General features: G+C 34.5%; 5 protein-coding genes, 2 non-coding genes and 2 pseudogenes across 8 annotated transcripts; 5 read left to right on the forward strand and 4 right to left on the reverse strand.

Moving 5' to 3' along the window:
- The first annotated feature begins 15,117 nt into the window (after positions 1–15,117).
- LOC139871870 (ubiquitin carboxyl-terminal hydrolase 15) lies at positions 15,118–21,028 on the forward strand. The gene is made up of 14 exons (XM_071859613.1): positions 15,118–15,257; positions 16,013–16,401; positions 16,973–17,336; positions 17,412–17,700; positions 17,789–17,928; positions 18,223–18,311; positions 18,443–18,528; positions 18,618–18,780; positions 18,886–19,009; positions 19,093–19,250; positions 19,328–19,412; positions 19,522–19,734; positions 19,903–19,964; positions 20,313–21,028. Exons 2-14 carry the CDS (start codon positions 16,106–16,108, stop codon positions 20,854–20,856), a joined length of 2,613 nt encoding a protein of 870 aa, XP_071715714.1. The 5' UTR covers positions 15,118–15,257; positions 16,013–16,105; the 3' UTR covers positions 20,857–21,028.
- An 888-nt stretch (positions 21,029–21,916) lies between these two features.
- Positions 21,917–23,966, reverse strand: LOC139872385 (uncharacterized). The gene is made up of 2 exons (XM_071860244.1): positions 23,592–23,966; positions 21,917–22,522 (listed from the first exon to the last, which is right to left on the reverse strand). Exons 1-2 carry the CDS (start codon positions 23,852–23,854, stop codon positions 22,108–22,110), a joined length of 678 nt encoding a protein of 225 aa, XP_071716345.1. The 5' UTR covers positions 23,855–23,966; the 3' UTR covers positions 21,917–22,107.
- A 1,504-nt stretch (positions 23,967–25,470) lies between these two features.
- LOC139872877 (pentatricopeptide repeat-containing protein At1g53600, mitochondrial) lies at positions 25,471–29,108 on the reverse strand. 2 transcript variants are annotated; one of them, XM_071860806.1, is made up of 2 exons: positions 29,039–29,108; positions 25,471–27,756 (listed from the first exon to the last, which is right to left on the reverse strand). In XM_071860806.1, the coding sequence occupies exons 1-2, from the start codon at positions 29,059–29,061 to the stop codon at positions 25,791–25,793; spliced, it is 1,989 nt and encodes a 662-aa protein (XP_071716907.1). In that variant the 5' UTR covers positions 29,062–29,108; the 3' UTR covers positions 25,471–25,790. The 2 variants fall into 2 exon arrangements, with proteins under 2 accessions (XP_071716907.1, XP_071716908.1); XM_071860807.1 differs by lacking the exon at positions 29,039–29,108 and having other exon boundaries at positions 25,471–25,741; positions 25,806–27,872.
- A 5,047-nt stretch (positions 29,109–34,155) lies between these two features.
- LOC139871233 (uncharacterized) lies at positions 34,156–52,134 on the forward strand. Its single transcript, XM_071858965.1, has 41 exons — positions 34,156–34,415; positions 34,814–34,914; positions 35,006–35,127; positions 35,219–35,300; positions 35,397–35,498; positions 35,751–35,870; positions 35,949–36,092; positions 36,152–37,748; positions 37,826–41,330; positions 41,705–41,831; positions 42,488–42,625; positions 42,715–42,791; positions 42,882–43,032; positions 43,178–43,327; positions 43,780–43,897; positions 44,027–44,355; positions 44,442–44,494; positions 44,591–44,651; positions 44,730–44,811; positions 44,905–44,954; positions 45,032–45,118; positions 45,184–45,318; positions 45,390–45,487; positions 45,566–45,650; positions 45,722–45,882; positions 45,974–46,097; positions 46,174–46,268; positions 46,485–46,629; positions 46,712–46,863; positions 46,944–47,050; positions 47,135–47,254; positions 47,543–47,611; positions 48,476–48,756; positions 48,862–48,981; positions 49,344–49,456; positions 49,555–49,638; positions 49,739–49,851; positions 49,935–50,164; positions 50,476–51,324; positions 51,534–51,719; positions 51,830–52,134. Exons 1-41 carry the CDS (start codon positions 34,157–34,159, stop codon positions 52,058–52,060), a joined length of 10,953 nt encoding a protein of 3,650 aa, XP_071715066.1. The 5' UTR covers position 34,156; the 3' UTR covers positions 52,061–52,134.
- On the forward strand, positions 47,540–47,616 carry LOC139873779 (small nucleolar RNA J33). Its single transcript, XR_011767501.1, has one exon. It is a non-coding gene; the product is annotated as a small nucleolar RNA J33 (small nucleolar RNA).
- A 1,586-nt stretch (positions 52,135–53,720) lies between the features above and the next one.
- On the reverse strand, positions 53,721–118,172 carry LOC139872476 (ribonucleases P/MRP protein subunit POP1-like; annotated as a pseudogene).
- Positions 118,173–134,540: 16,368 nt separating this feature from the next.
- Positions 134,541–140,184, forward strand: LOC139872018 (putative callose synthase 8). Its single transcript, XM_071859807.1, has 14 exons — positions 134,541–134,590; positions 134,673–134,824; positions 134,905–135,011; positions 135,096–135,215; positions 135,504–135,572; positions 136,430–136,710; positions 136,816–136,935; positions 137,298–137,410; positions 137,509–137,592; positions 137,693–137,805; positions 137,889–138,118; positions 138,430–139,278; positions 139,488–139,673; positions 139,790–140,184. Exons 2-14 carry the CDS (start codon positions 134,715–134,717, stop codon positions 140,018–140,020), a joined length of 2,613 nt encoding a protein of 870 aa, XP_071715908.1. The 5' UTR covers positions 134,541–134,590; positions 134,673–134,714; the 3' UTR covers positions 140,021–140,184.
- LOC139873780 (small nucleolar RNA J33) lies at positions 135,501–135,577 on the forward strand. The gene has a single exon (XR_011767502.1). It is a non-coding gene; the product is annotated as a small nucleolar RNA J33 (small nucleolar RNA).
- Positions 137,891–144,179, reverse strand: part of LOC139872020 (ribonucleases P/MRP protein subunit POP1-like) — an 11,536-nt pseudogene continuing 5,247 nt past the window's right edge.

Raw genomic sequence — 144,179 nt, forward strand, 5'->3', positions numbered from 1 at the left:
CGGGGGTTGACGATACATATAAAGTTCATCGGGGTTGGAATTAGATTTCTCTATTTTTATGCCCTTTCCTTTATTATTTTCTTTTGCCTTTTTAAATTCAGTTGGGGTAATTTCTATAACATCATCGGAATTCTCGTCGGAATCCGATTCATCGGAGAATTGGTAATCCTCCCAATATTTTGCTTCCTTGGCGGAAACACCATTGACCATAATTAACTTTGGTCGGTTGGTTGAGGATTTTCTTTTACTTAACCGTTTTATTATTTCCCCCACCGGTTCTATTTCTTCATCCGGTTCCGATTCTTCTTCCGGTTCCGACTCTTCTTCCGGTTCCTCTTCGGGAACTTGTGAATCAGTCCACAAATCATTCCAATTTACATTTGACTCTTCATTATTATTAGGTGAGTCAATGGGACTTGTTCTAGAGGTAGACATCTATCACATAATATCAAACACGTTAAGAGATTAATATATCACATAATATTCATATGTTAAAAATATATAGTTTCCAACAAAAATGTTAAGCAATCATTTTTAAAGAAAACACGGTCGAAGTCCAGACTCACTAATGCATCCTAACAAACTCGATAAGACACATTAATGCAAATTTTCTGGTTCTCTAAGACTAACGCTCGGATACCAACTGAAATGTCCCGTTCTTATTGATTAAAAACGTTCCATATTAATTGATTTCGTTGCGAGGTTTTGACCTCTATATGAGACGTTTTTCAAAGACTGCATTCATTTTTAAAACAAACCATAACCTTTATTTCATAAATAAAGGTTTAAAAAGCTTTACGTAGATTATCAAATAATGATAATCTAAAATATCCTGTTTACACACAACCATTACATAATGGTTTACAATACAAATATGTTACATCGAAATCAGTTTCTTGAATGCAGTTTTTACACAATATCATACAAACATGGACTCCAAATCTTGTCCTTATTTTAGTATGCAACAGCGGAAGCTCTTAATATTCACCTGAGAATAAACATGCTTTAAACGTCAACAAAAATGTTGGTGAGTTATAGGTTTAACCTATATATATCAAATCGTAACAATAGACCACAAGATTTCATATTTCAATACACATCCCATACATAGAGATAAAAATCATTCATATGGTGAACACCTGGTAACCGACAATAACAAGATGCATATATAAGAATATCCCCATCATTCCGGGACACCCTTCGGATATGATATAAATTTCGAAGTACTAAAGCATCCGGTACTTTGGATGGGGTTTGTTAGGCCCAATAGATCTATCTTTAGGATTCGCGTCAATTAGGGTGTCTGTTCCCTAATTCTTAGATTACCAGACTTAATAAAAAGGGGCATATTCGATTTTGATAATTCAACCATAGAATGTAGTTTCACGTACTTGTGTCTATTTTGTAAATCATTTATAAAACCTGCATGTATTCTCATCCCAAAAATATTAGATTTTAAAAGTGGGACTATAACTCACTTTCACAGATTTTTACTTCGTCGGGAAGTAAGACTTGGCCACTGTTGATTCACGAACCTATAACAATATATACATATATATTAAAGTATGTTCAAAATATATTTACAACACTTTTAATATATTTTGATGTTTTAAGTTTATTAAGTCAGCTGTCCTCGTTAGTAACCTATAACTAGTTGTCCACAGTTAGATGTACAGAAATAAATCGATAAATATTATCTTGAATCAATCCACGACCCAGTGTATACGTATCTCAGTATTGATCACAACTCAAACTATATATATTTTGGAATCAACCTCAACCCTGTATAGCTAACTCCAACATTCACATATAGAGTGTCTATGGTTGTTCCGAAATATATATAGATGTGTCGACATGATAGGTCGAAACATTGTATACGTGTCTATGGTATCTCAAGATTACATAATATACAATACAAGTTGATTAAGTTATGGTTGGAATAGATTTGTTACCAATTTTCACGTAGCTAAAATGAGAAAAATTATCCAATCTTGTTTTACCCATAACTTCTTCATTTTAAATCCGTTTTGAGTGAATCAAATTGCTATGATTTCATATTGAACTCTATTTTATGAATCTAAACAGAAAAAGTATAGGTTTATAGTCGGAAAAATAAGTTACAAGTCGTTTTTGTAAAGGTAGTCATTTCAGTCGAAAGAACGACGTCTAGATGACCATTTTAGAAAACATACTTCCACTTTGAGTTTAACCATAATTTTTGGATATAGTTTCATGTTCATAATAAAAATCATTTTCTCAGAATAACAACTTTTAAATCAAAGTTTATCATAGTTTTTAATTAACTAACCCAAAACAGCCCGCGGTGTTACTACGACGGCGTAAATCCGGTTTTACGGTGTTTTTCGTGTTTCCAGGTTTTAAATCATTAAGTTAGCATATCATATAGATATAGAACATGTGTTTAGTTGATTTTAAAAGTCAAGTTAGAAGGATTAACTTTTGTTTGGGAACAAGTTTAGAATTAACTAAACTATGTTCTAGTGATTACAAGTTTAAACCTTCGAATAAGATAGCTTTATATGTATGAATCGAATGATGTTATGAACATCATTACTACCTTAATTTCCTTGGATAAACCTACTGGAAAAGAGAAAAATGGATCTAGCTTCAATGGATCCTTGGATGGCTCGAAGTTCTTGAAGCAGAATCATGACACGAAAACAAGTTCAAGTAAGATCATCACTTGAAATAAGATTGTTATAGTTATAGAAATTGAATCAAAGTTTGAATATGATTATTACCTTGTATTAGAATGATAACCTACTGTAAGAAACAAAGATTTCTTGAGGTTGGATGATCACCTTACAAGATTGGAAGTGAGCTAGCAAACTTGAAAGTATTCTTGATTTTATGAAACTAGAACTTTTGGAATTTATGAAGAACACTTAGAACTTGAAGATAGAACTTGAGAGAGATCAATTAGATGAAGAAAATTGAAGAATGAAAGTGTTTGTAGGTATTTTTGGTCGTTGGTGTATGGATTAGATATAAAGGATATGTAATTTTGTTTTCATGTAAATAAGTCATGAATGATTACTCATATTTTTGTAATTTTATGAGATATTTCATGCTAGTTGCCAAATGATGGTTCCCACATGTGTTAGGTGACTCACATGGGCTGCTAAGAGCTGATCATTGGAGTGTATATACCAATAGTACATACATCTAAAAGCTGTGTATTGTACGAGTACGAATACGGGTGCATACGAGTAGAATTGTTGATGAAACTGAACGAGGATGTAATTGTAAGCATTTTTGTTAAGTAGAAGTATTTTGATAAGTGTATTGAAGTCTTTCAAAAGTGTATAAATACATATTAAAACACTACATGTATATACATTTTAACTGAGTCGTTAAGTCATCGTTAGTCGTTACATGTAAGTGTTGTTTTTAAACCTTTAGGTTAACGATCTTGTTAAATGTTGTTAACCCAATGTTTATAATATCAAATGAGATTTTAAATTATTATATTATCATGATATTATCATGTATGAATATCTCTTAATATGATATATATACATTAAATGTCTTTACAACGATAATCGTTACATATATGTCTCGTTTAAAAATCATTAAGTTAGTAGTCTTGTTTTTACATATGTAGTTCATTGTTAATATACTTAATGATATGTTTATTTATCATAGTATCATGTTAACTATATATATATCCATATATATGTCATCATATAGTTTTTACAAGTTTTAACGTTCGTGAATCACCGGTCAACTTGGGTGGTCAATTGTCTATATGAAACATATTTCAATTAATCATGTCTTAACAAGTTTGATTGCTTAACATGTTGGAAACATTTAATCATGTAAATATCAATCTCAATTAATATATATAAACATGGAAAACTTCGGGTCACTACAATATCGACCCATCTATATATGTTATTTGGAACAACCATAGACACTCTATATGCAGTAATGTTGGAGTTAGCTATACAGGGTTGAGGTTGATTCCAAAAATATATATACTTTGAGTTATGATCTAGCCTGAGACGTGTATACACTGGGTCGTGGATTGGGTCAAGATAATATATATCAGTTTATTTCTGTACATCTAACTATGGACAACTAGTTGTAGGTAATAACTAGGACAACTGACTGAAAATATTTAAAACATTAAAACGTATTAAAAAAATATTGTAAATATATTTTGAACATACTTTGATATATATGTACATATTTGTTATAGGTTCGTAAATCGACCAGTGGCCAAGTCTTACTTCCCGACGAAGTAAAAATCTGTGAAAGTGTGTTATAGTCCCACTTTTAAAATCTAATATTTTGGGATGAGTATACATGCAGCTTTATAAATGTTTTACAAAATAGACACAAGTACGCAAAACTACATTCTATGGTTGGATTATTAAACTGAATATCGCCCTTCAAGTCTGGTAGCCTAGAATTAGAGAAATGGCCCCTAATTGACGCGAATCCTAAAGATAGATCTATTGGACTTAACAACCCCCATTCAGGTTATGGATGGTTTAGTACTTCGAGATTATTATACAGATGAGAGGTTCTATTTTGGGGATATTCTATGCATTAAGTTAACGTCGGTTACCAGGTGTTCAACATATGAATGATTTTTATCTCTATGCAGTTTGCGAAATGCCTGATAAGAGATGTGTTATAAAAATGAAATCTTGTGGTCTATTATTATGATTTAATAATATGTAGGTTAAACCTATAACACACCAACAATTTTGTTGATGTTTTAAGCATGTTTATTCTCAGATGATTATTAAGAGCTTCCACTGTTGCATACTAAATTAAGGACAAGATTTGGAGTCCATGCTTGTATAATATTGTTTAAAAACTGCATTCGAAGACTTATGTTGATGTGTAATATTATTGTAAACCATTATGTAATGGTCGTGTGAAAAACGCTATATTTTAGATTATCATTATTTGATAATCATCATAATATTTTAAAGGTTATGATTTGTTTTAAAATCGAATGCAGTCTTTGAAAAACGTCTCATATAGAGGTCAAAACCTCGCGACGAAATCAATTAATATGAAACGTTTATAATCAATATGAACGGGACATTTCACGTAGGTTACTTAACTTGAACCCGGAAGCCTTTATGACCGTTAGTGTCACTTGACGTTTAGACCGTTAGTGTCAATATGAACCGTTAATGTCACTTGGATGCTTAATTACGCTTAGTAATTTACTAGAGCACACTAGTTAGCCTTGTTAGACTTTCTACCTTGTTGGACTTTAGCCCACCCTACACTAACTAGTGGACTATTTAATTAGCCCAATTATAATAAGTTAGTGACCCATATTAATGACAGACAAATGCTCATTTATTAGAGAGAACATACTAGCATTTTTGTTAAGCATTACCCTTAATGTTGCATGAGATCCTAACATAAGCACCAACTTTAGACAACCATTAACCAAAAAGCAAAAAGTTATCCCTCTTGTCTCCCCCCAATCCCACGGCCATACCACCCCACCACCACTATCAATACCACTCAAACCTCACTCATTTTACACTTGATCTCATTTGCAATTTACACACACTTACTCTCTAATTCTCTCTCTAGTCTTTCTCACTCTAAAAAGTGTAATTTTTAAATTTTATTCTTCTTCTTTTCTTCTTCATAAAGTCGACATCATCATCATCATCATTTTATGGATCTACCTTTTAGCTTTTGATCTTGTTATATCTTATAGATTCAAACTTGGGTTTGAATCCTTCAAGAACATGAAAGATTCAAGCTTTCGAGCTTGGAATCTTCATTTACTTGTTAGATCTAGCTTGTAATTTCTTTGTTTTATTATAAAGATCAAAACTTGTGTTTATGATCTTCATGTATCTTAAAGATCCAAGCTTTATGCTTCAAGATCTTCAAGAACACTAAAGATCCAAGCTTTCTAGCTTAGGGTTTCATTATTATATTAAAGATCTTAGCTTTTTAGCTTATGGTCTCATTACTTTCATTATTTTGTTAAAGATCTTAGCTTTCTAGCTTATGGTCTCATTAATCTTGTAAAGATCCAAGCTTTCTAGCTTAGGGTTTTCTTAATACTTGAGATCTAAGTTATTATTGTTGATCTCACTTACTTGAAACCTTTTTGTGTTTGTTGTGATGATAAAGATCAAGTCTTCATCATCACATATGATGGAGATGCATAAACTTGTGTAAAAAGGACAAATGTTGAAGCTTTATTGGATTTATGCAATAAAGAGGTAATCTTGATGTCCAAAACTTGTAGAATGATAGATTTTACTCTTAGTTGTGTATTGATGGTTGAACCTTGGTAAAAGTGATGCTAAAACATCAAAGAGTTGTACACTTGAAGCTTACAAGCATCAAGGATGAGAATCGTGATGAGCATCAAGCACCAAGAACCTCACCGGAGCACTTGTTTGCTGTTTTTCGGGGTCTGGTCAGACTCCTGGTGTGACGCCCCGTACAAAATCAATGTGTACGGATCATCATCAACAGGATCATCACACGGTTACAATACTATATGCTGTTTTAAAACAAGTTTGCATTCATGGAAAGATAACGTTTTACAAAAGATAGTGTGCTTCTACGAATATAAAGCAATTAACATAAGTACGAGACCCAAGGGTCATTACAAATTCATTGTTCAAAAGTAACATAGTTTGTGAATGCAAGGTAAAAGTTTCATGCAGAGACATCTCTAATCAAAGCAGCGGGAGTCTACATAGCAAGTCTAACAGCGAGACTAATACAGCGAAAGCATCAAACATCTAAGCACCTGAGAAACAACATGCTTAAAAAGTCAACACGAATATTGGTGAGCTATAGTTAATTGTAACAGTAATGTAATGTAGGCCACGAGATTTCGTATTCAAAACAGTATGAAAAGTATATGCTTAACTGTGGGCACTTGGTAACAAACTTAACGTAAATATCACCCCCTAATAGGACACTTGGCGAGTGCGTATGTTCTCGAAGTATTAAACACCCGTTAAATGCTAGCGCGACTAGCCCAAGTGGGGATGTCAAACCCTATGGATCCATATCTAAGATTAGCTTTCACATGTTCAAAAACCAATGACTAAACGTTACCGAGCTAAGGGGAAAGTTTATGCCGTTATATCACCCACACATATATAATAAGTTTAAGTACTCGTGCCTAGTAAGTAAAACATAAATAGCGCATGTATTCTCAGTCCCAAAAATAGTTAAAGTAAAAAGAGATGCTATAACTCACAGTGAAAATGTGGTAAAAGTCGATACAAGGTTAGTAAGCAAGTAAGTCGGTCTGAAAGGTCCTCAACCTAAGTCAAAAGTTACTAAGTCAGTAAGTTGTCCCAAAAGGGTTTAAAAGTACATAAGTTAAATCATAAGTGTAATCATCATCAACATCATACGTAAAAAGTAAAGTAAGATTTAAATCAAGAATAGAGATTGAAACAAAGGCTGACTTCGTTCAGCTGCTACGACTTCTATACAAACTGAAATGACATGAGACCAGTGTCCAAGGCTCCGTATATGAGTCCTATAACCGATGACCAATTTACCGAACCTAACTCGTCTTCGTTTGACCGTGACGACAGTTTAAGTGCGAGTATGTCAGAAATTTCAGCACAACGTTACAAGGGCGTAGTGACTTTCGGAAGGCTATAAATCTTATACCGTATATCGGATTAAGACGAGGCCTAAACAGAAAATCATCTAATCGAACCGAACTAACTGAAAATCAACTTTTCCAGTAGCCCAGGTGACTGATCAGATCCATAAAATAGTAAACAATGCTCCGGTAGGGTTCTTGGTGCTTGATGCTCATCACGGTTCTCATCCTTGATGCTTATAGCTTCAAGTGTACAACTCGTTGATGTGTTTGCATCACTATGACTAAGGTTATACCATCAACACACAATGCTCAAGACTAAGAATCAAAACACAACTCATGTGAGAGTTTGAGCAAGGTGATGAACCAAAGTTGCATCACTTTTCTTATTTTCAACACAATTACAAGTCTTATTAAGCTATAAACTTTAAATTAAACTAAATAAGCAAGACCCTAAGATAGAGAGCTTAGATCTTAACTAGTCATTAAAGATCTTAGACTAAAAAGTCTAGATCCCATGTTCTTGGTGAAACCCTAAGTCAAAACACTTAGACTTTCCACTTTACACAACCATAAGCTATGAAACTTAGATTTTGTAAAGTAAAGTGAGCATAAATAAATAAATTCTTGTTCTAACAAGTTAGATGACCATAAGTTATATATCTTAGATCAATCTTACAGGTGTGAAAGTTATAAATTAGTAAGCTTAAACTTTCTTGTTCTTGAACTTTCAAAGTTAGACTTTGGTTACAAGATTTATGAGATCAAAGTTAACAAGTAATCTTTGACCAAGTAACTCAAACAAATCAAATTTCATAACAATAATAATAGATTTAAAGTAAAAAGTAAACAAGTTCAAGTAAGGATCCTTTATGTAAAAAGATATCAAGTCATAAACTTGAATCTTCATGAAATGAACTTCAAAGTTCCAATACTTGAATATAAAGAAGATCATAAAGTAACTTGATCTTAAAAGCTGTAATAAGTTCATGTAGAATCAAAAGCTACAAAGCTTTGATCCTTGTTCTTGCTTCTTTATCATAAAAGAGATCAAAGAATGCAAGATCACATGAGGATTGAAGTTATAAAAACTAAAATCCAAAAATAGATAATGATGATGGTGATTTACGGTTTTGGGAAGAAAAAAGGAAGAGAAAAAGATTCAAACCTTCAAGTTTTCTTCAAGAAATGATGAGAGAAAGTAGAGAGAAAATTGAGAGGATAAGTGTGTGCGTTTGAAATGAAGTGAATGAGAATGTAATAAGCCTTTAAAAAAATAAAGTGAGGGTGTGTGTGTGTGTGGGGGGTGGCCGACGGCCAAGGGAGCAGGGGGGACCATGGCTTGCTATTGGATGGTGGTACATGGTGGTGGTTGTACATGTTGGGTGGTTTGAGACATAATACTAGTATTAGTACACAAGCATGCATGATAATTGTCTCATTACTTCATGGACTTAATTATTCATTAGCAAGAACAAGGATCAAAGCTTTGTAGCTTTTGATTCTACATGAACTTATTACAACTTTTAAGATCAAGTTACTTTATGATCTTCTTTATCATAAAAGAGATCAAAGAATGCAAGATCACATGAGGATTGAAGTTATAAAAACTAAAATCCAAAAATAGATAATGATGATGGTGATTTACGGTTTTGGGAAGAAAAAAGGAAGAGAAAAAGATTCAAACCTTCAAGTTTTCTTCAAGAAATGATGAGAGAAAGTAGAGAGAAAATTGAGAGGATAAGTGTGTGCGTTTGAAATGAAGTGAATGAGAATGTAATAAGCCTTTAAAAAAATAAAGTGAGGGTGTGTGTGTGTGTGGGGTGGCCGACGGCCAAGGGAGCAGGGGGGACCATGGCTTGCTATTGGATGGTGGTACATGGTGGTGGTTGTACATGTTGGGTGGTTTGAGACATAATACTAGTATTAGTACACAAGCATGCATGATAATTGTCTCATTACTTCATGGACTTAATTATTAATTTCATGGACTAATTAACCCATTAAGTGGTCCACTAAGTTGAGTAGGTTGGGCCATGGAAGTCCAATAAGATGTTAAGTCTATTAAGGTACTAGTAATCCCAAGTAAACACCTAAGCATAATTAAGGAACCATAAAACTAAGTAATTGTCATTAATAAGCAACAATTACGTTTACGTAGCCATAATATCTCAATCATGGCAAAAGTTTATCGTTTACCAAGTTCGTAGCTCGTTTTAATCAATAAGTGACACTAATGGTCGTAAATGAAATCAAGTATCACGTTAAGTAACCTAGTACTTAAAAACATGTTGTAAGGCATCAACGAAAGTAATTAACAAAATTAATGATCCCAGTAGTTAATCTAACTTAGTACGCACAAATACGCAGTTTCGTAAAAGTAACAAGTAATAATATAAGTCGAATAAGTCAGGTCATTACACCTGGACTTCTGAAAAATTGATTTTCAGATAGTTCATTTCGAGTATATGACTTTTCATTTAGGTCTCGACTTAATCCTAATATACGGTTTAGGATTTATAGCCTTCCGAAAGTCACTACGCCTTTGTAACGTTGTGCTGAAATTTCTGACCTACTCGCACTTAAACCGTCGCCACGGTCAAACGAAGACGAGTTAGGTTCTGAAAATTGATCAGCGGTTAGAGGACTCACATACGAAGCCATTGCCACTGAATACGCGTCTTTTTGATTTGTATAGAGGTTGTAACAGCTGTCCGAAGTCAGCCTTTTGTTTCGATCTTTATTCTTGTTAAACTTACCTTAGTGTTGATGAATGATGATGATAATGATGATGTTGATGATGACACTTAAACTTAATTTATGCACTTTTAAATCTTTTGGGACAACATACTGACCTAGTGACCTTTGACTTAGGTTGACGACCTTTCGGACCGACTTACTACTTGCATACTGTGCATATCGACTTTTACTGCTTATTCACTGTGAGTTATAATTCCCTTTCTACTTATACTATTTTTGGGACTGAGAATACATGCTATTTTTATGTTTTACATACTAGACACGAGTACTTAAACTTTACATATGTGTGGATTATATAACGGCATAAACTTTCCCCTTAGCACGGTAACGTTTAGTCATTGGTTTTTGAACCGGTGAACGCGAATATTAGATATGGATCCATAGGGTTTGACATCCCCACTCGGGCTAGTCGCGCTATCATTTAACGGGTGTTTGATACTTCGAGGACATACGCACTCGCCAAGTGTACTTTTAGGGGGTATTATTATTACGTTAAGTTAGTTACCGGGTGCCCACGGATAAGCATATAATTTTCATACTGTTTTGAATACGAAATCTCGTGGTCTACATTACATTACTGGAACAAACAAACTATAGCTCGCCAACATTCGTGTTAACTTTTAAGCGTGTATTTCTCAGGTGCTTGGACTATGTTGCTTCCGCTGTTAGACTTGCTGTCTTGGTGTTATAGACTTGCTGTTATGGACCTGCTGTGTTAGATTTCCGCTGCATTACTTAGAGATGTTTCAATCATGAAACTTTTCACAACTTATATTATTTGAATAATGGCTTTGTAATGACCTATGTGTCACGTTATCTTTTGTAAACGTTATCTCTTTATGAATGCAAAACTGGTTTTCAAACAGCATATAGTGTTTGACCGTGTAAAGATCCTGTTGTTGACGAATCGTACACGATAGTTTGTACGGGGCGTCACACTGCTGCTAGTTTTCTGATTAAATTATCACTTTATATAATTATAACCCGTATCTTATGTTTTCCCTATTTTCTTCATCTTCCTCAAATTGAAATCGATCAAAACAAAACAATCATTCAACTATTTGTTTAAAAAAATTACGTGTTTTAGAAATAATTGGTATTTGAGAATTAAATTAACAGAAAAAATAATAAAAAAAAAACAGCAGAGTGCTGCTGCTGCCTTCGTAACTTTAAAAAAAAATGATTTTTGAATTCACGTATTAGACTATTATTGTAACATGAAATAGTTTGCAAATACTTCCTATAAACTTTACAAATCATCAATTTAACTTGAATCGTAGCAGAAAACTCGAATTTGATTAAAGAACAAAAGTTGACTTTTTGTTTCAAAAAGTTTGACTTCGAAATTCGAATTCGTTATTAGAAATTGGAACTTGAGATTTTACAGGAAATTTGAGTAAAAGATTCCTAACAACTCTGTATTTATGGATTTTGAAATGGATTACAAATTCGAGCTTTTGACAAATTGAACCAAGAACAGAGGTGAATAAGCTGTAAAAAAAATATGTGTTCTTCAATCTCAGATGGCGAATGTTATAGCATTATTGTGATCGAAAAATACAAAATCTTAACTAGTAGAGGAATAAAAACATATCACGATTGATAAAAAAATATAAAAAAGTCATCACGATCAAATAAAAAAATAAAAAATAGATATGCAGATAACGATTTTTAAAATATAAAATTTAAAAGTTCATACCTAGTTTAGGTATTCGTCTTTTTCATTTTATTTAATTAAGATTAATAATTAATAATTATATTAATAATAATAATAATAATTATATTAATAATGATTTTAATAATAATAATAATAATGATAATAAAAATGATAATAATAGTATTATTAATGATAATAATAAAAGATTGTATTATTTTTATAATAATAATAATATTGATATTAATAACAATGATATTTCATTATATTAATATTCACGTTAAGTATTAATAATAATACTAATAATAATAATTTTAGTAATGATAATAATGTTAGTAATGACAATAATAATAATAAAAATGATAATTTTAATTATAATTAATAATAATGATAATAATCATTATAAAATGTAATTAATACTATTAATAATAATAATATTATTATTAATAATAAGTTGTATTAATAATAGTGATATTTATAATAATCTTATCACTTTTAGTAAAAGTGATAATACTAATAATATTAATGTTATTAATAATTATTAATAATAATAACATTAGTAATAGTTGTAATAATAATACTTGTAAATGATAATGATGAGTGATAATAATGATATTAATATAACAAATTAATATTAATACATAATTATTTACAAATAATGGTTCGTGAATCGTCGGAATTAGTCAAGGTTAAATGAAATCATGTAAAGATTTTGTTTATATTTTGTCGGAAATTTTCGGGTTGTTACAGTTTTCAAATCGCGTTCTTAACTAACCGACTAGTCGAAAGACTTGGGTGCACGAATCAATCCTGAATCATTGGCGAATTCTAAATATACAGAGTTGTTTAGATTCATCTCGTGAATCTATATAGAGAATTTCAGATCCAAACATCATGATTTGAGTACGAATTTGATGGTCAAAGTTCGGAGTAAAAAGTCAACAGGATTTTAATTCTTCAAATTTGAAATCTTATGTTGTGATTCAAGTTATGTTATTGATCTTCGAACATTAAGTGATGAATTTAGGACTTTTTTCACGAAGGAATCAACTCTTGTAATATATGAATGTTTTTTCCAGCACATCAATAGATTACAAAGTTATCAAGTATTTGATATTATGCAGCAACGATACATTTTGTTGACATTCATCCATCGTTAACCAATGGTTGAAATTGCAAATATAATTGTTTAATTTAAATTTTATCCTATTATCATTGCAGAGTGCACCACGTTCAGATTTGTTAAATGGAAAAATAGAATCATTTGGACAATATTACCTTCACATGCGTGGCACATGTGAAGGGTTAACTGATGTAGGCTAACGGACGTTAGCTATGGGTACCAACCACGTACACTAAGCCAAGTATAGGTACCAATCATGCAAAAAATAAATTATAGGTTTTGTGATGCAAATTTATACAAACCACATGTACCAAAGACGTAATTTTTTCTAATATATATATATATATATATATATATATATATATATATATATATATATATATATAACAGAAACAAAATAAATACAAATGCACAATTATGAAAGTCAAAAAGTTATAAAATGGACCATTAGAGACTATTAACGTTGTTTTGAGTTAATATGCCCGTTTAAAGAAAAAGATTTATGACAAAATTTGTAAGATTAATATTTATCAAAATTAATTAACATATTGTTAATTACTTACTCAAAAAATTAGATAGACATGAATTATGCAATATGTATATCTATGACTAGATTGTAAAAAGTAATCAAAAACTTATTATGTTGAGTCAAATATAATAATAATAATAATAATAATAATAATAATAATAATAATAATAATAATAATAATAATAATAATAATAAAAATAATTACTAATACTAATAATAATAATAACAATTTTATAAAATATATAACAGATAAGTGACCTCATATCATATTTTACCAGTTATCTGTCTTTTAAAAAACCCTTAGGCCACTTCTTATGAAGCCGCCACCCAACACACTACCGGCTCACCACCATAACCAGCAACCCGCCACTGGCTCTGACAGTGGCACCTGCAACGTAGCTCAGTCACAAAAATGTGGGGCAAGCATCTCTTCTTCTTTCTTTATTTCTTTTTCCTCTTCTTTTATTTTGATATTATTAATTGAAAGCAAGGCTGATTTTCGATCTATTTTTTTCTTCTTGCAGTTGTAGTTAAAATGGGGGAGTCAAAGTGGGGAAGATGAACATGAACGATGGGAGTGGGCGGGTATAAGGGAGTGGGTGGGTTTTAATTATTATAATTATATATATATATATATATATATATATATATATATATATATATATATAATAATTTGTATTTATTTATTGTATATTTAGTAAAATATTATTTGTATTTATATAATAATTTTAAATTTGTTAATGTTTGAAATGTAGTGTAAGATAGTGAAGGTTTAACGAAAGAAATGTGAAAGGAATGTTAAAATGTTTGTGCTGATGTAGTGCTGATGTGAATGAGAGAAATTCAGTGAAAATCAAGAACAACAACTCTTCCCATAATATAATCCGAGTGCCACCCTGGACGTTTCCGTTCCCGATTAGAAATACGAGTCGCTGGAGCTTCATCAACGACGACTTGATTTTCATCGTGCTCTGGTACTGCTTCAGAAGAATCTTTATGAAATTCATTACCCACCTGTATCGGTATAGTTTTTTTTTTTTTTTTAAATAAACTTTTATTAAGTTAATAAGTGCACCAGATACTAAGTGACTTTAGAATAAAGATATATCCTTATTATTCATAAGTCATGTCAATAGCAACAGATAATTACAATATGCTACCCATATAAAATTTTGGTCCAATTATAAGAAAATGATGCACAAATAATTGTTACCAATATATATATCTACACCCCATCATCATACATACCCCACCAACATGTTCAAAAAAATTGTCCAGTAGTTGTGTGCCAGCTCAGCAACCCACCTAAAATTTCAAAACAATTGTTGTACACAATACAATAAAAAGTATATTACACATAGCAACAACATTTTGTATGTATTCAAAAAAGAAGAAGTTATGTATTATGTATTATGTATATGTCTGAGTGTAAAGTATATTAACAAAATTTGTATTTATTCACTCAAAATAGGTGGAGAGAGAAAGATAAGGGTGTGTTTGTGTGTGTGTGACTGCGAGTGTAAACACTAAACAGTAGTTCTTTACGCGCAAAAAAGGAATCTTTTTTTCATTGTTTGTGAGTTCTTGAGCAAAATAGGTACGTGGTAAATCTAAAACCTTACTTTAATTTGAGTTTAATCTTGTTTATTTAGCTTGTGGTCATTTGGGTATGCCTAAAAATGAAATCTTGATAGTGGGTTTTGTATTTTTTATTTCAATTTTTAAATGAAGCTAGCTATTTATGAATGTTTTCCCCAAATTTTATGTTTAGGTAATTCACATCATATGGCATTGTTAGTATAGAGGATAAAGATCTCTACTTGTTTAATTTTTTTTTCGTATTAGTTTACCTAATTTCATTTTGAGTTTACTTGTACTTAATTTTAGTTAACTACAAATTTGTAGGTTTTGAGGAAAAATTGAAACTTGCTGCTTAATTTCATCTGGGTCTGACCTATCATTATTGGCTTTTGTGTTTTAGTTATAGTTTTGAATGAAATTAACTACCTATATGTTTTCCCCAAATTTTCAACTCTAATAATTGACATCATATATCATTGTTTATTCAATTTATACCTAATTTCATTTGGGGTTTAATTGTAAATAATATAATAATAATAATATTAATATATGTGAAGTACTGTGTATAGATTTTGTGAAAAATTGTTACTTGTTTGTTCAGGTTGTGATTTCCCCCTTAGTGAAATTAGCTGTTTTTTATTTTTTAATTCATTAGCAATCAGATCATGTCACTTCACTTGTGCTTTCATATCATATATTTCCTAAGTTATATCCAAAAATTTAGGATATATTTCTAAATCTAGAAATCATATTATTCTTATTAATTTGCAGTGACTTCTATCACAAATTTGAAAAGATGAACATGATGGCTACAAAAAAGTAGTTAGCGGGGCGTAAATTGGACATGAGTATGCTGGTGGGGACATGCTCCATCCAAGGGAAACTGATCTACCGGGTCTATTTTTAGTGTTCGTTGTGCTGCCGATTATTGCGTACATCTTGTTAGGAAAATGGAGTGAGGTTTCGAAAAAGAAAGACAAGTTTCGTGTTCTTGCTGAAATTGCTGCACAAGAATCTTTTAGAGTTGAGGCTATGGTCACTGCTGATGTCATCCCTCTTGTACCTTTACCAAAGGTCAACAATATCGGCTTTCATGAATGCGCAAGATGCTTTAGTCCAGCCACCACTCGATGCTCACGTTGCAAAACCGTACGATATTGGTATGCTTGATTATTCATTTCCTTTCACATGAATGTTTGTATAATACAAATTGTATTGGTCTCTATTTTGAGCAAGGTTGCAAAACTCACTCGGTCGGGCTTTTGGAGGGAGTAATCGGCAACTCGGGGATTAATCGAATTGAAGTTTTAATACCTTTAGATAATAATTTCAAAATTATATGTTTAAATATAGAAGAAAACCATAAACATAAACATAATCATAAAATTTAACATAATTGTATAAAAACAGAAACTTTAACACAATTGTATAAAATCATAAACATAATCGTTCATTTGGTCAAAAAGTCTAAGATTCCAATTTAAATTTAAATTCATATTAGAATGTTGACTATTTTTACTTTGACTGACTTTGACCTACCCATTAACCGATTAATTAACGGATTTTGGAAATCGGTCTGTTCTTAAAAGGGAGTAATCAGGGATTAATCAAGAGTAAACTGATTTTTTTAAACAGTGATTACAAGTATGTATTAAAAAAGATAGTAATGAATTTAATCTACATGCATTTTGTTCATTAAATTTAAATTAATTACTTAAAACATGTATGCAGTTCTGGCAAATGTCAAATACTTCACTGGAGACAAGTTCATAAACACGAGTGTCAATTATTAGAGGTCAACAGTGATTGTTCGTCTCCTAAGTCTGCATCGAACAATGAATTCGTATTCGTTTATGAACAAGCATCGTTTAGCGATAATCTTGATTCGCAGTGTTTTGAATCCAACATCGAGCAGCAAGAGCCTGAAAAACCTGTTTCCGATGAGCCACCCGATTCATCTTCGGGACCCACTTCAACAAGGAAATCATCTGATAAACGCAGTCGTTGCAAACTTAACAAGGAGATCGACACGTTAGATTCATCAGTGGATGCATGTTCAACCTCGTACGATAAGGAAACATCAATCAGACAAAAGGTTCTTATAAATCGGATCTTACTCTAATTTTTGTTTTCTTTGTGGAAAACTTATACAACAAACTTGTAAATGCAGTCCAAAAGGAGTCATTGTGCGGTCTCGAAAGAAGTTATGCCGGAGAAAAATAGTGCCGATAATAAAGTTAACGGCCGTTGTGACTCGATGACATCAGCTCAAATTGGTTCAAAATCGTCAGATATGGAAATGGATCGATGTTTGTCAAAGAAAACGAATATGGCAAAATCAAGATCGCATTCTTCAGGAAGCAAGGCGCATAAAGTATCTAAATCAACGGTGGACGTTGCGATAGATCAAGTTACGTATTCGGGAACGGAAAATATGGTTCAAATTGCGGATGAACCGGGTAGGTTTCAAGATAACTAATTTAGTTTATTCGATTAAAGTAATAATCTTTTTCTTATATGTTGATCTTTTAATATATTGCTATGTAGATGTTTCACGAACGAGGGATGTTAAAGGTAGCGGCATCATTAATAAGGGATTTATGAAGATGATTGGTCTAAAGAAGTCATCTAAGCATTGTAGAGTCGAAACTTCAGATGTTAATGGTGACAAGCACAATAAGATGAAAGTAAGTTTTTACCATAAATTTAAGGATTTTTCAAACGACAAGCCTTAGGTTGTCGTTAACACGCTTAAAAGTTAAAAGTTAAAAGTGTTGTACATCTGAATAACTACGACCCTAAAAATAAGAATTAAAAGCTATGTACAATACTTTTAAACGTGTTAACGACAACCCTAAGAGTTGTCGTTAAAAAATCCTAAATTTAGTGGAGAAACCAAGTGTTTTTTTTTTTTTTTTTTTTTTTTTTTGGAGTTTTACATGGAATCTTTGTTGAAGTAATCATCTTGTTTACATTTTCAGATGCTGTTTCCATATGAAGAATTTTTAAAGTATTTCCAATACGAAGTTTTCGACTTCTCACCAAGGGGCCTTGTAAATTGCGGAAATAGGTACGTCCATCATCTACATAATTGCATTATTTATAGTCTGTTGTTACATAAATATGCATTTATGTTAGTTATTATTTAAAAAAAACCCCTTTATAATTCCTTTGTTGTTACTTGTGTTTTATTATCTGCAGCTGCTATGCAAATGCTGTGTTGCAGTGTTTGACGTCTACAAAGCCTCTGACTATTTATTTGCTCCATCGATCACATTCAAGAACCTGTAATTAATTAATACATCTCATTATGCGATTCTGGTAATTTATATTTTTTTTATATATTTCATTGATTTTTTTTTCTTGTTAATTTCAGGCTGTGCAAAAAGTTGGTGCTTAATGTGTGAGCTTGAGCACTATGTAATGATGTTACGTGAATGTGGCGAGCCGTTATCTCTCAGCAACATTCTTTTGCATATGCGAAGCGTTAATTGCCAAATCGGTGATGGAAGTCAAGAAGATGCTCATGAATTTTTAAGGTTGACTAACACTTTTTTTTTTTTTTTTTTAATATTAAATTATGAACTTAGATGTTAAAATTAGGTTTACATAAATGCGCTGATTACTTGTATATTTGTTTTCAGGCTCTTGATCACCTCGATGCAATCTATATGCTTGGAGGCTTTGGGTGGTGAGGACGTAGTCGATCCTAAATTGCAAGAAACAACCTTTATTCAACATACTTTTGGGGGTCAACTCCGGTCAAAGGTTAAGAATCTTGCGTTTCTATTGAGTTAAATAAATACTTAAATGGCGAATGTATTTTGTTTGACATGTGACATGGATATCAGGTCAAATGTCTGAGATGTCATCACGAATCGGATATATATGAAAACTTTATGGATCTTACACTAGAGATATTTGGGCGGGTCGAGTCACTAGAAGATGCACTAGCGCAATTCACAAGCCCCGAAGATTTGGATGGAGAAAACATGTATAGATGTGGAAGGTACATATATCTATTGGTCATGCATGCTGTACATTTTGCTTTGAACATTACGGGTTGATGAAATATTATTTTTTTAGGTGTTCTGCTTACGTTCGAGCACGAAAGCAATTGGCTATACACGAGGCTCCAAATATATTGACAATTGTGTTGAAGCGATTTCAGGTAATAACTAATAAAACTTTTTTTTTTTGGGTATGTAAAATAGTTATTAGTAAATTCTTATTTCTATATATGACCTTAAACATGTTCACAAAGTTTGGATTTTTATCAGGAGGGCAGTTATGGAAAGTTAAATAAGTGTATCTCGTATCCCGAAATGTTGGATATGATCCCGTTTATGACGGGGAAAGACGATATTCCTCCGTTATACACACTTTATGGTGTTGTGGTTCATTTAGACACAATGAATGCATCGTTTTCGGGTCACTATATATCATATGTGAAAGATCTACAAGGCTATTGGTCCAGAATCGATGACGCTCAGGTAATTAACCTCAAAATTTTGTACTATCATACTAATCATTGAGATACATTTAAAGTAACTTACCGTTCCCTAGGTTTAACAAACTTTCTATTGGTTTTGGTTATGTTATTATTGTTTCGTTAAGTTGTACTCTAATAATAATTAATTAATTAATTACTTGAGTTGCAGGTTCACCGAGTACCTTTGAGCCAGGTTATGTCAGAAGGTGCATACATATTGTTTTACATGAGGTAAGTTGTCCTATTTGTATTTCGTTTCACCATTTTCAGGTTATGTTTTGTCTTCAACGTGTCAAAAAACATATATAGCTTTATAATAAACAGATGAAAAATTGCGTCTAAGATTGGGTTGAAAGTCGTCCATAGTGTATATTTAATGTAAAAATCTTTTACATATAATTCCGGATCAAACATATTTGACACAATTTTTATAAGAAAAAGAAGTTGTCCCAAAGTGTTGCATGTCAACCCAACTTGACCCATTTCAAAAAGCACTAAAATTTACCAACTTTGACCCAAACATGTTGCTACGCAACCCATTTTGTCACCTTTATTGAAGATTTTGGATGTTTCTTGTAGATCATCCCCTCGTCCGCCAAGAAGTTACTTTGAAAAACCTTCTAAACACCAAGGAAAGTCAAAACCGCCAAGGTCAACCTTAGATCACCAACAACAAGGATCAACTAATTTTCAAGGAGCTTCGAATGGAAACCGTCACAGTCACACAAAACCGTCTCATTTTGACTATCCAGATACAACATCTAGCGATTGGTCGATTTTTACAAGCTCAGATGACGCATCGTTCACTACTGAAAGCACTCGTGACTCATTCAGCACCATTGATTATACCGACAACAACATCGACCCAATTTCATCAATCTTCAATACGCCTTACACTCATCATGATTACCTATCACGTAACACAGTTTCGTGTAGCAGGTTTTCAAGAAGTAAGACCCACACGCGATTCATGGAAGAGGATGAAAAAAGATCAATTTTGAAATCTTATGATGCGAGTAACCCACCTTATCAATTAAATAACAACACCGAATTGGCTTGTTCTTGTTCTTCAAGTGAAGCTTTTTCTTGTAGTCATAGTAGTAGTCATTATGGTTATATATAGATGATGTTATGTAGAAGTGGTTTCTAAATTGTTGGAAAGATTTTAAATTAGGGTTAGGAATTGGTGCCTCAAAATTTTCCAATTGTTATGTAAATGAGGCACTTGAATTTATATAGTTATATTTCTTTTGGATTGAAGTTGGTGTAAGGCAGCACCATTCTTTATATGAATGTTGGTCTATATTTTCTTAGATACCCTATCTAATTGATGACTTTTTCGTCAGGTGAAAATACAACTTTTTTCAAAAAGGTTTATTAAGAAAATACATTTTTTTTTTAAACAAAAATACACTCATTAGAACATACTCCCACGTTAGGTATTGTTTGGACTCGTCATGACCATCTGAAACGTTAGCGAATGGCCTATCGTACCCGTAAACCACGCATAAACATGTCCGAACATTTTTGGCATATTTGGATGTTCAGAACAGTCGTCTTTTTCATCATCGCCTGTTAAAACGTTGTATTTTGTTTTATTTAATTTGTCTTTTTTCTTTTAATTGGTTTAGAAGTAGAGGCAAGAAAAATGTAAATTAAATCGATTGGCGAGTTAAGCCGTTGTAATTTGGTTTCCCGGGTCTTTTCTAGTTACTTGCTAGAATAGTCTGGTGATTTTGGTGACCGATTTCGGTGACCGATAAAGTTAGTTACGACCCTATTTACTATGTTCGAATATAACCGCAAAAGTTTTTGTTTGACTCGTTATGACCTGTTTTTTTCTGGAACGTTAGAGTAACTGGCTTAACGTAACCGTGAACCATTTTTGAACACGAAGAACACCGACATGTTTGGACTCTTTTCGGACACCGCTGATTTTTAATGACCGATAAAATTAGTGACGACCTCGTTCACTACGTGTCTACGTCCGAACGTATCCAAAAACGTTCTTATTCGGATGTGTTTCACGGGTACGTTAGATCAGTTACTTTTGGTAAAATTTCAGAAAAACAGGTCATGATGAGCTCAAACAAAAACTTGTGCGAATATATCATGATGTATTTTCTTAAGAAAAGTCTATTTTTTGTTTAAAAAAAAACTTTGAAAAAGTGTATTTTCAAAAATTTCCTTTTTTTGTCACCCTGACTTATTGCAATATTATCATTTACCAAAGAAGCTTATATTGTTACACAATACATAAGTTTCAGGTGTTTGTTGAAATCAAATACATATACATCCATAGCTTTATTCATGACAAAAAGTCCTATACTATTCGCGCACGTGTTATTCTGATCATCTCCTTCGCTTCGAAACCTTACATATCAAACTTGAACCAAATCTCATTCACTCTGTTATCAAACTCGAACGGCGAATTATACTGCGCAACCGTGTACACTGTCGTAATTTCACCTGCATGGCTTTTCTTAATAGCGTCTGACCATATTGTTCCGGTCAGACTATTAGACAAGGCTGCAGCTTCAACACCAACCATCGAGTCCGTCACAAATCCACTGAATTGACGTACTGCTACGTAAGTGGGTCCCCATTTTTTAGGCGTGATTCCGGTAGCTGAAGGTGGATCGGGTTGGTTCTTTTTTGGTACATAAAAACTCACCAGAAATGAAGATTCACAAAATGGTCCGTCACTTGGAACGATCTCCGTTAGGACTGGAGCTGTCATTTCTATCTGCTGGTTGTAGTTGTTTTGCCCTTGGATGTAGTTGAATAACCTAAAAGATGAAATCACAACAAAAGAAGAAGAGTTTTTTAAACAATCAATTAAGAGCATATGTACAAAGACTTCTTTTATCGTTAACAAGCAATTTGACAGGACTACAAACGAACTGAACTAACACTAAACATGCTTTTTTGTTATCATTTGCTTTAGTTTTACAGATATACTCTTATGTGAAGACAACAGGCAGGCAGTGTCGGAACCATAATATTTTTTCACCGGGGGCGAAATTTTTTTTAAAAGCGTAGCAACTTTTTTCGGGCAAAGTATGGAGGCTGTTGAGCAAAATATGGAAGCTTTGGGGGCAGAATTATGGAGATTTTTGGGAGGAAAAAAAAAAAAAAAAAAAAACACCGAGGCAAAATGAAAAATCCAATTTTTTGCATTTAAAAATAAAAAATCCATTGGGGGCAGGTGGCCCCCAGCCCCTACCTATTTCCGCCCTTGACAACATGTATGTTCGTTGTAATGGATAGTGTTAAGATTTTTTTTAATAGGATCTTATTCGTCTAGTTAAATGAATAAGATGGTCTTGTTTGTGTTCGATCGCTTAATAAACAACAACAAACAACATTCATACTAAATATTAGTAGATTCTTTCGGTTTGTTTCCAGTCCTTAATTTAAATGGGCCATATCATCTGGAGATCAGTAGAATACTAAAATTCAAAACAGCTGTCAGAAACAAACTTGAAAAACTGCTTATTTTCGTTCAAAAAACACAGAAGGCAAACAATTACTCAGTATATGACAGGGCTTGTAACAGTTCCAATCGAGTTTAATGTTTTAGCAGCTATATTCGCACACTAGTATGTGATAAAATCGCATATATGACATATATCACACGGACAATTTCGCACAAAATTAGGTAATTTCGCATAAAATGGGTTATACAATAGTATGAATCAGACAGTAATCAGATTCTTCGTATATATACCATTATGCGAAGTTTAGTATGGAGTACAGTATATAATTATAGTTTTCCCTAAATAATAATATCTGAATTCAACCAATTAAGTAAAATTTATAAAATAAAATGAGCAAAATAAAAGGTGAACAACATACTGTAGAAATCCTGTTCGAGTGGCATCAACAAAGGAGATATCATCAATAGGAGAAGTAGTGGCCCACATACTTGAATTATACATACGAATTTCATATCCATCTCCCGAGTGAACGACGTCGTACGTTGGACACTCGATACGGTTGCATTGTGTTGGGAACCCATTGAGTGTAACGGTTTCTTTGTGACCCGACCATGACCCGAACTTGATGTCAGACAGTAAGGTTAGTAGCATTGAGAGCTTAAACAGATTGAATACAGCCATTTTTATTTTTTATTTGTAAATTGTTTGATGAATGAGTTGGTATTAATGGTTGAAGTGTGATTGAAAATAGCCACACATTTAAAGGATTGAGTGATGAAGGTGAATTGTGTTGGGTGTTTTTTAGCTTGGAGTTTAGAGGGTGATGTTGTTGCACGTGTAGATGTTACTTCCAAGTTCTTATCTATTATGGGCCGTGTATAGTTAAGTAACTAATTTGGGCTTGTTCTGGCCCAATACTTTTTTTCTTTTTCTTTTTTTTGTTTTGCATTTATTCAAATTTACTAAAATCTTTATTTCATAATTTACAAGGGCATTTTTGAAGTGTAAATATATTTAGTGAAGTAAATTATAATATGTAGTATTTCAATATAAGAACTAGTTTTTAATAATATTTGCATTTCAAAAAAGTTACTTCATTGCATTACACTAAACTTAATATTATCTCTTTTATATTGATTGAAACTGAATATACAAAATTGTACAATATAATACAATTATTTTCAATAATTATTAATATTTTGTTAAATATATATGACACTCATTATATTTTATATATGATTGAAAATTTATAAAAGTTAGAGTGTTTTTTTATAATGAATACGATAACTAACATTATATATATAATTTAAAGATATTAGTCATTAAATTTATAATCAAAAATTGAACTAAAACATTTAATAAGATTATGTACAAAATAAATAAATTATAAATCATAAATTTAAATGATAATAGTGTTTTAGTCCAAAAGAGGTATCCTGAGTAATTGAGGGGGTAAACTTATAAACTAAAATGTAGATGAAGGGGTATTTATAAAACTTACCAATTATATAACCTTCAAAAGATGAATGCTATGGAGGCAATGTGGAGGCTGTCGGCGCATATGTTACTGCAAATCTTATATTCAAAAATTGCTGTCACACTTTTTTTAATCGATATAAAATTGTTCAAAGAATAGTTATACTACAACATTTGATTGACTTACTTGCACATATAGTTGTGCATATTCATATCATATAAAATTTTGAAATGTAGTTTTTGCTTCTTATATTTAAGGATAACAATGAGGATATAAGATTACTTGATTATGTGCTTGATAATAATATTATTAACTACTGCCCAGTTTAATTTATGCTGAAGGTGGTTTTGAATCTTATTATTATTATGGCTTTATAAATTTTCATGATGGTATAATCTTACTCATCTGAGTTTTCTTATTTCTTCATTTTTACAAAAAACTATTCAGAAAGTCGTTAGCGTTTTTGATCTTTTAATTTTAAAACTTGCAGAATCTTGAATCTTTATCTGTGTTAATGCTATTGAATGTAGGGATGATGTTCTTGTGCTAATTTTATTGAAAATAACCCTAAACTTGTTATCCATTAAAATAATTTGAAATCTTACGGAATGGAAGATGATGAAATATAGCAGGTACTTACGAGGTATTATAGCGCTTAGATGTACTCCTGGCGCAGCCTTTAAAGTTGTGCCGAGCTTCTAACGCTATAATGCCAAATGATTACAAATCAATTGCGTTCTGATTCCATCTGTTAATGCACCGTAAGACCATTTGCAGTGGTGATGGCGTTCTTAAGAGTCGTGAAAATGTTTAGGGCGATTTGACGTAAAATCTGTTATTATCCATTCTCTTATACGCTATTGCAGTGTTTAAAATACAAGTACAATTACAATGATAATTAAAACTGTTATGTGCTACAACTGCAAATAGCTAACAAAATCACTTTTTATAAATTACTAATATATATCCAATCTCTCGTTGTTGTTGTTGTCGTCGTCTTTTCGTCCAAACTGTGTGTTCTTAATCTCTTCAAAATTTCTATAAGAACAATCTCTTGACGAAAACAGCTTATCGTCACCCTGTATTTCGATTAACCTACAACCAGGACTCTGTTTACCTCATTCAACCTTTTCATCGGTGTCATCTTTTTTCGATCCAACTACAACCAGGACTCTTTTTTATCCCATTCAACCTTTTCATCCTTCTCATAAACTCTTCATCTTCTTTTTTTCTCAGACCCAAGTACATGTCCGACAACACCACATAAGGCGTAGCATTATCAGGCTCCAATACAGATATACGTCTAGCTGCAATTTCTGAAAGATCCAACCGAGAATGCATTCTACTAGCACCCAAAAGCGCACCCCAAACTCCAGCATGCGGCTCACATGGCATCGACTTAATAACATCATAAGCTTCATCTAGTAAACCAGCTCGACCTAGAAGATCAACCATGCACGCATAATGATCCCGACTAGGTTCAATCTTATACAAAGACTTCATCGTTTTAAAATACTCGCGTCCTTCTTCAACTAACCCCACATGCGTACACGCACAAAGAACACCCAAAAACGTTACATCATTTGGGTCTATATTGTTCTCCAACATGTTATTAAATTTCTTAAGTGCTTCTTTACCATATCCGTTTTGTGCGAAACCATTAATCATAGAATTGTAAGTAACAGTATTGGGATAAGTAATCGAACGGAATACATTATACGCCTCATCAACACATCCACACTTAGCATAAAACGAAATTAACGAATTTTGAACGGACAAATCATATTCCATTCCTGTTTTGAGTACGTGCGTATGAATTTGCAGGCCGTGGTTTAATGTTGCCAAATAAGCTGAAGAGCTAAGGACACTGCTATAAGTAAGAGCATTTGGTCTGATTGTTGTTTTCAGCATCTGAATAAACCAATGAATTGAATCCTCGTACGCCCCATTACTTGCAAACCCTGATATAAGAGCGGTCCATGCCACGTCATCTTTATATGGCATCACGTTGAACAACTCTACTGATTTTTCAGTAAGTCCTTTGCTACTGAATCCAGTAATCATCGCTGTCCACGTATACACATCCTTATGTGGCATCATATTAAAAAGTTTAAACGCTTCTTCAATGTTATTATCCTGAATGAAACCGCCAATCAAAGAGTTCCATGAAACTGTATCTTTTATCTCCATTACATTAAACAACTTCAAAGCTGAATCCAAAACTCTCAATCTCGAGTACATGGTAATAACAGAGTTGCATAAGAAGGTATCATATTTAAATCCCATAATCATCACTAAAGCATGGACTTGCAGCCCTTCTCTGTATCTATAATATCTTCCACAACCTTCAAAAACTACAGTCAATGTATTTGAAACAATATTGATCCCGTTTTCACGTCTCATTTGGGAAAACAACGCAAACCCATCTTCAAAAGACTCGGTTTTTATACACCCGTGTATCATTGCAGTCCAAGTAAATGCATTTTTTTCTGGAATCAAATCAAACAACTCTCTGGCTTTACTTATCTCCCCTAACTTGCAGTACCCATCCACCATCGAGCTATACGAAACCACGTTTTTCTCCACCATACCTTCATAAACCCGAACAGCTTCTTCCAGTTTACCCATCTTCAAATACCCATTCATCAACGCATTTGAACAGAACGGGTCCCGCCACTCCTTCGGCATTTCAGAGTACAGCTTCTTAGCATCATTTAGCCTTCCTGCACGAACATAACCCGTGACCATCGAAGCATAAGAAACGGCGTTTCTTTCCGGTGACCTTGAAAACAATTCACATGCTTTAGCAATCCCGTTTTTGCTACGCATATAACCCGTGATCATGGCATTCCAAGAAGCAATATTCCGTTCAGGCATTTCATCGAACACTTTACGTGCTTTATTGATCTGTCCGTTTTCTGCGTAGGCAGTGAGCATGGCAGTCCAAGATATGACATTTTTGCTGGGCATGCGGTTAAATATGAGCTCTGCCTCGTTAATGTTACCAATTCGACCATTTTCACTGATCTTTGAGTTGCAATATATGATGGATTTGCTTGGTTTGTAATTAGGGTTCAAGGAAATTGATGAAGATGATGTTGAGTAGCTGTATGCAATCACATTATTACGAAGAATCCGATAGTGAACATAGATGTAACTACGTTTAGCTAACATGGTGAATGGCAGTCCATGAGAAAGAAATAGGGTTTAAAACAGATTATTACTCCCTCCTACCCCAATTTAATTATCTCAAATAAAAAACACACTTTAAACCCTTACTTTTTCTTTCTACTTAATCTTGTTATTTTTTATTTATTTATAGAAGTGAACAATTAATTTAAGACATTTCAAAATAAAATACTGAATTATAAATTTGAAACGGATATAGTATTATTTAAATTTGTAATTATTATGATTCAAAAGTTCGTGGCCTACAATTAGGAACTGTACCAAAGACCACCATTGTCACATGCAGGGGTTCCATGGTTCGGTAAAATTGAAAAAAAAAAAAGAAAAAAAAACGAGGATTGAGAGGGGCTGAACCGAAAATGAAATACTTGAGAATATTTGGTCCCGGTCTTTGGTCCGTATATTTTCACTATTTCGGTTTTTGGTCTGGTCCGGGTCAATCCCAACAGATACGAGATTTTGGACCGAGCTGAATTTTTGCACATTATAGCTTTCTTGAAAATAATGATATTGTTATTCATCTTACATTTGTAAAATATATGTGCGTCATATATAACCTAGTATAATTATAATAATAATAATAATAATTATTAACTAGTCATGTTCGGCCCGCGCGATGCGGCGGACATTTCGGCCTGAATATTCATATTTAATGTAGCGTTGTGTACGTACAGAGGGGAAACGACTCATGTGTTAAGACCCGTTTTAGATGTCGGTGTTCTTAGCGTTTTTAAAAAAGTGTCCGTTTCGAACGTAGTTAGTCTCGTTTTATTCGTAAAATTATTTTAAGTTTAATGGCGGTAGCGGTGAAATTTAGCTCGCGTCAAGTAGGGAGATAAGGCCCGTGGAAGTCTACGATGGGTGTTGGTTTAAGATGTAAATAAAAAATTAAAATTTACAGTTTATACCCCTGAGGAAGTGTATAAGTTGAATATCTTTAGGGGGTAGAGTGAAATTTCATAGTGTAAAAGGAGATGATGGAACGACACTAAGTTCCACCACGTTTAGTATGTAGTGGTAAGGTAATGGTAATAAACAACTCAATTGTTATATTGTAGACTCGATATAAAAGCAAATTTCATATCAGGTATAGGTCGGTGGGCTAAGTTGGCAATCTAGTAGTAAAAAGGATACCATCAAGGATTTGAAAGCATGGATAACCTCATTTGTAATAAGGATACCATCACCAATTTGTCTACCTTTGATGAAGGCGGACTGACATGTATTGATAATCTTCGAGATGACCGATTTCAACCTATTGGTGAGGAGTGAGGCAGGAGTCCTTACATGCCACATGATCTTGAACCTTCGGGGTGAGCGAGATAAAAGAGCAGTTACATCTCCTAGATAACGACTCGGAGCTGAGAATTCCTTTACGTATCTGCAAACATCATCTTCAATTAACTCCCATAACCGCTTAATCAAGTTGAAGTTGAAGCCACGTGGCCCGAAAGCGTTTGAGCTAACGCAATTTCATACCGCTTTTTTAATTTTGACCACGCAAAATTCTGCTTCCAACATTTGAATATCATCCTCACTAAGCTTTAAGGATTTGTCACTGCACAACACATGTTTACCCAAATGATCCTGGTTTTTGAAGTGGTTAGAAAAATAGGAGAAAGCAGCCTTCTTGATATCCGAAGCATCCGTGATCCATGTGCCATTAACATTAATCCCTGAGATACCATTAGCTTTTTGCCTTTTTTTTTAGTCAAAGAGTGGAAAATCAAGAGTTTTCATCCTTTCAATCGCCTACCGTATCCCCTTTTTTGCTTAGGCATTGAACAATGATGTTTTTTAAGCTCATTCATTGTAAGTTGGAAAGTGCTAACATGTGTTCTATTAGTGATTATAATTTAATATTCACGTGAGTTATTGCATTAGATAATAATTGTGTATTGATCATCGTTGAGTTGAACGGTGGTCTCGAAAAAATTTAACACGCGGCGAACGAGAAGACATGTCCCGTTAAAAATTTGGGTGAAGTTTGTTAATTAAAATAACGATTTTACGTTTTGTACCCTTGTTTTGAGGGTTAAAATTGCACATTGTTAGAAGTCGGTTTTTTTTTTTTTTTTTTTTTTTTTTTTTTTTGACTTTGTCGTTTTGCTTTGTGGAAACGACCAAAAGCCGAACTACTTTTGGTATATAGGTTTGATGAAGATATTCTAATTTTAATAGTATTCGTTCTTTTAGAAAAAAAAAAAAAAAAAATTTTACTCGTTACAAATAATAAATTATTTTCACCTTAAATTATTAATATTAATTAATACATAAGAGTTAAAAGAGGACTACACTAAGGAACGAGTGAAAAGGTTTGGAAGATCGCTTTTGACAAAGTTAAAATACATGTGATCTTTTCTTAACCATTTGGCATTTCAACTTTTTCCCATTACTTAGCCTTAGAGTTTTCGTGTTTCTCGCTTATTATTATTATTATATTTTTATAGAAAGGAAAGAGACAAATTGTTGTGAAAGTGGGAAGACTAAATTGTAGTTATTTATTTAGTCCTTAGTATAAAGCAAACACCTAAAAACTTCATAAAAGTAGAAACCTTCATGTGTTATGACTACAATGCATTTGTGTTGTCATTACCTAATTTCACAAGTGTGATAAGGGTTTGTTTTTTATGGTTATTAGGAGACATCAAATATTTTTATTCGAATTTACGTTGTTTAACTGAATTAATTTGTGACTGCATTCAAACTCTTCTATCGCCATGAGATTTCAGCTTAAGAACACTTGTAAGGAATCTCAGAGCTCTGAAGCTCTGACCATTGGACTCGTAGTTATCATTTATATATATTTTACCATTATATTGTTCATTTATACGGAGTATAAGAAATTTTATGAGGGGTTTATGTGGTTTACCCCATATATGAATGGTCTAAATGAATGAATAACGGATTTTCGTGAATCGTAAATAGATAGATAGATGACAATTTTATCATCCACGGATATATTCATTATCACCCAAAAAACATATCTACATATATACTTACATACATATGTAATAAAAAATATGCATATACAATTAAAAATAAAAACCCTAATATATACACATTATAAAATATTAAATTGTTATCGAAAATATAGAGATACAAGTATGTGAACCTTACATAATGTTATTTGAACTTTTGTTTCCTTTCATTACCGACTTTAGCAAATTAAAAACCATACATCAAACTAGTTAAGCCAAATTTTACTTCCACAAAGTCTTAATCAACTATAATAATAACAAATAAAAGTAGCTCAATACATGTGAGAGTAACTAATAAACTTCAAGATTACACGTAACATTACTTATTACATATATATATTACTTATAATTGTAACATATATATTTATATTACTTAATTGAAGACAACAATTACATGTCTTTTGTTAATGTATTTTATTATATTATGGTATATTTAATTTATATTTATTGAAAATAATTTGATAATTTCATTTCATATTAAAAGTATTTCAACAATTATTTGAATATCCGACATATATTCATTAACCCGATAAATCTAACGAATATAATGAATTATATTTAAGTATAGAATAAATATAAATATGATATGAATTTAACACAATAGATGGATATGTGATGAGATCATTATATCTGATCCACTTCAATTCCTATTAGACTCCTTGTAGTGGTGCTCATCCAATGGCGTGGCAGCCTAGGTGGCAAGGAAGCAACGTCACTTTCATCCGTATTGGGGCATTGCTTTGGGGCAGTTTGAGGGCATTGGTTGGATTCCAACACCACAAGCAACGGGCGTTGCCTTTTTCTTTTTATATTTTTATTATTTAAAAATATTATTTATATTTCTTTTTAATACTTAACCCAATTATATATTAACACATCATTACAATACTCCTAACCCACACCACCAACTCACAACACCACTACTCCACACAAATAACGCACACGTCCTAATCAGTAAAAAAGTACAAAAAGCAACTCACGCCTTCAACTCACGCCCCCAACCACTACAAATAGTCTTACGGAAATATAAGCCTTTTTGACAAGAGGCGTCCCATATGTTACACTTGTTTCAAAGAAGGGTTCTGTAACTAACGGCCGCCTCTTTTATTTGTCAAATCATATCATGTTCCTAGCATGCGAGGGGTATTCTCGTCCTTTCAGTTATTCCATGTTTTTTTTTTTCCCATCCTCATCCCCTACATCTTCTTCATTCTCCTTTCAGCATCTTCATCTTCAACATACTCTAAAAAAACCACTTGAATCTAATAAAACCCATTAATTAAAATTAACCAAATCAAACCCATTTATCAACATCCCGTTAACACCCAAAAAAATTAAATCAAAACTAAAATCCTATTAACAAAATCTCACTGATGCCCTAAACCTAATTCATTCACGAGACCTTCATTCATGGCATTTTGGTCCAACATAAACCTTCATTCAAGAAATTACACTGATACCCTAAAAATTAAAATCATTAGAAACCTCCATACCATAACTATAGCAACCTCACCTAATACACCAAAAATTATATCCATTCATATCTGAAACTCGATGAGGTGATAAAACGAAGAAGAGAGACGAGACAGTGATAGAGGATGAGGGTAAGAAAAGGTGAAGCCCTCCGGCGTCGGAAACTTCTCCGGTGACTGGACAATCGAGGAAGCCGACGGATTGTAGTGGAGCAGAATTCACCCTCGCTCGGATTTCGATTTTGTACCACAATCGGTGACGGATTTTGATGTTTAAAATAAACAAAAGTTGTGTTAAAATTGAATAGTTCGAAATATACCCTAGAAATACACCTCTGGTTTATTTGGACAGGTTTACAAACTTTTGAAGTCAAGGGAATGAAGATGAAGATTGGAAAAGAAAATGAAAGTGACAGCCGTTAGTCACAGGGACTCTTCATGAAATAAGTGTAAAGTATAGGGACGTCTTTTGTAAAAAAGTTTAAAGACCCTTAATGAAATATGAGGTAAACAACAAGGACCCCTCATGTAAATTTTTCTTATTTATATATGCAACTAGTAAATTTTGAACTTAGGATATGAATTCTAGGCTTTCTTGAGATAATTCGATATTTTTTTTCTTTTCGAAAGGCAACATTTTATAGCAAGAGAAATAAAGGTATAACACGATAATAGTACCCATTACAAGGCATTGGGTACTATTAAGAAATCGAAGATAATTCGAGATTGTATATACAACCTTTAAAAGTAGTTGAAAATAGACTAAAGAATATCATAGGATCCCAAATTTTTACAAGAGTGGATCTTATAATATACTGATTTGTAATATTATATTATAATTTAATATAAATTAATATAAATATAATAGATAAGATATGACCCTTTTTCTTATACTGTTCTTTTTCCAGAAAGAGATTTGAACTATTTATTTTTAAATAAGGCCCTAACATACCTTCCTGATTTATAATTGGTCTTGGTAAAAAAAATATTGCCATATCATTTAAATATTTTGTATGAATATTTCTGATCAATTTATACATATCCAATATATATTTTATTTTATATGATATATATGATATGATAATGATAATCAAGTATTACACCTTTTCAGTATTATATAAATTGAATGTACTATTTTATTACTAATAAAAAAAGCTGTATAATTTCATTCAATTTGTATACTCCAATAATCATTATACTTGATTCAAATACTAACAATGATTCAATATATAATTAATCAGTTGTAACTCATACAATGAAGGGAAAGCTAGCTATTGTTGTTGTTTAATGATTGAGATGTTATGGCCCTTGCAACATCATCTTAGGAAATATAAAAGTCTCAAACACATTATTTTCGGGAGAAAAAAAAAACATGCACACACAAAAGTAATTCCGCATAAAAACGACATTTTATTTTTGTTTAGCATTGATAATAGCGGTTGACATTTTGGTATCAAATCTCACTAGTAATACATCCGGGGTGGTCAAGGAAAGGGTCAAAACAGTAACTTCATTAAATTGTATACATCCGAGTAAAATGACACGTCATTCCGCGAGTTGAAGAAACTTTAATTCTTTTTACTTGATAGTTGACACAAAAAGCAAACCTACACAAACATGCATAAATAAATATATGGAAAGCAAAAGCAAAAAAGATCACACCACCACTAACTACTAGTTAATCAAAAAAGCAACCAGCATCTTTTCTTCATAATAAAGTGTACATACATAATCATCACATTATTAATCAACAATATATACATCATGTATATACTATACTTACAAGATCCCCTTCATATCCTACTATCTTAATTTCTTCCCACCACCCTTGTTCTTGTTTTTGCTTCTTGGTTCATGGTTCATCATGTCAGAAATTGTGGTAGTAGAGCCCAGCATTGCAAGTACTAGTAATAACACTAGACAAAACAACCATGGCTCTAATCATGATACTAATAATGGACCAACTAAACCGTTTTATATGAAATCGATTACTAACGGCCGTGATTATGTTCCTGAGCCATTTGATTCTGAAAAGTTGCCAGTCACCTTGAAATCAGAAATTCAAAGGTTTCTTCGTGTTGCGAATTTGATTGACGCTCAAGAACCGCGTGTTGCTTGTTTATGTAAGTTATATACTTAAAAAGCTTCCAGCTTTATGATACTAATATATGAATAATATATGATTCTTATATGCTTATGCCTAAGATTCTATTTTTTTATAACTACAGAGTATCAGGGAGTATATGATTCTTGAAAACATATTCTCAAAATTTGGATTAGTGATGCTAATTGCTTATATTTCTTATTGAGTTAGTTATGTTGACTTGTATTAGTTATCCTGTTATGAGTTGTTTGTATACATAGTGATGCTAATTGCTTAAATTTTTTGATCACTAAATGAAGAAAGGTTGAATTTTTATCCCACAAATTGTGATTTTTGTTTCTGTTTTGAGCTTCTAAATTACAAAATTATGTTACTATAATTGAGTTTAGAGTTAGTTTAACCAGTTTCTTGGAACAGGTCGGTTTCATGCTTTTGTAGTTGCACATGATTTGGATCGTAATTCAAGTGGGCGTGGAGTACGCCAGTTCAAGACTGCTCTTCTTCAACGACTTGAACAGGTGAGTTGTAAATATAAATAAATAAAATAATTCACAATTAAATTCAATTTTATTCCATTTTAAATTATGTTTTGGCAACTGAGATTGTTAGGATGAAGACGTTACTTACAGAAGAAGGAAAGAAAAGAGTGACGTACGTGAAGTCAGACGTGTTTATCGTGAATATAAAGATTATATAATTAAACATGGTGGTGAAAGTACTTTAGAAAACAGGTAGTATTTCTGTTTTCTACTTTTTCTTAATTATTAATTAGACAATTCCTGATTATATATTTTTTATGTTTTGTTAAAAACTATCTTAAAGGGACGCGTTGATTAAGGCTGGTGCAATCGCTGCTGTATTATATGAAGTTTCAAATACACTTACTAAGGCTGCTGGCACGCAGGTTCGTATCGTGTTTTATGTTGTCTGATCTTTTATCGTAATTATAATCATAAACGTTAAATTTAACGACTTTGATTATCTTTTTTCTTTCTGCTAGGTCCATGCTGATAATGATGTTAAAAGACCAGAATTTTATGATTTTAACATTCTTCCCCTTTATCAAGGAGGCGTTCACCAGGCAATTATGCAACTTCCCGAGGTATAATTATCGGTCAAAATGGGCGGGTTGGGTAACAGGTCAAAATGGGCGGGTTTGAAACGTTTCATTTTTTGCTATTGTATTTTCTTTTTCACTTTTTCCGTTTTGACTCGTGAGAGATAAAACATAGACCGAATCAACTTCTTTGATGTAAACGGGTTAAAATGTGGAAATTCGAAATGTTTTTTTTTTTTTTTTTTTTTATTTTTCGGGTAAAGAAAAAAAATCTAACCATCTGATGAACTGCTACAGATTAAAGCTGCAGTTGGTGCGGTTCGTAATGTTCAGGGTATACCTTTCATTGAAGAGTTCACAAATCACGCGCCCCATTTTGATTTGTTTGATTGGCTCCAACATTCTTTCGGGTTTCAGGTAACAAAATCTTCATCATGACATCATCCCATTCTTTATGAATTTGTAACTACCTCTAACAGTATAACTGTCTTACAGAAAGGAAATGTTGCTAATCAGAGGGAGCATTTAATTTTACTTCTTGCAAATATCCATATCAGACGGTCTAATAAAGCATCAAATTCTTCCAAGGTACTCGACTGTTATATTGCTAATCGTATTTCGGGTTTTATTTATCTTTTGGTTATTATCTGGTTCCCGTTGTTGGTTTTCTGGTCATGGGTAAATCATCGGGTGGGAAGAAGAAAAAACAGGTTCAATTGGCTCCTAGGGTTTTGAGGAATCGCAAAATTGGTGTTACTGACGTCGATAATCAACCCGGAAATAGTCAAAACGAAACATTGGTGCCACCGGAAAACTCTCAGGTTAATAACCTTGATGCGAATTTTGACGATCAAGGGGTGAAGGATAATAGAAGTGTGTATACGGCTTCGGATTCGTCTGAAGATGAATCTACTTCACAACAGGCTGATTATAATGTTGAGTCACCTAGGGTTAATCATGTTTCTGGTAGTGACAATCGTTGTGATCAATCTCCTAGGGTTTCCACTACAGCGACAGAAAAGGGGGCGTATTTTACCCTGGGAACTGAACATGTCACAGGTAAGGAGTTTAAGACTACTTCTGTGAATTTGAATATGAATGATGATACTAATGTCCAGACAGCAAAAACGGATCCTTTGATGTCTTATTTGCATGCTGCTTCCAGTTCTGTTAAGAAACCAAAGATAAACTTTCGTCTTTTGGAATCGAATACTAAGTTGGAAGAGGGGATAGATGTGGAACTGCCATTATCTTCAGTTATGGAGGCTTCTGCGAGGTATTCTAATACTTTGTACGGATATTTTCTTGGCAAGAGACTTGCTTTTCCAGTGGTGCAACATTATGTTTTGAATGCATGGAAGAAGTTTGGGATTGAGAAAGCAATGATGAACGCCAAGGGTTTTTACTTCTTTAAGTTCTCCTCTGAATCTGGTATGATTGACGTGTTAGAGCATGGTCCATGGATGATTCGAACGGTCCCTATTATTCTTAATAAATGGTCGCCTAATGTGTCGTTGACGAAAGAAGATTTGACTAAGATTCCCGTATGGTTAAAACTGTATGATGTTCCTTTAGCTGGGTTCACTGAAGATGGTCTAAGTGTCATTGCCTCTAAGATTGGAAGACCTATGTTGCTAGACTCTTATACGAGCACAATGTGTGCGGAATCATGGGGAAGGCCGAACTATGCTCGTGCCATGGTGGAAGTGGATGCCAAATCTGAGTTAAAGGAAAAGCTAACTGTGGCTACTCCGAACATTGAGGGAAAAGGTAAAACTATTGATGTGGTTACGGTTGAATATGAGTGGATACCTCCACGATGTTCGTGTTGTAAGGTATTCGGTCATAAAGATGTTCAATGCCCGAAGTCGGTCCAGGTAAAGGAAGTGGAAGCGCCTAAGACTGATGATGGTTTCAAGCTGTTCTATAAGCGTAAATCTAAAGGTATAAATGTTGGGAACCCTAAACAGCCACCTGTTGAAGGATTTGCAGTGGGTAAACAAAAACAAAAGGTGATCTATAGGGTCAAACAACCTGATGCAATTAAGAAAATGGATACAAATAAATCGGGTGAACCGAGTGGGCTGAAAAACAAAGATGAAACGGGTTCAAAAGAGATTCACTTGGAAAATGCCTTTGATGCCCTTAATAATATTGATGAGAATCTTCCCGCGACTAAGACAATCGAGTTGAATCTTATTGATGAAGAAAGCGATGTTGATCCAGATTTGAATGATACTGCTCAATTTATGGCTCATGGATTATCTGAGGGGGCAAGCACTCCCGATGTCACAGGTATCCAATGATTAGTTTCGCTTCGTGGAATATTAGGGGTTTGAACCGCATCCCAAAACAAAATGAGGTTCATGAAGTGGTTACGGGTAATAATCTTTGCATTTGTGCTATTTTGGAATCCCATGTTGTTAGTAAGAAGTTAAACAATATTTGTTCGACTGTGTTTCCTCATTGGAGCTGGAGTTCTAATAGTAGCTCATGTGAGCGAGGCACTAGGATAATCTTGGGGTGGGATCCTGATATTGTTCAAGTGATGATTCTTGCTTCTTCTGATCAGGTTATTCATTGCCAAGTCAGGATGTTACAAGATAACAGAGATATGTTTGTTTCTGTTATCTATGCTTCAAATAATCACATGCATCGTAGGAGTCTTTGGCGGGATCTGTCAATGCATAATCGATTCGTTGGTCCTTATCCATGGGTTCTCTTGGGGGATTTTAATGCTTCCTTATATATTGATGACTCTTCTTCTGGTTCTTCTCGAATGACAATTGCTATGAGGGAATTCAAAGAGTGCGTCGATGATATTTGTGTGACTGATGTCAATCCCACTGGATTGCATTTTACATGGAATCAGAGGCCTAATTCCAACTCGGGCATTCTTAAAAAGATTGATCGTATAATGGCGAACGAAGCTTTCATGACCGAGTTTACCAACGCCTATGCCATTTTTCAACCGTACAGGATCTCTGATCACTGCCCATCGGTGTTGAAGTTTCCTAGTGTGATTTCTAATCGTCCAAAACCTTTTCGCTTCAGCAACTATTTAGTGTTTAAAGAGGAATTCAAGCAAATCGTGACTGATGGTTGGGGAGCGACTATTGATGGTCACAATATGTTCAAGGTGGTCAAAAAGTTAAGAAGTTTAAAGAAGCCCCTTAGAAAACTCATGTGGTCAAAAGGTGATTTGCACGATAATGTTATTCGTTGTAGAAAGGAGCTTGATGAAGCTCAGATTGCCCTGGATGCCAATCCTGCGGATGTGGTTTCTCGTGAGAATGCTAGTCGTGCTCTTAAACATTTTACAGAAGCAAGCTTAGAGGAAGAGAGGTTTTTAAAACAAAAATCTAAGATTGAATGGCTAAGAGTCGGTGACTGTAACTCTGGTTACTTTCACAAGGTGATCAAAGGTAGAACACACCGTAGTCGAATTCAGGCGCTGATAGATGGTGACGGTTGTATCATTGAGGGTCTAGCTGTCCCGAATAAAATTGTTGCTCACTTTGAGAATTTTCTTGGTACGGCTAATGTTTGCTCTCCTATATCACAACCTGCTTCCCTATTTACCAATCGGTTATCTGCTGATGTGGCTAACCATATGGTTCGTTCAGTAACGGCTACTGAGATCAAGGATGCGATATTTGATATTGGAGAAATTAAATCCCCGGGTCCTGATGGCTACACTTCTGCTTTCTTTAAGAACTCGTGGGAGATTGTTGGTTCTGATGTGGTTGCTGCGGTTGCGGACTTCTTTAATAATGGTCAGCTACTTACTGAATTAAATCATACTATTATTGCCTTATTGCCGAAAGTTGCAACCCCGGCGAAGGTTACAGATTACAGGCCGATCTCCTGCTGTAACGTTATTTATAAATGTATCAGTAAAATTATCACTAACCGCATTAAATCGAGTCTAGATATGTTGATAAGTGATAACCAGTCAGCTTTTATTCCGGGTCGGCGAATATCAGATAATATTTTGCTTACCCAAGAGCTCATGAAGAATTATCATCTTGATAGAGGTATTCCGCGTTGTGCCTTTAAAGTTGACATTCAGAAAGCATATGATACTGTCGACTGGAATTTCTTAGAGTCGATTCTGCATTGCTTCGGATTTCATAATACTATGGTGAAATGGATCATGAAGTGTGTGTCGACGACTTCCTTCTCTATTAATATCAATGGGGAGCTCCACGGTTTTTTCAAAAGTAAACGGGGTTTGAGACAAGGAGACCCGATTTCTCCTTATCTTTTTACTCTTGTTATGGAGGTGCTCTCGTTGATGCTAAAACGGAATATTAGCCGGGCAGGTGACTTTCAGTACCATCCTAAATGTAGTAAGCAACACATTGTAAATCTATGCTTTGCTGATGACTTGTTCTTATTCTCGCATGCTGATATCGACTCTGTTCGTATTATTTCCGATGCCCTTGAGGAATTTAAATCTTGTTCGGGGTTGGTGCCTAGTCTTCCTAAGAGCACCGCATTTTTTGCTAACGTTAGCCAGGTTGTAAAGCATCAGATTCTGGATTTACTCCCTTTTGAAGAGGGCTCTCTCCCGGTTCGTTACCTTGGGGTTCCTCTTGTTTCTTCTCGCTTATTACATCGAGACTGTAAAGTTCTTATTGAGAGAGTGAAGCACAAGATAGATGATTGGAAAAATAAATCTTTATCTTTTGCTGGGCGTGTGCAACTTATCATCTCAGTGCTTTATTCTATGCAGGTTTATTGGTCGGGTGTTTTTATTTTGCCTGCATCCGTGATCAAAGACATCGAAAAACTGTTAAGGGGTTTCCTGTGGTGCCAAGGGGATATGAAAAAAGGGAAGGCCAAGGTAAAATGGTCTGATTTGTGTCTTCCGAAATCTGAAGGAGGTCTTGGGTTTAAGAGCCTTAAAATGTGGAATGTTGCTCTCATGTCTTACCATATTTGGAGTCTTATTGCAAATAAGCAATCCCTTTGGGTTAAGTGGGTGCATTCTTACCATTTAGTGGGGCGCCATTTTTGGGAGGTTGATGTTAAATCTACCTCTTGTTGGAGCTGGCGAAAACTTCTTAGCATTCGAGGTATCATTCGGCCGTTTATTAGACATATTATCGGGAATGGCCAATCAACTTCTGCTTGGTTCGATTGGTGGTGCGAACATGGCCCGTTGGATCTTAAGATTTCTAGACGCCAAATTTTTAACGCGGGTTTTGATCACAATACTCGAGTGTGCAGTTTGGTTAATGACACAGGGTGGACATGGCCATCGGAATGGGGTCAGATTATTCCTTTCGATACTTCTATCTCATTGTCTCATGATCATGATTTTATGAAGTGGATCGATTCGGATGGTGTTGCTCATCAGTTTTCGGTTGGATCTGTCTGGCATTCGATTAGGCCAAAAGCTCCTGTTGTCCCATGGTTTAATCTTGTTTGGTCCCCTCATTGCATTCCCCGTCACGCGTTTCTGTTATGGCTTGTCATGGGTCAGAAACTGAAAACTCAGGATAGGCTTCGCTCGTGGGATTTACAACATCATAGGGGGGCTGTGGTGTGCTCGTTATGCAACATGGTTATGGATTCTCATGATCATTTATTTTTTGAGTGTGCTTTCTCGTCGCAGGTTTGGTCCAAAGTGCAGCCTTTAATTCCGATTCCTATTAATTCTTCTAGCTGGAAGTTGGCTCGTGATGTGTTATCGCCAGTTGCTCACAAAAAAGTGGCCCGTGTTGTCGTTTCCAAGCTTTTGTATGCTGCTGCTATATATTTTCTGTGGCAAGAGCGAAACAATCGGATTTTCAAAAGACCCAAACGTTCAAGTGATCAAGTCTTTGATGTCATTTTTTCCACTGTTCGTTTAAAGTTGCTTTCGATCAAGTTTAAAGATTCTCTTCAATCGCAGCTTTTAAAGGATACATGGAAGATCCCATAAGCTGCGCTAGTTTGTGCTTGCTAGTGTTCTAGCTGTTTATTAGGCCGTGTCTGGTTGTTTGTTTGGTTTGCTCGAGCCTGCGTGCTTGTTGTTTTGGTTTTGCGTTTGCTGGTCTTTTATGGTGGTTTTGAGGCTTGTCTCTTAACCTCTTACTTATTTTGTTTCATTCTTTATTCTTTTATAAAATTCACCGGGTATAACCCTTTACCCAAAAAAAAAAAAGAACAGCATAAGGTCAGAAAGATATTATAAATTTATATTTCATTCTTGAATTGTGAATGTTTTCTTCACCTAAAAATTGTTTTGTTTATTTATGCAGGTTGCCATTTTCAGAACCTGAAGCTCAACAGTACAAGCTTCTATATATTGGCCTTTATCTTCTTATTTGGGGCGAGGCTGCTAATTTGCGATTTATGCCAGAATGTCTTGCTTATATTTTTCACTATGTACGTTGCACACTTGTTACTGTCAATTATTAGTGGATACTTTGACCCGTTTACTTATAAACGGGTCAACCTCCTATTCATTATATTCAAGAGTTCACACTAAAATTGCATTGACATTGTTTTTCTATCATGATGAATGTGTTAGTTATTTATATATTCTATAAAACTCAAGGTTGTAAAAGACGCGAGTCGGGGACGCATCGGCCATGCCTAAAAATCGACGCGTCGGACGCAATGGGGACGCAACAGACGTTGACTAACGTTGACTTTTTAAAATAGTTTTATTACATATATATTTATATATAATATTATATAGATCGAATCTTAAAATATAAACTATATATACAATAAGCATGAATAATTAACAATTATTAACAATATTACAAAAAAAAAAAAGTTGACCGACTTTGTCCGACTTTGACCGACTTTTTCGGAATTTGACCGACTTTTTCCGAATTTGACCGACTTTTTACCTTTGACCGACTTTTTAGCAACGACGCATCGGCCATGCCTAAAAAACGACGCGTTGGCCAAGTCGGTCGACTTTTGCAACACTGATAAAACTAGACAAAAAAGTGTTTTCGGGTCAACCCAACCAAACCCGACCCGTTTCAACTCTTACTTAAAATGGTGACAATGTCTTTTTATTTTCATAGATGGCGTACGACTTGCATAGTATGTTGAACGGAGCTACGGTTCTATCAGCTGGCGAAAGTTTCACACCTGCATATGCAAAAGGTCCGGAATCTTTTCTTAATGATGTCATCACTCCTATATATGATGTCATCCGAGAGGTACTTCAAGCTAATTACAAGAGTTCATTATTGGTACTTCATGTTTATTTTGGCTTTCTAGTTTCTAATTTTGTATTAAATTACTGAAGGAAGCTAAACAAAACCAAAATGGGATGACTGATCATTCAACATGGAGAAACTATGACGATTTAAACGAGTTCTTCTGGTAATTAATTCTAGTGTGTCTCTATTTAAAAGTTATAAACGTAATGTTAACATATTTAAGGTTATAATAGTTTGTATCGTATCGTTTTAGGTCTCCTGATTGTTTCGAACTAGGCTGGCCGATGAATAAGGACCATGACTTCTTTTATGTTCCTGATGATGTTACTAAAAGCAAAAGAACTAAAAGTTCAGATAAAACTAAGACCGAAAAGAAGATTGAAAAGAATGATGAAGAAGCAGAGGTAATTGAAACACAACCCGCCCATCTTGCCACCTCTATTTAAAATGAAAACCACAAATGTTTGATTGTTAGACCTTCTTTCATGTTTGAGCTGCGGATGCCTCACTTCACATCATTGATATTTTCAATGATTGTGTTTTTGTTAGCTCAAAGAAGACGATCAAGAAGCCAACGAGGAGCCAGAAATAAAAGAGAAAAAATGGTTAGGGAAAACGAATTTTGTCGAGTTCAGGTCATTTTGGCATATTTTTAGAAGCTTTGATCGAATGTGGGCGTTTCTTATACTCTCTCTCCAGGTGAATTACTGTAATCATCACTCGTGCTTATACCTGGAAAACGGGTCGGGTCGACTCCCGAAAGGGTTTGGGTCGAAACGGGTCATGAGTCGAATGAGTCAGATTTTTATGATGGGTCAAACAGGTCCAATCCAAATGGGTTGGGTCGAGATTCGTTTCTCAAAGTTTCTTAAACTCGTAAAACCTTTATAAAATACGGAGTAATATTTTTAAAATCTCGTAAAGACCCATGAAGGACCTGTTGGACCTTATATATATCTTAGGCTTCATATGGGTCTAATTTGGACCCATTATTTAACTCTTTATGGACCCACTTGGTTAAATAACTAACCTAATGAACCCATTTTTTAGCTATGTTTCTGAATTGCCGGGGCTCTTGCTAGATATATACTCCGTATTTTACTATCAATTGCCATTACGATTAGTTTTTAATGACTGTGTATCGTTTTCAGGCAATGATAATTATGGCATGTCATGATGTCCAATCGCCACTACAAATGTTTGATACACCTGTACTCGAGGATATTATGAGCATCTTTATTACATCAGCAGTGCTTAAACTTGTTCAAGGTCTTATACTATTTTAACTTCGGTACACTCTCATATATAAAGAAGATAAAGTTTAAACCTTTTTCATATTTAATATCCGAAATCATGACCATATTCAATTTTTCTCCATTATTTCAACAAATCTTGCAGCCATTCTTGATATTGTATTCACATGGAAAGCTAGATCAACAATGGACGCCACAAGAGCCCGGAAACATACATTAAAGGTGGTCATTGCGGTCGTATGGATTATCATGTTACCTATCTTTTACGCTAAAACTAGAAGAAAGTACACTTGTTATTCTACAAATTATGGAAGCTGGTTTGATGAGTGGTGTTATTCATCGTATATGCTTGTAGTCGCGTTCTACTTGATGTCTAATGCAGTCAATATGATCCTGTTTTCGGTACCTGCGATTGGAAGATACATTGAGACCTCAAATTCCAAAATTTCTTCTATATTATCTTGGTGGACTCAGGTATTAAGTTATTTTCATCCTTAAAAGTTTTATATATCTTTATATATAAATAGATTCTGACTTATTCTCGGGTATTTAAAATTTAGCCTAGACTATACGTGGGACGAGGAATGCAAGAGTCTCAATACTCACTACTGAAGTACATTCTAAACTCATTTTTCGAAATCTAACGTTCATAAAATCTTCTTCTTGAGGAATGCATCTTGAAATATATGCGTTATGATGATGTTTTCAGGTACAGTTTATTTTGGGTGTTGTTGCTTTTAAGCAAACTGGCGTTTAGCTACACCTTTGAGGTGAGTCCATTGCCATTTTGATCCTATTTAAGCGTATCAGTCGAAATATAAAGTTGTAATTACCAATTTTTCCATCAGATAAAACCACTCATAGAACCAACAAGACAAATTATGACCATTGGGATTACAAAGTATGACAGGCGTGAGCTTTTTCCAAGAGGTAACGCGCGTTTGATACTTTTTTATATATGTTTTTGAGTAAGTAGATGTATAATATCATCAAATTTTCTGATAAAAACTTTATCTAAACCAGTCAAGTATAATGCTGGTGCAATTGCTGCAATCTGGACTCCAGTTATAATGGTGAGTTATTTCAACAACTCTCAAGTAAAACATTAGTTGAAATATGCTTTGATACAATGTTATATATGCTATTTTAGGTGTATTTCATGGACCCACAGATTTGGTATTCTGTATTTTGTGCAATATTTGGAGGACTTTATGGAATCTTGCATCATCTTGGAGAGGTAAAAAAAACCAAAGTTCATATTTTTAAGTTTCAGTACTATCTAACACCTTTTTATCTGTCTAGATTCGCACGTTAGGTATGATGAGAAGTAGATTTCAAGATTTACCGTTAGCGTTCATGAATTCTCTAATCCCACATCCTTCTAAAACCGATAAACATCTAAACAGGATGTCTTTCTTGAGGGAAATGTTCCAAAAGGTACACCAAATCTTTCTTTTAGTTCATGTTTTGTTTCAAATTCATGTTTGAGTTACATTGTTTCTTTTTAGGTGTCCGAACGACAGATGAGGAATGGTCTTGTTAAATTTACCGTCGTATGGAATGAAATCATTAAAAGCTTTCGGGAGGAGGACCTCTTAAGTAATAGGTTAATTATCTTCATTTAATCTTATATTTTTTAAAATGCAAAAGCATTTGTATAAACAAAATTTCGACATATGAACAGAGAAGTTGAATTGATGAAGATGCCTTTATCATCCGAGTTACTTTCTGGCCTTGTTCGTTGGCCTATTTTCCTCCTAGCAAATCAGGTACTTTACATCTTTCACTAACCATTCTTTATATAATTCATGTTTCGAAAAGCTAAATTTTCGATTTACAGTTGCCTATGGCCTTAACGGTTGCAAAAGACTTTGTGGGTGAAGATGCAAATCTTTGTAAAAGAATCAGAAGAGATGTTTACATGTACATTACAGTAAAAGAGTGTTACGACTCACTGAAATACGTTCTTGATATACTAGTTGTTGGGGATTTGGAAAGAAGGTATTACTAATAGAGTTAATATTCTTCAAATGAATCTTATAATTTACTTAAATGGTCGCTTAAAGTTACATTTTTTTATTTTTTTTTACAGAATCATATCTGGGGTAGTAGATGAGATTGAAGAAAGCATTAGGAGATCAACTTTTGTTAAAGATTTTGATTTAAGTGAGATCATAGCTTTTCATGCTAAATGCGTTGAGTTGGTTGAGCTTCTGGTGAATCTTGAATCCTAAATCTCAGTTTTTAAGTTCTTGATATTGCAAAGTTTGAAGCTTTACTGTTCTTATTTAGGTTGAGGGCAATGCAAACCATTATCCTAAAGTTGTGAAAGTGCTCCAAGATATTCTTGAAATCGTTACGAATGATATGATGAGAAACGGATCCAGGTTTGTTTCGTCTGAATCTCTCTTGACGTTTTTTGGAAAAATTGCACAAAAAAAGATTTTATGCAATTTAAAAAGTTTGTAAAATTCAATAACCGCCACTTTAAACTCAAAGGTAACCGCTATGTACAAGTCTTATATACACCTTAATGAAAGCTAAGGACTGTCGTTCAAAAATTCCAAAAAATAATAATATAATTTCATTTCATTTTCTTATAGAACAATGGAGTCGGTCAACGCTTACCAACAAATCGAAGGATCTTTAAAGACATATTTCGATGATGTTGAACCCGACCCACAACTATTTGCCTCAAGACATTCTATCCATTTCCCATTGCCAGATAGCGATTCGCTTAATTCAAAGGTTTTATCTTTGATCTTAATATCTAGAAAGTTTAATTTCAGTACTAACGTTTGATACAAAATCTAACATTTCTGCTTCTCAGATCAAACGTTTTCTTTTGCTGCTAACTGTTAAAGATACAGCAATGGATGTACCAAAAAACCTTGATGCACGAAGACGTATATCATTTTTTGCTACTTCACTATTTACAGATATACCTCGAGCTCCAAAAGTGCGTAACATGTTATCTTTCAGGTATGCATTGTTCATATATTTGTATTTTTGTAGTAAAACCCGTTCAGATTGTGATAATTAATTATTGTTTTTGATTATAGTGTTTTGACTCCACATTTAATGGAAGAAGTTAAATTCTCTACAACAGAGCTAAATGAAAGCCAAGATAATGTCTCCATCTGCTTTTATATGCAAAAAATTTATCCAGGTACATGCGGTCGAACAATATTGTGTGCCTTCCGCCTTAGCATTTATTTGTTTATTTTGTTAATTTATTTTATTTTTTTCTCAGATGAATTCGAAAATTTCCTGGAAAGAATGGGGGTTGAAAACCTAGATGATCTTGATGATCGTGGCAAGGAGGGGTTTCGAGATTGGGCTTCTTTTCGTGGGCAGACTCTAAGCAGGACAAGTGAGTTGCAAAATGGGTTGGGTATAGGGTCAAAATGGGTTCAAGTTGAAACGGGTCATATTTCAAATTGATTTTAGGCAGTTGTTTGTATTATAAACAGACTTTGGGAGGCTTTCAACACATCTGATCCTCCTGACCCGTTTCATGTTCCCATTTCACTGATTCTTTTTATTTGACCCACGAGATAAAAATCAAACCCAAATCGTCCTATTAAAGTTAATTTGTTAGAGTTGAAACATTTATAAGAAACAACTAGCAGTAACTTATAAATTTTAATTTTTTCAACAGTCCGTGGAATGATGTACTACCAGAAAGCACTAAAGCTGCAAGCTTTTCTTGACATGGCAGAAGATGACGGTTAGTCCTCCTATCGTAAATTATATATATATATATATATATATATATATATATAGGGGCAGGATCAATGGGGAAGTAACCAATCGGGGGGAAGCGGGGGGAAGCAATTTTTTTTTTCTTTTCGTTTTTTTTGGAATTTTTTTTTTTTCCGGCATCAAGATCACACAAAAATATGAACATTTAGAAGAGACACTTCGTGACGAATGTTATTATTTAGGCGGGAAAACGATAGACAAAAATAACATTCAAGATAATATTGTTCGTGAAGAATATGAACGTTTTTTCCCCATGTTTTGTGAAGTAAAATTTAGCCCGATTTAGAGTTTAGGGTTTAGGGTTTAGGGTAACCCAAAACACCAAACCCTAAACCCTAAACCCTAAACTCTAAACCGTTCGTGTTAAAAACTCAATCTAAATCCTAAATCTAAACCCTAAATCTAAACCCTAAACCCTAAATTTCTAAACCCTAATATCTAAACCCTATAAACCCTCATATCTAAACCCCAATAGCTAAAACCTCAACATACGCTCGAAAAACACGATAATTGTTATATATTACTTCTTCGAGCGTTTTCCCGCCAAAATAAAAACATTTATCACAAAGTGTCTCTACTAAATGTTCATATTTTCATCCCATCTATAATGTTCGTGAACAAAGTTTTTTCAAAAAACGAAAAAAAAAAAAAAATTTACTTCCCCCCGCTTCCCCCGATTGGTTACTTCCCTCTTGATCCTACCACTATATATATATATATATATATATATATATATATATATATATATATATATATATATATATATATATATATATATATATATCAGTGATGTATGTAGTCTGATTGTTCATGTTGATTTCATTACCAGACATTCTTCAAGGTTATGATGCAATTGAGAGGGGGAACGATACATTATCGGCTCAGCTTGATGCATTAGCCGACTTGAAGTTCACTCATGTCGTCTCGTGTCAATTGTTTGGGTCACAGAAGAACTGTGGTGACCCACAGGCTAAAGAAATCATCGATCTTATGGTAAGGCACCCTGCGTTACGTGTAGCTTACGTTGAAGAGCGGGAAGAACAGGTCGAAAATAAAGTTAAAACAACTTATTCATCTGTACTAGTCAAAGCAGTCAATGGGTTTGACCAGGTACATAGTTCATTCACTACTAGAAAAACTAAAAAAAAATTCATGGATATTTGCCATTGGTTTATTAAAAAATGTTAAATTAAATGTTTGTATGTGTGTATACAGGAGATATATCGAGTGAAGCTCCCGGGCCCGCCGAATATCGGAGAAGGAAAACCTGAGAATCAAAATCATGCCATAATTTTTACCCGCGGTGAAGCTCTACAAGCGATAGATATGAACCAAGTACGCTAAGTTAGTGTAGAAACGGGTCGAGTCGATTTGGGTTGACCCAAAACAGTTCTCATCCTATCTTATACTTATGAATTGTAGTTTCATATATTACTAGTGGATATGCATACATCATAGCAATAATAGCACATTTTTTTTAGATAAAATGATCTAGGAGAGTTTATGTAAAACAAATACACTGAGGGTGACTTTTGAGTTTGACCCATTTGAACCCTTTAACCTGTTCCATTAGTAGCTATTTTTTTATATATAAGAGATAAAAGCTGCTAAATTTGACCAGTAAACGAGTTGAAATAGGCACCTTTCAGTTTCGGTTTTCTTATTAGTCAACCGATGATGATATTGTCTTTACACAGGATAACTATCTTGAAGAAGCAATCAAAGTGAGGAATCTTCTACAAGAATTTTTACCAAGACTCGGAAAACGTCCTAAAATACTTGGTTTAAGGGAACACGTATTCACCGGAAGGTAATATTTCCTTATCATGTGTATCAGTTTTGACCTTCAAAAGTCAAACATTGACTCTTTTCAATTTTGAAATCTTGTATGTTGTTTGGTTTATGCAGTGTTTCTTCTTTAGCATGGTTCATGTCTTACCAGGAGACTAGTTTCGTCACAATCGGTCAAAGGCTTCTAGCAAACCCTCTCAGGTTTCTTTTCCTTGTCAGACGAATCCGCATTTTGACCCGAACCTTCGACCGTTTAGACCTTTTAACTTACTGACCCATTTGTGGATTCCTTATTAAACAGAATTAGGTTTCATTATGGGCATCCAGATCTGTTTGATAGAATATTTCACCTAACAAGAGGTGGCATAAGCAAAGCTTCAAAGACAATTAACCTAAGTGAAGACATTTTTGCAGGTTTTTGCTTCTGTTTAAAACCTTATTATCACTTGATTAATCACTAACTTTGATCATATTATTAACTACATATAATCTTGTAGGATATAATACTACATTACGCCGTGGACATATTACGTACCATGAGTACATGCAAGTTGGTAAGGGTCGTGACGTCAGCCTAAACCAGATCTCAAAATTTGAAGCAAAAGTAGCAAATGGGAACAGTGAACAGATACTTAGCCGCGATATCTACAGGCTCGGACGCCGGTTTGACTTTTTCCGCATGCTTTCGTGTTACTTCACAACAGTCGGTTTCTACTTTAGCAGCCTGGTAATTTGTTACCATCTCTTCTAATCAAATTTGGCAATTTCAACCCATTTGGGCTGATATGGGCTGTCTATTATCTGCAACGGGTCAAACCAAAAAATTAAGTTGAATGGAAATTTGTCAAACATGTTGAAAATTGACCTTGAGATCACAAGTTACAAGTACGTGTTGTATTACATTTTATATTAAAAAGTGTACGAACCCAAATGTACTAAAGATGATCATTCATTTCGACCCGAACCCATTTTGCCACTTCTACATATAACTAGTTAACACAACATGCCTAAAGTTTTGATCTTTTTCAAATCTTGCAGATATCAGTGATGGGTATTTATGTCTTTTTATACGGGCAACTATACCTCGTGTTAAGCGGTTTAGAAAAGGCATTACTTGAAGAAGCTAAAGTGCATAACATACAGTCGTTGGAGACGGCGTTAGCATCACAATCGTTCATTCAGCTCGGTTTATTAACAGGGTTACCGATGGTAATGGAGATAACACTCGAACGAGGATTTTTAAGCGCGCTTAAAGATTTTGTTCTCATGCAACTCCAACTCGCTGCGGTTTTCTTCACGTTTTCACTCGGTACAAAAACTCACTATTTTGGCCGAACCATACTTCATGGTGGGGCCAAGTACCGACCCACTGGTCGAAAAGTCGTGGTCTTTCACTCAAGTTTCACCGAAAACTATAGATTATACTCACGGAGTCATTTCATGAAAGGATTCGAACTACTTTTACTACTAATCGTTCATGATATCATTAGGAGATCGTATAAAAACCACATGACGTACGCTGTGATCACGTATGCCATATGGTTCTTATCATTGACTTGGTTGTTTGCTCCGTTTTTGTTTAATCCTTTGGGGTTCGATTGGGGGAAAATAGTTGATGATTGGAAAGATTGGAATAAATGGATTAAACAACAAGGCGGGATCGGGATTCAGCAAGATAAGAGTTGGCAGTCGTGGTGGTACGATGAACAAGAACACCTTCATCATTCGCGATGGGGATCTCGGGTCATCGAGATTTTTCTTTCAATGCGTTTCTTTATTTACCAATACGGTCTCGTATATCATCTTGATATAACCGGGACCAATAAAAACGTCGTCGTCTATATCCTTTCGTGGGTCGTCATTGTGGTAATCTTCTTGGTAATCAAGGTACAACTCTGTTTCTAAACATCCACATGCATATTATATCAAGGTGTCAAAATGGGTGAATCCTATCCAACGGGTTGGATGACTGCTAATATTTTGTATCACTTCATGTCCAAAACTTAGTTACCAGTGTTTACAAACTATATAATTTCTACAATAACCTAACTATTTTACAACTTAAGTTGGTCCACTTCTGACACATTTTTACGCAGGTGGTTAATTTGGGCAGGCGGTATCTCAGTGATAACTATCAACTATCCTTCAGGCTATTTAAAGCTTCTCTATTTCTATCTGTTATCGCAACCATATTCACTCTTTCGTTCATCTGTCGACTCTCACCCACCGATCTCATCGTCTGCTGTTTTGCATTTCTGCCCACTGGGTGGGGCCTGATACTCGTAAGCTCGTAGCTAAAAAAATGTTCTTTTGAGTTGTTGAATCCAAAGTAATTAACTTTTATTTGTTTTTTTGAGTTCTTGAATCCAAAGTAACTAACTTTTCTTTATAGGTTGCTCAAGCTTTTCGACCATTGATTCAGGGGACGGTTTTGTGGAAGTTTACGCGCCTTTTTGCGCAAGCTTATGATTTTGGGATGGGAATTATTCTTTTCGCGCCGTTAGCTTGTTTAGCATGGCTTCCAGCCATTTCGAATTTTCAGGCACAGTTTCTGTTTAACAGAGCTTTCAGTAGGAGGCTGGAGATTCAACCGATTCTCAAAACAAAAAAGAAACATATATAGACTCTTCCTGCCTGAAAAATTCTGCGTACGTACACGATTTATGTAGATCACATAATGTACCATATCATAGTGTAGTGCACATAATAGTCATTTTTAGTCGATTTTCGAAGCACTAGTAATAAGTAAAGTAAATTACATAATACAGATCTCTTCACATATAAATGATAGATAAATATTTCAATCATGTAAAGAATATTGTTGTTTCTTTCCTATGTCTTTGCTGAGTTTACTAAAGACAGAATTCGACAGCCGAACATTGCATCAAACACCTAAAATGCATATTAAACAATCCACATCCAATCATAAGAGATAATATTGGTTGTCATTTTATTTAAAACTGTAAATTAAAATATAAATTTAGAATTGGTATCCTTCTACATAACATTTATACCTTCTCGTACTCAATTCAAAATAATCAATTAAAATAATTCAAAATTATTTAATTTTAATAATCAAAATAATTATTAATAAGATTTAATAATAATAATTAATTAATAAGAGTTAATTTTAATTTAAAATTAATTAAATTAATGACATCACCCATCATATATAGATTTTTTTCTTTTATTTTTTGAATTTTTTTTAACAAAGGAATTAGCCTAATAATGACATCATCATTATAGGATTTTAATAGAATTTGTTTCGTGAATAATCCAATCATTAACTGTGCGTTATATTTACTCCGTTAGGTGAGGGTATTTTTGTCATTTTATACCTTTTCTTGTCTTTTCTATGGAAACTACACTATCCACGAAAACGCTAAGATCCAAAATTAACAATCTATCTAATTAGTACGTAAAACGTTAAGATCTAAAGCAGGTCAGTTAATAAAATTATCGTCATTTACTTACATATTCAACACAGACATAATGCAACTTAGACACATGTATATGACAAAACTTATATCCACAGCTTAAAAACATACCCCATTATTTAGTCGAAGGAGAAGGTGCTTCCTTGGTCATTCTTCCAGAATCATCAATCTCGCCTTGATCTGAGCATCGATTACAACCGTACTTGACTCATCCACATTGACTTTATCGGTTGGGCTTAAACGACTCGATGCAGCATTAGTTGAACCCATTTGACCAGGAACAGATCGACCATTGGGACTCTGTTGAGCGTCTGGTGACGAAATGGACCCAGCATCTTTGTCTCTATCTTTCTTAGATCCTTTACGTGAAACGGCATGCGCCAAACCACGCACAAAATTCCCATGATGCTTCAGGTTACTTTGACAGTTTGACTGTATCTTTGACTTTCGTCTTACCAACATGAAATATGAACTGTATGTTTGATACATGTATCCTAACAAATCTGTTCGAACTCGGCAGTTTTTGAGTTTGAATGCCCAAGCCTGAGTTGGAACGAAATTTTGTTCGGATAGTGTATTCATGAAATTTTTTTCTTTAAAAGTGTGTAAAATGTAATAAAATTTTGAAAAATAGTGTATCTGAGCTATTTCTCCATTATAATAAATAAATCATAATTTAATTAATGAGCGCATTCTAGTAAGAAACAGAAGTACAATCGCAAATAATTATAGATAATGCGACATCAAAAGAACTTTTTGATAATGGTATTCTATTATTTTATTATTTTATTTTATTGTATAAAACAATAACTTTTAATTACTTCTAATAAATTTGGGAATTAAACACTTAACCAAGAAGGGATTATTTAAGCATCTATTAGCAGTCTACTAAAAACCCAAATACTCAAATCAAAAAATATTTAAATCTACAAAATACTATCAAAAATACCCAAAAATTGACCGGTCAAAAATGGTCTAAATCTTCTTGTTGGTGTTCAAGAACGATACTTGCACGTGCAAGTCTGTAAGCCGTAGATCTTAAATTTCGCGTTAGAACATAAATTTCTGTCTTTCTTGGTTTCAAAGGCACAGAACTCCACTGTTCATGTCTAAGACGAGCAAGCAAAACCGCATCACACAGACCCTTAGCCATTGAGCTTTTGCTGCAAGTTATCAAAAGTCAAGTTCGATAAAGACAAAAGTCAACGAAATTAATAAAAGGATAATTACTTTCATATTAGTAGAGTAAGAACATGCATTATGCAACATATGCATAAAACATAACATGTGCAGAATCAATGTCAAATGCATTAAAAAAGGTCAGCTTCATTCCCAACTTGTAAAAGTTGCACTACAAGTATATTTTCTATTATAGGTATATGTTGAAAGATGAATATTAATCAGTTATAGCTTCTTTCATTCTTTTTGAAAAAAACTAGTCGTGCTTGAAACGAATGGTACTTGAGATAAAACGTCAAATATAAGTTTCGTATAAATATTAAATGGATGACAAAATATACTAACCATCCACGAACGAATCCTGTAGTGACAAAACCAATTGGCCACCTGTTAGACTCCATGGCTTCAGCTTCTTCAGGCACTCAAAATTCCCAGTCGCCAGAATCTTGCTTCACAAAGTATGCCGCCAATGTTGTCCGTGGTACTTGAATTTCAGCCTTATTGTTTGAACTGCAATAATTCACAAATGACTATTTTAGGTAAAAAGGTAGAAGGTTTTCCCTGTTCGGGCGAGTACTCCGACCCTATACTCTGATGTACACAGCCCAACAGGATTACTACCTCGCTGTTTCCAACCCTTCCCTGACCACCACAAGATATTCATGACAGGATTCGAAACTGAGACCTCTTGCAAGGAACTTAGAGAACCACTGGGGTATCTTGTGATGGTTATAAATTGATATTTTAGTTATTTACATAATAAAAGGACATTAAACTTTTGATTGTAATGTTTCTCAGGAAATAAAGTCTAATACAACCAATTTTTCTATAGATCGGATACAGATCGAAGTTAAAACAATCTAACTATGTTCTATAAGAAAACAGATTATTATATGATATCGTTATTCTTCATAGATGTATTATTAATTTATACAAATATATATAGATTTCTAGAAACACCAATGAGTTAGAAAATTACCCTGAAAGCCAACACTGTATGTCTGTCAAACGAGCTGCACAAACAACTGCTCTATCTTCAATAACACCTTCTTTATACGTACGAAGAACAACTCTAACAACACACATCTTTCTACATTGATTTTCCAAAAAGCTATCCATATTCAAGCATTGATCAAGTATTTTCTCATTCCTTATGATTTTAGTAATGCAAGTGTTCTTATCAAAACAATGTGGGAAAAGAGGCATATGATCACCATTTATGGAATTCAAGAAACTCGTCAACATTCTTGATGACCTGGCAACAATCATATCATTGTCTGCTAATACTCGTTTATCACCAACTTCATCTAGTTTATCATAACGAATCTGAGTGATTTCGGATTCAGTTGGGTTTATGTTTGTTGAATGATATAATAGAGGAAGAGAGATATTGAATTGAACTTGTATGTTCTGTGAGTATATTATCACTATATAAGCCTCCATTATATAGGAGTAACAATTACATAATATATCCCTATACTATAGCAATAACATAGCCTTATACAATTATATTTGTCTAATATTCCCCCGCAAGCTAAGGGCGGGAAACGACATGTAGCTTGGATCGTAACAGGTGAAATCTTGGTGAGGACAGCGGCTTGGTGAAGATATCTGCAATCTGATCATCAGTAGTTATAAACTGAACTGAAAGTTTTTGTTGAGCAACTCTTTCTCGAACAAAGTGAAAATCAACTTCTACATGTTTTGTACGTGCATGAAAGACTGGGTTAGCTGAAAGATACGTAGCACCAAGGTTATCACACCATAAGGTAGGAACCGATTTAACAGGAACACGAAGTTCACGTAATAGATCTTGAAGCCATGTTAGTTCCGCAACTGTGTCAGCTAGGGCCTTGTATTCAGATTCTGTTGAGGATCGAGAGATAGTCTTTTGTTTTCGTGCAGACCATGATACTAGATTTGAACCTAGATATATTGCATATCCTCCCGTGGATCGACGGTCATCTGGACAACCTGCCCAGTTAGCATCAGAGAAGCTAGTCAGCGAGTTGTATGTTGAATCAGTGTAGGCATGAAGCACTGTTCCGGAGTCGTGAATAAAACGTAACCCATAATTGGTCGTACCCTGTAAGTAACGGAGAATTCGTTTAACTGCTGACCAATGATTTATCGTGGGACAATGCATATACTGACAGACTTTGTTGACTGCGAAAGTGATGTCCGGTCGAGACAATGTAACGTACTGAAGAGCAACGACAATTTGACGATATTGAACGGGGTTGTCAAATGTGGCACTATCACCAAGAGCAAGGTTTGCGTTGGTTGTCATCGGAGATGAAACTGTCTTAGCATTAGATAAGTCAGCACGTTCCAAAAGTTCATGGATGTATTTGCGTTGTGATAGAATCATGTCGTTGATGTGGTAGCGTGGGGGTACGAAATAGTATTATATTTTTGATACGAAAAGCGATACAGATTACACAAGTTTTATATATTTATAGAATGGATATACTTAAACCTTGCTACAACAATTATAGGCAGTGTACCTAATCGTACAGTAGTGTAGTTTTTAGTAAGTCCGGTTCGTTCCACAGGGAAAATCTTTAAACAAAGCTTAACGCTATATTAGTTTACTTTTATAAAAATACAAATATATATATAAGTAATATTATTATTATAAAGGGGGGTTTTTACCGTTTAATGATCGGTTTGTCGATTTTAAAACTTTAGTCGCAGTTAAAACAAAATGTAAAAATAATAAATAAATACAAGACTTAATTTAAAGCGTAAAGTAAATAACGATAATGAAATTGCGAATAATAAAAGTGCGATAAAATAAACTTGCGATAATTAAAAAGTACGATAATTAAAAGTGCAATTAAATACAATAACAATAAAAATGCGATAATTAGAAGTGCAATTAAATATAAAATAAAGGAAATTAAATATGAAATAAAAGAATTATGCTTATTTAAACTTCCGTAATCATGATGTTTGACGTGTTGATTTTAGTTTTATGCCCATGGGTTAATTGTCCTTTGCCCTGGATTATTTAATATGTCCGTCTGGTTTTTGTCCATAACAGTCCATCAGTCATAAATATAAAGTGCGAGTATCCTCGTCAAATTATTCTTATACCCGAAGTCAAATATTCCAACTAATTGGGGACTTAAACTGTAACAAGATTTTAATACTTTGTTTAATAATTACACCAGGATGTCGACTGAGTGTAACCCAAGGTTTTAATACTTTGTTAACAATTATGCCAAGTGTCCTTGTACATAATTTCACCCCTGTTTTAATAATTCTAGTGGCTATTAATCCATTCCCGTGTCCGGTTAAATGAACGATTATTCGTACATATAAATACCCCGCCCATCGTGTCCGATCGAGTGTATATGGTAATTTATGGGTACGTCCAATTATAAATCTTTATATTAACATTAACAAACTATCATTTAGTTAAACAAATATAAAGCCCATTAATAGCCCATAGTCTAATTTCCACAAGTGTCGTTCTTTTGTCCAAACCCCAATTATGGTACAAAGCCCAATTACCCAATTTTAGTAATTAGCCCAACATCATGATTACTTCGGATCAAATAAGCATAATAATAACTTAGCTACGAGACATTAAATTAAAAAGGTTGAACATAACTTACAATGATTAAAAATAGCGTAGCGTTACACGGACAGAATTTCGACTTACACCCTTACAACATTCGCTAACATACCCTTATTATTAGGATTAAAATTAAAATTAAAATTAAAATATAAATTATAAATATAAATATTACGTATATAGATAGAGAGATTGATATATATTGATATATTTTTGCGATCAAACTGCGTTTGCTTTTATAGGCGGTTTCAGAATTTGGGGCTCCGCGACTCGCGGCAATTTTTGCCTTCAAACTCCGCGAGTCGCGGAGTTTGATTTTTCAGCTCACCAACTTTGGAGTCTTTCTTTGCCGACGAATTTTTAATATATTATAATATTTAAATAATTATAAGAATTATTTAAATATTATATTATATTTATGTGAATAGTTGACTCGTAATTTTTAGTCCGTTGCGTCGAGCGTTGAGAGTTGACTCTGGTCCCGGTTCCGGATTTTCGAACGTCCTTGCGTACAATTTAATATCTTGTACTTTGCGTTTTGAATCTTGTACTCTTGTAATTTCGAGACGTTTCTTATCAATAATTGGAACCTCTTTGATTGTATTTTGTACTTTTGAGCTTTTTGGTCGTTTGCGTCTTCAATTCGTCGAATCTGTCTTTTGTCTTCACCTTTTAATATTTAAACGAATATCACTTGTAAATAGAACAATTGCAACTAAAAGCTTGTCTTTCTTGAGGAATAATGCTATGAAATATATGTTGTAGTGACCCGAACTTTTCCATGTTTATATATATTAATTGAGATTGATATTTACATGATTAAATGTTTCCAACATGTTAAGCAATCAAACTTGTTAAGACTTGATTAATTAAAATATGTTTCATATAGGCAATTGACCACCCAAGTTGACCGGTGATTCACGAACGTTAAAACTTGTAAAAAAACTATATGATGACATATATATGGATATATATATAGTTAACATGATACTATGATAAGTAAACATATCATTAAGTATATTAACAATGAACTACATATGTAAAAACAAGACTACTAACTTAATGATTTTTAAACGAGACATATATGTAACGATTATCGTTGTAAAGACATTTAGTGTATATATATATATATATATATCATATTAAGAGATATTCATACATGATAATATCATGATAATATAATAATTTAAAATCTCATTTGATATTATAAACATTGGGTTAACAACATTTAACAAGATCGTTAACCTAAAGGTTTCAAAACAACACTTACATGTAACGACTAACGATGACTTAACGACTCAGTTAAAATGTATATACATGTAGTGTTTTAATATGTATTTATACACTTTTGAAAGACTTAAATACACTTATCAAAATACTTCTACTTAAAAAAATGCTTACAATTACATCCTCGTTCAGTTTCATCAACAATTCTACTCATATGCACCCGTATTCGTACTCGTACAATACACAGCTTTTAGATGTATGTACTATTGGTATATACACTCCAATTATCAGCTCTTAGCAGCCCATGTGAGTCACCTAACACATGTGGGAACCATCATTTGGCAACTAGCATGAAATATCTCATAAAATTACAAAAATATGAGTAATCATTCATGACTTATTTACATGAAAACAAAATTACATATCCTTTATATCTAATCCATACACCAACGACCAAAAACACCTACAAACACTTTAATTCTTCAATTTTCTTAATCTAATTGACCTCTCTCAAGTTCTATCTTAAAGTTCTAAGTGTTCTTCATATATTCTACAAGTTCTAGTTACATAAAATCAAGAATACTTTCAAGTTTGCTAGCTCACTTCCAATCTTGTAAGGTGATCATCCAACCTCAAGAAATCTTTGTTTCTTACAGTAGGTTATCATTCTAATACAAGGTAATAATCATATTCAAACTTTGGTTCAATTTCTATAACTATAACAATCTTATTTCAAGTGATGATCTTACTTGAACTTGTTTTCGTGTCATGATTATGCTTCAAGAACTTTGAGCCATCCAAGGATCCGTTGAAGCTAGATCCATTTTTCTCTTTTCCAGTAGGTTTATCCAAGGAACTTAAGGTAGTAATGATGTTCATAACATCATTTGATTCATATATATAAAGCTATCTTATTCGAAGGTTTAAACTTGTAATCACTAGAACATAGTTTAGTTAATTCTAAACTTGTTCGCAAACAAAAGTTAATCCTTCTAATTTGACTTTTAAAATCAACTAAACATATGTTCTATATCTATATGATATGTTAACTTAATGATTTAAAACCTGGAAACACGAAAAACACCGTAAAACCGGATTTACGCCGTCGTAGTAACACCGCGGGCTGTTTTGGGTTAGTTAATTAAAAACTATGATAAACTTTGATTTAAAAGTTGTTATTCTGAGAAAATGATTTTTATTATGAACATGAAACTATATCCAAAAATTATGGTTAAACTCAAAGTGAAAGTATGTTTTCTAAAATGGTCATCTAGACGTCGTTCTTTCGACTGAAATGACTACCTTTACAAAAATGACTTGTAACTTATTTTTCCGACTGTAAACCTATACTTTTTCTGTTTAGATTCATAAAATAGAGTTCAATATGAAACCATAGCAATTTGATTCACTCAAAACGGATTTAAAATGAAGAAGTTATGGGTAAAACAAAATTGGATAATTTTTCTCATTTTAGCTACGTGAAAATTGGTAACAAATCTATTCCAACCATAACTTAATCAACTTGTATTGTATATTATGTAATCTTGAGATACCATAGACACGTATACAATGTTTCGACCTATCATGTCGACACATCTATATATATTTCGGAACAACCATAGACACTCTATATGTGAATGTTGGAGTTAACTATACAGGGTTGAGGTTGATTCCAAAATATATATAGTTTGAGTTGTGATCAATACTGAGATACGTATACACTGGGTCGTGGATTGATTCAAGATAATATTTATCGATTTATTTCTGTACATCTAACTGTGGACAACTAGTTGTAGGTTACTAACGAGGACAGCTGACTTAATAAACTTAAAACATCAAAATATATTAAAAGTGTTGTAAATATATTTTGACCATACTTTGATATATATGTATATATTGTTATAGGTTCGTGAATCAACCAGTGGCCAAGTCTTACTTCCCGACGAAGTAAAAATCTGTGAAAGTGAGTTATAGTCCCACTTTTAAAATCTAATATTTTTGGGATGAGAATACATGCAGGTTTTATAAATGATTTACAAAATAGACACAAGTACGTGAAACTACATTCTATGGTTGAATTATCGAAATCGAATATGCCCCTTTTTATTAAGTCTGGTAATCTAAGAATTAGGGAACAGACACCCTAATTGACGCGAATCCTAAAGATAGATCTATTGGGCCTAACAAACCCCATCCAAAGTACCGAATGCTTTAGTACTTCGAAATTTATATCATATCCGAAGGGTGTCCCGGAATGATGGGGATATTCTTATATATGCATCTTGTTAATGTCGGTTACCAGGTGTTCACCATATGAATGATTTTTATCTCTATGTATGGGATGTTTATTGAAATATGAAATCTTGTGGTCTATTATTATGATTTGATATATATAGGTTAAACCTATAGCTCACCAACATTTTTGTTGACGTTTTAAGCATGTTTATTCTCAGGTGATTATTAAGAGCTTCCGCTGTCGCATACTTAAATAAGGACGAGATTTGGAGTCCATGCTTGTATGATATTGTGTAAAAACTGCATTCAAGAAACTTATTTTGTTGTAACATATTTGTATTGTAAACCATTATGTAATGGTCGTGTGTAAACAGGATATTTTAGATTATCATTATTTGATAATCTACGTAAAGCTTTTTAAACCTTTATTGATGAAATAAAGGTTATGGTTTGTTTTAAAATGAATGCAGTCTTTGAAAAACGTCTCATATAGAGGTCAAAACCTCGCAACGAAATCAATTAATATGGAACGTTTTTAATCAATAAGAACGGGACATTTCAGTTGGTATCCGAGCGTTGGTCTTAGAGAACTAGAATTTTGCATTAGTGTGTCTTATCGAGTTTGTTAGGATGCATTAGTGAGTCTGGACTTCGACCGTGTTTACTTGAAAAATGATTGCTTAACAAATTTTGTTGGAAACTATATATTTTTAACATGTGAATATTATGTGATATATTAATCTCTTAACGCGTTTGATATTATGTGATAGATGTCTACCTCTAGAACAAGTCCCATTGACTCACCTAATAATAATGAAGAGTCAAATGTAAATTGGAATGATTCGTGGACTGATTCACAAGTTCCCGAAGAGGAACCGGGAGAAGAGTCGGAACCGGAAGAAGAATCGGAACCGGAAGAAGAATCGGAACCGGATGAAGAAATAGAACCGGTGGGGGAAATAATAAAACGGTTAAGTAAAAGAAAATCCTCAACCAACGACCAAGGTTAATTATGGTCAATGGTGTTTCCGCCAAGGAAGCAAAATATTGGGAGGATTACCAATTCTCCGATGAATCGGATTCCGACGAGAATTCCGATGATGTTATAGAAATTACCAAAACTGAATTTAAAAAGGCAAAAGAAAATAATAAGGGAAAGAGCATAAAAATAGAGAAATCTAATTCCAACCCCGATGAACTTTATATGTATCGTCAACCCCCGAAGTCCTTAAGTTGTAACAATGACCCGGGAACCTCTAAACCACCAGGTTTTTCTAAACCAATGTGGAAAACGACGGCTCGTATTAGGGGAACATCATATATCCCTAGAAACTTGGCAAAACGAACCAAAACTGAAGAAGAAGAAACAAGCGAGTCGGAATAAGATAGTTGTATTCGTGTGGTGTAATATATGTAATATAGTGTGCTTATGCTTTATGATATATGTAAAAATTGCTTGTATTAATAAGTATTTTTTTTTATGAATCTAACTCTTGTCTATTTTACAGTATAAAAACACAAAATGGATAGACAACCCAATATTTTAAGAGACCTACCCGGAGACATGATTGATGAAATCTTGTCTAGAGTCGGTCAGAATTCTTCGGCATAACTATTTAAGGCGAAATCAGTTTGTAAGACATTCAAAGAACGTTCCAAGAATGCCTTGGTTTATAAAAGGCTTTCGTTCGAAAGATGGGGGATATCACATTGGGAAATCCATAAGTTACGATGTGTTTACTTTGACGCATATATTGCGGGGAACCCAAATGCTATTTTACGCAATGGGTTAAGAAATTATTTTGACTCAATATATCCGAATATTGGACTTCGTGATTTAGAAAAAGCGGCTAACATGCAACATAAAGAAGCATGTTATGCTTACGGATTAGTAATGTTCGCTTCTCACCAAAGTGAGAACAAGAACATCGGGCTACAACTATTAAACAAAACGTTCTCACAAGTGACGGAGTCGGTAATTGGGGTAAGAAATGAGGTTTTTAGATTGTTACGGGACTGTTGGACATTACGTAACCCTCGTCCCTTTGATGACGTTACAACACGCTGTCTTATCAACGGCCATAACGGTTATGTTCCACAAGACCAAGGATGGGAAGTAATCCTAGTAAAACCAGAATGCATGACTTGTTTCTGGACGTATGAATTACGTGTCTTTATTGCCTTTGCTGAACGACTTGTGTACTATCTAGAATTATCTTCACAACCATCTTGTATCAAATTTATTGTGTGCTATATTTCATGCTATATGTAAAATAAGCGGTATTGTAAGTTTGTAAAATATTGTGTAAAAGTTTGAACGCGAAATATTATTATAATCAGTTTTTCATATAGAATTGTAGTAGTTGAATTGTATATTAGCTACTAAGTATGAACTTAACGGGTAGGTACTACCCAAGTTTAAACTTATAAAACGCTAATATGAAGAAAAAGTTTTTATAAATGAGTTCATATTATGCTACGAAATACTATTAACTACTCTTAATATTCTGTATGATTAACTTGTTCCATTTGACTATTTTGAAGGAAATGACACCGACTACTCGACACACCGTGAATATGAATGAAGAGGAATTTCGTACTTTTCTAGCTTCAAACATAGCCGCAGTACAGGCTGCGCTACATACCAACAATAACCTTGGATCTAGCAGTACAGGAAATCGTGTAGGATGCACCTACAAAGAATTCACTGCCTGCAAACCTTTGAAATTTGATGGAACCGAAGGACCGATCGGATTGAAACGGTGGACCGAGAAGGTCGAATCGGTGTTTGCCATAAGTAAGTGTACTGAAGAGGACAAAGTGAAGTACGCTACGCATACCTTCACAGGTTCTGCGTTAACATGGTGGAATACCTATCTAGAGCAAGTGGGACAAGACGATGCGTACGCACTACCGTGGTCAGCATTCAAGCACTTGATGAACGAGAAGTACCGTCCCAGAACCGAGGTCAATAAGCTCAAGACAGAACTTAGAGGGTTACGAACCCAAGGATTTGATATTACCACGTACGAAAGACGATTCACAGAATTGTGCCTATTGTGTCCGGGAGCATTCGAAGATGAGGAAGAGAAGATCGACGCGTTTGTGAAAGGATTACCGGAAAGAATCCAAGAAGATATAAGTTCACATGAGCCCGCCTCCATACAACAGGCATGTAGAATGGCTCATAAACTAGTGAACCAGATTGAAGAAAGAATTAAAGAACAGACTGCTGAAGAGGCCAATGTGAAGCAAGTCAAAAGAAAGTGGGAGGAAAACGGTGATAAGAATCACCAATACAACAACAACAGCAATTACAATAATAATCGCAACAATTATTCCAACAATCGCAACATCAATCGCAACTACAACAAACGGCCCAACAACAATAACAACAACAACAACAGCAACTACAACAATCATCCTAACAACAATAATAACCGCAACAACCACAACAATCAGAAGCAGCTATGCCAAAGGTGTGAAAAGTATCACTCGGGGTTCTGCACCAAATTTTGCAACAAGTGTAAAAGAAATGGTCATAGAGCGGCGAAGTGTGAGGTCTACGGACCAGGGGTTAATAGAACGAAAGGAACAAATGGTGTCGGAACGAGTAATGGTGGAGCAAGTAGTGTCGGAGCAAGTTATGCCAATGTAGTTTGTTATAAATGTGGAAAACCGGGCCACATTATTAGAAATTGCCAGAACCAGGAGAACACGAATGGACAAGGCCGCGGAAGAGTTTTCAATATTAATGCGGCAGAGGCACAGGAAGACCCGGAGCTTGTTACGGGTACGTTTCTTATTGACAATAAATTTGCTTACGTTTTATTTGATTCGGGTGCGGATAGAAGCTATATGAGTAGAGATTTTTGTGCTAAATTAAGTTGTCCATTGACGCCTTTGGATAGTAAATTTTTACTCGAATTAGAAAATGGTAAATTAATTTCAGCAGATAATATATGTCGGAATCGAGAAATTAAACTGGTTAGCGAAACATTTAAGATTGATTTGATACCAGTAGAGTTAGGGAGTTTTGATGCGATAATCGGTATGGACTGGTTGAAAGAAGTGAAAGCAGAGATCGTTTGTTACAAAAATGCAATTCGCATTATACGAGAAAAAGGAAAACCCTTAATGTTGTACGGAGAAAAGGGCAACACGAAGCTACATCTTATTAGTAATTTGAAGGCACAAAAACTAATAAGAAAAGGTTGCTATGCTGTTCTAGCACACGTCGAGAAAGTACAAACTGAAGAAAAGAGCATCAATGATGTTCCCATTGCAAAAGAATTTCCCGATGTATTTCCGAAAGAATTACCGGGATTACCCTCACATCGATCCGTTGAATTTCAAATAGATCTTGTACCAGGAGCTGCACCAATAGCTCGTGCTCCTTACAGACTCGCACCCAGCGAGATGAAAGAACTGTAAAGCCAATTACAAGAACTTTTAGAGCGTGGTTTTATTGGACCAAGCACATCACCGTGGGGAGCTCCTATTTTGTTTGTCAAGAAGAAAGATGGTACATTCAGGTTGTGTATCGACTACCGAGAGTTGAACAAACTTACCATCAAGAACCGCTACCCACTACCGAGAATCGACGACTTATTTGATCAACTATAAGGCTCGTCTGTTTATTCAAAGATTGACTTACGTTCCGGGTATCATCAAATGCGGGTGAAAGAAGATGATATTCCAAAGACTGCTTTCAGAACACGTTACGGTCATTACGAGTTTATGGTCATGCCGTTTGGTTTAACTAATGCACCAGCTGTGTTCATGGACCTTATGAACCGAGTGTGTGGACCATACCTTGACAAGTTTGTCATTGTTTTCATTGATGACATACTTATTTACTCAAAGAATGACCAAGAACACGGTGAACATTTGAGAAAGGTGTTAGAAGTATTGAGGAAGGAAGAATTGTACGCTAAGTTTTCAAAGTGTGCATTTTGGTTGGAAGAAGTTCAATTCCTCGGTCACATAGTGAACAAAGAAGGTATTAAGGTGGATCCGGCAAAGATAGAAACTGTTGAAAAGTGTGAAACCCCGAAAACTCCAAAACACATACGCCAGTTTTTAGGACTAGCTGGTTACTACAGAAGGTTCATCCAAGACTTTTCCAGAATAGCAAAACCCTTGACTGCATTAACGCATAAAGGGAAGAAATTTGAATGGAATGATGAACAAGAGAAAGCGTTTCAGTTATTGAAGAAAAAGCTAACTACGGCACCTATATTGTCATTGCCTGAAGGGAATGATGATTTTGTGATTTATTGTGACGCATCAAAGCAAGGTCTCGGTTGTGTATTAATGCAACGAACGAAGGTGATTGCTTATGCGTCTAGACAATTGAAGATTCACGAACAAAATTATACAATGCATGATTTGGAATTAGGCGCGGTTGTTTTTGCATTAAAGACTTGGAGGCACTACTTATATGGGGTCAAAAGTATTATATATACCGACCACAAAAGTCTTCAACACATATTTAATCAGAAACAACTGAATATGAGGCAGCGTAGGTGGATTGAATTATTGAATGATTACGACTTTGAGATTCGTTACCACCCGGAGAAGGCAAATTTGGTAGCCGATGCCTTGAGCAGGAAGGACAGAGAACCCATTCGAGTAAAATCTATGAATATAATGATTCATAATAACCTTACTACTCAAATGAAGGAGGCGCAACAAGGAGTTTTAAAAGAGGGAAATTTAAAGGATGAAATACCCAAAGGATCGGAGAAGCATCTTAATATTCGAGAAGACGGAACTCGATATAGGGCTAAAAGGATTTGGGTACCAAAATTTGGAGATATGAGAGAAATGGTACTTAGAGAAGCTCATAAAACCAGATACTCAATACATCCTGGAATGGGAAAGATGTACAAGGATCTCAAGAAACATTTTTGGTGGCCGGGTATGAAAGCCAATGTTGCTAAATACGTAGGAGAATGTTTGACGTGTTCTAAGGTCAAAGTTGAGCATCAGAAACCATCAGGTCTACTTCAACAACCCGAAATCCCGGAATGGAAATGGGAAAACATTACCATGGATTTCATCACTAAATTGCCAAGGACTGCAAGTGGTTTTGATACTATTTGGGTAATAGTTGATCGTCTCACCAAATCAGCACACTTCCTGCCAATAAGAGAAGATGACAAGATGGAGAAGTTAGCACGACTGTATTTGAAGGAAGTCGTCTCCAGACATGGAATACCAATCTCTATTATCTCTGATAGGGATGGCAGACTTATTTCAAGATTCTGGCAGACATCACAACAAGCATTAGGAACTCGTCTAGACATGAGTACTGCCTATCATCCACAAACTGATGGGAAGAGCGAAAGGACGATACAAACGCTTGAAGACATGCTACGAGCATGTGTTATTGATTTCAGAAACAGTTGGGATCGACATCTACCGTTAGCAGAATTTTCCTACAACAACAGCTACCATTCAAGCATTGAGATGGCGCCGTTTGAAGCACTTTATGGTAGAAAGTGCAGGTCTCCGATTTGTTGGAGTGAAGTGGGTGATAGACAGATTACGGGTCCGGAGATTATACAAGAAACTACCGAGAAGATCATCCAAATTCAACAACGGTTGAAAACCGCCCAAAGTCGACAAAAGAGCTACGCTGACATTAAAAGAAAAGATATAGAATTTGAAATTGGAGAGATGGTCATACTTAAAGTTGCACCTTGGAAAGGCGTTGTTCGATTTGGTAAACGAGGGAAATTAAATCCAAGGTATATTGGACCATTCAAGATTATTGATCGTGTCGGACCAGTAGCTTACCGACTTGAGTTACCTCAACAACTCGCGGCTGTACATAACACTTTCCACGTCTCGAATTTGAAGAAATGTTTTGCTAAAGAAGATCTCACTATTCCGTTAGATGAAATCCAAATCAACGAAAAACTTCAATTCATCGAAGAACCCGTCGAAATAATGGATCGTGAGGTTAAAAGACTTAAGCAAAACAAGATACCAATTGTCAAGGTTCGATGGAATGCTCGTAGAGGACCCGAGTTCACCTGGGAGCATGAAGATCAGATGAAGAAGAAATACCCGCATCTATTTCCAGAAGATTCGTCAACACCTTAAACAGCTTAAAATTTCGGGACGAAATTTATTTAACGGGTAGGTACTGTAGTGACCCGAACTTTTCCATGTTTATATATATTAATTGAGATTGATATTTACATGATTAAATGTTTCCAACAGGTTAAGTAATCAAACTTGTTAAGACTTGATTAATTGAAATATGTTTCATATAGACAATTGACCACCCAAGTTGACCGGTGATTCACGAACGTTAAAACTTGTAAAAAAACTATATGATGACATATATATGGATATATATATATATATATATATATATATATATATATATATATATATATATATATATATATATATATATATAGTTAACATGATACTATGATAAGTAAACATATCATTAAGTATATTAACAATGAACTACATATGTAAAAACAAGACTACTAACTTAATAATTTTTAAACGAGACATATATGTAACGATTATCGTTGTAAAGACATTTAATGTATATATATCAAATTAAGAGATATTCATACATGATAATATCATGATAATATAATAATTTAAAATCTCATTTGATATTATAAACATTGGGTTAACAACATTTAACAAGATCGTTAACCTAAAGGTTTCAAAACAACACTTACATGTAACGACTAACGATGACTTAACGACTCAGTTAAAATGTATATACATGTAGTGTTTTAATATGTATTTATACACTTTTGAAAGACTTCAATACACTTATCAAAATACTTCTACTTAACAAAAATGCTTACAATTACATCCTCGTTCAGTTTCATCAACAATTCTACTCGTATGCACCCGTATTCGTACTCGTACAATACATAGCTTTTAGATGTATGTACTATTGGTATATACACTCCAATGATCAGCTCTTAGAAGCCCATGTGAGTCACCTAACACATGTGGAAACCATCATTTGGCAACTAGCATGAAATATCTCATAAAATTACAAAAATATGAGTAATCATTCATGACTTATTTACATGAAAACAAAATTACATATCCTTTATATCTAATCCATACACCAACGACCAAAAACACCTACAAACACTTTCATTCTTCAATTTTCTTCATCTAATTGATCTCTCTCAAGTTCTATCTTCAAGTTCTAAGTGTTCTTCATATATTCTACAAGTTCTAGTTACATAAAATCAAGAATACTTTCAAGTTTGCTAGCTCACTTCCAATCTTGTAAGGTGATCATCCAACCTCAAGAAATCTTTGTTTCTTACAGTAGGTTATCATTGTAATACAAGGTAATAATCATATTCAAACTTTGGTTCAATTTCTATAACTATAACAATCTTATTTCAAGTGATGATCTTACTTGAACTTGTTTTCGTGTCATGATTATGCTTCAAGAACTTCGAGCCATCCAAGGATCCGTTGAAGCTAGATCCATTTTTTTCTTTTCCAGTAGGTTTATCCAAGGAACTTAAGGTAGTAATGATGTTCATAACATCATTTGATTCATATATATAAAGATATCTTATTCGAAGGTTTAAACTTGTAATCACTAGAACATAGTTTAGTTAATTCTAAACTTGTTCGCAAACAAAAGTTAATCCTTCTAACTTGACTTTTAAAATCAACTAAACACATGTTCTATATCTATATGATATGCTAACTTAATGATTTAAAACCTGGAAACACGGAAAACACCGTAAAACCGAATTTACGCCGTCGTAGTAACACCGCGGGCTGTTTTGGGTTAGTTAATTAAAAACTATGATAAACTTTGATTTAAAAGTTGTTATTCTGAGAAAATAATTTTTATTATGAACATGAAACTATATCCAAAAATTATGGTTAAACTCAAAGTGGAAGTATGTTTTCTAAAATGGTCATCTAGACGTCGTTCTTTCGACTGAAATGACTACCTTTACAAAAACGACTTGTAACTTATTTTTCCGACTATAAACCTATACTTTTTCTGTTTATATTCATAAAATAGAGTTCAATATGAAACCATAGCAATTTGATTCACTCAAAACGGATTTAAAATGAAGAAGTTATGGGTAAAACAAGATTGGATAATTTTTCTCATTTTAGCTACGTGAAAATTGGTAACAAATCTATTCCAACCATAACTTAATCAACTTGTATTGTATATTATGTAATCTTGAGATACCATAGACACGTATACAATGTTTCGACCTATCATGTCGACACATCTATATATATTTCGGAACAACCATAGACACTCTATATGTGAATGTTGGAGTTAGCTATACAGGGTTGAGGTTGATTCCAAAATATATATAGTTTGAGTTGTGATCAATACTGAGATACGTATACACTGGGTCGTGGATTGATTCAAGATAATATTTATCGATTTATTTCTGTACATCTAACTGTGGACAACTAGTTGTAGGTTACTAACGAGGACAGCTGACTTAATAAACTTAAAACATCAAAATATATTAAAAGTATTGTAAATATATTTTGAACATACTTTGATATATATGTATATATTGTTATAGGTTCGTGAATCAACCAGTGGCCAGGTCTTACTTCCCGACGAAGTAAAAATCTGTGAAAGTGAGTTATAGTCCCACTTTTAAAATCTAATATTTTTGGGATGAGAATACATGCAGGTTTTATAAATGATTTACAAAATAGACACAAGTACGTGAAACTACATTCTATGGTTGAATTATCGAAATTGAATATGCCCCTTTTTATTAAGTCTGGTAATCTAAGAATTTGGGAACAGACACCCTAATTGACGCGAATCCTAAAGATAGATCTATTGGGCCTAACAAACCCCATCCAAAGTACCAGATGCTTTAGTACTTCGAAATTTATATCATATCCGAAGGGTGTCCCGGAATGATGGGGATATTCTTATATATGCATCTTGTTAATGTCGGTTACCAGGTGTTCACCATATGAATGATTTTTATCTCTATGTATGGGATGTGTATTGAAATATGAAATCTTGTGGTCTATTATTATGATTTGATATATATAGGTTAAACCTATAACTCACCAACATTTTTGTTGACGTTTTAAGCATGTTTATTCTCAGGTGATTATTAAGAGCTTCCGCTGTCGCATACTTAAATAAGGACGAGATTTGGAGTCCATGCTTGTATGATATTGTGTAAAAACTGCATTCAAGAAACTTATTTTGTTGTAACATATTTGTATTGTAAACCATTATGTAATGGTCGTGTGTAAACAGGATATTTTAGATTATCATTATTTGATAATCTACGTAAAGCTTTTTAAACCTTTATTGATGAAATAAAGGTTATGATTTGTTTTAAAATGAATGCAGTCTTTGAAAAACGTCTCATATAGAGGTCAAAACCTCGCAACGAAATCAATTAATATGGAACGTTTTTAATCAATAAGAACGGGACATTTCATATGTTCGTTTTTAGCATTATCAAATATTCCCACACTTGAGTGTTGCTTGTCCTCAAGCAATATAGTCTTGAAATACTAGAATCACTTCTTTATTCTTTACACTTTGTACATCAGTGATTTCTATACGGCGGTATAAACAATGGTAGTAACGTTGTGGTTTACAGTCCCATATGACTATAAAAATTTAGATCCTTTAAGGAAATTGGATCTTTATAAAAACATTTGATCTTTTGAAAATTAAATCTAGCTTTTACCCTAGATAAGTTTTCCGGAATAACCCTTCACCGGTGTTTGCAAAATATTTTTGTGGGTTTGGTGGGTTTCAGATTTGAAAATTTTAGCTCAAAACTTATGGTTTTGTGTCACCCACTTGCTAACCTTGTATTTGGAAAGCAACACGTCCAGTTTACTTGTCCTGTATATTACCTTTCGGTAAACTACCGTCCGGTTGTAAAGGAAAGCGTTGAACAAGCAACTGTTAAGGCAATGTCCCCTGACATGCTTTTAATTATGGTCTATAACGTGTCGGACGCAATTACTATCCTTGGTAGGAGCAATAGTAAAGCTCACCCTTATGATTTTTCGGTCTGGCACAAGGTCCTATCTTTGACCATGCTATGCAACCACCGTTCTTATGGTTGACACCCGATTTGGTTCAGGTGACCTAATGAATTTCAGGTGAATTCCTAAGATTTTACGTTCAATGGTAATGAACGCATTGAAAATGGGTTTTTAGAAAACAAATCGTTTTGTAATTTTGATCAAAATATTTTCTCGTTCAGGCTCGAGTTTAGATATCATTGAATTCCATGAGTTTGTAATTCTCAATCTTTAAGGTCAATCTCAAGGATTGAGTAATATCAGGCTTAAAAGCTGATTTTTGATCTTTAAGGAGATTATCCTTTCTGGGGATCTGATTCATTAGTCTTATCCAGCTAATTTGCACGGTGCCCCCCCCATTTTACGAGATAAATCCTTCTCATGGTTAGGATAAATCTGACCACTTGGTGACCCTGTTTAATGCTGAGGTCCGTGGATTTCCTGCTGATTTTAGAGATGACTTTTCTAGATTTTTCGTCAACCTACAGCTGGTCTGGACGACAACTTCCTGACCTAAATCAAGAAGCGCATTTCTTTTTTGGAAGACTTTACTTCCTTTTAATGATGGAATTGAGTCATCGTGTAGATCCATCTTTCTTACAGTAAATCGGGTAAAACAGTTAATTATCGTTCAAAACAAAAGTATTTTCAATTATTTGTTACAGAAATATGTGACATATGTTTAAAATATCTTGGTAAATTTTCCCACACTTGGCTTTTATTTTCCTTTTTATAGTCCTCTATTCCATTTTAAATGAATTTTAATATTTTGGTTTGTTTCTCAATTTATGTCCTTTCCGAGGTAACAATAATTTCGGTGTTAAAACCTAGTTTTATCGTTCATAAATATGTATAAACATGATTTTGAGTTCATTTAATTGAAAATTTTGAAAAATTTTACTAGAATTGGGTAGTCAGTATATAAGACTAGGCCTGTTCTTTATTATCAGAGAGCACTAGATTCTAATACAACTACTACTTTACTAGTATTTCTAATGGTAACCAAGTGTATAAAGTAAAAATTTTAAAATCCGAAAGAATTTAACCCCTTCCCACACTTAAGATCTTGCAATGCCCTCATTTGCAAGAAATCAGTAACAATTTAAATTATTGAGGGTGATTAGCGTAGAAATGATTAAATTTTACCAAAGTTTCCAAACATATTTGTGTTTGTGTTGAATGATAAATGGTGCACATCATTTGTTCATTCCGTCTTGTTGTTATTTCACATATATTTTGCATCTTGTCGTCAAAATTAGTTGCTTTTGCTGAACTTAATGCCAGTCTTTGAAAATGCATTGTTTTACCCTGTTGTGTACATAAGATAAACTGCAAACATATATACATATTTTTGAAGTTTGGTATATTACCCCACATTCAAAAATTATTAAAATCTAATAATAAAAGTTAGAAAATTATAAAAACTATTACAATATTAACATAAGTATTAAATGTATCAACATTACAAATTATAAAATAAATAAAACTAAGTAGACTAGGGATGATACTGATACCAGTAGGGGTTCCATGCATAACCATAGGTGTTATAAAATGCTTCGGCTGGGTTATACGTAGGATACGGTGGTTGGATCTCTATAGACCAGGGAGGAAATACGGGCGATTGAGTAGGAATATAGTTTCTACCTATTTGTTGGCAATAAGCTATGATTTGGTTTTGATGAACTTGCCAATCTTCAAATGCTCGATGTCTAGCATTTTCGTACTCTTGTGAAGCTATAAACCTTTGCATTTCTGTCATTTCATTTCCCCCTCCCACATTACCTGGCTGTTGGTTTCTCTCAACTTGTGGATGTCTACCATGGTATTGTACTGCAGCGTTATTTCGCCTCTTCAAAACCTTCACACCATGGTATACATTTAAACCTATTGTATCGCGGGGTTCTGGTTCTTCGACTAATAATCCCCCCCGACTTATATCCACACCGAGATATTCAGCAATCAAAGTGATAAATATACCACCTCCTATTATGCTATGCGGTCTCATCCCCCTAACCATAGCTGATAAATAATAACCCACACAATAAGGTATACTTACCGCGCTTTGTGGGTCTCGAATACACATATGGTAAAACAAATCCTGTTAATTTACCTTTTCCTTATTCTTACCTCTTTGTGTAATCGAATTAGCTAAAAACCTATGAATTACTCTTAACTCTGCTCTATCTATATCCAAATAAGAGTAATTTCCCCCTTTAAATCGGTGATGGCTAGTCATTTGACTCCATACACCATGCGTATCAAAATTTTCGTCTATCTTTCTACCATTTAGTATCAACCCTCTACAATCGGCAGATGCTAACTCCTCAGGCGTATATATACGTAAAGCCTGAGCCATGTCTAGTAAAGACATGTAGCGCATCGAACCTCCTAACAAAAATCTAATAAAAGATCGATCGGTTAAACTAGCTACCCGATCATTTAATTCTATACTACACAACAATTCTTCAAACCATACTTTATATACAGGTCTACGCATGTTGAATAACCATACCCAATCGTTAAAAGTAGAATTATCATACCTCTGTGCAAGTAATTCCCTAATTGGCCCGGCCAATTCTACAGCTTCTAATGGTCCCCATTCTATGACCCTAGGTACTTCAACAGCTTTAGAATGAAGAGTATGCAAACCCCTTTGGTATTTTGGATAATCTATCCAAAGTCTGTCAAATCTCAGGTTCGGGTGCAAATCTTCCAAGTGCATATCAGAAAATGTCATGACTGGATGAGGTATATCTTGTTTGTAGTAGTTATCCACCTCCTGTTGTTCCGTATTCTCAGCAGGAGCATTGCGAGCTTGGGATGAAGATTCACCCCTTTCAGTCTGCAAAACACATCAAACACAATTTTTGTGCATCCAAATATGCATTAGTGTCAGCAAAATCATCAATCAAAATAATTACAATGACATGATCAATTTATATCAAAATTAATCTCATTTTCATATTTTCATCAAATCTACACTTTTTCAAATATGCATATACGAAAATATTCGCCAAGTTCATAAGCATTCAACTCAAATAACATGTCAAAATAATCATTACTAGCAATTAAACAAGTTTCAAATGGCATTATCTCTCAAAAATCAAGTTCATGAATTTTAGACTTGAAAAAGTCCACTTTAATTCTCAAAATCATGTTTAGGCTCAAAGTTTGGATCATTTAACTACCTAAACATGTTACACTACTTAATTTAGCAACAATTCATGACAAAAATCGGCCATAACCTGTTTATATCAAAAAGCCCCAAATTTGCTCAAGAACACAAACCCTAGATTACTCAAAATTTGAAGTTTAAGGCTTCTAATCATGTTAAATAACATCAATCTAGGTTATTCAAGCATAGTACATAAACAATTTAAACATAATTACACTAAAAAGCATCAAAATCAAATTGAGTATAAAATTGCTCAAGAACACTAATTTTCGGATTAAATGGTGTTTAGGTGTAGAAATTTACCGTTTTTCTTGAGTAATTCCTTGATAGCATCCTTCTCAACATGATTTTAGTAAAAGATTTGATGATTTTCGGTGAAAAAATTCGATTTTGGGAGTTATTTTTCGTGTATTTTCGCAGAAAAATGGGTGTGGTAGTGTGCAGACTGATCTGTTCGGCCCTTTTATTTTTTTTCTGTATTTTTGGAACACCGCGAGTCGCGGCATTTTGCCATTGCAAACTCCGCGAGTCGCGGTGCTTTTTTTTTTTAATAAACCTTAACTTATGAAACAATTAAGTAATTAATTTTAAAATTTTGTTTCCCTTGTTATTTAGGGCGAGGTCGTTTCGGATCGATGTCCTAGTCCGTCCTTCGACAAAATTTTAAAATTTGTCTTTTTCAAGCGATTGTTTTAAAAGCTTAGATTTTTTAGTTTTTTAATGTTTTTGTCATACTTTAATTCAATAAGATTAAAAATAATGATAATAAAAGTTCTCGTCCCTCCCTTGGGTAAAGCAATTTCAGTTCAATGACCTAGTCTTCAACTTACGACGAATTTTAAAAATCATATTTTTAACTTAGCGAAATAAAGTAAATTTTTATTTTTAAATTCACACAACTTAAATATAAAATTCAAAATTAATATTAAAAATTCACACCAAACTTACAATTTAAAATGCATAAAAATAAAATTCATATTTTAAAAATTAAAAATTCACACCAAACTTAATTTAAAAATTCATATTATAAATTCACACCAAACTTATATTAATTTTTCAAATATTTACAATTTTAAATATATTGATTTTACAAAGTTTACAATATTAATTTAAGATTTATATATTAATTTTAAAAACATGGTAAAAATAAAATTAAAAATCTTTTTGGCTTTTATTCCACTTTAATCAATCAAATATTATCAAAAATATGCGCCCCTCTTTTCGGTAAAGTAATTTCGGTTCCAAGACCTAATTTAACTCATGACGAATTTTTGAAATATTTTGGGTTGATTGATTAAAGATATTTATACCTTAAGAATAAACATTAAATTTCGCCATGATGTAATAAATTTTTGAATGATATCAATAATTTCGGTTGCCAAACCTAATTTTATTCAATACCAATTTAATACTTTATAGCAAACAAATTAGCGTTTATTATCAAAAGGTTAAAAATAAAAATAAAAACTGTACAGACTTACCTGTGAGATAGTATTCTTAGTTATATGATCTATCCCATTCATAAGATATTCGGTTTAATTGGTTTTCCATGAATACATAGGCGTAACCTCGAGCATTCAGTGTTTTTTCTTCTAAACATATGAACGGTCCGTCTCTGCATAAAGTAACAAATTCGGTATTTGAATAGGTTTGATTATTTGAACATTTACCTCCATGTGACCATTTTCCGCATTTGTGACATCTTTCTAGGTGTCGTGCTCTTCTTTTCGCTGCGGATTTTGATTTTCCTTTACCAAATTGTAACTTATTATCTTCGCATCTGGATTCTTTTCTTACTCCGTCCAATATTTCTCTGATTACTGATACTATTTCACTCGATAGTGTGTCATTATTACGTTTAGTGATCAAAGCGTGTAGCATTAGACCATAGTTTAGTTCACAGGCAGTCTTCATTTCCTAAAAAAATAAAAATTCAGAATGGGGGGAGAAGACTTGTTCTTTAGGGTCTGCTAGGGAAAGACCATTCGGGTTCCATTTTCGAGAAGTACACGAAAACAGACAATCTAACTCTAACAGAAATACATATTATCCTTTAAAGACTTGATTCTCCCCACACTTAGTTAGCTGTGGTATCGAAATTGTGATTAACTTCGTTGTCAACTTCCATTGGACTATCTATGTAGTGTTTAACTCTGTGACCATTAACTTTAAATTCAATCCCATTTGAATTTATTAATTCTATCGTTCCGTATGGGAAAACTCTTTTGACTATGAATGGTCCAGACCATCTTGATTTCAATTTTCCAGGAAATAGCTTGAATCGTGAATTGAAAAGAAGAACTCTGTCTCCTTTTTTAAATTCTTTTAAACTTCTGATTCTTTTATCATGCCATTTCTTCGTTCTTTCTTTATAGATTAACGAATTTTCGTATGCTTCATGTCTTAATTCTTCTAATTCGTTTAGTTGACTTAATCGTAGACGTCCAGCTTCATGTATATCAAGATTACATGTCTTCAAAGCCCAAAATGCTTTGTGTACAATTTCTACTGGAAGATGACATGCTTTTCCGTAAACGAGTCTAAAAGGTGTGGTTCCAATTGGAGTTTTGTAGGCTGTTCTAAAAGCCCAGAGTGCATCCTCCAATTTAATGGACCATTCCTTCGGATTTGATCCTACGGTTTTCTCTAGAATACGTTTTAAAGCTCGGTTGGTATTTTCAACTTGTCCACTTGTTTGTGGATGATAAGCAGTGGAGATTTTATGAGTTACTCTATATCTTTTAAGAACTTTCTCAAGTTGATTATTACAGAAATGAGTACCCCGATCACTTATTAAAGCTTTCGGTGTTCCAAACCTTGCAAAAAGACGTTTTAAAAAGTTGACTACAACTCGTGCATCGTTAGTTGGGAGAGCTTGTGCTTCCGCCCATTTAGATACATAATCAATGGCTACGAGAATATAGAGATTATTATGAGATTTTGGAAATGGACCCATAAAGTCAATACCCCAAATGTCAAATACTTCACATACTTGAATGACATTTTGTGGCATTTCATCACGTTGACTTATTTTTCCGGCCCTTTGACAAGCATCACAGGATTTGCAAAGAAGGTGTGCGTCTTTGTAAATTGTAGGCCAATAGAATCCAGCTTCATAAACTTTTCTTGCTGTTAATTGAGGCCCATAATGCCCTCCTGTTGGTCATGTGTGACAATGGTTTAAAATTTTACTAGCTTCATCTCCGAATACACATCGGCGTATTATTCCATCTGGACAACTTTTAAATAGATGTGGATCTTCCCAGAAATAGTGTTTTATATCACTGAAGAATTTCTTTCGTTTTTGGTACGATAATCCTTTTTCAAGGAATCTACAAACTAAGTAGTTTGCATAGTCTACAAACCATGGGATTTCATTATAATCTATCTTCAATAGATATTCATCAGGAAAGTTGTCTTGTATGGCCGATTCATTTAGAACTTCTAATTTGGGATTTTCAAGACGAGAAAGATGATCAGCGGCGAGATTTTCTGCTCCTTTTTTATCTCGGATTTCAATATCGAACTCTTGTAAGAGTAAGATCCAACGGATTAATCTTGGTTTAGCATCTTGTTTCGAAAATAGGTATCTAAGAGCAGAATGGTCGGTATAGACCACCGTTTTTGCTAGAACGAGATATGATCGAAATTTGTCAAAAGCAAAGTCAATAGCAAGGAGTTCTTTTTCAGTAGTTGTATAATTTGTTTGTGCTCCTTGTAACGTCTTACTAGCATAATATATAGGTTGAAATCGTTTTTCAATCCTTTGTCCTAAAACGGCTCCCATTGCAAAATCACTTGCATCGCACATTAATTCAAACGGTAGATTCCAATTTGGTGTTATCATGATTGGCGCATTAGTGAGTTTCTCTTTAAGAATATTAAAAGATTTGATACATTCATCTGAAAAGATGAATGTAGCATCCTTTTCTAGGAGTTTATTCATAGGAGTGGCAATTTTAGAAAAATCTTTTATGAAACGTCGGTAAAAACCGGCATACCCTAGAAAACTCCTAACTCCTCTAACATTGGTGAGATGTGGAAGTTTAGCAATTACATCTACTTTAGCTCTATCCACTTCAATTCCTTCTTTTGAGATTTTATGTCCAAGAACGATGCCTTCTTTAACCATGAAATGACATTTCTCCCAATTAAGTACTAGATTTGATTGTTCACATCTAATAAGCATTCGTTCAAGATTAGCTAGACATGTTTCAAATGTATCACTGAAGACTGAAAAGTCATCCATGAAAACTTCCATGCATTCTTCTATCATGTCATGAAAAATCGCCATCATGCACCTTTGAAAGGTTGTAGGGGCGTTGCAAAGTCCAAATGACATGCGTTTGTAAGCAAAAGTACCATAAGGGCACGTGAATGTGGTTTTCTCTTGATCTTCGGGTGCTATTGGAATTTGAAAATATCCGGAAAATCTATCTAGAAAACAATAGTAACTATTTTCGGCTAATCTTTCCAACATTTGATCAATAAAAGGTAAGGGAAAGTGATCTTTTCTGGTGGCGTCATTTAATTTTCTATAATCAATACATACACGCCATCCTGCTACAGTCCTTGTAGGAATAAGCTTATTTTTTTCATTTGTAATGACAGTCATGCCACCCTTCTTAGGCACGCATTGAACTGGGCTTACCCATGGACTATCAGAGATTGGATAAATTAGACCTGCGTCTAGCAGTTTAATAATCTCTTTCTTAACTACATCTTGCATATTAGGATTTAGTCTTCGTTGGCGTTGCACATACGTTTTATGACCTTCTTCCATAAGGATTTTATGTGTGCAATACGAAGGACTTATTCCTTTAATATCATGAATCTTCCATGCATTGGCTGGTTTATGAGCTTTCAACACAGAAATGAGTTGTGATTTCTCATTTTCAGTAAGAGAAGACGATATTATTACAGGTAATTCAGATTCACCATGTAAATAAGCGTATTCCAAATGGTTTGGAAGTGGCTTTAACTCTAATTTTGGAGGTTCTTCTATCGATCATTTATATCGATATCTGTCTTCTTCTTTTAGCATTTGAATTTCTTCTGTTGTTGGTTCATATCCATTAGCTATTAGTGTAGCTAACATTTCAGCTTCATCAATTTGTTCAGTTCCTTCTCCTAAAAAACATTCTCCTGTTCCTTGTAATTCTGGAAATTCTTCTAATAATTCTGCATGTGCATCTATAGTTTGAATATAATAACATGTATCATCTGCAGATTGTGGTTGTTGCATTGCTCTATCAACTGAAAAGGTAACACTCTCGTCCTCTATACTTAGGGTCAGTTTCTTACCGAACACGTCTATCATTGCTTTAGCTGTGTTTAAGAATGGTCTTCCTAATATGAGAGGAACTTGAGAATCTTCTTCCATGTCCAGAACAACAAAATCTACTGGAAATACTAAAGTACCAACTTTAACTAGCATGTTCTCCATTATCCCTCTAGGATATTTTATTGATCGATCGGCTAGTTGTATGCTTATTCTTGTTGGTTTCAATTCTCCAAGGTCTAGTTTAGCGTATAGTGAATACGGCATTAAATTTATACTAGCACCTAAGTCTGCTAATGCTTCTATTGAACTAAGACTACCCAGAAAACATGGAATTGTGAAACTTCCTGGATCAGATAGTTTTTCTGGTATTTTATTCAACAGCACTGCTGAACAATTAGCATTCATAGTAACAGCCGAGAGTTCTTCCATTTTCTTTCTATTTGAGATTAGATCTTTCAAGAATTTAGCATATCTAGGCATTCCTGAAATCACATCAATGAAAGGAAGATTTATATTTATCTGTTTAAACATATCCAAGAATTTGGATTGCTCGGCTTCAAGTTTCTCTTTCTTCATTTTACTCGGGTAAGGAAGTGGTGGTTGGTATGGTTTAACATAAGGTTTAGCCTTAACTGTGTTATCTTCATTAACCTTTTCAACTACCGGTTCTGTTTCCTTATCTTGTTCAGGTTGTAGTTCTTGTAGAGTAGGAATAGCTTCATCAGAAGTTACAGGTATTTCAGATGGTTTAAGTGTTGTACCACTTCTTGTGGTAATAGCTTTAGCTGTTTCATTCCGGGGGTTTGCATTTGTATCACTAGGTAAACTTCCCGGTTTTCTTTCACCTATTAACCTTGCTAGGTTACTTACTTCTTGTTCCAGATTTTGAATAGAAGCTTGTTGATTTCTAAATGCTTGAGCATTTTGTTCATTGGTTTGTTTTTGAGATGTGAAAAACTGCGTTTGAGTTTCAACTAGCTTCGTCATCATATCTTCTAAATTCGGCTTTTTATCATCGGTTTGTGATGGTTTGTTTTGAAAATTAGGTCTTTGCTGATTGTAATTATTGTTGGACACTTGTTGATTGCTAGGACCTTGTTGGTTGTTGTATGGAATATTTCGATTATAATTCTGGTTTTGATTGTAAATCGGTCTTGGCGGTTGATAATTATTTCCAGGACTTTGGTTTATGTATAAAATATTCTCTCTTTGTTCCATAGTTAATTCAATACTGAGACAATCTTTTGTCAAATGTGGTCCTCCACACTGCTCACAACTAATTCGTATTGAGTGTATATCTTTAGTCATCTTTTCCATTCGTCTCTCGACAGCATCTATCTTTGCGGAAATGGAATCTAAGTCATGGCTAGAATCGGCTCTAGCTGCTTTAGATGATCTAACGATATCTTTTCTTGGTGCCACTCATGTGAGTGGGAAGCAGTGTTATCAATAATTTTGTAAGCATCAGTTTCGGTTTTCTTCATAATAGAACCACCAGCTGCTATATCGATGTCTTTTCTTGTAGTGATGTCGCATCCTTGGTAGAATATTTGTACTATTTGACAGGTGTCTAAACCATGTTGCGGACATCCTCTTAATAACTTTCCAAATCTTGTCCACGCCTCATATAGAGTTTCATTTGGTTTCTGTGTGAACGTAACAATTTCTCCTTGAAGTCTTACGGCTTTAGATACAGGAAAGAATTGTTTAAGAAATTTTTCAACTAAAACATCCCATGTATCAATCGCCCCTTCAGGTAACGATTCCAACCAATCTTTGGCTTCTCCCTTTAAAGTCCAGGGAAATAACATGAGATATATCTGTTCATCTTCTACTTCTCGGATTTTAAATAGTGTGCAGATCCTATTAAAGGTACGAAGATGTTCATTTGGATCTTCCTTCGGCGCACCACTAAATTGGCATTGATTAGTCACCATATGTAGAATTTGTCCTTTGATTTCATAATCTGGCGCATTAATGTCAGGATGAGTAATTGCGTGACCTTGGCCAGTGCGTTTAGCTCTCATTCGGTCTTCCATACTTAAAGGTTCCAGATTCTCCATAATTGAATTTGTTGAATCGGAATCACTAGAGGATTCTAAAGCAGGAAAACTCCGCGAGTCGCGGGGTTCTTAAATTCAACTCTGGTACAGTTTTTAATTCGACGCGTTTTTTTTTATTATATTTTCTGTTTTAAAAACTAAATAAAATACTTATAAAAAAAACTTATATTTAAAAATTAAAATAAAAATAGAACTACTGAATAATTTTATAAATAAAAATCTTAAAACTAGATTATATATATATATATATATATATATATATATATATATATATATATATATATATATAAGTTTTTTTTCTTTTTCGGTTTTTTGATTTTATATTTTAAATAAACACAAAATATTTAAATAAAACTTATAATTTTTATAAAATAAAAATAAAGAAACTTTATAAAACTTAAATATTTAACAAAATCTTAAAAATATTTATATTTTTGTTTTTCTTTTTATGTTTTCGAATATTTAAAACGTATTTTTACAAAAGCGTATAAAAGTAAACTAAAAAAAATAATTTTTTTTTTAAAAAATTTAGCGTTACGCTTCCGGCTTTTAAGCTAGAATGTTCCCCGGCAGCGGTGCCAAAAACTTGATGTGGTAGCGTGGGGGTACGAAATAGTATTATATTTTTGATACGAAAAGCGATACAGATTACACAAGTTTTATATATTTATAGAATGGATATACTTAAACCTTGCTACAACACTTATAGGCAGTGTACCTAATCGTACAGTAGTGTAGTTTTAGTAAGTCCGGTTCGTTCCACAGGGAAAATCTTTAAACAAAGCTTAACGCTATATTAGTTTACTTTTATAAAAATACAAATATATATATAAGTAATATTGTTATTATAAAGGGGGGTTTTTACCGTTTAATGACCGGTTTGTCGATTTTAAAACTTTAGTCGCAGTTAAAACAAAATGTAAAAATAATAAATAAATACAAGACTTAATTTAAAGCGTAAAGTAAATAACGATAATGAAATTGCGAATAATAAAAGTGCGATAAAATAAACTTGCGATAATTAAAAAGTACGATAATTAAAAGTGCAATTAAATACAATAACAATAAAAATGCGATAATTAGAAGTGCAATTAAATATAAAATAAAGGAAATTAAATATGAAATAAAAGAATTATGCTTATTTAAACTTCCGTAATCATGATGTTTGACGTGTTGATTTTAGTTTTATGCCCATGGGTTAATTGTCCTTTGTCCTGGATTATTTAATATGTCCGTCTGGTTTTTGTCCATAACAGTCCATCAGTCATAAATATAAAGTGCGAGTATCCTCGTCAAATTATTCTTATACCTGAAGTCAAATATTCCAACTAATTGAGGACTTAAACTGTAACAAGATTTTAATACTTTGTTTAATAATTACACCAGGATGTTGACTGAGTGTAACCCAAGGTTTTAATACTTTATTAACAATTATGCCAAGTGTCCTTGTACATAATTTCACCCCTGTTTTAATAATTCTAGTGGCTATTAATCCATTCCCGTGTCTGGTTAAATGAACGATTATTCGTACATATAAATACCCCGCCCATCGTGTCCGATCGAGTGTATATGGTAATTTATGGGTACGTCCAATTATAAATCTTTATATTAACATTAACAAACTATCATTTAGTTAAACAAATATAAAGCCCATTAATAGCCCATAGTCTAATTTTCACAAGTGTCGTTCTTTTGTCCAAACCCCAATTATGGTACAAAGCCCAATTACCCAATTTTAGTAATTAGCCCAACATCATGATTACTTCGGATTAAATAAGCATAATAATAACTTAGCTACGAGACATTAAATTAAAAAGGTTGAACATAACTTACAATGATTAAAAATAGCGTAGCGTTACACGGACAAAATTTCGACTTACACCCTTACAACATTCGCTAACATACCCTTATTATTAGGATTAAAATTAAAATTAAAATTAAAATATAAATTATAAATATAAATATTACGTATATAGATAGAGAGATTGATATATATTGATATATTTTTGCGATCAAACTTCGTTTGCTTTTATAGGCGGTTTCAGAATTTGGGGCTCCGCGACTCGCGGCAATTTTTGCCTTCAAACTCCGCGAGTCGCGGAGTTTGATTTTCCAGCTCACCAACTTTGGAGTCTTTCTTTGCCGACGAATTTTTAATATATTATAATATTTAAATAATTATAAGAATTATTTAAATATTATATTATATTTATGTGCAGAGTTGACTCGTAATTTTTAGTCCGTTGCGTCGAGCGTTGAGAGTTGACTCTGGTCCCGGTTCCAGATTTTCGAACGTCCTTGCGTACAATTTAATATCTTGTACTTTGCGTTTTGAATTTTGTACTCTTGTAATTTCGAGACGTTTCTTATCAATAATTGGAACCTCTTTGATTGTATTTTGTACTTTTGAGCTTTTTGGTCGTTTGCGTCTTCAATTCGTCGAATCTGTCTTTTGTCTTCACCTTTTAATATTTAAACGAATATCACTTGTAAATAGAACAATTGCAACTAAAAGCTTGTCTTTCTTGAGGAATAATGCTATGAAATATATGTTCATTTTTAGCATTATCAGTCGTGACCATTCTTTATGACTTCAATCCCCAGAAAATAAGACAAGTTACCCATATCTTTAACAGCAAATGAGCGGCTAAGACTTAGTACCACCCTATCTATTTCCTTTGCATCGTTCTCTGATAAAATAATATCATCAACATACACAAGCATGTATAGAAGAGTGTTCCCATTAGAGTAGATAAACAGGGAAGTATCCATTTTCGATCCATGAAATCTAAGAGATTGAAGTGCCGTAGAGAGTCGATGAAACCATGCTCTAGGTGCTTGCTTTAATCCATATAAGGCTTTGTGAAGGAGGCACACATGATTTGGTTTAGCTGAATTGACAAATCCCGGTGGTTGTTGTAGATAAATAGTTTCCTGCAGATCACCATGTAAAAAGGCATTTTGTACATCAAGTTGCCTGAGTGACCATTTCTGAGACACGGCCAAAGAGAGAACAACACGAATAGTTGTTGATTTTACAACTGGGCTAAATGTTTCCTGATAGTCAATGCCTGGTTGTTATCGAAACCCTTTGGCAACTAAACGTGCTTTGTAGCGTTGTACTGCCCCTGTTTGATCCCGTTTTAATTTGTATACCCACTTGCAATAAACCAAATTTGAGTTTGGAACACGGGGTACTAGTGACCAAGTACCATTTTGCACCAACGCTGAATACTCTTCGGTCATGGCTTTACGCCATTGAGGATCCTTGTTAGCAATGGTAAAGTTCTTCGGTTATGTTTCAGACAAGGGACATCTTGTATGATAGGAGGTGGCATTATGTTGGTAGATTTGTTTAGGATTGGGGCGAAGATTGGCTGGTCGAGAACGAGGAGGTGGCTCAGTGTTGATGGAAGGGTTCGTATTAGTAGTCTGAGGTAGCTGGTTGTGACTTTGCTGAGGTGGTGATGAGGAGGGTTTTGAGTGACGATGATATGTGTGAATGATAGGTGGTTTGATCGTGTCGTGTCCAAGCAGTGGAGTGGTGGTATTTTTTGGTTCTGGTTGGACACACCAAGTCTTAGGAGCTGTGGAAGATGAATCTTTAGGTTGTGAGGATGGATGTGGATATTTAGAGATGTAGGGAATTACTGGATGTGTAGGATTGGTTGTATCAGATTGTTTAAAAGGAAAGGATTGTTCATTGAAGCGAACATGATGGGCTACATAAATATGATCCAATTTGGGGTCGAAACATCGATAGCCATGATGGGCGGTACTGTAACCAAGAAATACACAAGGTGTTGATCGAAAATCCATTTTGTGATTATTGTATGAACGAAGATGGGGGTAGCATTGGCACCCAAAAACCCGAAGAAATGAAAAATCAGGTTTATGTTTGAACACATGTTCAAAGGGTGAGGTTGCTGAGTTTGTTCTGGATGGCATTCGATTGATAAGATACACTGCAGTGCCAAAAGCAAAATGCCAAAAAAGTTGTGGTACATGTGATTGAGTGAGTAAAGTAAGACCGGTTTCAACAACATGTCGATGTCGTCTTTCAACCAAACCATTTTGTCCACTTGTATGAGGACAGGAAAGGCGATGATTGATGCCTAGTGGAGAAAAGAATTGATAGAGATTTCTAAATTCACCTCCCCAATCGGTTTGCACAGATTTGAGTTTGGTCTGAAATTATCGTTCAACCATTGCCACAAAGTGCTTAAAGGTGGTGTAAACATCAGATTTGAGTTTTAATGGGAAAAACCACATAAATCGTGAAAAGTGATCTACACACAGCAAAAAGTATTTGTGACCATCAAAGGAGGTAACAGGAGCAGGTCCCCATACATCACAAAAGACTAAATCCAAAATTACGAACTTTTATAAGTAGATGGTAATAGATGTAGTTTAGAGGATTTTCTAACATTACAAGAATCACAAAAGGTGGTTGTATACTTATTTTGTAAAGGCAACTGGTATTTAGATAACATGGACTTCAAAAGTTGTGGATGTGGATGTCCTAGTCTTTGATGCCAGGTAATTGAAGATGCACGGGTAGTGGAGAATGCTACTTTGTGAACAGGTGAAGACTGTGGAAGATGGAAGGAGTAAAGACCACCATTACTTGTGTGATGATCCGAAAATTTCTGACCAAATTTAAACTTAATCTTTAACATTTTCGGCACGATAAGCAAAGTCTATGAAGTTGAATCCTAAAATTCTTGAACTATTCAAATACCCTTCGATTGTTCTCAACGATTCGCGAACAAATATATGTAAATAGATACATATATATACTATAACTTGAAAACGTAACAAAGTGTTATGAAAACGATACTGTGCATTAACTTTATTGGTTTGATTATCTGATTGATATATTTAACTACGGAGTTAAAAGATTATGCCAAACGATTGAATTAAAAGATATTTATTGAGTCCCTTAAAGATTATGATATTATTACGAGTCTCTATTGCGAGGTCCACGTTGATTTGGGAAATCGTTCATTTTTAACGATATTCGAAATAAATGGTAAAGTGTTAGTTTAAATAACGTAATTTGGACACATACAATAATAAGGAATATCAACTGTTGGAATTAGATATATGAATAACTTGCGACGTATATTTAAAACATGTTTTTAAATATTAACTTGGTTACAAAACGTTTTGATTTAAAACAATATTATTAAATATACTTTGTTAGATAATGAGCCATTGATTTATAGAAGTAAATGACCAAAATACTCAATTGTATAAGTTATATCTCAAGTGGTATAGTTTTTGAATAATTTAAATCTATATTTTGACAAAGGTACGAGTCACGAAAGGTAAAGTGCCAGTTTTCTTAGTGTACGAAAGGACGTTCGAAAAACTGGAACCGGGACATAAGTCGAGTGACAACGTACGAGTTATCGGAACAAAAATTACAAGTCAACTATGCACGTGAATTTAATATAATATATATTTAATTATTTAAATTAAATATATTATATAAAAATATGTCGACAAGCTAAAAGTTAAAAAAATTGTGAGCTGGATTTTGGGGCCATGCGATCGCATGAGAAATAGGCACAAAACCCATGCGATCGCATGGGGTTCAGTTTCAGCAAAAGTACTATAAATGCTCCAGTTTTTCTGCCGAATGTTTTACACCCTTTCTCAATATCTCTCTCACTCTCTGTAATATATATAAACATATATATATATATATATATATATATATATATATATATATATATATATATATATATATAAATATAAACATATTATTATTATTATTATTATTATTATTATTATTATTATTATTATTATTATTATTATTATTATTTATTATTATTATTATTATTAATATTAATTAACAAGTAAGTATTATTATTATTTATACATAAAATACTACGACGAGGTCATGAGCGAGCTATTTCAAAACGAGTTTTATGAGAGGGATAGAGCTAAGGAAATTATAGGTTATAGCTATGAAAGTTATAGGTAATGTTCATGGGTATAGTTCGCAAGTCAAACCTAGTGTTTATCATCTCCGTTGCGTCTACGTACTTTCCTACAATATTGAATCACAATATTGATACGTGAGCATTCATATCTTATCTTTTATATATTAATTGTGTATCCATGTCTAGTGCTCGAGTATATATATTTATGCATGCTTGTATGCTAAATTTCTTCGCTAAACAGTTTATGATGAATCACGAATTAAATACATATATTACTGATAAAAGGTATATGATATGCATGTTTTTGGAAAGCTGGCGAAAAATCAATAACTTTTCATTTAGATATCGAATAGTTTCGATGAACGGATTAAAAGATATGATCAACTGAATTATGATTGACGTTAATTGAAATTGCTTTTGAATCTGCAATTAAGATTTAAATAACTTGCTTACGAGATTGATAAAATGGATTTTTTAAATATTACCAGCCGAGTAAATGAATTCTTATATAAAGCACGTCTCGTTTTGTTGAACTATTATCAAAATTGACTTTTTGAAACGACTTTGGATAACTTTTGTATGTCATCTCGAGCATTAAGATTATGATACACTATGACCTGACCTAGCATGATAGACATTTATTGACCAACATATGTTCGCTAGGTTGAGATCTACGGTTAATTGATATTCCGAGGTTCGGTCACATTTCGGTGAACGACTTTATATGCTGCTAAGGTGAGTTTCATTTGCTCCCTTTTTAAATGATTTTGCAATATATATATTTTGGGCTGAGAATACATGCACTTTATTTTAAAAACAATGGACACAAGTACATACTAAATTCTATACTGAGTTTGAACCGAAAATCCCTTAACTTTGGTAACTAGTAACTGCCGGTTATAAGAACTGGTGGGCGCGAGTAGTAGTATATGGATCCATAGGGCTTGATATCCCCGTCCGAGCTAGAGCGCTAGCCTTTTAACGGACGTATGCTATTTGAGAAGCATATACATTGGTTTGCGTGTATTATTAAGATGATTATACAAAGGGTACAAATTATATATACGTTAAGTTTAGTTACCAGGGTGCTCAATCTTGTAGAATATTTTGATAAACGTTTCTGGATGAAACAACTGAAATCTTGTGATCCACCTTTATATACAGATTATACGAAACAATAAAACTATGAACTCACCAACCTTTGTGTTGACACTTGTTGGCATGTTTATTCTCAGGTTTCCTAGAAGTCTTCCGCTGTTTGCTTATATGTTAGACAAGCTATGTGCATGGAGTCATACATGGCATATTTTTCAAGGAAACGTTGCATTCACCAAATCATCACCATGTATCTTATTTTGACTGCATTGTCAATGGAAGTACTATTGTAAACTATTATATTACGGTGATTGTCTATATGTAGAAATCATCAGATGTCGAAAACCTTTGATTTAAATATTCATTTATGGTGTGCCTTTTCAAAAGAATGCAATGTTTACAAAACGTATCATATAGAGGTCAAATACCTCGCAATGAAATCGATGAATGACGTGTTCATCCATATGGATTTGGAGTGATCGTCACAACTTGGGCCCGTGAGGAGGGTATTGTGTGTAATCTTGCCCTTCACAGCAAAGAAAGTTGAGTGAAATTCAAAATACACATTGTTATCAAGACAAAAATTTTGTACAGAAAGTAGTTTATGTTTGATTTCAGGAACATGAAGTATGTCTTTAAGGGAAAAGGTTTTATTTGGAGACGAAAATTGTGAGGAACCAACGTGAAGAATGGGTAAACCCTTACCATTGCCAACATGAAGATTGTCCTCACCGTAGTAGACCTCGGAGTTGCCAAATTTGGATTGGTCTGGAGTTACATGGTGACTAGAGCCTGTGTCTGGGATCCAAGAGGTTGAAGCTTGTGAGCGATAGTCTGTAAAGTTGGCTAAAGGTGACTGTCGTCTCATAGTAGCAGTGTTACGATTAGGGCATTGAGATGGGATGTGCCCAATCCCACACCTGTTGCATGTGCCAAAAACTGTGTTTTGATTAGAAGCCCAGTTAAATGAATTTCGATTACCTGCTTGATTTCTGTTGTTAAAGTTGCCTCGTCCACGTCTGTAATCACGTCCATGACCATGGTTATTGCTAGATCGGTTAGTGTACATGGCTTGTGCAGCCGGTGTATGGGCAGGTTGAGCTTGGAGTCCAAGTTGAGATAAAAGCAGTTGTATGGCTTGAAGTTGATCTGTTTGTGAAGCGGGCAAGAAATTATTAGGAGCTGTTGAATGGCGACTTTGTGTGCTAGTCGTGAATGCTTGAGCTGAAGGAATGTCGGGTACAGATTTCTTGATCATGTAGTCGTGGTCTGATAGTAAGCCATGAAGGTCTACAAAGGTAGGGGGCTTTTCGCGGCCCAGAAGGCTTGATTTTAAACCGTTATATTCCTCTCGTAGTCCTGATATAACTAGCATCACCAGATCTTTTTCTTTCATTTTTTCGCCTATGTTAGCGAGCGCAACATCGTATTCTTGAGTCCTAGTTAGGTATTCTGCGGTTGTTTCATCTGGCTTCATCTGTAGTCTGAGAAGCTGGGTTTTCAAAGTGTATTCCCGAGAGGAAGTGCGAGGAGCGTAGGTACGCTCAAGGGACAACCATAGATCACGAGAAGTTAGTCCTTGAACATGTTGAAATGATGCTTCGGATATGGTAGAAATGAGGAGCATTCGAATATGAGCATCATTAGAGACCCAATTAATGTAATTGGGGTTTTGTGGTTGAGACTGTGTTTCTTCATCTTTTTCTGGTGATTGGACCGAGGATGGGACATTTTTAGGTGGACAAGGGATTGTGCCATCAATATAGTCAAACAATTTGTTGGTGACGAAGAACGGTTGAACCATTGTTTTCCAGTAACCATAGTTCGTGGGAGATAAGGTGAAACCAAATTTGTGAGAGTTATGTGCGACTTTCTCTGTTGTAGTAAAGGTAGCTAGTAGTGCCATTTTCAGAAATATAAAAAAGATACAGTAGATATACAGTAACAATATATATATTTTTTAATTTTTTCGTACTTTTTTTTCGAATTTTTTTTTTGGACTTTTTTTTTGTTTTTTTTTTGAATTTTTTTTTTGCTGAAAAGAAAATAAATAAAAATTAAATATATAATAATAGTAGTGGGGTTAGTCAAAAGGAGGTGGTGGAGAGAGAATAAAAAGCAGGCAGTTCACTTTTTTTTTTTTGTGTTTTGCACTGCTTCCATTTTACTCTCTTTTCAAAAAAAACTGAAACCAAAAGGAAGAAAAAAACCGGTGGTGAATAGTGGATCCGTCGGTGAATAGTGGCAGCCGGCGGTGGTGAATAGTGGCGGCCGGCAGTGAATTGTGACAAAAAAAATTGAAATTTTCAGGGTTAGATCGGAATTTGATTCCGAAGTGAATGGTGTAGACGGTTTCTCCTAATTTTTCTTGGATCGGTATAGATCGAAAAAGGAATTCGAAAAGTTTCGGCACCTGTGGTGGCGCGTGGAGGCGCGTATATGATGGGTTTGGGCTGAAATTTGTTTGCGTGTGTTCGGAGATTAATTCCGCATCTAGTGTTGGTCTTGGTTGATTAGTGCTTTGAGTGACGATGATTTTGTGGGTTGAGCGGATTTAGTTGTTATGACCTAAAAAACTTGTTTCTGATGTGAACGTTCCAATAACGCTGCATTCACAGAGCATACTTTAAGTTTTAAAGGTCAGTTTTTTTTTTTTTTGAATTGTTGCCGGAATAGTAGCTGCCGTTTTTGTGACCGGAATAGTGGCTGCCGGAATTGTTGCCGGACTTAGGCCTTTACAGCTCTTGATACCATGTTGAATGATATAATAGAGGAAGAGAGATATTGAATTGAACTTGTATGTTCTGTGTGTATATTATCAGTACATAAGCCTCCATTATATAGGAGTAACAATTACATAATATATCCCTACACTATAGCAATAACATAGCCTTATACAATTATATTTGTCTAATAATGTTATAGGCAAGACGAACACAATTCCATGGAGGTAGCATGGGTGTGCTAAAAGGTCTCACGGAAACAGGACGAAGAGCGGCTTCTTTTTCAACAGCAGCTGCTTCAGCTTCCATTGAAGAAGAGTAGGACCCACACTCGGTATACTCTGATGGAAAATATGGTATTCCAGCCTGCAAAAGTAGATGCTAAAAGGGTCATATTTTAACAAGTAATAAGCTCTTGTGAATAGAGGTGGAAAGTTCAACACATTTATTTTATGCAAGGTTTAAAAGTCGTGAGTTGGGCATTGACCAACATTGACTTTTAGTACATTAATAAATAAATTGAACACACACACACACACGTATACACACAATAAATATCAAACATAAGTATTTCAAACATAGACATTGGGCACAAGGGCATGTTTGGCAACAAGCTTTTTGGAGCTTTTAGAAGCTTTTAGCTTTTATGAAAAGCTCCTATCAAGTAAAAAGCTCCGTTTAATTACAATAGCTTAAAGCTTTTTGAGGGAAGGAAAAAGCTAAAAGCTAATAGAACTAGCTTTTAGCTTTTAGGAGCTTTTAGCTTCTAGCTTTATGTCATACATTTTACACTTTAATTTAACACTTTAGCTTTAGCTTTAGCTTCTAACAGGTAGCCGCTACCAGCTACAAGCTATCAGCTAAAAACTACCAACTTGTTTTACCAAACATACCCAAATCTAGTTCTAAAAATATTTAAATTTTGAGCAAATTTGACTTTGACAGACTTTTAGGTGTTTTGGGCACATGAAGGATTCATCCCCAAACCGACACGCCTGCCGATTGACTTTTACAATAGTGCAATTATCCTACGCGAATTGATATGAAGTTATTGTTTAACATCAAACGGGTAAAGTAAAAAGAATTAGCTAAAGAGAATGAATGAAACGGGTCCAACAAGTTATAACACGCCCAAAGATTAGTTGCATACAAGCAAATGTATGTACTTACTTCACAAGCAATCCAAGACCTCTCACTCAAACCTATAGCCCGAGCACCAACTGAAAGAATGGGTACCCAAAATGCTTTGATCCAGCTCAAAGGAAGTATCATAGACCACCTAGAAATTCATCAAACAGTTATTTGAATGTCAACCATTGATATAAAAGAATCGTGAATAATGAGTTCAATTCTTAAACCTTGTTACAGAATCCATCAGGTTGTTCCTTCTTAAAAGAATAACTGGGCAAGTTCTTGAAGCAAGCAAGTTGGTCGAGGCTGAACTTTTATCAGCAAGGTAAAAGGATGATAACCGTTGCTGATGTTTTTCCATACAAAGAACACTTTCTTCAACTGGACAGCACAACCGTTTATCAGCATCCCGCAAATCTATAAAACTTGGGTCAAATTTGGTGATATCGTTGGTCAAACCACGAGGATCATTGACTGTTACAGTAATTATTCCAGATGAAGTTATATAATCTTCATTCTCAAAAATGGATGTATTTGTTAAAAGGGTGCTAGCATTAGCTACCATTAATGAGCACTTTTTCAACACCGAAGATTGCCTAAACATACTGCATGATCATCAACAGCATTAAAAATTTATTAAACTATAGGACAGGGTTAGAATAAACTTCATCAAAGGGTTATATGTATAACCTGCTGCTGCTAACTGGATGTAGTATCTTTTGAAGAAGCTGAACTGCTTTTGAACCCATGACTTCTAATGTCCCAAATTGCCCCTCGAGTGAAGTACAACTAACTGAGGGGACTTCATTCTCCATCTGAAATATTAAAAATATAAAAATAAGTCTTGTTAACTAGCCAACTTCAATTAAGTAGTTCACATTTTAACAGGTTAAACTGGTTTTGTTTCTCTCTAACGCCCAAATGATGTGACGCCCCGTACAAAATCACCGTGTACGGTACATCAACAACAGGATCATTACAAGGTCAAACACTATATGCTGTTTGAAAACCAGTTTTGCATTCATGAACAGATAACGTTTTACAAAAGATGAATAGGAAACATTAACATGAGTACATGATACTAAGGTCATTACAAAGCTATTGTTTTGAAAATAACATAAGTTGGGAATGCAAAGTAAAAGTTTCATGCTTGAGACATCTCTAAGTAATGCAGCGGAAGTCTAACACAGCAAGTCTGTAACAGCAAGTCTATACACCGAGACTAGAACAGCAAGGCTAACAGCAGAAGCAACAACGTCTAAACACCTGAGAAATACATGCTTAAAAAGTCAACACGAATGTTGGTGAGCTATAGTTTGTTTGTATTCAGTAATGTAATGTAGGCCACGAGATTTCAGTGCTTCAAACAAGCGTTTCAAATCAGTAATTCAAATCAGTATGATAAAGTATATGTATAACCGTGGGCACCCGGTAACTAGACTTAACGTTTATAACCCCCTGAAAGTACACTTGGCGAGTGCGTATGTTCACGAAGTATTAAACACTCGTTAAATGCTAGCGCGACTAGCCCGAGTGGGGATGTCAAACCCTATGGATCCATATCTAAGATTCGCGTTCACCGGTTCAAAAACCAATGACTAAACGTTACCGAGCTAAAGGGAATGTTTCTGCCGTTGTATAACCCACACATACATAAGTTTAAGTACTCGTGCCTAGTATGTAAAACATAAAATCCGCATGTATTCTCAGTTCCTAAAATAAGTTAAAGTAAAAAGGGAATGCTATAACTCACAGTGATAAAAGCGGTAAAGTCGGCAATGAAAGTACGCAAGTAGTAAGTCGGTCCGAAAGGTCGTCAACCTAAATCAAGGGTTACTAGGTCAGTAGGTTGTTTTTATAAATTCTAATAGTGCATAAAATAAGTTTAAGTGTCATCATCATCATCATTCATCATCATAAAAGCTAAGTAAGTTCGACAAGAATAGAGATCGAAACAATAGGCTGACTTCGGTCAGCTTCTGCGACCTCTACGTAAATCGAAAAGATAGATAGTCAGTGGCTATGGCTCCGTATGTGAGTCCCCTAACCGCTGACCAATTTTCAGAACCTAACTCGTCTTCGTTTGACCGTGGCGACGGTTTAAGTGCGAGTAGGTCAGAAATTTCAGCACAACGTTAATAGGGTGTAGTGACTCTCGGAGGGCCATAAATCCTAAACCGTAACTCGGATTAAGATGAGGCATAAACGGAAAATCATCTACTCGAACCGAACTAACTGAAAATCAACTTTCCAGTAGCCCAGGTGGTCTGATCAGATACGAAAATAAGTGGACAAGTGCTCCGGTGAGGTTCTTGGTGCTTGATGCTCATCACGGTTCTCATCCTTGATGCTGTAGCTTCAAGTGTACAACTCGTTGATGGTTTAGCATCACTTTTGACCAAGATTCTACCATCAATACACAATATGTTAAGACCAAGTGGTAACACAACTCATTTAAGAGTCTTAGATGGATGATGAACCAAGGTTACATCATATCCTTAGTCTTAACACAATTACAAGTCCTATTTACAAACAAAGTTACAAACTTTACATCAATCAAACAAGTATGAACATGATCCAAGTCAAAAGAGGTGATGGAACCCTAAGCTAGAGAGCTTGGATCCCTTTCACACAATTTATAAGGTCACAAAGCTAGAAAGCTTGAACCTTTAGTGTTCTTGAAGATCTTCAAGCATAAAGCTTGGATCTTTAAGATATATGAAGATAACAAACAAAAGTTTGAATCTTTATCACAAAATAACAAGATTAAAGTAAAAGAAAGATGAATCTACAAAGTTGGTGAAGATTCAAAGCTAGAAAGCTTGAATCTTCCATGTTCTTGAAAGATTCATGCTTGAATCAACAAGATATAAGCAAGATCAAAGCTAAAAGGAACTTTGATCTCCATAATATGATGATGATGGCCACGAAAATGAAAGGAAAAGAAGAAGAAAAAGAAGACTTACAAGCAATACTAGAAAGGAAAGAAAGAAAGAAAGAACAAGTGTGTGTGAAAACCAAATGAGCAAGTGATTTGAATGAGAGGTAAATGGCTAGTATTTATAAGCAAGGAATTTGACAAGGATTGATGACATGGACAAGGGCTAGTATTTATAAGCAAGGAATTTGACAAGGATTGATGACATGGACAAGGGCTAGTATTTATAAGCAAGGAATTTGACAAGGATTGATGACATGGACAAGGGCTAGTTAATTGGGTCACTAGCTAGAGTAGGGTGGGCTTGAGCCCAACAAGGTAGAAAGTCCAACAAGACTAACTATTGTGCATAATTAAATTACTACGCGTAATTAAGCATCCAAAAACCCAGGTAATTATTATTATAAAATAATAATAAATATTTCGCAGTCATAATATTCCGATTATGACAAAAGTTAAACGTGCGCGCAAGTTCGCGGTTTATTCGAAACGTCAAATAACACTAACGGTTATAAAGGCTTCCAATGATCAAGTTATGTATCCTACGTACTCTAAGGCACGTTTTAACATATAAATAGAAGTAAACCACGTAAATCAAGTTTCCAGAGTATAAAGTAACACAGTACGCACAAATACGCAGTTTCGCAAAAACACAAGGCACAAAAGCAAGTCGAAAAAGCCGGGTCATTACATTACCCACCTGTTAATGGAAATTTCGTCCCGAAATTTGAGGAGTGACAAAAAAAAAATGGTACCGTATTTAAATAATAAGTAGCGTATCAAAGTTCCGAAAGATTCGTGGGCTAAAAAGTGAGCTATTTACCTTGAAAGGTACTCTGGCGTATAAAAGTAAGAATAGGTATATGCTATTAATTAAGTCTCTTAGGAGATCAACAAATTGATTTCGTTTCTGGTTAACATGAGTATGTTGTCTGAATATATCCACAAAAGAAAAGATGATGTTTTTAGCCTTACAGGCATCTTTAGTAAGCTGGATGCATGAAATACATCATGAATGTTACTAAACTCATCTAAAACATTGAGCGCTTATGTCGCAATACAAAGCTGATAGGTAGGATGGAAAACATGGTGATCATAACCATGCGATTTGATGTCTGGATAGTGTTAGCCACGGATTTTACTAACCCCTTGATTTCGGAAAGAGACCATAGGCATAAAGAACTCGATATTTAAGAACGTTTCATTTGACTATATGAATTGAAACTTTTGCTGAAAGTGAATAATCAGACTTATATGCAATGCAAGCCATAATTATCTATAGTGCCTTCAGGACGGTCTGAACGAACAATGAAGGATATCACCCAGTTTACCATACTGCAGGTGAACTTATCCTTAGATGGAATGAAAGAACAGTTCCATAATGTAACTTTATCCTTTCAGTTACATGTTGAAGTTAGGGTTAACATTAACTAGAACAACATATAGTTGCAACCAACGAAGAAAGGAATGTGTAGAGTAACCATATCCGTATTACAGATGTTTTAAGCAGTCCCTTCCAAGAGGATAACAAGATTCATAGATTCCTAAAGTATGTTACTTTACATTTCCGAAAGAGAATCGCACGAAAGGTGTGATCTTTGAACCAGGGTGAACTCTTCGAGCGGTTTGTTCTGAATTTATCCTTATACTTAAGGAGATGCGCGGACAAGAAGATACGTGGACCCTTGGTCGTAAAGAACGGTTTACTCTAAGTGAAAAGAATCTCAAAACGATTCTTTGTACCTCAACCTACTAATTCATAGATATGATTTTTACGAGGACGTTGCGATTAGCCGTGAAATATTGAGAATAGAAACCCACCTAGTGCCCTTCCTACAATGGGGTGACCATTGAGTGTACCTCAGAAAACTGATTTATCGGCCCGCGATTTTGCCATGTTTAACCTTAAAAGGAACATTTTTCGAGTACAAAGACTTCCTAACAAATTTTTTTTTTTTATAAATCTGCCACCCAAAGTGGCTCAAGCGTTTTTAACAAGGATTTTAATAGTAAGCTTCATCCCTAACGGAGGGAGAGAAGAAGTGTGATCCCTACATGGTGTAGTCTAATACGGAAACCTTTAATAAAATCAACCGAGGAAGTTTTGAAAAACCTTTAAACGTTTGATGAGACAACATAAATGGAACGAAGTTCTTGGTAAATTTAGAAGTATGTATAACGAGTACCATTTGCACAAAATTATTTGACTTAAAACAACTCAATAAAGGAGCGATTTTTAATCATCTTGAAGGTATAACTTAGTATGTACTAACCCAAAATAAGTAAGGGTAAATTTATACATATATGATTTTATAAATCGCGTAAGTGATAGAAAAGTTTTTAGTACTTTCATTTGTCCATAAATCTCGTGAGCACTGCACAAATAAGCAACGTGTAAATCAACGTGTAAAATTTTTGATAAACATAGTTTTTCGTATTTCAGAGGTTACGAGTTGAAAAAGGTCGAGTGAAAAATCTTTGAATCATCGGTTGACATGGTACTAGGTAATGAAAACTAATGAATTAAATGTAGTTTTGATGATTATCCGAACTTAAGTCTTTGGCCCAAAAATGTTTACGTGCGAAGCCGTTGCTAAAAAGTGAGGTATGAAGGATAGAGCATGAGGATGAGAAGTTAATCGCTTCTTGACTTTGCAGAATGCCACACAGGTTATGGCTAATATTAAAGTCGGAATACTAATGATGTTAATATCGCTAGATGAGAATTTCCTTGGAATAGGTCAGGACTTTGAGTTATGTAAGATAGAGCATCGCTCCGACAGGTGTGAAGAATAAGATCCCTGGGGTAACGCAGTAATTTTGAATGGTTTAAGTGTTTGTGGATGCCCGAAGGCTCTGCATGACGTGGTAATAAGTGCCATCATCACATACACACACATGAATCTCTTAGTTTCGACAGTTTTCTGTCGTCATGATGACTTGGATACGAATAAGCAACGAAAAATTTTATATTGACAAGCAACGAAAATTTTATAGAATTCATTTAAGGTGACGATGTAAGAAAAGAAATTAAGTTCTTAGCAAACTAGGATTATGTACAACACGTACCATTCAAGGTAAAATATCCTTTGAATAAAAGATTTGATTTGTAAAAGTGAAAGTAAAATTTCATATGTATTTGTCAAAAAGAAGTAATTATTTACTTTATTTTATATAACGTATACGATTTCAAAATTTTGCACGAATGGCAAATAAAATAAATTTATTTTTATTAAGTTTTGAGAGGATCGCACAGTAAAATAGTGTAAGTAAAATTTTGGCAAACAAAATTTTCATATTTCGGAGGTTACAAGTTAAAAAAAGATTGATGAGAATCGAGTAAAATACTTTTGAAAATCTCGGGTGATATTTGAGCAAAAATGTTACGAGGTAATGAAAACTGTTGAATTTTAATGTGGTTGATGACTATTAGTAGGGCATAAGTCCTTCGACAAAAAATGCTTAAGTATAAAGTTGTTGCTTATAAGTGAGAAACGAAAGGGAGAGTATGAGGACGGGGATTAACTACCCATTGATTTTGGAAATTCTGAACTGGTATGACTAATATCGAAGTAAGAAGGGTGATGGTGTGATTATCATTGATTAAGAATTCTCTCGGAATAAGTTAGGATTCAGTGTCGCATAAGAATGAGTATCAAATACAATTCTTGGGTAGTATAGAATTTGAATTGCTGAAGTGACGGGATACAATTTCCTTTATGTATCGTTGTCCATTGTATCGGTTTCTTTCATGGCTAGAAAGTGAGCAGATTTGGTGAGGCAATCAACGATAACCCCGATAGTGTCATAACTGCCGACTGTTTTCGGTAGTTTCAGAATGAAATCCATCGGCATCCCTTCCCATTTCCATTGTGGGATCTCGGGTTGTTGAAGTAATCCAGATGGCTTTTGGCTCACCATTCTCGCGAGGTATACGAATAATCTTCTTACTATAAATAACTTTCGCTTTCGTCCTTGAAAGTCAGTCCGTTCCAACTATTTCCTAAAAGCTTTCTAACTCGATGAGTATTAGGTTAATTTTAAGGTCCATTCCAACCAAATCTTGTTATACTGCCGTGAAAATTTTTATCAACCTTCTCAAATAACATCTGCTTGTGCGCAGGTAACTAATCCTTTCCAACTACTACTATAAAACTTCCAAGTTTTGTTGGCATGAGGTCATCTCCAAATGACCCACCTGTTAATTTTTAAGGTACTATCTTAAATTACTCCTCTATCTCTGCCAACTTACCATTAGTTTGTCCTATAGAATACTTAACTCTCATGATTGTTAATGGCTTATTAGTCATCACACTAGGATTCTTAGATATAAGGTTTCTATCACTCTAGTATTAAACAATTCCGAGATGATAAATCGTTGTGAAGAAACGTACCCTAACTAAAATCAGGATCCATGCGAGTCTCCATAGCTGAGATAACGATTGCTCTATCGTATGTGAGTCCAAAGTTTTTTTTTTCCTATTTGAGAACTTTTTCCTTAAGTATCCAGGGTGTCTATATCTATAACAAATTTTCGGGTTATCAATTCTGCAGTCCAGGCCCTTCTCGTACAGTATCTAGACTAAGTGGTTATTCCTGCCTTTATCAGACCATAATGCGTATACTCAAGTGGTTCCTACCAAAATTTCCTTTGAATCGCTTCATATTCCTTATGTAGTAACATTGGGACTTCTGCATGATTCACTTCAATATAATTATGCTGGCCTGGCGTCATTATATTGTACTAAATCGTACGTTCATTCCAATATCACTCCATATGGTCAATGTAACGTGATCACTTTCAGTTCTACTCAATTTCATCCAACGGTGCTTTATCTATGCTATCTCAAAACAAAATCTACATAATTAATCTCACGGTTTCTCGGTGTGGGTGCGTAAGTTCCGTAGGTCATGCACCAATGCCTAAATGTCCTGAAATTTCTTCAAAATGTTCAGGTTCAGGTAACATCGTTAGGTTCCTTTCTAGAAATTCAATCTGGGTCTCGCGTCGAGTTGTATGTGTAGCAAGTAGTAGTACGATATGTCTTGAGGCGACTCCCAAGTCTTTGGGTATGGTTGAGCATCAGTAGAAGGCACTCTGACCTTGTGAAAGGATATGTCCTCCCGACTTCCCCAATGCCTAAGAGTGTTAGGGTACTAAATCCAGAAATGTCGTCAGATCGTCGAGCAGTGGTGAAGAACGAAAGAGATAAGTGACGGTCATGAAAGCGTACGAGATACGAGCCATCTTGCAGGAACTGAACAACCTTCGAATGTTCACACGTCGTACGTGGCTATTTAGAGTGAGCTCGGGGTGCGGTTACTCCGACAAATCCTCCAATATCTCCTCCTCCGAGGATCGACTTTAGTGGGTGTGTAATCCGAGGGGGTACTCCTCCTAGATTGCGTGAAGAATCATTTCGATCTCTGGAACGGTGGAACAGTAGTAACAGGTGGATTACAATACTAATCCTTAGGGTTAGACGTGTGGAAAATGGGTTAAGAAGAACATCTGAACTAGGAAAGGTAAGTTTTTCCAAGTCGGTGCAGCGAATAGCAGGCATGAAGCAAGTACGTAATCAGGCACTACAGCAACCTAGCTCATTTACAGCAGTATATAGCATGACAATATTAACAGTACTAAACAGAAGTAACATGCAATCGAAAGCAGATAGTAGCATGCAGTAGCTAGAATAAGCAAAAGCATGCAGCGAGTTTACATAGCAGTAAAAGGAAACGGTAGCATGCAGCAAGTTCATACGGTAGTAAAAGTAAGCAGTGGCATGCAGTAGTAGTAAACAGTAACATGTAGTAATATAACACAGTAGCATGCAGCAGGTTCCGCAGAAACAAGTAAACTAGCAAGTTGTAGATTAGTCCTATTAGTGAATCCTACTCGGGTCGGTCCTAGACTCACTAATGCAACCTAATTCCCTACAACCAATGCTCTGATACCAACTGTGACGCCCCGTACAAAATCACCGTGTACGGTACATCAACAACAGGATCATTACAAGGTCAAACACTATATGCTGTTTGAAAACCAGTTTTGCATTCATGAACAGATAACGTTTTACAAAAGATGAATAGGAAACATTAACATGAGTACATGATACTAAGGTCATTACAAAGCTATTGTTTTGAAAATAACATAAGTTGGGAATGCAAAGTAAAAGTTTCATGCTTGAGACATCTCTAAGTAATGCAGCGGAAGTCTAACACAGCAAGTCTGTAACAGCAAGTCTATACACCGAGACTAGAACAGCAAGGCTAACAGCAGAAGCAACAACGTCTAAACACCTGAGAAATACATGCTTAAAAAGTCAACACGAATGTTGGTGAGCTATAGTTTGTTTGTATTCAGTAATGTAATGTAGGCCACGAGATTTCAGTGCTTCAAACAAGCGTTTCAAATCAGTAATTCAAATCAGTATGATAAAGTATATGTATAACCGTGGGCACCCGGTAACTAGACTTAACGTTTATAACCCCCTGAAAGTACACTTGGCGAGTGCGTATGTTCACGAAGTATTAAACACTCGTTAAATGCTAGCGCGACTAGCCCGAGTGGGGATGTCAAACCCTATGGATCCATATCTAAGATTCGCGTTCACCGGTTCAAAAACCAATGACTAAACGTTACCGAGCTAAAGGGAATGTTTCTGCCGTTGTATAACCCACACATACATAAGTTTAAGTACTCGTGCCTAGTATGTAAAACATAAAATCCGCATGTATTCTCAGTTCCTAAAATAAGTTAAAGTAAAAAGGGAATGCTATAACTCACAGTGATAAAAGCGGTAAAGTCGGCAATGAAAGTACGCAAGTAGTAAGTCGGTCCGAAAGGTCGTCAACCTAAATCAAGGGTTACTAGGTCAGTAGGTTGTTTTTATAAATTCTAATAGTGCATAAAATAAGTTTAAGTGTCATCATCATCATCATTCATCATCATAAAAGCTAAGTAAGTTCGACAAGAATAGAGATCGAAACAATAGGCTGACTTCGGTCAGCTTCTGCGACCTCTACGTAAATCGAAAAGATAGATAGTCAGTGGCTATGGCTCCGTATGTGAGTCCCCTAACCGCTGACCAATTTTCAGAACCTAACTCGTCTTCGTTTGACCGTGGCGACGGTTTAAGTGCGAGTAGGTCAGAAATTTCAGCACAACGTTAATAGGGTGTAGTGACTCTCGGAGGGCCATAAATCCTAAACCGTAACTCGGATTAAGATGAGGCATAAACGGAAAATCATCTACTCGAACCGAACTAACTGAAAATCAACTTTCCAGTAGCCCAGGTGGTCTGATCAGATACGAAAATAAGTGGACAAGTGCTCCGGTGAGGTTCTTGGTGCTTGATGCTCATCACGGTTCTCATCCTTGATGCTGTAGCTTCAAGTGTACAACTCGTTGATGGTTTAGCATCACTTTTGACCAAGATTCTACCATCAATACACAATATGTTAAGACCAAGTGGTAACACAACTCATTTAAGAGTCTTAGATGGATGATGAACCAAGGTTACATCATATCCTTAGTCTTAACACAATTACAAGTCCTATTTACAAACAAAGTTACAAACTTTACATCAATCAAACAAGTATGAACATGATCCAAGTCAAAAGAGGTGATGGAACCCTAAGCTAGAGAGCTTGGATCCCTTTCACACAATTTATAAGGTCACAAAGCTAGAAAGCTTGAACCTTTAGTGTTCTTGAAGATCTTCAAGCATAAAGCTTGGATCTTTAAGATATATGAAGATAACAAACAAAAGTTTGAATCTTTATCACAAAATAACAAGATTAAAGTAAAAGAAAGATGAATCTACAAAGTTGGTGAAGATTCAAAGCTAGAAAGCTTGAATCTTCCATGTTCTTGAAAGATTCATGCTTGAATCAACAAGATATAAGCAAGATCAAAGCTAAAAGGAACTTTGATCTCCATAATATGATGATGATGGCCACGAAAATGAAAGGAAAAGAAGAAGAAAAAGAAGACTTACAAGCAATACTAGAAAGGAAAGAAAGAAAGAAAGAACAAGTGTGTGTGAAAACCAAATGAGCAAGTGATTTGAATGAGAGGTAAATGGCTAGTATTTATAAGCAAGGAATTTGACAAGGATTGATGACATGGACAAGGGCTAGTATTTATAAGCAAGGAATTTGACAAGGATTGATGACATGGACAAGGGCTAGTATTTATAAGCAAGGAATTTGACAAGGATTGATGACATGGACAAGGGCTAGTTAATTGGGTCACTAGCTAGAGTAGGGTGGGCTTGAGCCCAACAAGGTAGAAAGTCCAACAAGACTAACTATTGTGCATAATTAAATTACTACGCGTAATTAAGCATCCAAAAACCCAGGTAATTATTATTATAAAATAATAATAAATATTTCGCAGTCATAATATTCCGATTATGACAAAAGTTAAACGTGCGCGCAAGTTCGCGGTTTATTCGAAACGTCAAATAACACTAACGGTTATAAAGGCTTCCAATGATCAAGTTATGTATCCTACGTACTCTAAGGCACGTTTTAACATATAAATAGAAGTAAACCACGTAAATCAAGTTTCCAGAGTATAAAGTAACACAGTACGCACAAATACGCAGTTTCGCAAAAACACAAGGCACAAAAGCAAGTCGAAAAAGCCGGGTCATTACAAATGAGGTTAAACATAAAGTTAAGCTAAAAAGGAGGGTCAAATGGGTTAAATGGGCTAGTACTGTCCAAATAAACTCATAATAAGTCAGAGAAATGTTTAAGGTCAGCCTGGTCCAGTCCGCCCTGTATTGACCAGTTACCAAACCCGCCCATTTTGCCAAGGTCGTGAAAGTTGTTAATCGGTGATTAATCAGCTGGGATCCTGTAGGGATTAGTAGGCCAAATCGGGGATGAATTGGATTGGACTCTTTAACTATTAAATTTCAAAATTATGTGTTAATATAAAAGAAAAAAAATAAGAGTCATAATTGTCTAGAAACATGATTGTTAAGTTGTTCAAATACTCCAAACCTCAATTTTAATTCAAATAAAAATGCTGACGGACTAATCTGACTTTTGACCAAATTTGACCCGCCGACCGATTAATTTGACAGAGTATGGCCAAATCAGAATGGCCTGCTTCTATATCTGACGAATCAGGTATTTATCCTGATTTTACCACCAAGCATAATGCCGTAAATACCTGACAAAAATGTGTTGTTTGCACGCGGGTACAAGTACTACAGAATCTTCATTTCAAATGGCATAGGATAAATACAGATATCAAATTCTACCTTACCCTGACTTTCACATGCAACTTTTAAAGCACCGTAGCCTTCGGATAATGCTGCAGCATGTAACCATATCCATAACTGTCTGAACCTGTTAGCTCGATCATTTTCTTCAACACCATCAACTAACTGCTGATTAGGTCGCCACATATACATAATTGGCGCGATTGCCTTTGAATTGGGTGCTCCACCATGATAAAGCTGCGAAAGAATATACATAGATTAACAAAGTAGTACCAAAAACTAGAGGTGGCAATTTCAGCCCAATTACTTATAAATAGATTTACTGTAGGCCTTTAGTTTCAAAAGGAATGAAGGCAACCATAATAGCTAAAGAAGGGGAACGGGTCAAAAAGGTTGAAGCTTGAATTCTACCAAAAGTAAACTTTCAATGCATGTAGTTAAATTTCTTGTATTCAAGATATAAGTTATTAATGTAACATTTCATAACCATAATTCAGTTACTATTTTTACAATAAAATGGAAAAAAAATAAACATGTTTACAAGTCACCTGTCACTCAACATACCAATTGTTGGAAGCTTTGACGAGCCCAACACACCCACTATAGAGGATCTAGACTATACTAGACTCACTACACCAACACTTTGACGTTGATTAGCCTTTAATTTTATGAATTCTTAGTGCACAATAGTACTTAGGCGACAGTGTCGGCCATATATCATTTAGGCAGTATAACCGACCATGTATCATTTAGGCGGCAGAGCCGACCATATAATAAGAACAACACAAGTGCACTAAGAACTTAAACACAAACTAAGGCTTAATCGGGAAACTTAACAAAGAACACTTTTATTAATACAAAATACAATTACAATATTACTTACTTACAAGCTTTTCTTCTCTACTCACACTCTTCTCACTTCTTACTTCTTCTCTACTTCTCAACTCACTCTTTTCACAACTTGCTCACAACTCTCACAACTTACTTCACTCTCACAACTTATACACAAATGAAATCTTCACCCCTATTTATACTACTCCATGGAAGTTTCTAGAGACTAGATATTTCTATGGATATATATAAATATCTAGATATTTTTATACATATTAATATCTAGATATTTCTTACACATATAAATATCTAGATTTTTCTTTACATTTTAATATCTAGATATTTTTCATATATATATTAATATCTAGATATTTTACCCATATACATTTACTAATTCCATATTATTCTAAATTTGCATTGTATTTTAACACTCCCCCTCAATGCAAATTTTCTTTCAACGATGTCTTGCATGTAGTGACCCGAACTTTTCCGAACCTTTCTATGATTATATATTTAATGAAAAATATATTTACATGATTAAATGTTTCCAACATGTTAAGCAATCAAACTTGTTAAGACTTGGTTAATTGAAACGAAAATTTTGTAAACGTCTGATTACCCAGTTTGACCAATGATTCACGAACGCTATAAGTTGTATATGACATGATGACACATAAATGAATAAATATATATGTTTAAAATGATATAATGATCATCAAGTATCTCATTAAAAATAGTAACAATAAGTTATATACTTAAAAAGGAGACTATTGACGTATGAAACTCGAAACGATGCATATAACGATTATCGTTATAACCACGTCTTACTAAATATATATGAAGCATATTAATACATTATTATATTATATATAACATGATAATATGATAATTAAATATATCATTAAGTGTATTAACAATGAACTACATAAGTAAAAACAAGACTACTAACTTAAGTATTTCGAAACGAGACATATATGTAACGATTATCGTTGTAACGACATTTAAATGTATATATCATATTAAGATATATTAATATATCATAATATCATGATAATATAATAATTTAAAATCTCATTTGATATTATAAACTTTGGGTTAACAACATTTAACAAGATCGTTAACCTAAAGGTCTCAAAACAACACTTACATGTAACGACTAACGATGACTTAACGACTCAGTTAAAATGTATATACATGTAGTGTTTTAATATGTATTCATACACTTTTGAAAGTCTTCAAGACACTTATCAAAATACTTATACTTAACAAAAATGCTTACAATTACATCCTCGTTCAGTTTCATCAACAATTCTACTCATATGCACCCGTATTCGTACTCGTACAATACACAGCTTTTAGATGTATGTACTATTGGTATATACACTCCAATGATCAGCTCTTAGAAGCCCATGTGAGTCACCTAACACATGTGGGGACCATCATTTGGCAACTAGTATGAAATATCTCATAAAATTATAAAAATATGAGTAATCATTCATGACTTATTTACATGAAAACAAAATTACATATCCTTTATATCTAATCCATACACCAACGACCAAAAACACCTACAAACACTTTCATTCTTCAATTTTCTTCATCTAATTGATCTCTCTCAAGTTCTAACTTCAAGTTCTAAGTGTTCTTCATAAATTCTACAAGTTCTAGTTACATAAAATCAAGAATACTTTCAAGTTTGCTAGCTCACTTCCAATCTTGTAAGGTGATCATCCAACCTCAAGAAATCTTTGTTTCTTATATTAGGTTATCATTCTAATACAAGCTAATAATCATATTCAAACTTTGGTTCAATTTCTATAACTATAACAATCTTATTTCAAGTGATGATCTTACTTGAACTTGTTTTCGTGTCATGATTCTGCTTCAAGAACTTCGAGCCATCCAAGGATCCGTTGAAGCTAGATCCATTTTTATCTTTTTCAGTAGGTTTATCCAAGGAACTTAAGTTAGTAATGATGTTCATAACATCATTCGATTCATACATAAAAAGCTATCATATTCGAAGTGGTAAACTAGTAATCACTAGAACATAGTTTAGTTAATTCTAAACTTGTTCGCATATAAAGTTAATCCTTCTAAATACACTTTTAAAATCAACTATACACATGATCTATATCTATATGATATGCTAACTTAATAATTTAAAACCCGGAAACACGATAAACACCATAAAACCGGATTTATGCCTTCGTAGTTACAACCGGGGGCTGTTTTGGTTTGGATAATTAAAAACTATGAAAAACTTTGATTTAAAAGCTATACTTCTGGGAAAATGATTTTTCTTATGAACATGAAACCATATCCAAAAATCATGGTTAAACTCAAAGTGAAAGTATGTTTTTCAAAACAGTCATCAAGATGTCGTTCTTTCGATGGAAATGACTACCTCTTTCAAAAACGACTTGTAACTTGTATTTCTGACTATAAACCTATACCTTTTCTGTTTAGTTTCATAAAGTCAAGTTCAATACGAAACCGTGGCTGCTTAAATCACTCAAAACGGATTAGAAACGAAGAAATGGCGAGCAAAACAAAATTGGTAAAAACTACTCATTTTAGCTACGTGAAAATTGGTAACAAATCTATTCCAACCATAACTTAATCAACTTGTATTGTATATTATGTAATCTTGAGATACCATAGACACGTATACAATTTTTTGACCTATCATGTCGACACATCTATATATATTTCGGAACAACCATAGACACTCTATATGTGAATGTTGGAGTTAGCTATACAGGGTTGAGGTTGATTCCAAAATATATATAGTTTGAGTTGTGATCAATACTGAGATATGTATACACTGGGTCGTGGATTGATTCAAGATAATATATATCGATTTATTTCTGTACATCTAACTGTGGACAACTAGTTGTAGGTTACTAACGAGGACAGCTGACTTAATAAACTTAAAACATCAAAATGTATTAAAATTGTTGTAAATATATTTTGAACATACTTTGATATATATGTACATATTTGTTATAGGTTCGTGAATCGACCAGTGGCCAAGTCTTACTTCCCAACGAAGTAAAAAAACTGTGAAAGTGAGTTATAGTCCCACTTTTAAAATCTAATATTTTTGGGATGAGAATACATGCAGGTTTTATAAATGATTTACAAAATAGACACAAGTACGTGAAACTACATTCTATGGTTGAATTATCGAAATCGAATATGCCCCTTTTTATTAAGTCTGGTAATCTAAGAATTAGGGAACAGACACCCTAATTGACGCGAATCCTAAAGGTAGATCTATTGGGCCTAACAAACCCCATCCAAAGTACCGGATGCTTTAGTACTTCGAAATTTATATCATATCCGAAGGGTGTCCCGGAATGATGGGGATATTCTTAAATATGCATCTTGTTAATGTCGGTTACCAGGTGTTCACCATATGAATGATTTTTATCTCTATGTATGAGATGTGTATTGAAATATGAAATCTTGTGGTCTATTATTATGATTTGATAATATATAGGTTAAACCTATAACTCACCAACATTTTTGTTGACGTTTTAAGCATGTTTATTCTCAGGTGATTATTAAGAGCTTCCGCTGTCGCATACTTAAATAAGGACAAGATTTGTTGTCCATGCTTGTATGATATTGTGTAAAAACTGCATTCAAGAAACTTATTTCGTTGTAACATATTTTTATTGTAAACCATTATGTAATGGTCGCGTGTAAACAGGATATTTTAGATTATCATTATTTGATAATCTACGTAAAGCTTTTTAAACCTTTATTGATGAAATAAAGGTTATGGTTTGTTTTAAAATGAATGTAGTCTTTGAAAAACGTCTCATATAGAGGTCAAAACCTCGCAACGAAATCAATTAATATGGAACGTTTTTAATCAATAAGAACGGGACATTTCATTGCAGACCATTCCAAGTGCTTCTCTGAATTTTTCAAACTTTGGTTTACTTAGGCTCTTGGTGAATATATCTGCAACTTGTTCATCTGTCTTTGTTGGCACCATCTTGATCTCCCCTTCAAGGACCTTTTCGCGAACATAGTGATAGTGCACTTCTATATGTTTTGTTCTCGCATGAAAGACTGGATTTTCTGCTAGACGAATAGCTGATAGGTTATCGCAGAAAAGCTTTACTTGATAATCTGTTAATTGATGAAGATCTTCCATTAGTTGCTTCAACCACATAATTTCTTATGTTGCTGATGCCGCCGATCGATATTCTGCTTCAGTGCTTGATAAGGATACTGTTGGTTGTCTCTTGCTGCACCACGATATTACTCCCGATCCAAGACTAAACATGTATCCAGTTGTTGACCGTCGTGTATCATAGTCTCCAGTGTAATCAGCGTCACAATATCCAGTCACGTGACATTCTTTTGTTTTCTTGTATAAAATACCAAAGTTAATAGTGCCTTTAACATACCTTAAGATGCGTCGTACAACATCAAGGTGAGGCTTCTTCGGATTGCTCATGTATCGACTAACCACTCCAACTGCATAAGATATGTCTGGCCGGCTTAGTGTGAGATAAATAAGACTTCCGACCATCTTTCGATACATGGTAACATCTTGAAGACTTTTTCCTTCATCTGCTCGTAGTTTTGAATTCGGATCCATCGGAGTTGAGATAGGTTTGCAATTAAGCATTCCGTACTTTTGTAAAAGATCTCGCGCATATTTCTGTTGTCCCAGAAATAATCCTTCTCTTTTCTGCTCTATTTCGAGTCCAAGAAAATGTTTGAGTTCTCCAAGCTCCTTCATATGAAATCTGATAGACAGATTCTCTCTTGTTCTTTGGATCTCCTAATAGTGATCTCCCGTGATGATTAAGTCATCCACATATACTGGCACTATGGCTAGTTTTCCTTGATCTTGTTTCACAAATAAACTAGAATCTGAATGAGCAACTGTGAAACCACTTTGTACCAAGAACTCGCCAATTTTCCCGTACCAAGCTCTTGGAGCCTGCTTCAAGATGTATAGTGCTTTCTTTAATTTGCAGACATGGTCAGGATGGAACTTGTTCTCAAAGCCTCTTGGTTGCTCCATATAAATTTCTTTGTCAAGTTCTCCATGTAAGAAAGCGTTCTTGACATCCATCTGCCACAGATTCCAAGATTTGCTAGCGGCTAATGCTAGTAGATCTCGAATTGTTGTGATCTTCGCCACTGGACTAAACGTTTCTTCATAATCCAGCCCATATTGTTGAGAAAAACCTCTAGCAACAAGTCGAGCTTTATACCTTTTAATGGAGCCATCTGATCGAGTCTTCACCTTGTAAACCCATTTACAAGATATTGGTTTTACATTTTTGGCTTTGGAACTAAACTCCATGTCTGGTTTTCTTTTAGTGCATTAATTTCTTCTTCCATCGCTTTCTGCCATTCTCGATTTTGCGCTGCTTCTTCATAAGTAGAAGGCTCAATAGGTATTGATTCATCCACATGAGCAGCATTGGCATACCTTGGATTAGGTTGTCTCGGCCTTGCTGACCTCCTTAATTCTTGTACATGCTCCTCGACTTCCTTTTGGTTTGGACGAACCTCCTCGGATATAGATTGATGTACACCAGTTTTCCATGGACTCTTTTCCTTAGAGTACGACCCTTCTCCTTCTTTTATTAGATTCAATACCCGCTCTTTAGGCTCTTCTTTTTCTTCTGGACCTTCTTCTAATCCATGAGATTCTGGAAGCTCTATCTTTTGAGGTGACCACCATGAAGACGCTTCATCAAATACCACATTTCTTGAAGTATGACACTTTTCAGTATTTGGATCACAACATTTCCATCCTTTTCTTGATTCATCATAACCGACAAAAATGCATCGGATTGCCTTCTTATCAAATTTGCTTCGTAGATGATCTGGTACGAAGACATAACATACACATCCAAAAACTTTGAGATGGTTGACGGTTGGCTTGATCTTCCATAATCTTTCATACGGTGAAATATGCCCCAACTTTGTTTGTGGAAGCCTATTTATCACGTATGATGCCGTTCTCATACATTCAGCCCAAAATCTTCCTGGCACATTCTTACCATGAAGCATACTTCTACAAGTTTCGGCAAGGTGACGATTCTTGCGTTCAGCGACTCCATTCTGTTGTGGAGTATTGGGACAAGTTAATTGTCTTCTAATCTTGTGCTTCTCAAGATAGATATTGAACTCAGTCGATAAATATTCTCCTCCATTATCTGTGCGTAAGCACCTAATCTTATTATTGAGCTCACTTTCTATCTTCTTCTTGAACTCTTTAAACTTCTGAAAAGTCTCCGACTTTTCCTTCATGAAGTAAACCCACACATACCTTGAGAAGTCATCAATGAATGTCACCATATACTTCATTCCTACAAGTGATGTTTGTTTCACTGGGCCAAAGACGTCAGAGTGTATGAGCTCTAATGGTGTCTTGGACTGATGTTGTGACTCCTTGAATGGCAATTGGTGAGCTTTTCCAAATTGACATCCAGCACATATTGTATCCGTTCGGATATCAATTTGAGGAAGCCCATTTACTATGTGTTTTACCATCATCTCCTTTAACTTGTTGTAGCCCACATGCCCAAGACGTTCATGCCAAAGATCAGCCGTCTCATTCTTTCGAGTCTTATCCACATAAGCTGTTTCAGCAGATAATACATAGACCGACTCTATTCTTCTTCCTTGCATAATTGGATTGCCAACCACCTTCACTCTCTTGAATACGGACACATCTTCTGGTCCAAAGAGCACATAATTTTCTTCTACTGTCAATTGTGGTACTGATAGTAAATTCTTCTTTAGGCCAGGGACAAGATACACCTTCTCGAGTTGGAGCTTATGAGAGTCGCCTTCATTTGGAATTATTGTCTTTCCAATGTGAGAAATAGACAACCTTGAATTGTTGGCTGTCAACACGACTCTCTTTCCTTTGTAATCCTCCATTTCTTTCAGCTTCGTCCCATCATTGGTCATATGATTTGAGCACCCAGAATCGATGATCCAATCATCTTTGTAGTTTATTTTTGATTTAAAGTTGTTGTAAGAGCTTGATCATCTATGTCAGCTTCAACAGAGAGTCCAACTTCTGCATCCCATGTTTCCTCATTAATGGTTGCTTCGAATGTGACCTCTTTCTTCTCATCTCTTGTGGCGGCCACATTTCCTTCGAAAGTTCGCCTTCTGGGGAATCTACAATCTCGAGCAAAATGACCCTTCTTGCCACAATTGAAGCATTCACCATTCTTTCTCTTATCATTTTCCCCGTATTGTTGGCGATGATCTCTTCTTCCTTGTTAAGCTCCCCCTGAAGCGTTTTCTTTTGATTTTGGGTGACCCTTCCACCCATATGTCTTACTTTCTTTCATCGCCTCTTGTCTTCCAGACATAGTTTTCTTCTTATTGGTGAAGAGTGCTTCTTCTTCGCCTTTTATGCTCACTTCATTCATCTGCTTGGCTAATGCCTCTTGATTAGCCAATAAATTCTCCAGCTCTATTAATGATGGTTGAGTAGGCCATCCTCTCACATCGGCTATAAATCCATTATACTCAGATCTTAAGCCGTGGATGATAATTCTCTTCATCCTTGCATCACTCACTTTCTCTTCAGGAGCAAGTTGAGATATCTCACGACAAATAGATTTCACCTTGGTAAAATATTGAGAAATAGATAGACTTCCTTGTGAGATACCTGCGAGCTCATTTTCCAAGAGCTGGAGGCGTGCTTCATTCTTCTTTGAAAATAATTTTTCAAAAGTTTCCCAAGTGGCCTTTGGTGTTTTCTCGTCACGAATGTGCTCCAATAGATCCTCCTCGATTGTAGTCTTCAATATAAATAATGCCTTCCCGGCCTTGATGTTCCATTTTCTCAAGGCTTCGGCATTTTCTTTCGGTGGAGGCGTTGTGTCACTGCCAGCAACTATTTCTCATAAATCCTGTCCTTGTAGGTAGGATTCTATACAAGTTCGCCAATAACCATAGTTGTGGTTATTGAGACTCTTGATTCCACTGCTCGTACTTGCAAGATCTGTCATCATGACGTCCAACGTCCAATAAGCTTGGTCCCTGACCGATGAGCTTTCAGAGTTCCTAACTGTGCTCCGACAGAATCTCCCTTAGAGCTTCGGTGTTAACAAGTCGATGCAAACGTCCAACGTTTACCGATTTCCTCCACTAGAAATGGTCCCGAACGACCCGCTCTGATACCAATTGTTGGAAGCTTCGACGAGCCCAACACACCCACTATAGAGGATCTAGACTATACTAGACTCACTACACCAACACTTTGACGTTGATTAGCCTTTAATTTTATGAATTCTTAGTGCACAATAGTACTTAGGCGACAGTGTCGACCATATATCATTTAGGCGGTATAACCGACCATGTATCATTTAGGCGGCAGATTCGACCATATAATAAGAACAACACAAGTGCACTAAGAACTTAAACACAAACTAAGGCTTAATCGGGAAACTTAACAAAGAACACTTTTATTAATACAAAATACAATTACAATATTACTTACTTACAAGCTTTTCTTCTCTACTCACACTCTTCTCAATTCTTACTTCTTCTCTACTTCTCAACTCACTCTTTTCACAACTTGCTCACAACTCTCACAACTTACTTCACTCTCACAACTTATACACAAATGAAATCTTCACCCCTATTTATACTACTTCATGGAAGTTTCTAGAGACTAGATATTTCCATGGATATATATAAATATTCAGATATTTTTATACATATAAATATCTAGATATTTCTTACACATATAAATATCTAGATTTTTTTTTTACATTTTAATATCTAGATATTTTTCATATAATACATATTAATATCTAGATATTTTACCCATATACATTTACTAATTCCATATTATTCTAAATTTGCATTGAGGCGGAACTTCTTTATGATTGGAGGGGTGATTGCCCCTGCTGCAAAATTAATTGTAGGTAGCTTTTCAATAGTTTAGTATAGAAACTAAAAGATTTTTTTTCATATTCGCCCTTATGAATAAGAGTATATGTGAAAACATAAGGTCAAACGTAAAAATCTACGGAGTAATTTCATCTCTCATAGGCCACTATATTATCCATACTCATCTTTTTTATCAATATATTTAATTTAATATTTAATTTTAACCGACAGTGATAGAAATGTTATATTTACTAAACTATACATAATCGTTTGCCCCCCTAATTAAAGTTTTCAAGTTCCGCCACTGATTGAGTGTATGCCCTGCCCACTTTGCCACCTACAAACATCTCAACATCATTATCATTATTCATTATCTTATTAAAAGCATACAAACAAATAGGAACCCACCATCGAATTAGAATAAATACGACCAGAAAGCACGTTTTCATCATCCAAGGAAGGAAAAGGTGCTATTACAGTGCTTAAAACTGACAATAATGAATCCTGCAAGCAAACAAAATAACCAAAAACAACACTGCTGATATTAAAAAATAAACAATAATACATATCAAAGATAGAGGAATAAACAAGAATTTTAATACCTGTGTACCCTCGAGTTGAATGGCACAATAATAGCTTGCATCATGAACAACGGTTCCATTTTTCAACCACTTTAAGAGTGCTCTTGACCCTTTTCCACTGCAAGAAACAAATTATAAAATGTTGATACCTAAGAAGACTTATAATTTTTCAAACTATAAAAAATGTTGATACCTAACATTTGAATATGCCTAAATAAAAATGGTTGTATAACATCCAGTTTTTAATCCAACAAAATAGACCCATTCTTAGGTAAAAACCAATCTCTAATGGGTTAAATGGACATAAATAAACATGTCAGCTAAGATGTGTAAGAGTCAAATGACTAATCAGTCGTTCAACAGGTAATTAAAACACATGAAACCTATTAAACTGTTGTGCAGCCAAAAAAAAGCCATCTTGCCAAACGTTCTCTAAAATCCACAAATCCTTCAAAGGGTATTCAGAATCCAGTGGTTTCAGGTTCGAATCCTGTCTAGAACGGATATTTAGTGGTGGCCAGGGAAGAGTTAGAAACAGCCAGGAACTAATCCTATTGGGCTGCGTATACGGTACATCAGAGTATTGGGTCGGATTACTCGCCCTCCCGAATAGCCCGAACAGGAAAACCTTCTACCTTTTCTAGTATTCAGGATGCATATAATTAAAATTTTAAAAAATACTCTTGTAAACACAGTTAGCAATACCCATTTTAGCCTAAAAAAACTCTACCTTTTATTATACTTCACTATGACAAAAAAAAAAAAAAAAAGTAAAGGAGAGGTGCCATTACCTGCCATGTAAACCAAGAGGAAGGTGAAAACCCCACCGATTAGTCATCGTAAAGCGTTTTGCATGCCAAACATGGGTTCTCATCCTCTTAGTCCCATCACCCGAAGTGCAAAACCCACTTTGAGGATTACTTTTGAGCTTTATTCTACGCCGAATGTGACGAGGAGGAACCTTTTTAGCATTTTTATCTGCACTTTCCTCGCTATTTTGTTTCAAAACTCCCACTTTTTGCTTCTTTCTAAACCTAGCTTTGGAACCTCGATTGTCGTAACTAGTAGTTCTCCTCCTCTTATTTCTCCGCGATTTAAAATTGTTGTTCGACCGACTTGCAATAGTCGAGTAAAGGGACGCGAGTTCGGGGCCTCTAGATTCTGTGAACTTCTGCACAAGAATCTCACTTGGTGGTATCACAGATCCCTTGAACTGTTTGCTTCCATCAGTACCCATCTTCAAGTGACAAAGACCTGCTAATATCACCATCACATTTATAATGTCATGAAATATAACAGTCATTCAACCTAGCAGACCGTACTAATTTGCATAATTAAATCAACCAACAAACCAAAGGCCCTTTTGGTATCATGGGTTCAAGTCCAGGTGGTGGACAGTATTATGTAAGTATTCGTGTGTTGAATGAATGTTAAATTTGAACATCACATTTCTCGTTTAGCATGCTGATTGACACGAATAATTGACAGTTACTTATTATCATTAGATTTTTAAAGGATATGATTTAACTAACAAATGTAGTTGTTTGAAAAACAAAGACACGTATAATACGTTATAAGTTTTACAAATTTATAAAATTACAGTTACAATGAGAAACTTAATATAATAATCAACAAGAGAACAGTATCAATCACTATTTGGCAAAAACAAGGGGAACTAACATCAAGTAGCCAAATAATTGACAACAATTGAAGATGAGTAGTTTGTGAGATCGTGATTCTAAAACCCTAACTTAGTATAAGGAGATTCTAAACCCTATTGATCACAGTTGCAGCTTCAAATGTCCTTTCCTTTTTTTCTTTTTAATTACTCTCACAAAACTGATGAATAGTAACAGCTGCTGACGTCATGCAGTACAACATAGTGATGAACACTGCAGCTGACGTAATGCTAACGTTGATAAAATTAATCTGATAAAATTAATAATTAATTAATAAACATTAATAAACAAATTTGTTTTCTTAAACTGATCTCGGAAACTTACGCGAGCAAGCGGCGCACAACGACCTGGATCGTGAATGATTTCGGTTAATAATCCTTTAGGTAACCGTTTCGTTAGCCGAAATCGAGGCTGCAGAACTTCGATAAACCTTTGCGGTGGCGCGTCTGTGATTTGAAGATGGAACCTGCTCCCTAACGTTCAAACGTTGTGCTCGGATGACAAGTCCCGTTAGTGATGACACTGATGCAGGATTTAGAATTATTTGGGCTGTTAAATGGGCTTTTGTTGCAATGTTCAATTAGAATTAGACTGGAAAGGTTTTGTTTTATAGTTTTAGAATAGTGTATTGGGCTTTTCAATGTGAGCTGAATGATTTTTGTCTTGCAAGTTGGTTGTCTGAGCAATATTTTAAACTTCATGCATTTAGATTTACGTTGTTGTTGTTTTTTTTTTTTTTTTTTTTTTTTTTTTTTTTTTTTTAACATCAGTACCAGAGATCATTCAGGGAGATTTAATCATCCATGCATTCATCTCTCGCAGTTGCATAACCCGCCCCCAACTGCTGCCCAGGAGGAAACTCGGCTCAACCTTGTGTGCAATGCTGCACCTCACGGGAGTCGAACCCCTGACCTCTCGCTAAGAGAGGCAGACCACTACCACATTAGCTACAACAGAAGGTTAGATTTAAGGTGTTAATGTTAATTCCTGACTTCTATGTAAAATTTAAACTTTAATATATTTATTGAGTTGCATAACCGTATGCGTTGGTAGAGTATTCAGCAATAATTGACTAATTAAGTAATTAACTAATAAAATAAATTTTGTATATTAAAGATCTGCAATCAGTGGCGATTCTAGGATTAAAACTCAATGGGGTCCCAAAAAAATTTCCATTAGGAATTATGTTTTAAGGGTATTTTAGTGGTCATTTACCTTTAAAAATCTATAAATTCTGAATATATATGGGGTCATATACTTAAATTTAGTGGTGTCCTATACATTTTTGAACACTAGATTATTAAAAAAAATTCCCACATGTGAGGTCATAGGACCCCATTGCTCTTCATGTAGGATCACCTCTGTCTGCAATCCATTGTTCATGAAATTGAAGAACACTAAAATGAGTTGATAATAGCATAAACGTTGTAACTTGTAAGTTATCACCATATATAATGATTCTAAAGCTTCAATACTATTATAATCTGTAACAACACGATTATTATGAAAGTTATGGATTATGGATGTATGTTTTGTAATTATTAACTACTAAAAATTGTGCCATTTAAAAATTTAAAAATATAACTTTATAAGATCAAATTTAATAGTGTTAATGAAATGAATTTATCTAATATAAGTGACGACATACTCACATAATAACCATCATATAAGTTATAAGAGAATAAACATATCCTTTTATTTTTTACTGTAAAAAAAAAAAAAAAAAAAAAAAAAAAAAACTTTGTAAAATATATAAAACGTGAAAATCAAAGTGGTGCCACCTTTTTTATGAGTATAATATATATATATATATATATATATATATATATATATATATATATATATATATATATATATATATATATATATATATATATATATATATATATATATATATATATATATATATATATATATATATATATATATATATATATATATATATAACGCTTTCGATAAGGGTAGCATATTAGTACTTGATAAGCAACTCTTGGGCTCTTGGCTAGTACCTGAAATCTGAAATTCCAATAATAATATGCATTTTGCTTTTGCAGACGAAGATTCTTTAAGACTGTTGTTGACGTGTATAAAATAATTGTACAGTTCAAAAAGTGTACTTTTTAAGTCAATAGGTAATCGCTAAGTACACCACTTTAAAGCACACTAACGAAAGCTCTAAAGTTTGCCGTTAGCAAAATTCTAATATTAATTGGTGTTGATTAAAATAATTTCTGTTATAATAATAATAATAATTTAGATATGGATAGTCAATTTTGGTGTATACATATAGTCAATTTTGGTACACAAAGTATGTATTTTTATATTGAGATTTTAGGCTATAAATACTCATGAATGCAAGCATTAAACTTGCACCATTTCTCACACTTACAAAGTGTTTCTTTCTTTCTCTCCATTATCATCTTTGTTCTTACACTTCATTATTAGTATTCTAAATCAAGAATCAAATCACTAAAGGTAGTTATAAGCCTACTGAATTATAACATCAAGAATCAAACCACTAAAGGTAGTTATAAGCCTACTGAATTATAACATCAAGAATCAAACCACTAAAGGTAGTTATAAGCCTACTGAATTATAACACGTTATCAGCACGATAATCTTAATACTAAATATGGTTGGCTCTGCCACCAAAATGATATATGGTCGGTTATACCACCAAAATGATATATGGTCGGTTATACCACCAAAATGATATATGGTCGGTTATACCACCAGAATGATATAGGTCGGTTATACCACCTGAAAAAATATATGGTCGACACTGTCGCCAAATTTTCATTTATGTTTACTAATATTTATATTTTTGTTATATAACATTTATTTATGATTGCTTACACATGGTCGACACTGTCACCTACTTATCATTTATGTTATATTAAATTTATGTTTAATGTTTATATACTTATGAATATAAATTGACTCTAATTTATCATGATGTTTGTTTTAATTTTTGATAATAGAAAATGTCGAATCTGGAAAAGCTTAAATTTACTCCTTTAGAATCAACTGGAAACAACTACATGCCATGGGTTATAAAAGTAAAAATGCATCTTAAATCAATGGGCATTCTTGAAACCATAAATGAAAACAACACTTGTTCTGAAAAAGAACAAGCTACGGCATGTTGCTTTATTCATCAACATATTGATGAATGCTTACAAAATAATTATGTGACTGTAGAAGATCCCCATGTTTTATGGGAAGGTCTCAAAAGCAGATTCAATAATCAAAGAGAAATTTTACTTCCAGCTGCAATGGAACAATGGAGAACATTAAGGTTCCAAGACTTTAAGAAAGTAAATGAATACAGCTCAGCTCTGTATAATACATGTTCACAACTTAAATTCTGTGGACATGAAATTAGTGATGCAGACATGATGGAGAAAACTTTCTCCACAATGAATGCTGCAAACATCACAGTGCAAAGAAATTTGAGAATGCTAAAGTTCAAAACATATCCTGAACTTAATTCATATCTCTTAGTTGCAGAGCAAAATGATGAGCTATTAATGAAAAATCAGCAATCCCGTCCTACTGGTACACTTGCAATCCCTGAAGCAAATACTGCAAATAATTATAAACAGGGACAAGGACGCGGGCAAGGTCGTGGTTATAATAACCATCACCATCATCATGCCAAAAGCCATAACTATGGTAGAAACCATCCTTATGGTAATGGTAATGGGCGTGGACGTGGTCGTGGTCGTGGCCGTGGTGGTCAAAGAAATAGTAATCCACGAAAATATAAATATCAACCACAAAACAAGCCCATTAAACAAGATGTTGAAGAAAATTCTTCTAAAAATTCTGAAGAATCTTGCTACAGATGTGGTAGAATGGGCCACTGGGCTAATACTTGCCGAACATCTAAACATCTTGTTAAGATGTATCAGGATTCGCTGAAAGGTAAAGAAAAGGAAGTAAATTTTGTGGATAATATTGATCCAACAGTCACTGAGAAACCATCTGATTTATATGAAGATTTCTTGAATGTTTAAGTTGTGTGTCTTTTGAAAAATAAACGATTTAATATCGTCTGTCTTTGTCATTATGTTTGCTAAATGTTTCAGTACTATCTATTTGCGTTTAAAATATTGTGTAATATTAATGTACTCACTATTTATTTCTTATATATGAAGTTCAATATGAATTTTGATGGAATACAACATCAATCAAGTGGTGGAGATCTCTGTATAGCAGACAGTGGAACTACACACACTATACTTAAATCCGAGAAATATTTTATTGATCTAAAACCAACGGAAGGAACTATACATACAATATCAGGACCTGCTAACTTGATAAAAGGGATAGGAAAGGCAAATTTCATACTACCAAATGGTACAAAATTTTTAATAAATGATGCCTTATTTTCTCCCAAGTCAAGCAGAAATTTATTGAGTTTCTCCGACATATACCTTAACGGGTATGATTATCAGTCAGTGACAACAGAAAATGAGAAATATTTAAGTATCACTGACAAGAGTCATGTGGTTGAAAAACTACCAAGACTTAGTTCTGGATTACATTATACACATATAAATGTACCAGAAATACATATGGTAGTTAACGAAAAATATATTGATCCTGGTGTATTCAGTTTATGGCATAACAGATTAGGCCATCCAGGATCAACAATGATAAAAAGGATTATTGAATGTACTCATGGACATCCACTAAAGGATAGAAAAATCCATCATGATACAATGGTTCCATGTACATCTTGCTCTCTTGGAAAATTGATAACTAGACCCTCACCACTTAAGGTTGAGAAAGAATCACCAATGTTTCTTGAAAGAATTCAAGGTGATATATGTGGACCAATTCATCCACCATGTGGACCATTTAGATATTTCATGGTTCTAATAGACGCATCTAGCAGATGGTCTCATGTTTGTCTGTTATCAAGCCGTAATGTGGCATTTGCAAAATTTCTTGCCCAAATTATTAAACTGAGAGCTCATTTTCCTGATTACACCATTAAAAGGGTGAGACTTGATAATGCTGGTGAATTTACATCTCAAGCATTTAATGACTATTGCATGTCTATAGGAATTGTTGTTGAACATTCTGTTGCTCATGTGCATACACAAAATGGTTTAGCCGAGTCATTGATTAAACGTTTACAGTTAATCGCTAGACCATTGATAATGAGAACAAAACTCCCTGTATCTATATGGGGTCATGCAATTTTACATGCTGCTGCATTGATTCGCATCAGACCAAGTGCAAGTCATAAATATTCCCCCCTACAACTTGCTTTTGGTCAAGAGCCAAATATTTCCCATCTTAGAACATTTGGTTGTGCAGTGTATGTTCCAATTGCGACACCACAACGTACAAAAATGGGTCCTCAAAGGAGGTTGGGAATATATGTTGGATATGAAACATCTTCAATATTAAGGTATATTGAACCTATGACAGGTGACGTTTTTACAGCACGTTTTGCTGATTGTCATTTTAATGAAACATTGTTCCCTAGATTAGGGGGAGAAATGAAAAATAAAGAAAATGATGTTTCATGGTGTGAACCTCAATTAAAGTATCTTGATCCTCGCACAAAAGAATGCGAGACAGAAGTTCAAAAGATAATGCATATACAAGAACTTGCAAATCAATTGCCTGATGCATTTACAGATACAAAAACGGTGACAAAATCATATATACCAGCAGTAAATACTCCAGCTCGAATTGAAATTCCAAAAGCTGGCAATAACGTCACTCATGAATCTTTGCCACGTCAGAAACGTGGAAGACCAATCGGTTCAAAGGATAAAAATCCTCGAAAAAGAAAATCAGCTGATAATGAAGTAAAAGAAAGTGTTCAAGAAGAACCACAAATCAGTACTCCTACTGCAGAGGAGATTGATGATGTCAATACAGAAATTGCAATCAATTATGCATATTCAAAAATATTATGGAACCGAAATGAAATGAAAAATCTTGATGAGAAATTTTCATTTAATGTTGCATATGACATCATGAATAATGATGATGATCCAGAACCAACATCTATGGTTGAATGTCAAAATAGACATGATTGGGCTCAATGGAAAGAAGCAATACGAGCTGAATTAGAATCACTCAATAAAAGAAAAGTTTTCGGATCCATCATTCTCACTCCTAAAGATGTGAAACCTGTAGGATACAGATGGATTTTTGTCCGAAAAAGAAATGAGAAAAATGAAGTTACAAGGTATAAAGCTAGACTTGTAGCTCAAGGTTTTTCTCAAAGACCGGGAATTGATTATGAAGAAACTTATTCTCCTGTTATGGATGCAATTACTTTTAGGTACTTAATCAGTCTGGCAGTTTCTAAAAATTTAGAAATGCATCTCATGGATGTTGTGACTGCTTATCTATATGGATCACTTGATAGTGATATATATATGAAGATACCTGAAGGATTTAAGGTACCAGAAGCATCAAATGCAAAACCCAAAGAAATGTATTCGATTAAATTACAAAGATCTTTATATGGGTTAAAACAATCGGGACGTATGTGGTATAACCGATTAAGTGATTACTTGATAAGCAAAGGGTATACAAATAATCTTACTTGCCCTTGTGTTTTCATTAAGAAAACAACATCCGGATATGTGATCATAGCTGTTTATGTTGATGATCTTAACATCATAGGTACAAATAAAGAGATCCATGAAGCCATTCAACTTCTAAAGAAAGAATTTGAAATGAAAGATCTCGGAAAAACCAAGTATTGCCTTGGTTTACAAATTGAGCATATGCCTAATGGTTTACTTGTACATCAAACAACATATACTGAAAAGATTTTGAAACGTTTCAATATGGACAAGGCAAAACCATTAAGTACTCCTATGGTTGTTAGATCACTCAATGTTGAAGCTGATCCATTTCGTCCATGTGAAGATCAAGAAGACATTCTTGGACCAGAAGTACCATATCTTAGTGCAATTGGAGCTCTTATGTATCTTACAAATTGTACAAGACCTGACATTTCTTTTGCAGTTAATTTGTTGGCAAGGTTCAGCTCTGCTCCTACCAAAAGACACTGGAATGGGATCAAACACATATTTCGATACCTTCAAGGAACTACTGATTTAGGATTATTTTATTCTAACGAATCAAAACAAGATTTGGTTGGTTATGCAGATGCAGGTTATTTATCTGATCCACATAAAGCTAAATCTCAAACTGGATATGTATTCCTAAATGGAGGTACTGCAATATCATGGCGTTCTCAAAAACAAACACTTGTTGCTACATCGTCAAATCATGCCGAAGTGATTGCATTACATGAAGCTACTCGGGAATGTTTTTGGTTGAGATCAATGACACAAATCATTACTGATTCTTGTGGACTAGAACGCGATAAAAGTCCAACAATTATCTATGAAGATAATGCAGCTTGCATAGCACAGATGAAAGAAGGGTATATCAAAAGTGACCGAACCAAACACATACCTCCTAGATTCTTCTCATACACTCAAAATCTCATTAAGGACAACGAGATTGAAATGAGATATGTTCAATCCAGCAAAAACTCTGCTGATCTTTTCACGAAAGCACTTCCAACTGCTATTTTCAGAACACACGTTCATAACATTGGCATGAGACATGTTCAAAAGATGTAACAGCTGAAGCGATGTCTACTTGAGGGGGAGTCAACTCCATGCTGCACTCTTTTTCCCTTAGCTAAAGTTTTTTTCCCACTGGGTTTTCTTTAGCAAGGTTTTTAACGAGGCAGTAATTTATAGTTGATCTTCAACAAAATAAAATTGCTATCCAAGGGGGAGTGTTATAATAATAATAATAATTTAGATATGGATAGTCAATTTTGGTGTATACATATAGTCAATTTTGGTACACAAAGTATGTATTTTTATATTGAGATTTTAGGCTATAAATACTCATGAATGCAAGCATTAAACTTGCACCATTTCTCACACTTACAAAGTGTTTCTTTCTTTCTCTCCATTATCATCTTTGTTCTTACACTTCATTATTAGTATTCTAAATCAAGAATCAAATCACTAAAGGTAGTTATAAGCCTACTGAATTATAACATCAAGAATCAAACCACTAAAGGTAGTTATAAGCCTACTGAATTATAACATCAAGAATCAAACCACTAAAGGTAGTTATAAGCCTACTGAATTATAACAATTTCATCATATATTTCTAATAGACTAAAGCTTGACTGCCTCATGAACAATAACATATTTGTCTATTTGGTGGATTTTTTATCAGTAAACTTATATACTAAAAATGAATAAAACAATTTTGGCGCACTTGTTTGTTAATAGGATGGGCGGAGGTTCATTTCTCATCTCCTCCATTTATTTTTTAAATTTGGTTTGATTCTAAACCTTTCATCTTCTTATTTTTTCTATATTTTGACTTTAGATATTTTTAACCTTTCATTTTCAATTTGTCCTCCCAACATTGTATTATTCATTTTATTTTACCAAAATCATACTGTGACAACCCGGAAATTTTCGATCAAATTTAAACTTAAACTTTATATGGTTTCGATATGATAAGCAAAGTATATTTAACTGAATCTCAAGATTTTTGAACAATTTCATGAAATCATTTGACTTCGACCATTCCCGACGATTCACGAACAATTGTTTTTAAATAAATATGTATATGTATACAAATGTAAGTATACCCGTGTGACATACGGTTGAAGTCGAATGGAATCGGTAATTCATTCGGAAGCATAAATATAATTTGACAATAATTGAAGGTGTGTCCCCGGTATGGTTGTTATAAATATTCTCGGAGTTTTCGGATGTCCAAACCTGAAAAGATGAAGTCATGTACATGGCACATGGTGGTGTTTAGGTTGATCGAGTCTAACCACCATCACGTGTCACTAGAACTTTGGTATGTCTTACCGTAATATAACCACGTTGATCGAGTGTCGTTATATTACGCTAACTCATACTTCCATTCCCACATCACTCTATAGATTCAAGTTCGTGTAATCGCGAAAATCTAAAATGAACAAAATGTAACGACGTCTCAAACGTGACTCGTATTAAATCGAAAGAGTTTCTACAACTCTAGAGAAGCGTTTCCCCGTGGGAAGTGTATACATGATTGTTCACGTCAATGTGGTTCGAGTCAGACAACATTGTATTTAGGTATGAAAAGAGTAACGAGTCATGATAACAAGTAATACGCAACCGTAGCGATAAATGGTGATGACGATACTCATCTAGAGTAGTGACAGTGACTTTACACTATTCATGGATAGTAAGATGAGACGGAGGAAGTAACAACCAAGGAGTCAGAATTCCCGAACTAGAGTGACTAACGAAGTCGTGGTCATCCGTACGCGTATAAACCTTGAATTCACGTGTGTTACCAAAAAGTGGCGGAATACGAGTTCGTATGATGAAGGTTGGGTACCATTAAAAAGTTTGCCTAAGAATGATTCAAGTATAATGTACAAGTAGTCAAGTAAGTGCTATCTATAGCAAATGTATGTCAGAATGCAATGGCTAACTATCCGGTTGTAGTCTAGACTCACTAATGCGTCCTAACGACTCTGTCAGACACACTAATGCACGTCCTAGTTCCCTACAACCTACGCTCTGATACCACTTGTAACGACCCGACCAAAACCGTTATTGACGGCGCCGTTAACTTAGGTCCCATTGCGTGGTCGTAGTCCCTATATGAGACTCGTTTGACCAAAATTATGTCGCATTCATTTGAAAGGTACAAGACTTGCAAGTTTAGTTTACAAAACCGTTCGACAATAAGTCTAAGTTTACAAAAGTTATAAAGTATAAATGAAATAACTCGCGACATAATATAAGTTGAAAAACACAGTTGCTATAAATAGCGTAAGTATGTAAACAAAAGTTTGAATCCAAAAGTGCTATCCCTAGCGTATGCATGCATGGTAGACTCCAATCAAGTAATCAAAGAGTGCGGAAGCGTGTAACAAATAGCCAAGTATGAACCTGAGAAAACATGTAGAAAACTGTCAACGAAAAACGTTGGTGAGATCATAAATGTATTTGTAAAAGTATACTTTGAACCACAATAGTTTGTATAGATGATTATCCAAATCGTATTTATTCCGAAGAATGTAGTTTGTATTACGATCACCCAATTACCAAAGCTTAACTGAATCTTCCCTCTGAATTTTGAATATAGTGTTAGAACATACACTATGCACGTTGAAATTATATTTCATCCACTAACGGTAGCGAACCGTCTGAATGAGGGTTCGTTAAACCCGTATGGCCACACAACATAATCACTCGCTTACACTTACACCCTGCAAGTGGAACTAATGATAATTGGATTGAGGACTTTTGTTCTAACTCGTCTGTATCCTTGTATTCGTATTTGTGTTCAAAGTATAAAAGTATGAAAGGTATATATACATGTGAAATGTATATAAGTATGTAATGTATATGTTTCTCAGCCCACGATTTAAAAGAATAAAAGTTGTTGAAAAGGTGGGACTATGATCTCACCTCGAGTGCACGAGTATAAAAGTACTTCACAAAGTAACGTATGCATGAAAGTTGCTTAGCCTTGACCTAAACAAGTAAGTTATACCAATTAACCGGTTACGACACAAAGTCGGGTGAAATGTGTTCAATTAGTCCTATGGCTCGTTACGACTCGATTAAGTATAGCATGTGAATCACGTTGTCAAGTTTCATACAAGAAACAAGTATAAAAGCATGTTAGAATGATTGTATAAAAGTTTGGTTAAGTTTGACTAAAAGTCAAACTTGGTCAAAGTCAACGAAAAAGTCAACACGTTCGGGTCGGGTCCCGAACTATTTTTCTATGCTAGTTATTCATATATAAGCATGTTAAAACAAGTTGTATGTAAATTGGAGGTCTAGAACATGTCAAACATTTCACGTGAAACGGACATTGGAGACAGAAGCTGGGCACGGCTTATGCCGCGCCGCGGCCAGGCCTGTCGCGCCGCGACAATGGCCGTGGCCTGGTCCCAGGCCTGTTTCACTTGTTCAAGGCTTGGTAAAATTTCAAACAAACGCAAAACTCAAACCGTAAACAATTAGAAAGCGTATCTTATACCGTTGGAAAGCTCTTTTGACAAGGAACACAACTAAACATGTTTCATCAAACAAAAACAACATTTTCCATAACCGATTTCTCGTCAAGTGATCATTTAAGTCCATTTTCAAAGTTTCAAGTTCGTAAAACGTATTTTATGCTTCGGGAATCCAATTTACACATACGATATGCCGTTTTGAAGGTAATGAAGCATACATTACTACTAAACACTAACAATTAACATTTAATGGCATTCAAGCATCAAAAGTTCATGTCAAGAACTATCAAACCCTAGTCAAACATCACAAGATCATTAATCGGGTTTTTGAAGTTTTCTTAATCAACCTACACATCCAAATGTGGCTAATGATACTAGTAACACAATTAAAACATGCACTTTAACAATCTAACAACTTTAACTCATCCAAAATCAAAGATTTAGCACACCCATTTCAAATGTTCAAACTAGTTACTCCAAACCACAAATCGAGCAAACAAAACATATATTCATGCTAGACACGAGCCATAGACACTAACTAACACCATTTCAAATCAAAAACACGAATTTAGAGAAATCTAGAGTTTTAGAAATGTTACCCAAACGAGATGAAGTTGGTATCAAATTGTAGAGGATGAAGAGAGGATTCCAAATATGTAATTTGTTTTGAAGTTTGCTTCAAATCCCGAATTTAGATGATGATTCTATGAAGTTGGGGTTTGTGTGTGTTCTTGCTAGAGAGAAAGAGAGAGAGATGGAGGGATTGAATGGTGGTGAAATGGGTTGACTAGTTGACCTAGTCAACTAGTTTGCCCATTTGGCAACTCCGGTCCCTCGAGTTTCAAAGCGGGTGCGGGATTTAACCGATCGAATATTTTTAAAACGCTCGAGTAAACGGTTGATGTCAAAATTAAATAGCGGGAATATAATGAACGTTACTCACAGAAACTATTAATTTAAATACGAAAGATATTATTTAAAAAAAAAGACGGTGTTAAAAATAAATTTAACGGAAAAATGCGGGATGTTACATTATCCACACCTCAAAAGAAATTTCGTCCCGAAATTTAGTTGGAAGTAGTAGTTGTTGAATCTTCCTCGAGATCTTGTGTTGCCAATTCTACGAATGAGGGAGAAGTACGTCCTAGGGTATTTCAACGAATTTTGACGGTCGGGATCATATGTTGTTTTAAGGTTTGGCTTCACGATTTATGGTTTCAACCGGTCCTCCTAGGAAGTGAGGGTTATCGTCGATAGTGAGTTCATCAAAGGAGATAACAAGTTCTCGTTTCGCAAAACACGTCTTTGAGTTGATACATCGAATGTAGGATAAACGGAGACCCAAAATGAGTCGGAAAAGTCTAAGCGGCTAGCGACGGGTCCAAAACACCCCAAGAATTTAAAGGATCAAAATATCGCGGATTTAGCTTTCTACGTCTTCCCGAAACGGATTGCACCTTTCCAAGGTGCGACTCTTAACGTGACGCGGTTTCCCACGTGGAATTTGAAATGTTTACGTCTAACATTGGCGTAGCTCTTGGTGATTACGAGTCGCGTAGGGTTTTGCCTGAATATGAATAAATTTTCTCGGTTGCTCATGAACAACCTCGGCCCCGGTGAATTGATCATCGTTTACTTTGTTCGACAAAAGAGAATGACGTTTCCGGTCACATGTGGTTTCAAAAGGAGTGATGTTAAAACTCGAATGAAAATCATTGTAGTACGAGGATTCGGTTAAAGGAAAATACTTTTCTCAAGTAAATTTGAAGTTGGTAATACAAACTTGTATTATGGTTTCCAAGGTTTAAATCGCATGTTTGTTCGGTCCGTCGGGTTGTGGATGGTACGCGGTACTCATGTCTAAACGCGGTCCCGAGGCTTTTTGTAAAGTACTCCAAAATCTAGAAGTGAAACGAGGATCTCGATCCGAAACGGGGTACATTTCCCTAAGGCATATTGAACAAGTTTGCTAGGAATTGAAAACGTTAGCTAGGACAAGTTTCTCAAGAAAATTCGCGTCGCGAAAGATTTATCGGTTTCCAAAAACGTTCGTCGGGGCAAGTTCTCCTCGGTTTCTGAAAGAAAAACGTTCGTCGGAATTATTCACCCTCGAGGTGAATACTAGTATAACGTGGAGAGTCTCTCTCCATTGGGAATTTAGAATAAGGACCTCCTGAACCGGAAGTACGAGGGTGATGCAAAAGAAGTTTCCGCCCCGATGTGAGCATAACGAGTAAGTTGTAGTTAGTCAATAAGACTGTGCGAGGACGAGCTAGTATACCCGTGTGACATACGGTTGAAGTCGAATGGAATCGGTAATTCATTCGGAAGCATAAATATAATTTGACAATAATTGAAGGTGTGTCCCCGGTATGGTTGTTATAAATATTCTCGGAGTTTTCGGATGTCCAAACCTGAAAAGATGAAGTCATGTACATGGCACATGGTGGTGTTTAGGTTGATCGAGTCTAACCACCATCACGTGTCACTAGAACTTTGGTATGTCTTACCGTAATATAACCACGTTGATCGAGTGTCGTTATATTACGCTAACTCATACTTCCATTCCCACATCACTCTATAGATTCAAGTTCGTGTAATCGCGAAAATCTAAAATGAACAAAATGTAACGACGTCTCAAACGTGACTCGTATTAAATCGAAAGAGTTTCTACAACTCTAGAGAAGCGTTTCCCCGTGGGAAGTGTATACATGATTGTTCACGTCAATGTGGTTCGAGTCAGACAACATTGTATTTAGGTATGAAAAGAGTAACGAGTCATGATAACAAGTAATACGCAACCGTAGCGATAAATGGTGATGACGATACTCATCTAGAGTAGTGACAGTGACTTTACACTATTCATGGATAGTAAGATGAGACGGAGGAAGTAACAACCAAGGAGTCAGAATTCCCGAACTAGAGTGACTAACGAAGTCGTGGTCATCCGTACGCGTATAAACCTTGAATTCACGTGTGTTACCAAAAAGTGGCGGAATACGAGTTCGTATGATGAAGGTTGGGTACCATTAAAAAGTTTGCCTAAGAATGATTCAAGTATAATGTACAAGTAGTCAAGTAAGTGCTATCTATAGCAAATGTATGTCAGAATGCAATGGCTAACTATCCGGTTGTAGTCTAGACTCACTAATGCGTCCTAACGACTCTGTCAGACACACTAATGCACGTCCTAGTTCCCTACAACCTACGCTCTGATACCACTTGTAACGACCCGACCAAAACCGTTATTGACGGCGCCGTTAACTTAGGTCCCATTGCGTGGTCGTAGTCCCTATATGAGACTCGTTTGACCAAAATTATGTCGCATTCATTTGAAAGGTACAAGACTTGCAAGTTTAGTTTACAAAACCGTTCGACAACAAGTCTAAGTTTACAAAAGTTATAAAGTATAAATGAAATAACTCGCGACATAATATAAGTTGAAAAACACAGTTGCTATAAATAGCGTAAGTATGTAAACAAAAGTTTGAATCCAAAAGTGCTATCCCTAGCGTATGCATGCATGGTAGACTCCAATCAAGTAATCAAAGAGTGCGGAAGCGTGTAACAAATAGCCAAGTATGAACCTGAGAAAACATGTAGAAAACTGTCAACGAAAAACGTTGGTGAGATCATAAATGTATTTGTAAAAGTATACTTTGAACCACAATAGTTTGTATAGATGATTATCCAAATCGTATTTATTCCGAAGAATGTAGTTTGTATTACGAGCACCCAATTACCAAAGCTTAACTGAATCTTCCCTCTGAATTTTGAATATAGTGTTAGAACATACACTATGCACGTTGAAATTATATTTCATCCACTAACGGTAGCGAACCGTCTGAATGAGGGTTCGTTAAACCCGTATGGCCACACAACATAATCACTCGCTTACACTTACACCCTGCAAGTGGAACTAATGATAATTGGATTGAGGACTTTTGTTCTAACTCGTCTGTATCCTTGTATTCGTATTTGTGTTCAAAGTATAAAAGTATGAAAGGTATATATACATGTGAAATGTATATAAGTATGTAATGTATATGTTTCTCAGCCCACGATTTAAAAGAATAAAAGTTGTTGAAAAGGTGGGACTATGATCTCACCTCGAGTGCACGAGTATAAAAGTACTTCACAAAGTAACGTATGCATGAAAGTTGCTTAGCCTTGACCTAAACAAGTAAGTTATACCAATTAACCGGTTACGACACAAAGTCGGGTGAAATGTGTTCAATTAGTCCTATGGCTCGTTACGACTCGATTAAGTATAGCATGTGAATCACGTTGTCAAGTTTCATACAAGAAACAAGTATAAAAGCATGTTAGAATGATTGTATAAAAGTTTGGTTAAGTTTGACTAAAAGTCAAACTTGGTCAAAGTCAACGAAAAAGTCAACACGTTCGGGTCGGGTCCCGAACTATTTTTCTATGCTAGTTATTCATATATAAGCATGTTAAAACAAGTTGTATGTAAATTGGAGGTCTAGAACATGTCAAACATTTCACGTGAAACGGACATTGGAGACAGAAGCTGGGCACGGCTTATGCCGCGCCGCGGCCAGGCCTGTCGCGCCGCGACAATGGCCGTGGCCTGGTCCCAGGCCTGTTTCACTTGTTCAAGGCTTGGTAAAATTTCAAACAAACGCAAAACTCAAACCGTAAACAATTAGAAAGCGTATCTTATACCGTTGGAAAACTCTTTTGACAAGGAACACAACTAAACATGTTTCATCAAACAAAAACAACATTTTCCATAACCGATTTCTCGTCAAGTGATCATTTAAGTCCATTTTCAAAGTTTCAAGTTCGTAAAACGTATTTTATGCTTCGGGAATCCAATTTACACATACGATATGCCGTTTTGAAGGTAATGAAGCATACATTACTACTAAACACTAACAATTAACATTTAATGGCATTCAAGCATCAAAAGTTCATGTCAAGAACTATCAAACCCTAGTCAAACATCACAAGATCATTAATCGGGTTTTTGAAGTTTTCTTAATCAACCTACACATCCAAATGTGGCTAATGATACTAGTAACACAATTAAAACATGCACTTTAACAATCTAACAACTTTAACTCATCCAAAATCAAAGATTTAGCACACCCATTTCAAATGTTCAAACTAGTTACTCCAAACCACAAATCGAGCAAACAAAACATATATTCATGCTAGACACGAGCCATAGACACTAACTAACACCATTTCAAATCAAAAACACGAATTTAGAGAAATCTAGAGTTTTAGAAATGTTACCCAAACGAGATGAAGTTGGTATCAAATTGTAGAGGATGAAGAGAGGATTCCAAATATGTAATTTGTTTTGAAGTTTGCTTCAAATCCCGAATTTAGATGATGATTCTATGAAGTTGGGGTTTGTGTGTGTTCTTGCTAGAGAGAAAGAGAGAGAGATGGAGGGATTGAATGGTGGTGAAATGGGTTGACTAGTTGACCTAGTCAACTAGTTTGCCCATTTGGCAACTCCGGTCCCTCGAGTTTCAAAGCGGGTGCGGGATTTAACCGATCGAATATTTTTAAAACGCTCGAGTAAACGGTTGATGTCAAAATTAAATAGCGGGAATATAATGAACGTTACTCACGGAAACTATTAATTTAAATACGAAAGATATTATTTAAAAAAAAAGACGGTGTTAAAAATAAATTTAACGGAAAAACGCGGGATGTTACAACCCACAACTATTTGCCTCAAGACATTCTATCCATTTCCCATTGCCAGATAGCGATTCGCTTAATTCAAAGGTTTTATCTTTGATCTTAATATCTAGAAAGTTTAATTTCAGTACTAACGTTTGATACAAAATCTAACATTTCTGCTTCTCAGATCAAACGTTTTCTTTTGCTGCTAACTGTTAAAGATACAGCAATGGATGTACCAAAAAACCTTGATGCACGAAGACGTATATCATTTTTTGCTACTTCACTATTTACAGATATACCTCGAGCTCCAAAAGTGCGTAACATGTTATCTTTCAGGTATGCATTGTTCATATATTTGTATTTTTGTAGTAAAACCCGTTCAGATTGTGATAATTAATTATTGTTTTTGATTATAGTGTTTTGACTCCACATTTAATGGAAGAAGTTAAATTCTCTACAACAGAGCTAAATGAAAGCCAAGATAATGTCTCCATCTGCTTTTATATGCAAAAAATTTATCCAGGTACATGCGGTCGAACATTATTGTGTGCCTTCCGCCTTAGCATTTATTTGTTTATTTTGTTAATTTATTTTATTTTTTTCTCAGATGAATTCGAAAATTTCCTGGAAAGAATGGGGGTTGAAAACCTAGATGATCTTGATGATCGTGGCAAGGAGGGGTTTCGAGATTGGGCTTCTTTTCGTGGGCAGACTCTAAGCAGGACAAGTGAGTTGCAAAATGGGTTGGGTATAGGGTCAAAATGGGTTCAAGTTGAAACGGGTCATATTTCAAATTGATTTTAGGCAGTTGTTTGTATTACAAACAGACTTTGGGAGGCTTTCAACACATCTGATCCTCCTGACCCGTTTCATGTTCCCATTTCACTGATTCTTTTTATTTGACCCACGAGATAAAAATCAAACCCAAATCGTCCTATTAAAGTTAATTTGTTAGAGTTGAAACATTTATAAGAAACAACTAGCAGTAACTTATAAATTTTAATTTTTTCAACAGTCCGCGGAATGATGTACTACCAGAAAGCACTAAAGCTGCAAGCTTTTCTTGACATGGCAGAAGATGACGGTTAGTCCTCCTATCGTAAATTATATATATATATATATATATATATATATATATATATATATATATATATATATATATATAGGGGCAGGATCAATGGGGAAGTAACCAATTGGGGGGAAGCAATTTTTTTTTTCTTTTCGTTTTTTTTGGAATTTTTTTTTTCCGGCATCAAGATCACACAAAAATATGAACATTTAGAAGAGACACTTCGTGATGAATGTTATTATTTAGGCGGGAAAACGATCGACAAAAATAACATTCAAGATAATATTGTTCGTGAAGAATATGAACGTTTTTTTTTCATGTTTTGTGAAGTAAAATTTAGCCCGATTTAGAGTTTAGGGTTTAGGGTTTAGGGTTTGGTGTTTTGGGTTTATTCCATAAACCCAAAACACCAAACCCTAAACCCTAAACCCTAAACCCTAAACTCTAAACCGTTCGTGTTAAAAACTCAATCTAAATCCTAACCCTAAACCCTAAATCTAAACCCTAAACCCTAAATTTCTAAACCTTAATATCTAAACCCTATAAACCCTCATATCTAAACCCCAATAGCTAAAACCTCAACATACGCTCGAAAAACACGATAATTGTTATATATTACTTCTTCGAGCGTTTTCCCGCCAAAATAAAAACATTTATCACAAAGTGTCTCTACTAAATGTTCATATTTTCATCCCATCTATAATGTTCGTGAACAAAGTTTTTTCAAAAAACGAAGAAAAAAAAAAAATTTTACTTCCCCCCGCTTCCCCCCGATTGGTTACTTCCCTCTTGATCCTACCACTATATATATATATATATATATATATCAGTGATGTATGTAGTCTGATTGTTCATGTTGATTTCATTACCAGACATTCTTCAAGGTTATGATGCAATTGAGAGGGGGAACGATACATTATCGGCTCAGCTTGATGCATTAGCCGACTTGAAGTTCACTCATGTCGTCTCGTGTCAATTGTTTGGGTCACAGAAGAACTGTGGTGACCCAAATGCTAAAGAAATCATCGATCTTATGGTAAGGCACCCTGCGTTACGTGTAGCTTACGTTGAAGAGCGGGAAGAACAGGTCGAAAATAAAGTTAAAACAACTTATTCATCTGTACTAGTCAAAGCAGTCAATGGGTTTGACCAGGTACATAGTTCATTCACTACTAGAAAAACTAAAAAAAAATTCATGGATATTTGCCATTGGTTTATTAAAAAATGTTAAATTAAATGTTTGTATGTGTGTATACAGGAGATATATCGAGTGAAGCTCCCGGGCCCGCCGAATATCGGAGAAGGAAAACCTGAGAATCAAAATCATGCCATAATTTTTACCCGCGGTGAAGCTCTACAAGCGATAGATATGAACCAAGTACGCTAAGTTAGTGTAGAAACGGGTCGAGTCGATTTGGGTTGACCCAAAACAGTTCTCATCCTATCTTATACTTGTGAATTGTAGTTTCATATATTACTAGTGGATATGCATACATCATAGCAATAATAGCACATTTTTTATAGATAAAATGATCTAGGAGAGTTTATGCAAAACAAATACACTGAGGGTGACTTTTGAGTTTGACCCATTTGAACCCTTTAACCTGTTCCATTAGTAGCTATTTTTTTATATATAAGAGATAAAAGCTGCTAAATTTGACCAGTAAACGAGTTGAAATAGGCACCTTTCAGTTTCGGTTTTCTTATTAGTCAACCGATGATGATATTGTCTTTACACAGGATAACTATCTTGAAGAAGCAATCAAAGTGAGGAATCTTCTACAAGAATTTTTACCAAGACTCGGAAAACGTCCTAAAATACTTGGTTTAAGGGAACACGTATTCACCGGAAGGTAATATTTCCTTATCATGTGTATCAGTTTTGACCTTCAAAAGTCAAACATTGACTCTTTTCAATTTTGAAATCTTGTATGTTGTTTGGTTTATGCAGTGTTTCTTCTTTAGCATGGTTCATGTCTTACCAGGAGACTAGTTTCGTCACAATCGGTCAAAGGCTTCTAGCAAACCCTCTCAGGTTTCTTTTCCTTGTCAGACGAATCCGCATTTTGACCCGAACCTTCGACCGTTTAGACCTTTTAACTTACTGACCCATTTGTGGATTCCTTATTAAACAGAATTAGGTTTCATTATGGGCATCCAGATCTGTTTGATAGAATATTTCACCTAACAAGAGGTGGCATAAGCAAAGCTTCAAAGACAATTAACCTAAGTGAAGACATTTTTGCAGGTTTTTGCTTCTGTTTAAAACCTTATTATCACTTGATTAATCACTAACTTTGATCATATTATTAACTACATATAATCTTGTAGGATATAATACTACATTACGCCGTGGACATATTACGTACCATGAGTACATGCAAGTTGGTAAGGGTCGTGACGTCAGCCTAAACCAGATCTCAAAATTTGAAGCAAAAGTAGCAAATGGGAACAGTGAACAGATACTTAGCCGCGATATCTACAGGCTCGGACGCCGGTTTGACTTTTTCCGCATGCTTTCGTGTTACTTCACAACAGTCGGTTTCTACTTTAGCAGCCTGGTAATTTGTTACCATCTCTTCTAATCAAATTTGGCAATTTCAACCCATTTGGGCTGATATGGGCTGTCTATTATCTGCAACGGGTCAAACCAAAAAATTAAGTTGAATGGAAATTTGTCAAACATGTTGAAAATTGACCTTGAGATCACAAGTTACAAGTATGTGTTGTATTACATTTTATATTAAAAAGTGTACGAACCCAAATGTACTAAAGATGATCATTCATTTCGACCCGAACCCATTTTGCCACTTCTACATATAACTAGTTAACACAACATGCCTAAAGTTTTGATCTTTTTCAAATCTTGCAGATATCAGTGATGGGTATTTATGTCTTTTTATACGGGCAACTATACCTCGTGTTAAGCGGTTTAGAAAAGGCATTACTTGAAGAAGCTAAAGTGCATAACATACAGTCGTTGGAGACGGCGTTAGCATCACAATCGTTCATTCAGCTCGGTTTATTAACAGGGTTACCGATGGTAATGGAGATAACACTCGAACGAGGATTTTTAAGCGCGCTTAAAGATTTTGTTCTCATGCAACTCCAACTCGCTGCGGTTTTCTTCACGTTTTCACTCGGTACAAAAACTCACTATTTTGGCCGAACCATACTTCATGGTGGGGCCAAGTACCGACCCACCGGTCGAAAAGTCGTGGTCTTTCACTCAAGTTTCACCGAAAACTATAGATTATACTCACGGAGTCATTTCATGAAAGGATTCGAACTACTTTTACTACTAATCGTTCATGATATCATTAGGAGATCGTATAAAAACCACATGACGTACACTGTGATCACGTATGCCATATGGTTCTTATCATTGACTTGGTTGTTTGCTCCGTTTTTGTTTAATCCTTTGGGGTTCGATTGGGGGAAAATAGTTGATGATTGGAAAGATTGGAATAAATGGATTAAACAACAAGGCGGGATCGGGATTCAGCAAGATAAGAGTTGGCAGTCGTGGTGGTACGATGAACAAGAACACCTTCATCATTCGCGATGGGGATCTCGGGTCATCGAGATTTTTCTTTCAATGCGTTTCTTTATTTACCAATACGGTCTCGTATATCATCTTGATATAACCGGGACCAATAAAAACGTCGTCGTCTATATCCTTTCGTGGGTCGTCATTGTGGTAATCTTCTTGGTAATCAAGGTACAACTCTGTTTCTAAACATCCACATGCATATTATATCAAGGTGTCAAAATGGGTGAATCCTATCCAACGGGTTGGATGACTACTAATATTTTGTATCACTTCATGTCCAAAACTTAGTTACCAGTGTTTACAAACTATATAATTTCTACAATAACCTAACTATTTTACAACTTAAGTTGGTCCACTTCTGACACATTTTTACGCAGGTGGTTAATTTGGGCAGGCGGTATCTCAGTGATAACTATCAACTATCCTTCAGGCTATTTAAAGCTTCTCTATTTCTATCTGTTATCGCAACCATATTCACTCTTTCGTTCATCTGTCGACTCTCACCCACCGATCTCATCGTCTACTGTTTTGCATTTCTGCCCACTGGGTGGGGCCTGATACTCGTAAGCTCGTAGCTAAAAAAATGTTCTTTTGAGTTGTTGAATCCAAAGTAATTAACTTTTATTTGTTTTTTTGAGTTCTTGAATCCAAAGTAACTAACTTTTCTTTACAATTATAGGTTGCTCAAGCTTTTCGACCATTGATTCAGGGGACGGTTTTGTGGAAGTTTACGCGCCTTTTTGCGCAAGCTTATGATTTTGGGATGGGAATTATTCTTTTCGCGCCGTTAGCTTGTTTAGCATGGCTTCCAGCCGTTTCGAATTTTCAGGCACAGTTTCTGTTTAACAGAGCTTTCAGTAGGAGACTGGAGATTCAACCGATTCTCAAAACAAAAAAGAAACATATATAGACTTTTCCTGCCTGAAAAATTCTGCGTACGTACACGATTTATGTGGATCACATAATGTACCATATCATAGTGTAGTGCACATATTAGTCATTTTTAGTCGATTTTCGAAGTACTAGTAATAAGTAAAGTAAATTACATAATACAGATCTCTTCACATATAAATAATAGATAAATATTTCAATCATGTAAAGAATATTGTTGTTTCTTTCCTATGTCTTTGCTGAGTTTACTAAAGACAGAATTCGACAGCTGAACATTGCATCAAACACCTAAAATGCATATTAAACAATCCACATCCAATCATAAGAGATAATATTGGTTGTCATTTTATTTAAAAGTGTAAATTAAAATATAAATTTAGAATTGGTATCGCCTAACATTTATACCTTCTCGTACTCAATTCAAAATAATCAATTAAAATAATTTAAAATTATTTAATTTTAATAATCAAAATAATTATTAATAAGATTTAATAATAATAATTAATTAATAAGATTTAATTTTAATTTAAAATTAATTAAATTAATGACATCACCCATCATGTCTAGATTTTTTTTCTTTTATTTTTTGAATTTTTTTTAACAAAGGAATTAGCCTAATAATGACATCATCATTATAGGATTTTAATAGAAACTATATATTTCTTTCGTGAATAATCCAATCATTAACTGTGTGTTATATTTACTCCGTTAGGTGAGGGTATTTTTGTCATTTTATACCTTTTCTTGTCTTTTCTATGGAAACTACACTATCCACGAAAACGCTAAGATCCAAAATTAACAATCTATCTAATTAGTACGTAAAACGTTAAGATCTAAAGCAGGTCAGTTAATAAAATTATCGTCATTTACTTGCATATTCAACACAGACATAATGCAACTTAGACACATGTATATGACAAAACTTATATCCACAGCTTAAAAACATACCCCATTATTTAGTCGAAGGAGAAGGTGCTTCCTTGGTCATTCTTCCAGAATCATCAATCTCGCCTTGATCTGAGCATCGATTACAACCGTACTTGACTCATCCACATTGACTTTATCGGTTGGGCTTAAACGACTCGATGCAGCATTAGTTGAACCCATTTGACCAGGAACAGATCGACCATTGGGACTCTGTTGAGCGTCTGGTGACGAAATGGACCCAGCATCTTTGTCTCTATCTTTCTTAGATCCTTTACGTGAAACGGCATGCGTCAAACCACGCACAAAATTCCCATTATGCTTCAGATTATTTTGACTGTATCTTTGACTTTCGTCTTACCGACATGAAATATGAACTGTATGTTTGATACATGTATCCTAACAAATCTGTTCGAACTCGGCAGTTTTGAATTTGAACGCCCAAGCCTGAGTTAGAACGAAATTTTGTTCTAACGGATAGTGTATTCATGAAATTGTTTTCTTTAAAAATGGTCTAAATCTTCTTGTTGGTGTTCAAGAACGATACTTGCACGTGCAAGTCTGTAAGCCGTAGATCTTAAATTTCGCGTTAGAACATAAATTTCTGTCTTCCTTGGTTTCAAAGGCACAGAACTCCACTGTTCATGTCTAAGACGAGCAAGCAAAACCGCATCACACAGACCCTTAGCCATTGAGCTTTTGCTGCAAGTTATCAAAAGTCAAGTTCGATAAAGACAAAAGTCAACGAAATTAATAAAAGGATAATTACTTTCATATTAGTAGAGTAAGAACATGCATTATGCAACATATGCATAAAACATAACATGTGCAGAATCAATGTCAAATGCATTAAAAAAGGTCAGCTTCATTCCCAACTTGTAAAAGTTGCACTACAAGAATATTTTCTATTATAGGTATATGTTGAAAGATGAATATTAATCAGTTATAGCTTCTTTCATTCTTTTTGAAAAAAAACTAGTCGTGCTTGAAACGAATGGTACTTGAGATAAAACGTGAAATGTAAGTTTCTTATAAATACTAAATGGATGACAAAATATACCAACCATCCACGAACGAATCCTGTAGTGACAAAACCAATTGGCCACCTGTTAGACTCCATAGCTTCAGGGTCTTCGGGCACTCGCAATTCCCAGTCGCCAGAATCTTGCTTCACAAAGTATGCTGCCAATGATGTGGTACTCGTATTTCACCCTTACTATTTGAACTGCAATAATTAACAAATGACTATTTTAGTCATTTACATAAACACTTTTGATTGCCATGTTTCTTAGGAAATAAAGTCTAACACAACCAATTTTTCTATACATGGCATACATAATGATATTTAAACATTAGAGTATTCTCCGTGTGTAATCTTTTCTCCGTTGTGTAATCTATTTTTTACAAAAAGGAAAAAAAAATATTATATAACGTTGTTAGTCTTCATAGTTGTATTACTCCCTCTGTCCCTAAAAAATAACTGTCTCGTTTGACTTTTCAAAGTATTTCTTTTTACAATTTTGACTTTAAATAATTTTATCTGTTTTATATAATATTTGATGAAGGTTATATGAATAGATTCTGTTTGAAAATGTGTTTTGATTGGTATAACTTTTATCAAATATTATATAACACAAACACAAATATTTGAAGTCAAAGTTGTACAAGAAAGACTTAAAATGTCAAAGCGAGAGTAATTTTGGATGGGATAGAGTATTAATTTACCCAATTATAAAGACAATCACCCTCCAATAACATACACTTCAATAACCTTGAAAGCCAACGTTGTATATCTGTCAAACGAGGTGCACAAACAACTGCTCCATCTTCAATAACACCTTCTTTATAAGTACGAAGAATAACTCTAACAAAACACATTTTTCTACGTTGATTGCCCGAAAGCTATCCATATTCGAGCATTGATCTAGTATTTTCTCATTCCTTATGATTTTAGTAATGGGGGTGTTCTTATCAAAACAATGAGAGAATATAGGTATATGATCACCATTTATGGAATTCAAGAAACTCGTCAACATTCTTGATGACCAGGCAACCATATCATTGTCTGCGAATACGCGTTCACCAACTTCATCTAATTCATTAGAACAAATCTGAGTGGTTTCTGATTCAACGGGGTTTGTGTTAAAGGCAAGACGGACACAACTCCATGGAGGTGGCGGCATGGGTACGCTAAAAGGTCTCACAGACAGAGGACGAAGAGCGGCTTCTTTTTCAATGGCAGTTGCTTCAGCTTCCATTGAAGAAGAGTAGGACCCACACTCGGGATACTCTGATGGAAAATTCGGTATTCCAGCCTGCAAAATTAGATGCAAAATTAGATGTTAAGAGGGTCAGATTTTAACAAGTATTAAGCTCTTGTGAATAGAGGTGAAAAGTTCAACACATTTATCCAAGGTTTATAAGTCGTGAGTCGGTGACGAGTTGGGCGTTGACCAACGTTGACTTTTAGTAAGGTAATAAATAAATTGAACATAGACACACACACACACATATATATACATTATAAATATCAAACATAAGTATTTCAAACATAGATATTGGGTTTGGGCATGTTTGGCAGCAAGCTTTTTGAAGCTTATAGCTTTTATGAAAAAGCTCATACCAAGTAAAAAGCTCCGTTTGATTACAAGAGATTAAAGCTTTTTAAGGGAGGGAAAAAGCTAAAAGCTAATAGAACTAGCATTTAGCTTTTAGGAGATTTAAGCTTTTAGGAGCTTTAAGCTTATGGGAGCATTTAGCTTTTAGGAGATTTTAGCTTCTAGCTTTTTGTCATTTTACACTTTATTTTAACACTTTCAACTACTTTGCTAAACACCTAAATACATATCGAAAGATAAAAGCTATCAACTAGTTTTGACAAACATACCCAAAATCTAATTTTAAAAAATATTAAAATTTCGAGCAAATTTGACGTTAACCAACTTTTAGGCGTTTTTGGTCACGGGACGGATTCATCCCCAAACCGACGCGCCTGCTGATTCGGATGAATTTTACAACAGTGTATTTATACTACACGAATTGATATAAAATTATTGTTTAACATCAGACGGGTGAAGTAAAAAGAATTAGCTAAAGAGAATGAATGAAACGGGTCCAACAGGTTAAAACACGCCCAAAGCTTAGTTGCATACAAGCAAAATGTATGTACTTACTTCACAAGCAATCCAAGACCTCTCACTCAAACCTATAGCCCGAGCACCAACTGAAAGAATGGGTACCCAAAATGCTTTGAT

The sequence above is a fragment of the Rutidosis leptorrhynchoides genome, chromosome 10, assembly GCF_046630445.1.
Source record: "Rutidosis leptorrhynchoides isolate AG116_Rl617_1_P2 chromosome 10, CSIRO_AGI_Rlap_v1, whole genome shotgun sequence".
Lineage (NCBI taxonomy): Eukaryota > Viridiplantae > Streptophyta > Magnoliopsida > Asterales > Asteraceae > Rutidosis > Rutidosis leptorrhynchoides.

What these genes read in the sequence shown, in the direction of transcription:
- LOC139871870 (XM_071859613.1), top strand. Translation starts at nt 16,106, where the DNA reads ATGCTCCATCCAAGGGAAACTGATCTACCGGGTCTATTTTTAGTGTTC. An exon ending in TCGATCACATTCAAGAACCT is followed by an intron (nt 18,529 to 18,617) that starts GTAATTAATTAA and finishes TGTTAATTTCAG; the next exon opens with GCTGTGCAAAAAGTTGGTGC. An exon ending in TTGTGTTGAAGCGATTTCAG is followed by an intron (nt 19,413 to 19,521) that starts GTAATAACTAAT and finishes GATTTTTATCAG; the next exon opens with GAGGGCAGTTATGGAAAGTT.
- LOC139872385 (XM_071860244.1), bottom strand. Translation starts at nt 23,854, where the DNA reads ATGGCTGTATTCAATCTGTTTAAGCTCTCAATGCTACTAACCTTACTG. An exon ending in ACTCGAACAGGATTTCTACA is followed by an intron (nt 22,523 to 23,591) that starts GTATGTTGTTCA and finishes TTCATCTTTTAG; the next exon opens with GTTATTCAACTACATCCAAG.
- LOC139872877 (XM_071860807.1), bottom strand. Translation starts at nt 27,824, where the DNA reads ATGTTAGCTAAACGTAGTTACATCTATGTTCACTATCGGATTCTTCGT. An exon ending in AGAGTCCTGGTTGTAGTTGG is followed by an intron (nt 25,742 to 25,805) that starts ATCGAAAAAAGA and finishes GGTTGTAGGTTA; the next exon opens with ATCGAAATACAGGGTGACGA.
- LOC139871233 (XM_071858965.1), top strand. Translation starts at nt 34,157, where the DNA reads ATGTCAGAAATTGTGGTAGTAGAGCCCAGCATTGCAAGTACTAGTAAT. An exon ending in TTTTCCTCCTAGCAAATCAG is followed by an intron (nt 45,651 to 45,721) that starts GTACTTTACATC and finishes TTCGATTTACAG; the next exon opens with TTGCCTATGGCCTTAACGGT. An exon ending in ATGATGAGAAACGGATCCAG is followed by an intron (nt 46,269 to 46,484) that starts GTTTGTTTCGTC and finishes ATTTTCTTATAG; the next exon opens with AACAATGGAGTCGGTCAACG.
- LOC139872018 (XM_071859807.1), top strand. Translation starts at nt 134,715, where the DNA reads ATGGATGTACCAAAAAACCTTGATGCACGAAGACGTATATCATTTTTT. An exon ending in TGACATGGCAGAAGATGACG is followed by an intron (nt 135,573 to 136,429) that starts GTTAGTCCTCCT and finishes TTTCATTACCAG; the next exon opens with ACATTCTTCAAGGTTATGAT. An exon ending in CTGGGTGGGGCCTGATACTC is followed by an intron (nt 139,674 to 139,789) that starts GTAAGCTCGTAG and finishes TTACAATTATAG; the next exon opens with GTTGCTCAAGCTTTTCGACC.